The sequence below is a fragment of the Tripterygium wilfordii genome, chromosome 10 (genome assembly GCF_013401445.1).
Source record: "Tripterygium wilfordii isolate XIE 37 chromosome 10, ASM1340144v1, whole genome shotgun sequence".
In the NCBI taxonomy this organism is placed as follows: domain Eukaryota; kingdom Viridiplantae; phylum Streptophyta; class Magnoliopsida; order Celastrales; family Celastraceae; genus Tripterygium; species Tripterygium wilfordii.
This window is the reverse complement of record NC_052241.1, coordinates 8228109-8370254: the sequence shown is the minus strand read 5'-3', so window position 1 is coordinate 8370254 and position 142146 is coordinate 8228109. Positions and strand designations below refer to the sequence as shown.

The following is a 142146-nucleotide window of genomic DNA, read 5'->3' as shown; positions in this document are numbered from 1 at the left end:
TTACTCTTTAGTTGAGAACTGTATTACTTTTTCGTTGATAAATACATATATATTTAGTTGATAACTGTTTTGGTTTTGTGTTTATGTTTGATAAACTTATTTTACACCTTTCATATACATGCAGATTTGACATAAAATGGCGTACAAGATTCCCATCAACGAGAGATTTGGTGCCAAGGTTCTTTCTTTTTCAAAGTTACATGAAACAATAAGCGATATCAGGAGTAAGCTGAGCGAAGATCAGCTGAATTTGTTTAGGGGAACCTGTTTTGGTACTTTCTTACAACTGAAAAACATTAAATGGGCTCCACAGATTGTACACCAACTCCTCATTCGGCAAGTACAATCAAAAGAGGATGAAAAGAAAGGGAAGTTGGTGTTTTTGATTGGTGGAAGACAATCTAGTTTTTCAATAAGAGAATTTAACCTCATAACTGGATTGAGGCGTCACTCCCTACCAGACATCTCATTATATTTGAAAGAGATGGAGAAGTCTGGTGAACCTAGGGTGGGCTTGCAGAATAAGTATTTCAATGGAAGCTATCATATTTCATGCCAAGAGTTACGAAGGACTTTTATGCAGTGCCAAGATCCAGAAGATGTATATAAGTTGGCACTTGTATATTTTGTTGAGTATGTACTCTTAGGTAGAGATGTGAAGCTGTTGATTGATGTTGATTTCTTGAAGCTGGTTGATTATGTTGATGAGTTCAACAAGTACCCATGGGGGACTTTGTCCTACAAGAAGACAATACAGTCCCTAACTAATTGTCTTGTTGGAAGGTCCGACAAATTTAAGGCCAAGCAGAATGATTTTGAATGGTACAATCTACTGGGCTTTCCTTGGGCTTTCCAACTATGGGTATACGAGGTTATTCCAAGTATTGCAGCAAGTTTTGCAGACTGTGTTGATCTAAATTTGTTGCCTAGAATGTTGAAATGGTCATCAACTAAGGCACCAAAGTCGAAGACTGTCAACGATATATTGGAGGCGGATGAGGTAATTATATTTTTCTGGTTTATAATGAAAATGTTTAGTTTGATGATTTACAATTTAGATGTTTTATTTGTTATTGAGAATTTTACGTTGGTATTGTATATATTTTACGTTGGTATTGTATATATTTACGTTGGCATTGTATATATTTACGTTGGTATGGTATATATTTACGTTGGTATTGTATAATTTTACGTTGGTATTGTATATATTTACGTTGGTATTTTATTTTTTTACGTTGATATTGTATATATTTACGTTGGTATTGTATAATTTTACGTTGGTATTATATATATTTACGTTGATAATATATTTAGATGTTTTATATTATATTATTGTTTCATCTTCAGGTTACAGTCTTTGAAATGGTCAACACACACTCAGAAAGTGAGCAAGACTATACATTTAATTGTGAAGGGAATGTAGGTGTCTTGTTAAAGAAGGCAAAGAAAGCCAAGCAACCCATTAAGAACCCTGGAGCTGACTCTGATGTCAGCTCAGTTAAAAAGTCAGATGCTACATTTGAGATGGGATTGCTTGTGAGTTCGTTGATCAGGGGATTGGTCAAGGATACTCTTGCTGCATTAGAAAATAAACTGGATGGGAAGATAAATGATATCTCGGTGAGACTCAGTTCTATTGAGCACGAGATTGTGAGCCTAAAATCTGCTCAGAAGTTGAGCAAAAAAGAAGAAGAAGAAAAGAAAATTGCACATGATAAAGTTGAGGAAGAGGAAGAAAACGTGGGGTTTAAGAGGAAGATTGTGAAGATGAGGGCGATAAAAAAGGGGAAGCATGTAAAGAAAAATACTCTGAGAAGAAGCTCACGTTTAATGCCGAAGGCAGCCAAAGAAATATCAGAGTTACAAGAGTTGGAGAAGAAGAAAAAAGTGGGTTTGGAAGAGCTGATTTCCAGGAGAAAGAAGGCTTCAATGAAGAAGAAGCCTTCTTTAAATGATGATAAAGATGAAGTTGAAGCTGAGCAGGTGGAAATTGGGCACCTGGAGAAGGGTAATATAACATCCATCGAGGGGGACGAGAACTTGGCAACTGAATCCAAAGAAGTTTTTGATAAAGTTATTAGCGATATTATTGAAAAGGTGGATCAGTTGTCAACTGAAACAACCGATGATGATGATGATGCAGATAGATTTTATGTTGCCCCCCATGTCGATGAGATTGTTGATGATGATGATCGTCATCTTGATAATCCTTCTGTAGCAATTGAGAAGGGTCACAGTGTTGATATCAAGGTTGATGATAAAGTTGATAATTACCAGTTTGAAGTTGATAACAGTGAACTTAAGGTTGATAACCTTACGTTTATGGTTGACAACACGGTTGCAATGACTTCAGATAAGGTTGATACCAATGAATTTATGGTTGGTATCTCTGAAGTTAAGGTTGATCAACCTGATGAACTGGTTGATGCCTCAGTCGAAGAAATGGTTGATGGGAGTAGTTCAATTGCTAATGAGGAGGATGATACTGATGCTAATAAATTACGTTTGTTGGCAAAGCTTGCAACAGAAGGTCAACAGTATCAGAGCAAAAGATTGAAGAAGAGGGGTCCGTACCAAGTGTCACCATATACTGACCCTTCCAAGAAGAAGAGAAAGATCCTCCCAGAGTTCAATCCTATTTCAGAGTTTCCTAACGAATGGGAAGTTGAAATGGATGAATTCTTTAAGAATCCCATCAATCATGATAAGACAATTGATCTAAAAATAATTGATGCAAAAAAGGATTGGTTTGATACAATCATCGACCAAAGCAAGTGGCTACTAGACACGGTACGCACTTATAACTCTTAATTTGTATATTACGTTTTCTGTTAATGATATAGAAATTTATAAATTAGTTATTATGTTAATGAAAGTTTTTAAATTATTTTTATAACTGAATTACTTTTACGTTGACTACTGCTTCTATTTAGGTTGATATATGCATATAGATTTGGTTGATATATGCATATAGATTTGGTTGATAACTGTATTTGTTTTGGTGTTTATGGTTGATAAACTTACTTTATTTCTTATAATGATATAAATATGTTCTGCAGCATCTTGACGTTGCATTCGAGTTCATTCGTAAAAGAATGTCTGATAATACTGATATTTTCAGACAAAAATGTGCTATTATGAATACACCTTTTCATGTAAGTATTTTAATTCTCGTTGATTTTATCTATGTTTAGGTTGACATTTATATTACACTTTTCGTTTATAATATACACTTTTTCGTTGATAACATAAATATTTTTTCGTTGATATTTCAACATAATTTTTTTTCCTGACATATCTCAACATCCGTTACAAATTGCACGAAGAGAACAATGAGCCTTCACATTGGGACCGTGATGATCTTCTACTGCATTTTGTTGACGGATCTAAGGAAAATATGGTCTCTTGGTCCAATTTGGATAGGGTTTATTTCCCAATTAATATAACTGCTGATCATTGGGCTGCTGGTGTGATAGACCTTCAAGAAAAGAGGATCATTTGTTATGATTCACTTATCAAGCACACCAGACAGGAGACATTTAGTAATGAAATGAAATCCATTGCAACATTGATCCCCAAGATGCTGAAGCGGGCCAACGTCATCGACGATGAATCTCCATGGACCATAGAGCGTCAACCTGAAGTTCCTCAACAACAAAATGGGTAAGGTTTGATATTCCTTTAATAAATATTCTTCTAATAAATAATTGACCTAATTTCGCTTGCTTTTTCGTTCAGTTCGGACTGCGGCATGTTCTGTATAAAATTCATAGAGATTCTCTCAGCCGATAAGGACGTGACCATTTTGAAACCTGAGGACATGGGATTTATTAGGAAAAAATTTGCAGTCGAGACATGGAAAATGGGCACGATGAGAACGTAATTTTTATTTGATTAACATATTATGTTTATTTAATATAAACAACTGTAATTATTTCATTTATATATATGATATTCTATATTTACCAACGAAGACAGTTTGAGTAATCAACGTTACAAGTAATAGTTATCAACGAAAAACTATGCACCATAACATAACTACCAACGGAAACAGTAAGACTTATCAACGTTACGAATAATAGTTATCAACGAAAAACTATGCACCATAACATAACTACCAACGGAAACAGTAAGACTTATCAACGTTACAAGTAATAGTTATCAACGAAAAACTATGCACCATAACATAACTACCAACGGAAACAGTAAGACTTATCAACGTTACAAGTAATAGTTATCAACGAAACATGAGATAGCCTAACAAATAAATACCAACGACCAAGTTCAATCATAACTCTCATTGTGCTGACGTGCTAGGGTGTAAACAAATGGGCTCGCTACAAGTTTGACGGTTGTGACCATCTTGTTTGCAACGACTGCATTTTCTTTTTTGTATTTGCTCACCGGATGATGGAATTCGACGTTTCTTTGGTCGTCCACTTTTTCTCCTGGTTTCTGGAGGCAAGACAACCCTCAATTCCTCAGTTAGAACATTAGCGTCTGTGTTCAAGACAGGGTTGATTGGTTCTGCGTATGCCAGCAGCAGCATATCAGTACGATAATATTGCGAACACAATGAAATTATTGGTAATTTTCTAACTCTACATGCTGCAAAGGCGTGGACGCAAGGTATATGGTCAATATCAAAAACTCTGTAGGAGCAAGTCTTGCTGGCCAAATCCACTTGTCCTCCATCATCACCATCTTTAACAAGAAAAGTATTTATACTAATAGGCTCCACAGTCATGACCCTAGCCCTGAAAAGTTTCAAAATTTTAATTATCAACGATAAAATTGTAATAGTCAACGAGAAAATAAAAGTTATCAACGAAACTTTAGTCAACGAAAAACACAAAATTCTCAACGAAATATATAAATCATCAACCAAAATCATCAAAGTTATCAACGATACATTTTATCAACTACAACAACAAAATTCTAAACGAAATATTTAAATCATCAATGAAAATTCTCGAAGTTTTATCAACCAAAATAACTAAATTCTAAACGAAATAAACAAATCATCAACGAAATTTCTCAAGGTTATCAACGAGAATTAAATTACTTTAAATACCTATTCCTTCTTTCTTCTGCAACTTTATCGTAATAGTCAGTCAGTTCACCTTTCATTTCAAGAGCTATTGATCGTCTCTCATGAAACCATCGTTGTAATAAAGATTGTAGATGATCCATGAACTTCGCAATAGGTAAGGTTCGAGCATCCCTCAATATTCCATTTAAGCATTCAGCTATATTTGTTGTCATGATGTTATATCGTTGTCCAGGAAAATACGCCCTAGACCATTTCTCAAAACCAGCTTCACTTAAATACTTGAAAACATTACCTGCATCGAATCTGAGTATTTGATTCATGATATGGTGAAACTCCACCTTATTGTATGACTTTGCTGCCTTGTAGAATAGAGGGATGACGGAATCACTAAACTTTTTGGACTTCAAATTCTGACCAAGGTGATACATACAAACACCATGTATGGCCTCTGGAAAAACTCTCCGGATAGTTTTTTCAATACTTGCATTCCTGTCCGATATAAAAACAAGTGAATCCATGCTTCCAATAGCTCCATTCAATTTTTCAAAGAACCATGTCCACGCATCATCATTTTCTGAATCCCCTACTCCAAAAGCCAAAGGATAAACCTGGTTGTTTCCATCCAAACATGTGGCAACAAATAATGTTCCAAGATACTTACCTTTCAAATGAGTTCCATCAACACAAATTACAGGTCTTATACAAGTACGAAAACCTCTTAATGATGGTCCAATGGCCATGAAACAGTATTTGAATCGATTGATAGAATCCAACTCAATATGTGTAACCGTTCCTGGATTGTTTGATTCCAATTGTGCAAAAAAAGAGGGAAGTTCAGCAAAAGATTGTTCTGGCGTACCATGTAATGAATGTAGGGCACTTTCTCTAGCCCTCCAAGCTTTCCCATAAGTGATTGAAACTCCATGCACTCTCTGAAAATCCTTGACAATGTCATTTGGTCTATAAATGCAATTAACCCCCTCATATTTAGACTTAATGCATTCCCCCACAACCCAACCTGTTGCTTGACGAGCTTCATGAAATTCAAAACAAGAAGAAGACAAATGTTCGTCACGATATACCTTTATGACGAAAAAACAAGTGTCATCAACTCTCGTTGCTCGAAGCCACCACTTGCATTCACTTACTTTGCATCGAACAACAAAAAGAGTTTTTGTCGATTTTGCCACTTTGAATTCGAAGTGCAAATGAAGCACATGCATGCATAACTTTTTAAACAAGCTCTTCTTGTCTGGAAATATTTCTCCGACTTTCAAAACAGCATATGAATCATCATGTACAACAGGTGAGATCATATTACCACAGCTTTGTGACGCACCAATTGAATTAGAACCGGCAAATCCAGCATTACCTTCAGAAGAAAAATTTTCCTGGGCAGTTGTATGATCATTGGCGTTAACTTCTGATATATTTATTTGAGGTTCGTTACGATCATCAATGTTCCGGTTGAATCCAACTATGTCAGGTTCTTCAAACAATTCTGTATCTGCAATATCATATCGATCATTATTTAACTCAAAATTTACCTCAGTATCATCATCATATACCTCTCTATCAGTGTTTGAAATGCATAGAGATGTCTCAGGTATGTTCTTGTCGCTGTTGCATCGTACAAAAAAATGAACATCCCTGTCACCTTTAATCTCAACAGGTTCAGTTGGACCATGGACATTGAAAATATACTTCAATTGGATGTTATGTGTCCGACGATCGATATTCGTCAATTCGTACACCATATCCAATAATTGGTTGTAGGAAATGTCATTTGGAATGATCATGCCCTTACTCTTCCCACCCTTATATGCATAACTGAGACCAACCTTTTCCCAAGACCCACAATAACGAACCAATATGCTAACCTCTTCCATTTCTGAATCACAAAATAAGTGAGTATTCAACCAAAAAACTCAACGAAAAGTAACAGGGTTATCAACGAAACAGGCACAAATTATACACGTTTAGCAACGAAAATTTAAACAGTTATCAACGAAATAACTGCAATTGGTATGATATAAGAAAAGTAAAACAGTTATCAACTAAAAAAGCTGTCGATATCAACGACAATACAGTCATTTAGCAACGAGATTACACACGTTTAGCAACCAAAATATACACCTTTAGCAACGAAAATACACAAGTTTAGCAACGAAAAATATTTACTGGAGTTTTTATTACACTAACAGAATGGTGAAGTGTAAGTGTAAACTTTCTGCCATTTACGATTGGTCGAACATCTTCTGCGCTATACATCTAGCCATGGTTAAAGTTGTTGGGTGAGAAACCCACTTCATTGAAATCGTTATATTATCAACCATATAAATGTTTTATCAACGAAAAATTGTCTGAGTTAAACGAAAACTAACGAAGTAACCAACGAAAAGTTTGTCTCACATCAACGAAAAATCATTTATCAACGAAATATTTGTACTGGTATATTAACTCATAAAATGCACTACACTAACCTTAGTTTGGTGCTATCTTCCTTCTCGACTTAAATGACAAGATGTTTTAGCACAAGATGTTGTATGGTAAAATGCAGACTGGCTGAAGTAGGAGACGAAGGGTTGGACAAGTAGCGACCACGGTAAGCACTTATATGTTCTAGGGGAACGAATTCGGAGATTGCGTTGCCGACTTTAGGCTCGTTTGCGTCTTCGACGACGTCGCTATGGCAGCTTACCGAGCTTATACGTCCCGATACTTCAACCTTGAAGATTTGACTCAACCTTGAAGATTTGAGCTTTTGGCTTATCGATTTCACTATATCTGTGACAAATTTCGAATGAAAGAGGTATACATGGGCGGTTTTACTGGGTTTGAAGGAGAGAGAGAGTGGTTTCGCAGAGGGAGAGGAGTGTTTTTGGGAGGGAAAATCATTTTTAGGGTTTAAGAGAGAGAGGTGGTGCATCAAAAGACGTGAAAGGATATGAATATCATTTCCTTTGTCAAAAGAGTTATATTTAAGTGTTTTAAAAAGATGGGTTAGATTTAAAAAATGTTTATAAACGAGGGTTATTTTTCAAAAAAACCCAATAGCAATATGAGGGCCTAGATAATACCGGGTCGGGTGACAACAACACTAACAGGGTCGGATTCTTTTGACAAAAAGCCAAAAAAACCCAGCCTCGCCGCGTTAAATTAACGTCTCTGCCCCCAACGAATCCTATTCCTAATTACAAAGAAAGTCGGTTCCTTTGAACTTGGTAATTAGGATTCCTTCCTTAGAAATCCTATAAACCTACCTAATACGTATATATAATCACTCACTCTCTTCAGTTCCAGTTACTACTATTACTGTCTTGAAGAACAAGATTGCTTTCTGTTTGGCAGTCTCTCTCACTCTGTTTCATCAAAAGAACAGCGCTAACTGAGATGGAAATCGAGTTTCTGGGTCTGATTGACGTCACAAGGAAGGCTGCCGTTGCTGCTTCTGCACTCAACAGGGTCTCCCCGTGTGGTCCAGAGGTTTTCCGTTGCCTCGACGCCCTGAAACGGCTCGAAGACTTCCTGGCGACGCCCAATCTTGTTGAAACAACTCTGCTTCCGAAGATGCTCTTCCCTCTCACGAAGCATCCCATCCTCAAAATTCGCAATGCTGCCGTTGCCCTGATTCAGAAATCAAAGAACAGGCGCTGCTCTGATTATCAGGATTCCAAACAGAGCAAGAAAATCGTTAGAGGAAACGATGATACCAGAGAGACCAAGACCGTTGTCCGAGGAAGCCTCGTTATCCGTCTCAAGCTTCCACGAAAACCGACAGAGCCGAAGTCCGATGCTGCAACGATCTCTCCGACTAAAAAAAAAGGTTTCCCTTACCAGCCCCTGCAATATCGATATCTCAGGAGACAAAGTGAGAGAAGTTGTTCTGGATTCTCTCTCTAAAGCTGTTGCTGAGGCCGGTGGAGAGAGTGAAATCGACCCAACTGTTTTGGCAACAAAGATCGAGTCCATGATGTTTAAGGCGATGGGTTCATTCAATGGCCCAAACAAACTCATGTACAGATCCATATTGTTCAATTTAAAGGATCCCAAAAATCCTGACTTGAGGAGGAAGGTACTTCGTGGAAAGGTCACACCAGAGGAAGTTGTAAGCATGACTGCGGAGGAGATGGTAAGCCATCAAAGGAGGAGAGAAAACAAGCAGATCAGGAAGAATGCTCTTTCAAAGAAACACATTGAAGTTGAAGATCCAGAACCACAAGAGATGGACTTCTGAAAGCAGATTATTACAAGTTCTGTTGTTGTGCTCTGCTTTGAAGTTTTATGATCAAACTGGACTAATTGACTAGTTATGTATTACTATTAGAATATAAATTGTTTATGTGAATTAATGAAATATTCAGAAATTTTTGCATATAAATATGTGTTTGATTGTTTGTATCAATGCATAATATTTCCTCTTATTTCAATTGAACAGGAGCTTTCTACTGGACTGTTTTGTTTATTTTTTTAATAAATCAAATCAACTGCAACAGCAAACTTGATTCATTACAGGTATTTTACTTAGAAACTGAAGAGAAACTAGGGATGGTAACGGGTCAGGGACTCTTCCATTTAGGAAATACCAAAGCCGTTTCCATTTAATATACTCTATATCAAAACCGTTCCAAAATCATTTAAAAAACCATTTAAATTTCTAAACCCGGAACCGTTCCATAACCGTTTATCATCGGATACCCGTTTACCATTTAACTTTTAATATTTTTATTTTTTCTTTAATGATTATATTAATATAAATGAATATTGAGTATGATTTATATTAATTATGATTTTATAATTCAAATTAGTCTAATTTATAGTTTTATTAGTATGCTTCTATAAATATATATGTTTTAATATGCTATATCATGTTATAATTTAATATCCTAGTAGTATACCTTTATAGATGATTTATAAAATTATTACTATAATGGATATTTTTATTAAACAGTTCGGGTACCTTAAACCCAGCATCAAAAACCAAACCCGACCCTAAACTATGACGGGTTTGAAAACCAAAACCGTTTTCAAAACCTATAGGATCGGTTTTCGAGTTTAAACGGATCGGATACCCTGCGAATAGTGCTCAGATCGGTTTTTTTTGCCATCTCTAAAAGACACTATGCAGAATTTTCCAGCCAAGAAAACAAAAAAATTGACTAATAAAAAGTCCATCATAGCCCAACAGGCACTGTAATCTGTTTTACACCACCAGGGGCTGCTTCTTGCCCATGTTTCCGCACTGATCATGCAGCAACTAGAGTTAAAAAATGGGTCCCCATGATACTGTTTCATAGCAGCATATTGGGATTAACTAGTCTGTAAATTGTGAAGAAAATGAAAATCTCTGCATCATCGAGCATCAACTGGTTCAATATCTTCCAAGAAAAATAAATGTAGGCAACCTGATAATGCAATAGAAAAAAAGTACACATTTCACAACTTCTGAGAACCCAAAAATCGAACCACAACACCCAGAAAAGAGCCTCGAGTTCTTATTAGCCAATAGGTTCTTGCAGACACAAACATCACAAGCAAAAGCATATTCATACCCAGACAAAAAAAAAGAGCATATTCATTCATAGTTACTGTTGCATTAAGAGAAGACATTCAATTCCCAAATCAGTGGCTAGTTCTATGCACTTGAAGCTAAAGTGAACCATAACCAAGACATTCAATTTCAAAAAATATAAGAATCACTCATCCATATCAGCATCTAAAAATAAAAACAAACAACACAACGTGTACATAGATATACAGAGAGATGAATAGAGAGTTACACAGTTGCCCACCTTTAGTCCGAAAAGGAAGAAAAATATTCAAAGCTATGTACCACAAAAGGATGTAATAAAAACAGATGATACATCTACAGATCAGAGAGGAGAGAAACAACTCAAGATCACTAATTTAAGACACTTAAATAAACACATACACCCCCATAGACTTTATTTGATCAAATTTAACTGAGCAGCATCAAAAAAAGAAACAGAGATAAGAGAATAAAAGTGTATTATTCGTGGTTATTTACAAATTAACTAAAACAATACTAAAATAACTGTTTTTCTGATACATTATTTTAAACTGCCAAAAGCACTCATTAATTAGCAACAATCATGCTTTCTTCAGCAAAATTAGTTTCTAGACGATTCTTGGTATACTGTGCAGTGCATTTTAATTAACCTGTAGATCCTTAACTTGAAGTTCCGTGCTATTACAAAGTGACATGATTATTAAGCTGTCACTATGTGTCAAACTATCAACCAAAACTATATGATAATGATTTTTTGTGTACCGTTCCTGTTCGACTATGAGAGGTCTTCAAAGCTTCAGCAAACTTTAACAAATCAGATTTCTCAGTGCAATCTGACCTCCGGTCAAGTTGATTTTCCTCTATAGAATCACAAGAACCTCTACCCCACCTTACACTGCTGGATCCACAAGACCCAACATCACTGTTTCTTTGAATACTCATATGCTTAATATTATCTGCATTCATGACAGTCAACCTGTGAAAATCCATGGATTTTCTCGATGAACTCTGAGATGGAGTTCTTGATTTGGTAAATTGCATTTCTGCCGCAGCATCGGTTCCTGCTGAAGTAACAGAACTGGAAAGACGAGAAACATTGTCTTCATGGTATACAACTTTGTCAGCAGACAAAGTACGGCGATGATGGTGATGTTCGTCTTTACCCAGCAAAAGTCTTCGAAGCTTACTAATGTACTTATGCTTGATTGAAGATGTAGTTTTGATATCGGAAGAATGATCAACAGAAGAATCATCATGCTCTCCAGAGTCTGTTAGATAGGAAGCTTGGGATGATGACCACTGGTCGGAATCAAAATCCAGTAAGTCAATTCCCTTTTCCCTTGCCCCTTCAGTTTTTGCATATTCAAGTATTAGTTGCTTGGCCTTCTCCTCAGACTTGGGGCTCAATGTTTTGCTTAGGTCTCTTGCTGCGGTTTTTCCAGAAGGGGGTTGATAATTCCGCAACTCATATCGCAAGCAAGCATTAATCCACTTGAGATAGACTAGTTCTTCAACATCTGAGCATCGATCTGCTTGTAGTTGCTCAATTTCCCTGGTGCGCTCTTCATTTTCTTGTCCAAAATGAATGATAGCTTTCCTCAACTCTTCTGTCTGAACAAATGGATCCAGAAATATAAATTCTATAGTAATGAATTACACATAAAGGAAAATTTCAACCAAGATTGAACTAATCACCTCTGGATCTTCCAAAACAGAGTTTGCAAGGATTTGCGTGGACTCTAACCGATGTGCCAAATCAGAATTTTCCTGCTGCAGTTTTAAATTTGATTTCCTCAACTGTTCTGCATCAGTTTCCAAACCCTTTAGCCTTTGCAACTTCAATTGTATATCCTGATCACTAGCAGCAGCCTTAAGATCTTGGTCCGGCAACCTATCAACCCTCTTCTTAAGGGCCAATATCTGTTCCTTATTCTGTTCAGCTTCAGACCTTAGTTTCTTTTTAAGCATCTTAATTTTCACTCTTGCAGCATCAAGTTCAGACACAACTTTCGCATGATCAGCCACTTGTGCCTGTAGTCTTCGATTATCTGCCTGTAAGGACTCAACCTTTAACGTGAAAAGCTTGGACTCCATATTGCTTATGTGCACTCGGTTTTTGAGCTCCATCATGGCTGTTTCTTGCTCTCTAAGACCATAATACTCAAGCAACTGCACCTCCAGACTCCTCTCCCTTTCTTGAAGCATTCTAACCATGCTCTGTAGTTGTCTGATCTCCTGCTCATAATCATCCTTTTCTGCGGTTCTAAATGCTCTGGGAGTTTGTACATATGACCTAGGTGTGTCTACATCTTTTCTTGGTGAAAATGAAGCTGTTGTGGCAGAAAAGTCGTATTCCTTGACAAGATCATCAAACTCAGGCAAGAGGAACCCGTCTTTATCTACACTGTGTCCACTATTTGGAGAAATACCAACTGTAGAACTTTCAACAGCAATCCTCGGCATGTATGTCTCTTCCTGCAAGACAGAACACAAGAAATGTTAGCTTCACCAAGTTAAATGCAGGCAAAGCATGCTCGGACACTGGTTTAACTCTCAGAGCTCAACGAGGCTGGGACAATATTTGCTTTATCCTTCCCAAATTCAGATAACCATAACTTACAGGAAGACAAAGGTTTGAATTAGCATGGAAATTTTCTAATGTCTACCATTTACCACAAGATTCCTACAGACAATCTCACATTAGGAAGATTGAAAATAGTTATGTTTCCGTTAACATTGGATGGTCAAGGAAAACAAGAAGATAATCACTCGGAGATGGAAACGCTGGAGGAACTTATTTAACATTCAGTTACCTTTCCTCGTTTCCTCACCTTCATACGCCAATAACTAAACAAAGCAATGTCACAACACCAATACCAGATCAAAATGAAAATAAGAATTTATAATTGATTCAAAATGTGCTAATATAGCCATTCTTCATCTATTTACGGATATCAGTTGATAGATTGAAATATGCTTTATACCCATCCCAAATATATTTACACTTTACACTTTAACAATTAGATAAATAAATTACTTTGAAGGATAAACATCAATTTGTGATTTTGATTAAGATTTGGAATCCACCATAACTCACATGTATTTCAGCTGAAACTGGAACATCACTGAAGGAGTTGGGCATTTTATTCAAGTTATGATGATCATCTCTACAGTGAGCTCTTCCGACCGAATTGACTTCCCTGCGAGGATCTACAAACATATGAAACGATTAAAGATATGAACTGAAAAAAACAAATCCCTAAAAAACTAAAACCTTAAAGACTAATTGAGGCAAAAATGGCAGACCTGATGTGCGCGGCGAGGGAGGAGGCAAGGAGGGTTTGACTTTCTTGGTTATAAAGCGACTATAGAGAAATCCAGCAAAAGAAAGAGCAAAAGCTATTCCAAATTTCACTAAAAGAGGGTTTATGTCTTTTTTCTCTCTTGTTGCCATAACTACGAAGCCAGACACAGAGACAGATCATAGGTCTTCTTCAACATCACCCTCCATCTAGGCTATCAAAAATCACAAACATGAACAAGAACACAATCAATTAAACAACACAAGAACTCCAAATCAAAACAATAAACATATTGAGGATTGAAGCTAGCTCTGGAAGGATGATCATAAAAATAAATTTTTTAAAAGAAAAACAAGTCCTCCTGATCCATAACAAACAAAACGAATGAAAAAAAAAAGGAACAGAAAAAGAAAGAAAAAGGAGAAAAATTCACACAGCACATCATAATTAAATAACACAGACCCAAAAATCAGCAAAACAAGCATATCAAAACACAGATGCTTATGCCTCAAAATAAGAAACCCATCCGCCCTTCTAATTGATCCCAAAACAAATAATAAACACCGAAAAGGAGCACAACCCATTTCAATTTAGGCCTTCCGCAACATAGGAGAGAAACTACATACCCATAAAGAGAATTGCAGAAAAAAAAAATACCCATCAAAGTTAAGGCAAAAGGAGCAACATGAACAAAAAAAATCATAACCCACAACTATTTTGTGTTGAATTTAAGAGAAAAACAGAGAACTTACTTTTAGAGAGAGAAGATTCCCAAACGCATGGAATAAACGCGGAGCCAGAAGAAAAAGTAACGTCTTACGTGTGGTCTTTCAAATCTCTTATTGATTTATGGTTTTGTCTCTCTCTCTCGCTAGAACATGACAATTAGTTGCATTAAAGATCCAATCTTTAATAAGAAAATAAAAACCCAGGTTGTTGGGTGTTGTCTTAACTCTAATAGTCTCATGCCATCTTGAATATCATTTTCAAAAAGTTGGTCCTGACTAGCAGTTGATAAACAACAAGGAAAACAAAATATATTAAAAAACAAAACGATAAAACAATGAAAATCCAAACATAAACACTACATATCCATAATTTATGCATCCATAAACTGCCTATAATTAGGTGACATAAGGAAAATGTGGGGATCATAATAACTAGGTGGCATGAAAAAAAAGCGTGAAGACCATTTAGAATTAGCATGTCACATAGATTATGGATAATTATGGATACATATCATTTTGGAAATCCAAATAAGATTTACAAGTTTTTAAAATTTAATTTTAGGGGAACATGATTGGCCTCCCTAATTATCCGGCCTTTTCAATCTGGTTTCCCTCCATTATTCTAGTTGGATTTATATGAAGGGGTTTGTCAATTTATAATATTTTTTTATATATTATTTTATCTTGTCTTGTCTGGAAATATTTTGTCTTGGCTATTGTAGTAAAAGTGGTCCAATACTTTATTGTTTATAATTAGATAATATGTAAAATTTACTTTCCTTTTTTAAAGGTGGAAAAACTTTAATAAAATGATTCTAATTGCAACCATGAAGTTATCAGTTCAAGACTTCAAGTGATTATAATTCAACATTAAAAGTTATTGTATTTTTATGTTTTAATAAATATGGGGTGCGTTTGATTGACAATTTTGATAAGAGCAATTTTATCTGCACACTATAAAAATATTATATTTATATCACTTTTTATTTATTTTTAGTTTACATAAATATCCTTATATACAATGACATATTAACCTTTAAACTAAAAATTTAAAATAAATAACTTTTACATATTTAATCAGATACTACTGAGTTTACACGGCCGCCTCCTCCTCTCGATCCATTCCATCAATCCAATAAACTCAATTAACTAAACTAATTCCATCAATCCAATAAACTCAATTAACTAAACTAATTTAAATAAATAGAAAAATAAATTGGAAACAATTTATAATATTAACAAGAATCAATAGTGTAGTATGGTGCATCAATCTACAGGGAGGTCCCACCACATTTGTAGTGTAGTGATGTATATTGTTTTCTTTTTATGTGAAAGTGAGCAATACAGCATAAACTAGGTCCGTACCCATGCTACACGGGTCATGTATGAATATTGATTAATAAAATTTCAAGTTACGATTCATGAAACATTTAGGAGACAATATATAGAGTTATAGTAACATACTATAATCTTAATCATGTAATGGAAATTATTCATTATCATGGTTTACTATCAACTCATAGTTAAGTTAGACAAAGCAAATGACATAATGGTACTCGCCATTACCAATTTGATTGTCCTTTACATTCATCGCTTGGAACCTATGAATACCTATTCGGTGACAACACCATTAGGTTGTTCTTTGTCATTAAATCATATTACTCTTCGATACTGGTACATGTATCTAAAAATGCTTTGATTGTGTACTCTTTTCCACTGCAAATCAAGGTACACAGAAATTGATTAACTTCATATGGTTTTTTAAAATTTCTTCTACTGTCAAAAAGAGTTAGCAAATAGATTGATACCATCATTGTTAATTCAATGACTTTATTTGTATCGAGTAACAGTAAACAATAACTTTATTGTATTAAAAACATTGGTTATTAAACAACTGCTTAGTATCGTATAAATAGTTGGCATGGGCGCTGCCAGTCACCGCGATAGACTGCGAGTTATACACGGTCCCCTTTTTTTTCCTCATCATTTTCTTGTGATGTAGGTCCACATTCAAGTGCATTGTTCCCTTGGAAATCTCTCACAATGCTATATCTTGTCTTTTCCCCCCTCCTTCTATAACCACACAACAATCATCATGCAATGGAATATCATGCTCGAATATCTTGCTCACTTCGGTAGTAGGCTGCAAGTGTGCTATTCTATTTAATTTCCTATATATGAACACATGCATAAGACCAAATGCATGCTTATAGAGTAATTATACCACAAGTCCTCCTTGTTATCGGGTATGTGGGTTGGGGGAGTCACTTTTGCTCTTTGCAAAGCGCAAAAATCGAATTACCTCATGCTCTCATTCCTTATTCATTGATCTTCCTTTTATTCCCAAGTTCCTGACATTTGAACATTCACACCAATGTTAGTTTTTTAGTTTGTAAAGTAAATTCATACCATCATATATATAAGGTTCTAGTGCACTTACATTGGCATCCAGGAGGACGATTACGACACTTAAAAGTTTGTTGTTGTTGCGCACATTCATCGAGTTCCATTTTCACATAATCCAAACATTGACCACCCAGTTTAGAGTACTTGGCCGAAGTTTTTCTAAGGAAGACCCATGTTCTGGTTTTGCAAGTTCATACTGTGATTAGGAAACTACTATTTATAGGTGTGCAACTAGGTGTGTAATAATGGGAAGTTCATGTATATAGATGATTAAGTGTAACTTGTAGAGTAAGTTTTTTCAAGTTAATTAAGAGATTTAACGTATATGGCCGCATTCGCTTTAATGTAAGCACCTGTTGAGAAGTTTACAACTCTGCTGTTGAAAGATAATGTCCTCTTGACTGCAAACATTTAATTATTTGAGACAAGTGATAGGAGGAGAAAACATACACAATATTAATGGCTGCAAGCATTTAATTCTTTGAGACAAACGATAGGAGGAGAAAACATGGTTTATGTATCATATACAATATTATTAGGCCAAAGTTTTTTTTTATTGGGCAGGAACACAGCTTTTAATTAAATTCATTAAATGCGCACGCTAATTTTCAACCATGTATGATAGCCTAAGTGAAAAATCGACGAATGACTTTGAGACAACACATTAAATATAGTTTTTTTTAAGATTTCTTTTAAGAGAAATATTTTCCACTTGGCAGATAAACACTAAACATACTGCCTACGTGGATGGTCTGAATAGTGGACATATTTTCTCTCAGTTTCAGGTCTATAGTATTGTATAAATTAGTACTCTATGGTATCGATACACAATATTAACTTTGTATTTGTATATCACGAATTGTATAGTTGAGCTGTTAAACTGAACTCATTATGGACCCCGCTATTAAATTGAAATTATTGTACAAACCAATCTATTTCACACTTCCACCATACTAGACTCTACCCTTTTTTTTCTGACAATTTCTTTACTAAATAATGGATGGCCACATGGATTCAAGTGATTCAAATGAAAAAGATCTCGTTGAGTTACTTTTTCTACTTGATATTGCTGATCAAAAAGAGCATCGTCTTAGTAGAATTCTTATGCGCACTTTATCATTATTTTGGTCATGAGTATGTGTTCGAATTGCTAAATGGATTATCAATTGTTTGACCCATATTCTCTACTCTTTCTCATTCTTCCTTTGTCGATAAATAATGATAAAGGGCAGTCCAGTAACAACATTAAATAAAATACCAAAATAAAGTAAATAACACTAAGTACTATACAAAGACAAAGAAAGATGCGATGTAGTAAGCAATAATATGACCAATGGAACCCCAAGCAAGCACATCAATGATGTTGAATCCAACTGGGTCATTTGATTTGAGCATTCTCACATTGTACATAATGTTCTAATCAAACATTGTATAAGTATATATTTCCTCCAAATCCAATAACAATGGAGTTAAAGTACCAAACGATTGATAAAACAAATGAAGTATTGAACTTACTCATACCATATTCCAAGAGAATAAACTTCTAGCAAGAGCAAAATTCAACAAAAAAATAAAGGAAAATAATTTTCAATCAAACAAAAAAAATGAAAAGTAAAACTAATTCCCTTTTTTTGTTAACATAGAAAAGCAAAAAAAAAAAAAAAAGAAGAGTATCATCACTTGTTGATCTCATATATATGGTTCATAATAAGGTTATACTAGGAAGTTTGCAATGTTTTTATCACCGAAGTATGGCTACAACCTAATCTCTGATGGTACCATAATTGCAGAGCATCAACACCTTTCAAATCGCATTAATGTAGCATCCATAAAACTCACCTATTGAAATCACAAGCCTCTAAGAATGATGAAATCACAACTCCCAAGCACAAGCAAAAGCAAGTTAGCAACCACACTAGGCGACGACAAGGCCACGCACCAATCAGTCACCACTCTATGTGATTTAGTGTTCCTTCTTTCGATTCTCGACTCTCAATCTCTCTCTGTTAGAATTTCTTCGCATAAGCATATATAAATTAGGATCAATTAACAAGGCTAGGGCCCATGGTAATTGGTAAGCGATTAGGGATTTAGGAACTTCTTAAATGGATAGTCCATTAGGCTTTTGAATTAAATTGGTAATATATAAATCCGAGTTTCTTAATTCAATTAAGAAGGCTGATGTATGAATATATTTATAATTTTACATATTATCATATAAGCTCTAGGGCCCACGAGCCGGACTTGTCTAAGCCCGGATCCTAAACGAGCTTAACATTAAGCCTGAGCTCGGCTCCTTGTCTTACGAGCCGAGCCTAAATAGGGCGGCCCGACCCATTTTCATCCCAACATGCAAATAAAATTTCTCAAACTAAATACGTTATTAGTTGGTTATTAATTAGAAATGACATTATTTATGTTTTTTTGAATGAATTTAACTTAATTTAATTGTTGAATGAAAATAGAACTTAGAAAAAAAAGGGGGAAAAAAGAGGTTTGGCAGTTTGGCGGGCTGCCTTAGATTTGCGCATAGAGTAAAATCCAAAATCCCCAAACAAAACCCGTTCAAATTTCAAAACCCTCACCTCACTCTCCCACACGCATGCAAGTCCCAGAAATGAAAGCCATGAGAGCACTCTACACCAGAACTCCCAAACCCTTCTCCTTCATTGCCTTCCCAAACCCTCGATTTCCTCGCCGCGTCCCCCGATGTTCCCACCAATTCCACTCCTCAAATCCCCGTTTTATCGATTCCCCAGAAATCAAAGCCGACTCCGGCGAGTCCGGACCTAGTAGCAAAAACGGCCGGGCTGTTTGGACCGTTTATGATCCAGCAGTTGGCGGGCTAACCACACGAAGGGTTACGAAGAAGGACCGTGAAGGACAAGAATTGGAGTCAAATTTGTCGAGTTCAGATGACGGGGTTGCGGATTTGGAGAGGGGGAGGACCTATGGTAGTGCGAGGAAGGGATATTTTAGCGGTGGAGATGATGTTGTCGATGGTTCTTTGAAGGAAAGGAAGAATGTTAACATAAAAAAAGCGAGTTCAGATGATGGGGTTGAGGATTTAGAGAGGGAGAGGACTTATGGTAGTGCAGGGAAGGGATATTTTAGCGGTGGAGACGATGTTGCCGATGGTTCTTTGAAGGAAAGGAGGAATGTTAACCTAAAAAAAGCGAGTTCAGTGAGTGGCTTGGGAGTCGGGGACGTAGTGGGCATTAAGAGAAAGGGGAAGGGTACTAAAGTCAGTTGGGTTTGTGCTGATTGCGGGTATTCGAATGGGCAGTGGTGGGGCACGTGCTTAAGTTGTGGTGGTGTTGGGACAATGAAGCAGTTTTCAGAGGCGGCTCATGGTGGTGGTGGTGGTAGTGGGAGTGGGATACAGGTTTCAGAGCATGTGATGCGGAAGTGGCTACCCCAGGCACCAGGGGATGTGCAGCCATTGCGGTTGACAGATGTGAATAGAGGGATCAATCAGCTAGATTGGCGGATTCCATTGTGAGTTGTCCTTTTAGTTTGGCTTCGGGGGAATGGTTCTGTCAGTCCTCATTGGATTTACTTATTTATTTTATGTGCATGAAATGCTGTTGGACTCTCTATATTTGGGGCCCGTTTGGGCAACAATTTTAAGCAGCATTTATACTACTTTGTAGTATAAATGTTGGTTGTTTGCCAAACAACAATTCGTGGGCACATAATCCGAGAGTTTTTTCTGCAGCATTTTATACTACTTTGCAAATGCTACTTCTAACAAGCATTTGTGTAGCATTTGACTTTCATTCTCTTTTTTATCCTCATTAATGACCGTTATTCCAATTCTACCCCTCATATTATAGAATAGTTTTATTAAAATATTTTTCATTTAATAAATAAATAAATTAATTGTTATTAAAAATTTAATTAATTAATTTATTATTTATTAGTGTCTTTAATTTATGTCAAATATACCCTTATTTGACCTAAGTTATGAACTCGATTCTCACCTCCAATTACCGTCTTGCTCGTACTGAATAAATAAATTAAATTGCTACAGTTATCGTCTTGCTCGTCCTTTTCATTTAATAAATAAATTAAATTAAATTAAATTAAATTGGTAATTGATTAATTATATTATTTAATTATTTGTATGTTTGGATACAACGTATACAACTAAAATGTATAATACCCTTGCACGTAATTTATCCCAATATGCTACACAACACAAATGCTAACAGTAAAAGTTCAACCAAACACATACCCAACATTCAAGCAGCATATCTGCTACTAAAATTGTCTAGCATTTCTGCTACCACCATTTCTGCTAGCATATCTACTACTTTACAAATGCTCTACCAAACTAGCCCTTGGAGACAGTTGTGAATCTCTTCTTCATTGTTGAAATGGCATTTTTAAAATTAGATGAGTGTACCAGGGATGCTTGAGTGAAGGGTGATTCTTTATATTCTTCAGTAGTTGATAACAAATGGATTCATCTTTTCTTCAATGGTAGAACATATTATTGTTTTTCTTTTTGTTTGTGATATTGTGGCTTGTATCCCTTTCATTTCTCTGAATTGTTCTTTGATTTTCAACTCAAGGAACTCAATTTGTAGGTTGAAGATATATGGTTATGTCATGAACATGGCCTATCTTAGGATGATTCTGTTGAGTGATTTCACATTTGATTTAAAAAAATTCCGATTTTGATTATTTATTTTTTTTATTTCCTAACTTACCAACTGGCTTGCTTTAAATTAGGTTTTAACATTAATAACTAAGTTCCTCAATAATTATTTGGCTATTCTGTTTTCAACACCTGTCAGTAACTCATCAAAATTCTTAATTTTTCTTTTACTTCTTAACATTTTGGGCACAGTTAAGTTCCGAGTTTGGCTATTGCTCAAATATGATATGACTTGATGTCTTCAATGAAATTTTGCCAACATAGTACTTTAATATTGGCATACTTTTGCATTGTAAAATGGATAATAGAGAGACTTGATGCTTTGTACATTAGTAACTCAGTTTCTCAATAATTATTTGGCTATTCTGTTTCAACACCTGTCAGTAACTCATCAAAATTTTTAATTTTTCTTTTACTTCTTAATATTTTGGGCACAATTTGTTTCAAGTTTAGCTATTGTTCAAATCTTATTTCTTTTTAAACTTTGTTTCTATGTTCCTTGTGGTTGATATCTAGGCCTGGACCATTTGGAAGTGAAGTTGCCAGGGTGCTTGGTGGTGGTCTTGCACCAGGTCTGGCTGCTTATTTTTTTTTATTTCTATGCTTAATTATTGGTTTTGTTCGGATTGTTCGCTGGCTTCAGCGTGACTGCTAATTAGTTTCAGGCTTTCAGCCAAAGCTGTTGAAACTGAAAATCTGTCGATGAACTGTATATATTTACATCTTGCTCACACATTTATGATGTCATCTTTTAATTTTGATTTATGACCATAACTTTTCAAATTATAAGTGAGTTTTTTTTTTAGAAATAAGATGATGTTTGATAGAATTGATTATGCAGTGACCAAAGTTTAAACTGCAAGTTTTGATGAGCTGAATTTGCTATTTTTGATTTTTCCCCCCCATCTGCATGCTTTATCATCGCTCTGATCTTTAATGAAACAGGGCAAAAGCACAGATGACTGATCAAGTACTATAAATAATGAGCACTTAACATGACTCCTACTTGCCAATTGCTCTTTCGGCTGCTTAGAACCAATGACTTTGAATGTGCAGTTATTATGTTGGTTGGACCTCTTGACCCTCTGCTCTGCCATGCTTGGTTTCTACTCGCTTTCTGGAACCCATAAGGCTGGTAGTTTTTCTTGCAATTTACTGACCCATATCCAGTCCTTGGGAAGCTTTTCGCAATTAACTCTGGTCTTAAATCTCTCCTCTCTCTCGTAAGCTGCACGGAAGTGCTAGATGGCTTTTATAAATTGTTTAGGTCGAGAGACATTCTTAATCCAGTTTTGAAAGAAATGGTGAAAAGTAGAAAATTATTATTTTTCATTAACCACTTTGAGCACACTCGCCCACATTCACACATATATTTTGTAATTTTTTTTTTTACTGAATGCACTTGAACACATACACACATCATGTAATTATGCATTATTGAGCTTTTTCATAGATTTGTCTCTTTTTTTGTCATGAGTAAACATGTAGCTCAAAAAGTTCTAATGATATTTTGTAGAATTAAAAATTGGAAAAAAGTGTTTCATACTACATTTTCCATTAAACTAAACAAATTTCATCAGTTCAGTTAATCTTTTAAAAAAACTGAAATTTCTAATTTTTTCAAGCTCTTATCCCTAAAAGCGGATAGTAAGTTAATTTTAGCTGTATGGTATTTCTTGACTTGAAGGTTCTCTGGTTTTGATTGGCGGTGATCCTGGTGTTGGCAAGAGTACCCTGGTTTTGCAGGTATGGATTCTTTTGTTCTTCTTTCTTCTCCCTGTTTGTTTGGCTAATCTCTTGCTGGTACAAGTTCATTGTACTATGTTAAGTCTTTTATCTTCGTGGTGTATGCGCATATTCTTGGATTAGTTTCCTTTATTTCTTGGGGTATTCAGTTTTGTATGCCCTCATTTGAACCATGACTCTTTTTCTTCTGTCTAGTATTGTCTTTCTGATGTCAATCTTATATTTAAATTGGAAGGTTGCTGCTTTAATTGCTGAAGGACGTAGAGTTGGTGAATCAGCTCCTGTTGTTTATGTGTCAGGTGAAGAGGCAAGTGTTATATAACTCTCATACTGCTTCATTGTGGATTTTATTCTTGCTTGTCTTGTTGTGGATCCAAGTTTTTGCTTATTGTGTTCTTTGGCATATGTTTTCCCTTAATAAGAGTAAATCTTGGCCCAGTGGTGGGGTTGCTCCATTGCAATTTTGGGGTTACTGGTTCAGACCACAAAACAACCTCTGCACAATGCAGGGGTAAAGTTGTGTACATCTTTCATTTCTAGACCCTGCCACCACTGTAGCTGGTGAGCGATAATGAAACAAAATTTCCACTTTTAAATTACTTTGTTCTTGATTGGCACCATATTTGTGCCCCTTGGTAAACAGTTTCTTTTGCACTAGGAAAAAAATATCATTTTGAGGGAGAATGTAGTATTAACTGCTTTTGAAATGGTACTGTAGTTATTTTTTGTGTAGTTTCCAAAAGCCTAGACATGTATACGTCTTTTACTTCAGCATTGTTGAGAAGTAGCTTCTCTAGGTTCGTTATGGATATCCAAATGTCAGTTTGTTTTTTGTATCTTCCTTTTCGCAGAGTCTTGAGCAAATTGTAAATAGAGCTGACCGTATGATGATTGGAACTGGTGATCTTTTCTTGTATTCAAGTACTGATATTGAGGTGAATGATTCTGGACTTTGCTCACAGCTCTTATGAAATGTCAGCTCAAAATCCATTTTTCATAATTCTATTCAGTTCATGTTTATGATTCCAGATACTATTAGTTCACTTTGAATCCTTTATATTACTGTCTTCTTTAAATTTACATGTAGCCATGCATGCTCGTACAGGCGCAATGAGTTTTTCTTTGGCTTCTTTATGTTATTTCTTGGCATGCTGGCATTTATCTTAATTGCGGGACACATGAATCTGAGGTCTGACTATATTTTAAATCGGTGGATCTTTTGGTAACCAGTTGGAGGTTGTAGGTAGAAGAAAGGTTAACACTTTTTGTTTATATATTATGGACAGGATAAGTTTGGTCAGTATTATATATTTTGGTTGGATCATTGCAAGTGAAAGGCGTAATATAGCAGAACAAGGGGAGCACAGATATGGTGGGAGAAAGAAAAACTTACAATCTCGTATATGAAGACTCCATGTTTTTCTGTAAGAGGCTATTATTGATGCCATCTAGTTAATTTGGGTTTTCACACATTAAATGCGTTAGTAGACATAATCAAGGAGGGAAATAGATTGATTTTGAGAAGTGTCCACATGACCAGGAGATGGAACCCTCTCTTAATATGTGGTTTATAATTCAGCTTTGTGATGTGTGGTGATGTTTGTTTTCTGATATTTATCACTTATTAATATTTGCCTAAGAATTTCAGCTCCATCCAATTACATAGGTGGGGCATTATGGTGACCATATATTATAGAGGTTACCTTAGGATCTTTGTGTTTATTTATTCATTGTCTGGCTTTCTTTCAGGACATATTAGCAAAAATTCAGAATCTCTCCCCCCATGCTCTTATTGTTGATTCCATTCAAACAGTTTATCTGAAAGGGGTGACTGGAAGTCCTGGAGGACTCACACAGGTTAGTATTCATATTCTTTACTGCCATCCAATTATTATAGAAAAAGGTTTTAGCATGAGGTGGGTTACTTTATAGCTGCTTTGGTTCTTATCTTTTTGCTGTTACATATGAGATACATTTATTCTTCTTTTTTTCCCCGAGGACATTTATTTTTAATGGAAGGTGAACTTATTCTAATCCATTTTAATTTCTAGTGGACTACCCACCCAAAATTTCATAAAGTGTCACTATCTATCTTGATTATGGAGTCAAAATTATTTGAAATTGCATTGAACCCATATGAAATGAGCTTCATTGTTCTATAGCACCTTCAATTCATTCAACTAGATATTCTTTCTTGAAATGTTTCTCAGTTCTCACTCATGTATTGATTTTACAATGCTCTTCTCTGTTTGCTATTTAACAAAATTGGCTATACGATTGTCTACTATTTTTTTTTAGAAAAAAAAATCTGTATAATTTTCTGGTATGAAGTATGTTTGGATTCTTTAGTGTTCCTATTCAATATTACATTTACTTGGTCCTTCGTGCAACTAGTTCTATCGTATTTCTCAAAAACATTTTATATATGCATATTCATTTTATGGTAACAAATTTTGAAACAGTTCTGTGAAATTTCCTGCATGGAGTATTTGTTCACTCTTTTTATATTTAATTAAAAATCGTATAGCCTGTTCAACTAGGAATTGGCAAGCTCTTGGTTTGTTGGCTATTCTGGAATTTATGACTCTGATTTTCATTGGGTTTGTCCAAAGATGAAGTGATGAACCCATTCAATGTACCCAGCCTTGCAGTTAACACTTTTGCCTGGTCAGCTGGATAGTAGAGAGGCTAGGTTTTGATTTGGTAAGAAAGAAGATAGGATAAGATAAGCCGTCTTGTTCCGTGTTTGGTGATAAGATTTTGGTGTTTGACTAAATTTCTGAGAAAGAGTGACTTTATTAAAGACAACGGAGAGAATAAAATCGTGATTTCTATTCAATATTTTGCCCCTCTCAGGAAGAATTTTAGTTAGCTTTCTGTTCAAGGGCTTAAAATTTGAGCCATTTTTTGTCCTATTGCTACTGAAGTTGTCCTATCGTCTTTTTAATCCAGAATGAAGCCTTAGATACTCTTTGACTCTACCCAGGAAGCACAGACACGCACACAGACATGGGACTCGACATGGACACTGTGAGAATTTCAAAGTTGTAGGACACGGACACTGGAAGGACACACATACATAAATATAATATATATATATATATATATATGTATGTATATGTCATATAAGAAATTAATGTAAACAAATACTTGTCTATTGTCTCAATATTACAATAAAATCAAAACACAAAGTCAAAACTGGAAATACAAATCACAACACAAACTTTAATCATTTTATATTCATAGAATAAGAAACTAGAATAACTGATCCTTTGTTTGGATTGGTATTTCTTAGATACCCAATTGTTTGATTGTTCAAAAGAATATAAATATCTATTCAGCATCAAAACCTTACCCTAAAAACACTGCTCTTTCTTGTACAGACTCTAAAAAGAGACCTTGCTGGCCCTCTCGCCAGTCGCCATTGAACACCCACAAACATCAAATTGTAAAGCCACTATCCCTTTGTCTTTGTTCAACTCTATAAAATATACATTAAACCTATATATTATCTAACTCACAAAATTATCAATGAGAAAATAACTCACAAGTCACAACAATACGAAAATAAGTCGAGAAAAAAACAGATAAAATGTTTGTAGCAAGTACGACATTTTGCACTTTGGACCTCTTTTGGATTTTGATTGGCCCAACTTACAAAAACAGATAAAATGTGTCCAATCTGTGTCATAAAGTGTCTATTTTCAAAAAAAATAAAAATATAAAAGGACACGGCCCGAACATGTGTTCGGGAGGTGTTGATGTTCGAAAGGTGTACGTAGTCATTTTAGAAGTGTCAGTGCTTCCTAGGACTCTACCCATGGGATTATCCAGTAATAGACCTTCACAAGGATATCCACCCAACACATTAACGGTATTTAATTATGAAGATTTGTTGGGTAGCTGACCCTCTGAGTCCGTTCTTGCAAGAGTCTGGGCATAATTTTTCTTTGTTTTAAATAAGAAAGAATTTCCCTGATACTTCTCTTTGAAGTTGCTGCAATGCTAAAGGATTTCTTTGCAAGAGCTTCATGTACCATATGTATATATTTGTTTTTGAACATAAATGGTGCAATCTATGCTATGTTGATCTCTTCAAATAGTATGTGTACATTTTCACTGGAGTAAAGATACTATGTGCTCACGCACTAATGGTTGTTTATAGAACTCAGAGTGCCGATTACTGACGCTGTATAAATATGCGACAGGTTAAGGAATGCACATCAGCCTTGCTCCGATTCGCAAAGAGGACTAATGTTCCTGTTTTTTTGGTGAGCATTCATTGTCTAAACTCTAAAGTCTGATCAATGATGTAGTTTGCTTGTTGATGTAATACTATTAACTTGAGTGAACCTCTGGCTCAGTGAATCTTTTAATTCATTTAAACCAGAGTATGACTCAATAAGGTTGTTTATTTAGAACTTTGTTTTTGTTTTTTCATACTACATTAATGCTTCTCCGCCTCTCCTATCCTGATTTTCCTCCCCTCCATTTCAGATTGGACATGTGAACAAATCTGGAGATATTGCTGGACCACGAGTCCTGGAGCACATTGTTGATGTCGTTTTGTACATGGAAGTTGGTACCTTATTACATTATCATTTCATTTTGTGTTTGCTAAATAATGTTTATACGAGTAAAGACACCTTGGGAAATCCTTAGTAAATATACAGAAACAAACAATTTTGAAACTTGTTAAGTGTCAAGTCATAACCACATTTTCAAGATAACCATGAGGTTATCTTGGGTGTTTGGATTCTTATGTTGGAGCCACCAATATTTGATTTTAATGTGCTATATTTTTTGGAAGTTCTCACTGATTGCAGACTTGCAGTGCTTCCTCTTCTTTCTCTTCCTGCTTAATCTTGGGAATAAGAAATCATTTCTTCTTTTTGTTTCATGCAACAATTTTATGATATATGTTTATGACATGCTATTTTAATTTAGAACTACACTTTTTGTATATACGAAACTTAATGCTGGGTGTATTGGCACACTAAGGCTGTGTTTCTTAATCCAGAGAGCTGATATGTTTTTTTATTCATCAGGGGGAGAAATACTCATCCCATCGTTTGCTTCGACCTGTAAAAAATCGCTTTGGGTCCACTGATGAGGTATGCAACAATAATAAAAATTCTATCAAGTGAATGTAGTTTCACTTTTTTCCTGCGGGGCAGAGAGAGAGAGAGAGAGAGAGAGAGGAGAGCATGAGAACAGGGAAGAAGTTCTGTTTTAGATGCATACCTGAGGGTTCATGCATCATGGTTCCTTATATTTGCTGCACATAATGTCTACTTTACAGTGCACCATGGATATTACTTGATTGCACCTTTGTTCCTATAGGGAAATGAATTGTTTGCAATGCAAAAGTTTTTTTTGAACGGGGGCTTAGGAAAGAGTTGTTGTTGGTCCTTATTTTACTAATGATCTAATTGCTCGCGCCAAGTTCGAGAAGCTTTTTAATGTTTTCTTATTCTTGTGAAGGGTGCTAGTGAAATAATGTGTATTATATTGGTTATTAGAATGTATAGTTACATTTACTATCGGATGGATCGAATAAATTAGATGGCAATTTCCTTGTTCTTTGTTGACCAAAGAGTTATTTCTTGCTGCAGCTAGGAGTGTTTGAAATGTCAGAATCAGGTTTACAAGTTGTTTCAAACCCTAGTGAGATATTTTTAAGTGAGCAGCACTCTGATTCAGCAGTTTTCGCTGGGCTAGCTGTTGCCGTTGTGATGGATGGATCTCGAAGTTTCCTTATTGAAATTCAGGTAATTTTGCCACTAATAATCTCGTACAAATTGCATCCTTCTTTTCCCAACATGTTGAAGTGATTTCATAAGACTACTATTTAAGCTCTTCTCTATCTTGCTTTTGGGATTATGTGTGATGGTTGTATATTAAACCTTTTTTCCTTGCCCTCGGGAGATTGAAAGGATGGTATAGTGGTTTCCAGTAGGGACTAAGAGATCAAACTGTGTTTTTTTCTTGGTCTTGTTGCCGGTGGGGGGAGGTTACATGGATGTGGTGTTATTGAGTTGAGTAATTATCTAAGCTCGTTTTCTCTTGCTTCTTTGGGCACCTAATGGAAGAGTTAGATCTTGGACATTTTCTTCTTGCCATTGGAGTGGTCCTTCATCTTCAACATGGATTGTGACGGGCATGGGTGTTCTGACTTAGGAATCTTTTTAATAACGGGTCAGAGTCCTAGATCATAGTTACTGGGAATGGTCAATCCCCCCTTCTACCCCGAATTGGGATGAACATCTCGGAACGGGGTACACTAGCGACCTGGGACGCTCGGGAACGCGACCAGGGACGCCCAAAGTAGTGTCCCAAAATTTTGCCATGAAAAAACCCAAAAATCGATTGAGATGTGAGAATAGAGAAGAGTAGAAGACAACATATAGACTGGCAGAGTTGGAGAGAAGAGGAAGGCGTGGGAGAGGAATACTCAAACCAGAGAGAATGCATGAGAGAGAAACAGTTACTTCACGACAAAATCAGAGAAGGCGCGGCAGAGAAGTGTACCCAAACCAAGGAGAAGTCTTCACGGTGTTGGGACTGGGAAAGAAGGGTATCTAAACCCTAAATTTGTGGTTATTAAAGCCCAGAAAATTTACCTAAAAATAACAAAGCCCATTAAAATGTATTACCCTTTATCCAAAAATAATATAGAAGCATTGAAATTGTTTCTTTTCTTGTACTTTAGATTGTAAAATATGTTATATTTCATTCAATATTTAGAAGTGACCCCAATAACTCTTCAAATCGTACCATGTTCCCAACTAGCGTACCAACTAAGTCTACCCCCAAACGTACCACAAATTAATCAAGTGGCGTACCCCGTTCTTGTACCCTACCCATACCGAGTTCCTGGTAACTATGTTCTGGATAGTATCTGAATTTTGCTAGTCTTTGTATGGGACATAAAGATGGGAGAAAGCCTTTCTGCTTCAAATTTTCATTGCAGATCTATGTTATCCACTCTAATATGCTGTTTCTACATTAGATGATAAACAAGGTAAGAAACTACAGTTACAAGGCTCCCGTGGCAGGTCGGGGGAGGATGAAATGTATGTTGCCTTACCGCCGCATGGAGGAGAGGCTGTTTTTAATAATTGAACCTATGACCTCTAGCTTGTGTCAAGCGAACTTGCCAGTAGGCCAAGGGTTAACCTTCTGTTTCCAAGGAAAATTTAATTTCGCACCTATATTTCCCCATTTATGTGCTATTTATTGTGGCAGGTCAACAGCTTGCAATAGAAAATTCTCTAGTTTGAACCAAATACCCTGTCAATGCTTTCCTTGAATCCAGGAAAGCCTTTGTTACTCCTACTATGGGCATTACTTTGGGATTTTTTATTTGAATGTGCTACTGGGTTTTATTTTATGATGTTTTAATTCTTTTTAAATAACGAGTTGAGAATTTTTTTCATGCATTCTATCTGTTTTCCATTGACTAACATTTTTCCCTTCAATTCCTCACATGAAATGTTTGTGTTATCTTTCTATAATTGCCATGTAGGCATTATGTGTATCTGGTACAACTGTCTTAAGGCATATTAATGGGATCCAAGCAAGCAGAGCTGACATGATTATCTCTGTGAGTAATTGTTAAAGGTTCTTTCTTGGACGCAATAATTCCTATGGCACTCTTTCGTTTTGGTTAAAATTTCTGCAAATTTCGTAACTGTATGTTGTATGTAGTGTCTCCTTTATATCCTTAGTATAGTCTCTCTGTTGTAAACTTTATTTACAAACTGCTTTTGTTTGTTTATTCTTTCTTTGCAAACAAAAATGTGAGGTTCACTCAACTACTCAAGTCTTATTTCCTTTTCTACTCTTTTATATGATATTATTAGCCCTATAGATGGAGTTCAAGAGGAGTCATTCAAGTAATGCTTTACCTGGCTTTAACTATGAATTTAACTGAAGTGCATTGGAAATATCAATTGTGTTGATCAATGCATCTCTCTTTTATTGTAGGTTCTTATGAAACAAGCTGGTCTAAAGCTTCAAGAAAATGTGAGTTGGTAATTAATTATTTATCCGGGTGAATTATTATTCTTCTCATGAGTGGGATGAATGATTTATGTATGACTATAATAAGCAACAAAAGTCCGTTCGTAATAAAGCATTTTTTTTCCAGTTAGCTATTAATCCTTGGTTTTAGTATTTAGCTTGTGGATATGAAATATATAAATAATGAAGAAAATCTGTGAAATTGAATTTGGATTATCTATAATGACTGTTACAAGCATCTTAATTCACTAAATCTTCGATTTGGGAACCCCAGGTTCCCCTGGTCTCGTGTTAGGAAGCCAAAAGCTCCTCCAATGGTGTACTCTCTGCAAGAAAAATTCTGAATCTGTTGATCATCTATTGTTGAATAACCCCGATAGGATGATCTTTTGTGATTTGATTGCTGTGGTTTAGGATGATCTACACGGATTCTTTTTTCTTTTTTTTCTGTTATTCTGTTCACGGGTCACACCATATAATGAAATTGTAGTATAATCCAATCCATGTAGACTACAGTTTGTCCATTTTTAATAATGCTTTCCTTCACTCCTATGTTCTTTTCTTTGTGAAACAGGCCATATTTTTAAATGTTGTTAGCGGTGTGATGCTGAAAGAGACCTCTGGGGATCTTGCCATTGCAGTCGCTATTTGCAGCAGGCATGTGCTTCTTATCTGCTTTGCCTTTTATATAGCTTTGCTAATTCACTAAGCCTTGCCAGTTAAAGATATCCCACATCTAGAAGAGGATGTTCCATTTCTGTGTCGGGCTCTTGTACTTTCTTCATTTTTTTCTCTGCCCCTCAGATTTGTATCTAGTGTACATGATGAACTTATGCATGTCTTCAGTTTCTTGGAGTTTCCTATTCCCAACAGCATAGCATTCATTGGAGAAATTGGTCTTGGTGGCGAGCTTCGCTCGGTATGTAATGATGTTGATTAATTTCGCTTAATACTTTTCGTTTTTTCAAGCAAAGTGAATTTCTATAATAATGGATCAGCTGTCTAGAATAAAGAGTGGACTTCATTTTTAGTTGTGTTGCCTTTTTCTGGTCCTCGTATTCCTTTCATTTTCAGATTGACATGAAATATGATTTTTCTGGACTTCTTTTGTTACTGAGGTGTGCAAAAACTATCATTCTTAAAAACAATGGCAGATTCACGTAATGGACTACAACCCCAAGGTCTCCAACTAACTTCTCTAATGAACTTATATGGCCAACCCCTATTTATTTGGATAAATCTGTGATGATAATGAGTCCTGTGAGCTGACTTGGTGCCATTTGGTATATCAGTATACTTTAACTATTAGCAAATGAAAGATGAAGAATGGATAGCCTTGTAGTTTTTAAAATATTATGATGATATTTTGGATGATTCTCAGTGGTCAACCTTCCTCGCTCCCTATAATATAGGTTTGATAACTTTCAGGATAAGACTCAGACTCTTTTACTTCATTCTTAAATTGCCTTTAATAGTTTACCTAGGAACTGTTTGTAGTGTTTAAACAAATCATGGAGCAATTCTAGGCCAATTTATTGCAATACCAAACAAATCGTAATCAAAGCTTCGTACCCTGCATTGAAGAAAGTATGATATGGAGTCTTTAGTTAATGGGTCTGTGTAGGTGCTCTCTTTGTGCTGTGGGTTTGTTCTACCAGCATATTAGGGCTGACTTACTTGCTTGGCCTTTATAGAACAGCGACTTAAATTAAAATACCTGAATAGAGGCAAGATTTCTCAGCATATTTGGTCTCGATGCATGCAAACTTTTGTCATGAAAATCTTGTGCTAATTCTTCTTGCAAGTGCTTTAATCTTTTAATTTTTATTGACATTGCCACTTTACAGCTGATCAATTATTGGCAGAAGTCCCTTCTCCATCGCATCTAATTTGGAATTCATTATATTTATTGTAGGGATCTTTGGCTCAAAAAATTATGATGTAGAAACCTTGCTGTGTCGTGCCTTTTATGTTTCTTTCTAACACAATTTTCTGGTGGGCTACCAGCTCAATATTGTTTTTCAAATTTTTTTTACTCTTTTGTATTGCAACTTTGTAGGTGCCCAGGATGGAGAAAAGGGTAAATACAGTGGCCAAATTGGGATATAAAATGTGTATTGTTCCTAAGTCGGCTTTGAAATCTTTGGCAATTTTGGGTTACGAAGATATTAAAATTATTGGGTGCAAGAATCTCAAAGAAGTTATAAATGCCGTCTTCAGCATGTGATGGAATGTCTAAAAACCTTCTGTTTTAGTTTTCCTTTTTTACTTTTGTATATTTATCTTAGGAAATAGCTGTCTTAGGTATATTATTGCAAATGTTACTTTTTTTTCAGCTGAAGAATGTAATTTAATTAGCACCCTCCATGCCCTGACTGTAATTGAAATAGGTCATGGGACATTAGTTCCATCTTGTGCAGATCATAGACCATGTCCCCTTGACTGTAATCATTATTTTTTTTCCACTTCAGGGAATTCGTATTTTAGTGGGGTTCAGTTTTGATGGTAAGAGGACTTGTGTAGGCTTTTGTAGTGGGTTTATTTTGAGAAATTGTTCCAATAAATATGGTATGAGGATTGCACTTTGCTGTAAGAGTGCAATTGGGGAATTGTGTGCGTTGTAGGGAGCAACGGTTGGCCATTGACTCCCATTTAGTCTTTTTTCTGATGGCTGGTCTTGCATATTGATGGTAGCTCCACTAGAAAGTAGGGGTGGAAAAAAAGTTCAGTTTCGAGTTGGTTTTGGGTTGAATAATATTACATATTTACAAAATATTTATATGTTTGGATCATAATTCGGATTGGATTTAGGACGTACTTAATCAATCATATCCATATTAGTTTAAATTCGGACAAGTGAATTGGATAATAATATAATCTGAGTTAGGATCTTAATAGGTAAATTAGATAAAATTTTTGTGTTGCAATATGAATATAGTTTTAAATTAGTCAAAAATTGTGTTTGGATTCAGATTTCGAATATATAATTTATGTTCAAATTTGGTATAATTTTGGTTGGATAAATTTAATCAACCAGACCACTGAGACCAGGTAGAGAATTACCACCTCTATAGGAAAGTTAGAAATTTAGTGGAGAATTTCCAAATACCAGAGAGCGTGTGTAAAAGCAAATGATTACCAGGCAGGCCAGATGAGTTGTGACATTTATATACAAGGAGGAACATATAAAAAGAAGAATGTCTACACTTCATTTCAGACAATAATATCATATACTTCTATATTGCAGATGATCCAAAATGTCCCTGGAGATTCATTTACAAGCTCATTATCATAGTTCATGAAAAATACATCATATATCACAGAGGAATTCCATTAGAAACCAGTGGAATCAGTGACCATTGCAACAATGGGGAGGGAACATATAGCAGGAGCAGGCATGAGCCCCACGAAGCCGATTTAACAAACACTAACCTTGAGACGTATCTAGTCAGCTGTACTGTCAACTGAGGCTGTAGTAACAGTATCAGTGAAGCAATTTACTTTCCATCCCTATGGCCTATATGGTTTGTCCTCATCCAGTAGTTGGGTTTTTGGTTCTTCCTTTCTCCTCTCTCCGATAACATCTTTAGGATTCAAAAAGCTTGGCTGATTGGTCGAAGAAAGAAGCCTTGCCCACATCCTGTCCGTTACCACTACTTTGTTCTGTCTCTCAATCACACGCTGCACATCACAAAGCAAGAGTCATTCAACTAGACCAGTCAATATGGTCTGTCTTAAAAGCCTAAAAGGTGTCAACTTAGAGCAATTACTAAAAACTAAACAATAAATTTAGTTCAGCTCTTTTTTCCGATATATTCCTGCATCAGTTTAAAGGACTACTAGCTCTCTAAACGCTATTGTCAGGCCAAAACTAAGCAGAATTAGGAATCCATGAACATTCCAATGCAAGGCTAGTGTAATTTTGAAAACATCACAATGAGGTTTCTTAGGGCGCACATTATGTAGGGATAAGGTCTGTATACATCTCGTTTGTCTCCGTCTCCGACCCCACCTACTGCGAGAGTCTTGTGCACGAGTGTTCTTTACCTTTTTCTTTTACAATCAGGTTTCTTTAGAGGCAACAAAGATTTTTCCAACATATGTCCCTTTCTCCCTTTCCCTTATAAGATGCGTAAAGAAGTGGAAAGAGATTAATTGGTTATGAAAGAACTCACGTAGAATGGTATATATGCGTGTCGTCCATTAACAGGGCCAACTGTGAACCCTGTGTATCCTGCCATTGCACCATGAATGGCACTGTGTGCTAGAAGAGTGGAGTAAACATTATCAGATGCATTGCTTGGAACAGCACGAATCATGTATGTAGGATCTGTCAAAGGACCAACCAACTTGAACACTTCTTTGTTTCAAAGTGGGAACAAAAGTTCAACAAAAAGCGTGAAGGAAAAGAATTGACTTACCAATATATTTGAGATTTATAGTCATCTTTTTCTGCTTAGAGAAGTGTCCCTAAAACCAAAAATTGAATGTGTAAATGAAAATGCTTATTTATATTAAGCAATTGACAAATCCTCAATGATATTAACATCATTTTAAAACTTGTTCACATTAGCAATGAGGAATCACTTTTAGAATATCCCACAGTTTCCATGGTGCTACCCAATGGAAGCAATCCCCAAGTAGTTTCTCCCAATCTTATACATGAATATTTTGGCACTTGTAGTTATCTCCATATTTATCTGGAGTAGCATGAAAGCAATATGCTAAAGCTACAATGATCTTATAAATTTGTTCACCAGTCAAATATTCCCTAGTTCTTTGAAGCTTGATGCATACTCAATATTGCATATGCATGAAGCAAGTATAGAGAAAAATTGTAAATCCACACCTTAATCTTCTCAGAAATCAATAAACCAACATCTGGGAGCAACTTGTTTCCTGAAGCATCCTTTTGTTCCATTGTCCGCATGCTTTCTGAAAGCAGCTCTTGTCCTGCTCCTTCAGCTATAACAATAACCATGTGTCCATTTTCTTTTAATCTTTTTTCAATATATTCAAATAATCCACCAGGTCCTTCAAGATAAAAGGGTGACTCTGGGATCAAGCAGCAGTCCACGTCTCGGCTGGCAAGAGTTGCATACATTGCTATAAATCCTGCATTGGAACAATATGACAGATTCAAACAAAATTAAAATATCTAGATGAACTAGCAAAGTAACAAGTGCAACAATGATTGCCATTTCAATGACTTGGGCCTCCTCCTATTACATGAAGAGGCACATCCTGAAAACCGACAATGTTTCTTAAGAGATACATTGTGCTCATTTCTATTATCGTATAACCATGTACAACGGATGGTTTCATAATATGACTAATGCTCTGTTGCTCAAATGCCAAAACCTTATATTATCAAAATAATCAAACAAATGAAGTTTCACCAGCACTTGGATTTTGCTTTCAATGTCTTTAACTAGGTAAACTAGCAGGCTTGCTAAAGGAGGAGTAATATTAACATTGCCTGCCACTAAAAGTGTTTGAGATTGATATGGCCATAACAGATAAATCCACAACATTAAGGTTGATCACTTTGTATGGCAAACAAGGTGTTATGCAAGAGCTCATTAAAGTGGGATCTTTGATTTATATTTGTGAAAGTATGTGATATTTTTATTTGGCATTGATATTTAGGGAAAAAAAAATGCAGAAGTAGCATAATACAGACTTTTAACATGATAGATGGCTGTTGGATCACTTAATTGACTGACACATGTCAAATAGAGGGGATATCTGAGACATTTTAGAAGTACCACGAAAAGACCAAGTATAACCTCAAGAAAAGGATAGCAGGATTGAAGTCTCCTCATAAGAGAGAAGTATACCAAAATGGTCAGGACTCAGGATTAGCAAATGACTTTTTCATAATTTATATTACATGAAGACTTCCACATCTATGAAATAAAAATAATGATGATCAAAACTTCTTATTGTACTGAATCCAAAAATGGTAAACTTCATCCTTGTTATCAATTATAATCCCAAGCCGTGCATTATACAGAGATTTATACAAGTATCCAAAACTTGTAAAGCAAAGCTACAAGCATAATGCAAAAACTTAAAAAGGTATGAAGGAAAGAAACTACTCACAGTACGGATATGTCATCATAGGTAGAAGGCAAAGTCAATGAGAAAGCCTTAGCATAATATTAATAGTTTTTTTTTTCTTCCCTCTTTGTTTTGGCCATTAACTTAGACAATCTCAAAGTAGAAGGCTTTTTTAACAGAAAACAAATTTAAACAAGCAAAATGCAAGATATAAATTTAATGACATAGTGTGAACTGTGAAGCATACCGCTGTAGCGACCCATTAACTTGACTACACCAATTCCATTTTCAAAGCTTTCTGCTTCGACATGGGCTGCATTAATAGCACGTTGAGCCTCTTCCACAGCAGTGTCAAAACCAAATGACTTGTCGATAACCTAAATCAAGAAGGGATTTCATCATCAGACAATTTTACTCTACATAATAGTCATATCAGAAGATGAATGCATACTATCATGGTCCAGAAGCAGATGGTAAGGTCTATACCGGAATGTCATTGTCAATAGTTTTTGGAATTCCAACCACAGCAACTTTGAGGCCACGTCTTCTTACTTCCTGTATCAAATAAAATGTTCTAAAATCTCCATAGTATTAACCTTCTCTTGATAGTGCAGAAATTTTCAGATTAAATCATCCTAAAATTGCTACACCGCAGACAAAAACTGTATCCTGATGTTAGGACTTTTCTTTTAATGTTTGAATTGCAAATTAATGGGAATAATTGGAGGATTGTGAAACAAAAGTTTAGGAAGAACCAGTGCTTTCATTTACCTCAAAAATCACAGAAGCACCTCTTTGAGTTCCATCTCCTCCAATTATATAAACCTGAGAAGCATGAAAGTCAATATTATGGATCCACTTATGTGGCAGAGGCAAGAATGAACAATAGAGCAAATCTCATCAAACAAATTACAACTAGAAAACATACATGATTTATGCCACGGTCTTGAATGCTTTCAACAATCTTCGAGGTATCATGGCCACCTCTTGAAGTTCCAAGGATGGTGCCACCTCGTTTATGTATATCATTTACAACCTTTGGGGTTAAAGGAATTGTATTCCGAGCATAAAAGCCTCTATATCCTCCCTGAATGCAGAAAATAGCTTCGTTGATTGCTGGGATCATTAGATCACTGAAATGTGAACCCATTTAAATATAAACACTATTTTTCATAGGGTAAAATGGCACTAAGCAGAAGCAACCAAACAACTTGGTAAATTTTGATGATCATGATAAATTCTTGCACCTACCTCTATTCCAAGGACTCTTGTGACACCATACATATAATAGAGACCACATACTATTTCCCTGATCACGGTGTTTAGGCCTGGGCATAGACCACCACATGTAACAATACATGCATGTACTTCATCAGATTCGAAATACACCTGCAAAAAATGTTACATTTTGAGTCGTGGATTTTTACAGCAAAGAAACAATAACATGACATTATGAAAATAAAAGAATAGTGAAACCTGCTGACGAGGTCCTGCACGTCTAAAATGTGTTCCTCTTGGACTATCTTTTTGAACAACAATCTGCAAGGAGGAAAAAATAGCTAACATCAGAATCATCATGGATGGTTGACAATCCTCCCATAAGGACCCACTTGTAATCAGGTCCAGTAATATCATATCTAGTATCTATCAATCAACACACTACTATGCTATGATTTAGACAATAAATCTAAAATACATCATCTCTGTTCATATGGGCAAAAGTTATGTTTGCTTAGTGAAATTGAAGATAAGTGAACACCAAAAAAAGTGACTACCTTTTGTGCAACAGTATCATCTTCATTGACAAAATACTGTCTGCCAGATTTGAAGCTCAACAGTAAAATGTTAATTATCATAGATGATTAAATACTTGCACTGATTATCAAACAACATGCCAAGAATCAAAATTAAAGTACACTACTTACTTTACAACGGAATATGAAGGATTGTCTTGTAATGGATTCAGATACGTCTGCATGATACCATAAAAGATCAATCATAAGTAGATAACAAAAGAAACAAAATGGAAGATATAACTCCATAAAACATAGCAGTTACAGTAATGTTAGTATAAATACTTGGCCCTCAAGTTATGTCCCCGAAATATATTTTATTGACTGAGCATCTGATTCAGAACATAGATAATTCACAGATACTGCTCAATTTTTAGAAACTAGCAAACACAAATCAAGTTCATGAATTTACTTGTTATTGTCAAAAACCAAGAGAAAAATCATAATCATTTCAGAATTAGGTGGTTAACTAAAGTTGTAGCAAGATACAGGACTTTGTATTGGTTGAGCCAAACATGCTCTTAAGCCTGGGCTCCACCGCCTCCACTGCAAGTTGACTTAACATGGAGACAAAAACACTTAATAATATCGAAGTCCAATGGAAAGGAAATCCATTGAATTAATTAACTAAATATACAGTAAATCACTTTCCAAGTAAAAATTCAAAAATATAAAATAAATAAATTGAAGGAAAGCAAAACAAAAGCCACATAATTGTAGATTCTAGGGAGAATAAAATTTAAATTTAAATAAAATTAAACGAATTAGAGACACTTCAATTACTGGTCCAACTTAATTTATCAATATTTTAATATACAGGGTCAGAAAGCAGTACAGGGAGGTTTGGGATGTAATCGGAGAGATGAGGAACATCTTCGAGGACGTAACCGGCTTCTCCGGTGACGATTTTGGGCTCGTAGTTGGTCGGAGTTCCCGGAATGGAGTTCTCGGAAGACGACGGTCTCATACTGACGTAGGATGGCCGTGATGAGTGTGAATGGCGTTCTGAGAAAAATTGATCAGGATCGAAGCACCGGAACTTAGGAGTGGAGAGCCTAGCAGAGCTTGAAATGGAGGAGGAGGAGGAGTAACCCATTATTGCGCGAACTGCTATGTGAAGAGGTACGAAAATGGAGGAGGTGGTACTTGTAGCCGTTCAATGAGGACTGATCGGACGGTCGAGGTTTTTATTTGACTATAAAAGTTCGAGTTATGTCACCGAAAGGCGGTTTTCTAATATTTTTATTTTCAATTAATTATATTATATGACGAAAATAAGAGAAAACAAATATTTCGCGAATTACTGGGAGATAGTGAAACTCTAGAAGCAGCATCAGGATTCAGGAGTGAAAGGGACCATCACGCCACGTAGGTGAGTTTGGACACGGACAAGGACTTGTTTCGAATTGCAAAACCAAGTCAACTTCTCCTAATGTTTTCTTTTTTAAAAATTAATTTTAGTTTATCAAATTGAAATTTTTTTCGATTCAATGGTTGGACCGGGTTTAACATAATAAATTCTTATATATTTATTAATATAAATAATAATTAAATTTTTTTATTTTATAACATTCACAATAATATGTCTCCATTAAAAAACTCATAACTATTCATAAGTTCTTAAATCTTCACATAACAAAAAATATAATATGTCAAATAATAAAACAAATAAAAAATAATTATTTGTGTAATCAACTAATAATATGATTATTACAACAAACTTTGATAAAATAAATATTTTAAAGTTGAAACACATTTTTTTTTTGATAAAACGGGCGGTACCTCAATATGTGTGTGTATATATATATATATAAGTAAATTAACTTTTATGAAATAACATATATTCAATTAACGTGTCGCTTTAATCAAACAAAATCTCATAGCTTTAGTTGGTTAGATCATTTTTCTCAGGTATGAGAAGTCATGCCTACCAAGAGCAAATTTTATAAGTATTTTCATAATTTAGCCAATTGAACCGAATCGAATCAAACCGGCCGCCCAACCACTGAACCAGCCTGTTCATTTGAAAAAACCTGGACTGGTTGCAAGTCTAGTGATCATCAAATATGTGAGTCGTATTTGACAACTCAAGCAAGACATGGAATCGAGTTTTGATACGAAAATTAAGCGAATCAATTTGGGGTTGGATACTGAGAATATTCCCACTCCCAAAGTATACGTGATGAATCATGCATTGCCCTCTAAATGTGTCAAAATTGCTTAGACCGACCTTTCTCCCCCGTTGACCGTTGAAGCATGCGTGTAGTGGCTTCATGCCTTGGTGTGGTAGATGACGTCTTTAATCATGTTCAAAGCTCTATTTAATACATTTATGTTATTGAATTTTCTAATGTAACACTAGTCTATGGTCAATAGATTCATTTTGGCATGCAATTAGCATGCTTTATTGTCCATATAACCTTTTTTCTCAAAATTTTGACGAAATTAATATACGTGCTTGCAAGGGCATAGTCAGGAATTGATGTTGGGTGGCTTGATACGTTTTGATTTTCTCGAAAAAATTTAGCAGAATACCCCCTCAAAAAAATGATATTATCAATGAACATTCATCTTAATGTTTGGTCTCATAAAGTAACCCAACAAATAAACATAAATACATATTAAAATGGATGAAAACTAAATAAAGACTAATGTAAGATAAAATAATACTATATAAATATATAATTAGAACACATAAGTATCGTTATGTATTATTGTAATAGAATGGGGCTACAACCTAGTATAACCCCCTCCCTTCGCCCCTACGTGTTTGGTTGCCTAGAAAGTGTGAAGGAAAATGTGATAATATTAGAGAAATATTGATAATTAGAGTCTATTCAAATTCACACTCAAGTCACTAATTGGAGTGATAAAGATGATGTGTATTTGTTTGATACTCAGGGTTCGAATCCCCTTCTCCCGGTTTTTTTTAAGAAAAAGACCATCCAAATTCTCTTTACAAGTATAATATAATGGTAGGGGAAAAAGAGGTTTATTGACAACTAGATATAACTAACTAGGCACGTGAATAATTTGAAATAAACAAGAAAAGGAAACCTACTTCTACCTAGTTAGGTAAATTCACATGCTCATTCTTCATCAGTTCACCATCCCATATTACACTTATCTCTATTAAACAATAAATTAGTATTTATAATTATCTCTGCCAAGCAAACGCTCAAGCCCAATAACTCGGACATGACAGAGGCCCATTTACTTTGTATGGAAAGATATTTGTATGGGAACACATTATTTTGGAAGGCCCATAAAACCAATTAAGCCCAATAGAGTTCCTCCAATCTCCCTTGACACTTCCAGAATCATATTATTCCATGCATGTTACATATATGGACCGGAGAGCCCACGTTACATTGGCATAATATTTTCGTTTGGGTAATTTTATTTGCACACACTAAAACTATTAAGTTTACATCATCAATTTTAATTGTATAAGTTTGTGTCAATATTTTCTAAGTTTATAAAAATATTTTAATAAATAACCCAAAATACCATTTACTAGTAAAATATGAACTAACAGCTAACAATCGTAAAAAATCCTAGTAGAAACCAACCAATAGTTTTTATGACCATGCAGAATTTCAGACCTTCACTTTTGAATGAAAACTTATTTAAGTTGTTCAAAGTAAATCAGGTTCTAAAATAACGCATAAACAACGATGTGATACTTTATAAAAGTGATAGGGATCTCAGCAAAAAACATCTCAGTTATCCTAATAGTGGATGTGTCACTCTCTGCTTCAATCATCAGGTTTTGTGGACTCCTACACTTACATTAATTAAGGGACAAGATTCACTATTGGGATGACTGAGATGTTTTTTACTGTAATTCCTAACATTTTTGTTTAAGATGTTCAAAGTTTAGTCAAACCCATCTCGCTCCAAAAGGAGGAATGTATCATAAGGAGGAATGTATCATCAATTGAAACAGACCTTCACTCCATCACCCTTTATCGCCTAGCCTCCCTTTGATGTTCATATCAAGTCAAGTAAGAGGAAGTTAATGAATGATCGTTCAATATTCAAATATCTAGCGATAAAGACGGTAATTGGCGAACCATGTCTATTTTTTGGTTTTAAAAAAGGTTATACTCTTTGTTATTTTTTGTTACAAAAATCAGGATAATGCTGTTGATTATTGATAATAAAATCGGGATGGTCTCGTTGATTACTGAGGACAAAATCGGGATGGTCGTGTTGATTTATTTTATTTAAGGACATATTAGACATTTCATAAAGGGATCTAGATATAAATAAAAGGTTATGCAAGTGGTGTAAACTCACTTTTGTTGTGTATAAATAAAATTTCTCTTCTGATATGTTTGGCGTTGGATGGGAGCCCACTATCTCAAGAGCTAATGATGCATGAGAGTAAAGTCCGTCCAATACCTTATCAACCACGCATGACTCTCATTATTTTTCCATGTGGGACTTTGGCTCGAGTGTGTACTCCAACAACGCGAATGGTCTGGTTTCATGCTTGCCAACATAATATATGTAATTAGGTTAAGTCACCATAGGTGTCATAACCCAAAACAAAATAGAAACATTTAATTTCACATCAGGAAGAAATACAAGAGCCAACTGATCAAAGGATCTGCTGAAAAAAAAAAACACACCGATGAGAGGATATATACTATATACATACATACATATATATATAGGCTATCCAAGCGCATATATACCTTGAAAAATATATAGATTGTGTAGAGATCGGAGGAACTGGTATGTCCAACCACAACTTGACCTATTACTTGACTGAGGTGAGAGAGAGATCATTTTCATCTTCAAACACAACCCATACCTTGCTTATTTTGGTCTCCATTGTCCATGAGAAAAGTGTTACATCACTTGCATTCATTCCAAGTACTTGTTGAGACTTGCTTGAACTAGTAAGCCGGTTCGATAACATCGGAGGGGTTGGTGATGAACGTGGACTAGTTGGAGTAGAAACTGAGCAATTCTCCAATGCCACCACATGATCCATAGTTATAATTTCTACCAAAGGGTACTCCAGGTTCTTGTTTCCAATCATCTGTTTGCACTTCTCATACAAGTTGTCAAGTTTTTGGCTTTGATGGGATGCCCTCTTCAGTATCTTACATGCTAAAGCTCTAGCCGGCATTGTCAAATCGAAGAACATATTAACAAGAGCTGCTACTCCTTCACAGTACGTCATGTAAACTTGGAAACTCTCTTTCAAGGTGTTGTTCATGGCAGCCTGAGCCAGATTATCACAAGACAATATGTCAACTGGTGAAAAATCTAAGACTCTGTGAATAAACGCTTGACATTTCGGTAGTTTATGAAAAACCAAGTCCATAGACTTGTCGTGATAGCATCTGAATTCCAGGCTTCCGGACACAGCAGGCTCAAGCTTCCCAGCTTGATTGATCACCCAACCAACCCTTTCCTCCAAATATGATGCGTACTTGTGTAGAAAAGATACCGGAGGATCTGAAATAATCCTCGCGATCATTTGGAGATGGCCAGAAGCATGTGCACTACGTAGCTGTTGCTCAAAGCAGCGATTGCCTCCGCGTAGGAGACGATGAACTAGCAAAAGAGTCTTGAGAGCTACGAGGTGGTCTTTGGTCTTGCCAAGACGACAAGAAATCCGTTCTGCAAGAAAGGGAATGGATCCTGGAGAATTTGAGACCAGGAAGAGGATCTCATGCATTTGTTTGTCATCGATGGGGCTGTTATCGTGACCGGTTGCACGCACCACTGCAATCTCTATATCAGAGAATGCTTTTCCTTCATGGCTGTGCAACATGGCCTTGCCAACTGAGGCATGGTCCTTGACAGAGCCCAGGGCTTGTCGGAGCTTGCGTTGTATATAAACCCCCATAATTATTGTGCAGTCCTCCTCTCTATGCAATAGTTGATATATATATATATATATCAGGGGAGATATGTCTGTACAAGAACAGAAGGCATATATAAAAAGGAAGCGATTGAGGGAAAAGCTAGGAGGAGTTGAATAAGAAACAATGAAGAATATAATCTTTGTTATAAAACATGCCAAAATGTGCTGAACCCTTTTTAAAGATGAACAATACAAAGCCAATATTCCCGTGACACTGCCAAGTAGCCCATATTCGCCGTTACTACAGTAGTGCTAGAATGCATGAAGTGCTAATATACTCACAAAGCAGCCAAAAGCAACCAACATATATATATATTTCAGAATATCAAAGTAACAACAGACTGACCGCAGTGCAGAATTCAGATCAAAATAGATGATTGTAAAGGAAGCTGAACAGGAAAATAGGATATCACAAGGATTCTTTCTAATCCATGGATCAACGGTGTGGATTCAAAATTTTCTAATACATGCATCAACGGTGTGGATGCAAACGATGATCCAGACGTCAGCAGCTAAAACGACCGACTGAGCGGCAAGCCTCCAAGGATCTTACAAGAACAACAAGAGATAAGACAGCCCTTCGTGGCCTGTGGACACTCTGACACTCAAGGCATTATTACTTTACTCCTTAGAGAGAATCAAAGTGAGAGTGAAGCTTGGCTCAATCTCAACCTCCTTTATATATATAGTAGTTTAGTAGTTGATAGGGTGAGGGGAGAAAAAGGCATTTGATATTATCGTGTCCTGGGTGTCATGGTAGGGTCAAATCTCCTGATCCTGATCTCCTGAGTTTGAAAGTCTTTGGACGTTAGCTTGAGATATTCCCTATGAGGAACTAAGAGTTATCGTCTCCCAGCTTTGGACGTTAGCTTGAGTGGTTGGGATATTTCCTGGGAACTCAGAGTTATCGTCTCCCAGCTTTTATTCTTAGCATGATTCTAGGAAGCTGCTGTAGCACGTAGCTTTCTCTTTTCAGTGTCGCCTGTCATACTGTTGACGTGGCATGACTTATTTTATTTATCCACAAACAAATCGTGTTCACCAACGTCCCATCTTTCAATAGTGAAAAGATTGATTTGAATTTGAAAACCAAATAAATCAAAGACTATCTTTTGAAGGCTCTCTGACTTTTGGCTTGGGGTGTGGATGGATATATGAGAATTTGAAGACCAAATATATAAACCAAGAGTGCTTTACGCTATAACTTTTGGGTTGTGGATATAAATGAATAAAATACCACAAGTCAACGATGCAAGAAGGGATTAGTGTTTGTGGTGGGGGGGGGGGAGAGGAACCTTATTCTTCTTCTTTTTTGCCTTGGGGGTATAGGATTCTCCTGCATCAAACTTGTCCCCTATTGGTGATGTTTCATTATATGAACATCATTGACATTTCTATATGCATGAAACTTTCTCTTTTTGCCCTTCCTGGAGTTGAAGAAGTTCTAGCTACCCCACTTGATAGAAAGTAACCAGTAAAAAGATTGTCATTCCCAGACTTACAATAAAATTTATTGTTCTAATGAAAATAAAAAGTTAATGATTATCGCAAAATAAATCTACGTATGACAACACGAGCAAGGGACCAGGAAATTGATGCCTAGTTTCTATGCGAGCTGCAACTTGGTCGTAGTTGCCCTCGTACAGAAGCTGACCCTGATGGAGCGGTTGACTATAGCATCGATCTGCAGAGCACCTTCTTCAGAAATCTATATTCCCACCAAATAAATAGTGATAATCCATGTCTTCTTTAAGTCTTCTAAAGCACAAGTTGAAATGAAAAGCTATGAATTTTAGGACGGAAATATTCTTATAATAAGAAGCTATTCTGCTATTCAGATTTGACAATCTCTTGGGACAAATCATGACTGGATGTGCTTTTCAGTCAAACACTTGCACTGAATATGGTTTTGTGAAAACATTTAATTACTTGCTTTAATCAACTGAATGAAAACTGCTTCGGTAAGTTCTATAGATAAAAAGAGTTGTTTGGTGATCCCCTCATACTATTGTCATTTTCTGTCGTCAAGGTTTCAGAAGAATTCTTTTAAAAAAAATTAATAAATTAGGGACATACAGTAATTTGAAGGAAGTGTCATTGATGCTTACTTTATCTCTAGATGAGTGTCGCAAGTGAAAATGTTAGATAAAATCATTAAAAATCATATTTTCAAAGCATTTCTTTATACTTCACACTCTCAAAAAAAAAAGAGGAGAGATGTAGATAGGTGATAAGTGGATCCGTTTGGTAGAGCGGTTGAATTGATTTTCAATGCTAGCTGAAAAACTGTAAGAAAAAGGACTGAGTGCTGTGAAATATGGTATGAGGTGTTTGGTGAACTAAAAACTGACACTATCGGAAATGCTATTGAATAAAAATATTATTTAAATTTTATAATACTATATTTTATGATTTTATAATATATTTTGTTATTAAATTTAATTAATATATTATTATTGTAATTTTTTTGATAATATATATTCAATAATATTTTTATTTTATAAAAAACAAAAGTGAAACATATATATTATTTTATATAATATATATTCAATTTTTTATGAAAATATTTATAATAAAATAAGTAAAATATTTATAATAAAACCACATTTCTTGTGGGCCCATATTAGTTTTTTTTTAAATAAAAATTAAGAAGTCAAAACAATCATTATGTGGGCCCCAAGAAAATGTAAAAAAAAAACGTAGGCAAATTCGCTTCATAAGCTCCGATTCGGAGCTAATGAAGCGCCAGCGAAACCGCTGCCATTGGACTAGCGGTTCCATTGTGCTGCTTGGCACAGCGGTTCTGCAAAGTGGGATCGGTAGCGGACCCATTTTGCTATCCACTGTGCCAAACAGGCACAAGGACCCTCCCAAGCCAGTGTTTCATGGACGCTGAAAAACATAGTCTCATACCCCTAACAATCCAACGGGCCCAACCGCATCTATGGACGCACGCACCCATGGACCGATTGTAGTCCAATGAGCCTCCACAATCAAGTCTCAATCCCTATCATGTGAAAATCCATTTGACATATTAAGGAATGACATTTGCCTTTCTTATAAATTGTAATTCCCCCATCTCTCCGATGTGAGAGTTCCTATCAATAAGTTAAGTGAATCCACAATTGAATGTATGAAACTATTAAAAATCTAGATTTACAACTCTTTTTTTTTTTTCCCCTTTTATTGACAAAGGAAAAGCTTTGCATGTAAGAACCAATCAAAAACTTCTATTAAATAGTGTCACATAAAATAGAAATGTCAGGGATATTGAACCCATCATACAACATGTTCATGTGTCATGCCAGTGAATCTTCTATTTGAGATCAGTCTTAAACAAGTGCTAGGATACGGCAATCCGTCAATTTACAAAAAAACTAGAAGAAATATAGAGGTTATAACTGCACTACATGATGGCATTTTACAAAAGGGTGCGATGTAGCAATCCATTATAGTGTTCCTAGTGCATAAATTATAGTAACTATCATTGTGCATTTGTGCCATGGATAGAAATATTGGATTTTTCAGCCCAATACATATCAATAATATTTGTTCGCTTTGGGTTATTTGGTTTTATGTGGATACATTGTGTCTAGACGGCTTTGCCTTCCTAGGAGGTCACTCATCCCAATAGTTTTTTGATGTAATAATTCTTGCAAGTGCACAAGAGTACGAATAGCATAGTGTATGCAAGTACGAGGTCAATCCCACGGAGACAAATTAATTTAATTATTAATGTACTTAACTTAATGAATGAATTGAATGAAAATAAGATAATGGGAGAATGATTGATGTAAGTAACCTAAACTAAAGAAGCAAAATTCAGAATTTTGTTATCTTGATGAGAGAAGCCTAGGGTAATGATTTCACCTAACAATCATATCATAAGCAATAAACTAATTAACACATAATTATGGCTCCAATTTAAGGGTTGATTCTTTTTTCTTAAATATGTTAGTTGATTCATTCGTTCGCGGTGCCAACAAATATTATTAACAATAGATTAATCTTGTTCGGTTCGCAGTTGTTAACCCATTGCTAATAACTCATTACGATCTAAAGAACTATAATAACCAATCAATCCCCTAAACCTTGTTCATGGCAGTCGACAATTGATTTCCTTAATTCCGGTTCCACTAAAACACGTGAATTCGGTTCGTTCCGGTAATTAAAGACAAGAATCATTGAACCAAAATCATGCATTCATCAAATCAAATAGCTTGTAATATTCATGCTATCCTAACAATAAGAAAAACTAGAGAGAAGAACACAAACAAAAATAAAAGTAAGAGAGAATATGACGAGTTAATATAACTTTTGACCACTGAAATATGACTCATGTTCCAACTCAATCCCCCAATTTTAGATTGTTTCAACTCAGTCATCCAAAGTTTGGATTTGTTTCAACTTCATCACTCGGGCAGATTTCACCAAATCTGGTCAGTCAAACATCCTACATGGCATATTGACCGTTAAGTATCCGTTAAATGTGACGATGTGGCACCACGGTTTGCTAACCAAGCTAACGATGACACCAGGAAATTTGTGGTAAACCAAAAAAATCGCACAAAATCACTTACCCCTCTCACAAACCAAAAAACCTAGACGTAGCTTTTTCAAAATTCACCCAAATCACTGACCTACGCCCTAAGTGCAGCATAAGAACCAGGAAATCTCCTCATTGATTGTGCACACCTTGAGCGCAGCACGAGAACCACAAACCTACTTCACTGATCACTCACAACCTTGCGCATAGGTGGGTTCATTTTCTATTGATCTGAATCGGGCCCCATAAGTGAAAATATGATTTTGGGTGTTTAAGGGGCTGTGTTTTGTTGTAAATACAATTTTGATGGGAAAGAAGGGAGGTAGCTCCTGGCTGACTGCTATGAAATGGGCTTTTAGATCTTCCACTAAAGATAACAATCATCAAAAAAAGAGAAGCACTAGGAAACGTGTAGAACTTGACCGAGAAGAAGATGAAGAGAAGGATTTGCATTTCTTCAAAATTTGATACTTCTTGATTTGTTTTTGGTGGATTAACTGTAGGGTAATTGTTTTACTAACCTTTCAATTGTCTTATGTGCAGAAAATTATCCTTTTTTTAGATATTTTTTCCACAGGTTGCAAAATTTCAAGTCCACATCAGCTTTGGACATATCTGGTCAACTAGCCATGTAGGTAGTTTGACTGCCCATATTTGATGTAATCTGTTCTGGTGATGAAGTTGAAACAAATCCAAACTTCCAGTGACTGAGTTGAAACAATCTAAAATTGAGGGACTGAGTTGGAACATGGATCATCGCCAAAAGTTCTATTAACTCAGAATACGACTCTCCCCCCTCCTTATTGCACTGCCGTGACCTCCTATTTATATTGAACACAGTTCACTAAATACCTTCCTTCAAACTGCATTCCTAATTCTAGTTGTACTCGTACATCGCTGATTTCCTTCAATTGCTCTTCCTCTGCTTTCACAGCTCTGTTTCCTAGTCAATTCACGTGCAACTTTTTGATTTTCATTCTCCTTTAGTTTCGCCGGGCCCCACGCACAGCTCTGCTTTTGCATGCAATTGGTCTTTGGCTTCTTTTTTGTTCTCCTATTTGCTTGATAGTCTTGATTTCCTTCTTTTTTTTATTTATTTCTTTCCTTGCTTGGTCTTTACGTGCCTTGCTTTCTCCTAGTTGTAGAACTAACCGCCAACCTTCTTTTTCTTCTAAATTTTTGGTTTCCTTCATGGGTCTACGAGAGGCTTTCAATCATGGGCTATGTAAGCTTTGACTTATGGGCTCTAATGATTAAATTAGGCCCTTTACACCGTATTTTGCACTAAAAACCTAAAAATCAAATCAAGACAAATTATACAATACGTAAAATACAGTACAATCATATTCTCACAGATGCACGCTTAATTGTATAGTTATTACGAGATATTTTCTTTTAAAAAACACGCTATTGATGGTTAAGAACTGAAATTATCTATGTGACTATGTATGTAACGAGAAAGCTGTGTTAAAACAAAAGGTCATTGACCATATGGTGTTGACAAGTTTTCCATTTCACTCCTTCCTCCACTCTTATATAATTCAAAAGGTAGACAAGACGATTGTTTTTTTATAACTTGTCCAAGTTTCCATCTTTTCTCTAGTGTTTCCTCACTACAAAATATTGGCCTAAAAGACAACATCCATGTCCCATTATCATCATAACGGGAAAAAATTTTTTTACTGTGCAACAATACGAGAAGACAATAAATTTAATATACCAATACCAATATTTTCAAGAAACAAATTAACCAAAAATAATAATAAAAAAAAAGCATACGAATATATACTACTTAGAACAATACCAATCTATACTAATATATACAATTTCTAATAACCCCACACGTATACTTAAAGGGTTAATTATACTTTTCATCACCGAAAGATAGAGATTGTTCATTTTTAACATCGGAAGATTTTTTGTTACAAAATCGTCACCCATTGTTCTAAAATGAGACAAACAACTCATCTGGGCAGATTTCACACTACCCGGTCAAACTTTTTGCTTATGTGGCATTTAGTCAACAAATTTTGCTTATTTGACGTTTTGATATATGATGTGAAAATTTCATCTAAGTTTTCTATAAAAACAAATTAATGACATGTAACTAAAAATTTTTTTCTAAAAAAACCCTGATATTCTATCTTCCTCTCTGCCATCAACTCTCTCTCCCTAAAAGGCTAAAACTTCATTCTCTTTCTTACCTCTCCTCTCTCTAACCGTCGACATGGCCATCACTCAGACCAACCTCCAGCAATTACGCCCCGCCTTCCTCCCCGCACCAAAATTCATGCATCCAACGACTACTTCGTCACCGTCAGATTCGAGGGGGAAGATTGGGTTCATTGTCTGCATCTTATCCTCCATTGCCAAAGCTTCAAAGCTTGAAGACTAAAAGTCATAAAATTGAACTGCTTTATCAATGATTTCTATACAAAATCACACCGATAATAAAAAAAGAAATGGAGAAGGAAGCTAATTCTGGATCCGGAGAATAGGACGAATGAAGCTAATTTTCGACCTTGAAAATCCTTTGCTAATTCGTAGATTTGTATGTGAAGCTTTGCGCCGAGCTTTTCTGGTCTTCATTATTAGAGAGAGAAAGGAGAGATAGAGAGTTGCAGAGAAGTAGAGAGTTGCTGATAAGAGAGAGAGAAAGAAGAGAGAAGGGAGGTGGAGAGTTGCAGAGAAGAGTTTTTTTTATTTTTTTTAATAGGAAGTAAAGACACGTAAGCATACACATCAGCACTTTAATGTTGCAATAGTTGATCATATGCCAAATCAGCTTTGACCCTGTCCGTTACTGTAGCAATTCTGACCGAATCCCTTAATTGTCTCATTTTGAATTAATGAGTGACGACTTTGTAACAAAAAATCTTTCAGTGTTTAAAGTGAACGACGCTTATCTTTCGGTGACGAAAAGTATAATTAACCCTATACTTAAAACATCCCGCCGCCGCAACTCGTGGGCAGGACGTAGTATGTATATTTATTGAAATGTATAAATTTATTCAAATAAATATTTATATACATGTATTTCAAATATTGAATTTGTTTGGTGTAATAATCAAAGGCGCTACACTTCATACCCTATAAGATTTTATTCTAACGATCAATAGCAAAACATGGATTATTATACTTGTTTTCTATATTATTAATTTTAAATTATTATGTCTATTAAATAAATATATTTAATACTTTTATTATGTTAAAATTGGTTTCAACCTGATCCAACTTCGGTTGAATCGTGAACCAAAAAATAATTTTCTAGCTCTATGATCGATATGATTTTTTAAACCTTTGGTTATAGGCCGCACACTCACGACGTATCCAACGAGTTTGCGAGTTTGTTTCATTTCTCGATTTGCTATAGGTTAGTGAATCTAGGTGAGTGCATCGTTTCTTCAACTTTCCTTCTCTATTTTAAAATTTTTTTAATACAAGGGAAGAGGAGGGGAGGGGAGTCTACAACTCTGAGACCTTTATGAGATATCAAATACATGAGTGACACATGAGTATCATCACACTTCTCTATTTTTATTACCCTCTCACCTCTCAGCAGCTATTCCTTTCAAGGTAAGTCTGCTCTGCTTTCTCCTTTCGCGTTATCTCTCAAAACACAAATAACCCAAACTTGTAGCCACAAAAATTTATATACGGACGATACAAAAAGTGTATCGAGCAATATTTATGAGTAGTATACGTATGCGTATCGTACAATACTAACAACTATGCAAGAAACTATCTAAATCCTCTCTCTCAGTTGGGTGTCTTGGTGGGGCGAGCCCACTTTCCCAACCCACCCCACCAAACGGGGGTTATACGCTAGGTGGTAACACCTCAAAGAAGTTTCATTTTGGAGCTTGGTGTGTAGCGTTTTGGTAACGCATCAGATGCAGCACATCTTTTAAAAATTTATTTTGGTGTGGGTCCCCACACAATTTACATTTAATATTTTTATTTTGGGTGTGGGACCCATCCAAAAATTAAAGTAGTTAGAAAATATTATTTTGTTAAAAGTGTGTTTAAAGTTAACAACTTTTTGATATATTAACACGGAAGTACTACACATCCATAATATAAATATCCATAAATTTACATAACTGTGTGTCATGCCACATAAGCATACCAACAAGGCAATTTCAAATTCCTTTTTTTAAAAAACAATACAAAAATCAACCACCACTTATCCCACTTATCCCTAAAAGTAAAACCACTCCTCTCTCTCTGTCTCCCTCTCCTCTCTCTCTCACAACCAATGATATTCTCTCTTCCTCTCTCACAACCAACGTCGGATCTCCACCTCCGACCACCAATCTGACCGTCACTGACTCCAATGGAAGCGAGGTAAGCTGAGTTGGGATGAACCTAGTGATTTGGTTAGACAATAGAAGCAAAGATTCCAACGAAGAAATGTTAGACAAAGTTGTTGAAATGGGACTCGTGAGACCGTTCAAGGAAAGATCAAGGTGGAGCGGTTCTTCAAATCACCGATTTTAGTCGCAAGTGACTCACTACTCCCATTGTTCCATCCACCGAGTTCCTCCCACAAGTGACTCCTCTCCATTTACAACAATCTAGGTTCTTTTTAGACCAATCATCCAAAACTCCTCCTAGGTCTTCTGTAAATGACTTCTTCACCTCCAAAGAGGGACTAAATAGTTTTAATTCATGTTGGTGTTTATAGTTGCAAGAATCGACGAGCTCTATTCATGGGTCTTTCATATCTTCGTTTGGTTTTCATGGGTCTTTCAGATCTTCGTCTGGGTTTTCATGTGTATTGTAATAATGTCATTGTGAACCCACTGATATCGATTGAAATTAATTTTAGATGAAATTTTTATAGGATTTTATGCTCTGACTTCTTATTACACATCGAATTTAATTAATTACACTGTCAATATAATTAGTTACATTGTCCACTAGGACGACGTAATAAGGAACTATATATATCTATTTGAGTTAGTTGCAAACAACGGGAATAGTCAACATTTTTCAAAAGAGATCTCGAATCAAGACACTTTCTTCATTTTGTACAACGTAATCAAACCTTGTAGTGGCTAATTACATTGTCTTGTAATTAATTACACTATCATAGTCATTGTAATTAGCCACAGATGAGTAAACTTGACAGTGTTGGCTTATTCAGTTTGGCAGAGGCTTATTACACTTTATATGTAAATGTTACCCTATCAATGAAATAAGACACTTGTGATTAAACTTGTCATTAGTGGCGTAGTAAGCTTGTCAGAGTCTTATTACACTTTAAATATAATTAATTACACTATCAATGTAATAAGAAAAAAAAAAACAAAGGAAATGCCGAACTTTACAACCAGTAGCCAACCATAGAAATTTCCTAAAGCAAGTCTAAAAAAATTTGATTATCGCCTTGGTGAACTCAGAAACATCGAGCTTCTCGAGTTCACCCAAAAGATTTAGATATGGTAAGCCTCAACGCTAGTCGTATAAGATAGCATTTGCTCATGATCCCCATCGACTCCACCTTAAAGATCTAGATCTGATAAGTCCTTATGCTAGTCGTGTAGATCTGTTCATGATTCCCATGACTTTGCTCTTACTCGATTTCTTCTTCTTCTCACCATCAACCTCCTTCAAGAGTTTTTTCTATGCTCTGGGTTCTTTTCGATTCGGTTGTTGCAATGACGAGAATTAAAGATCTCATAAAATACATGTTTGCGAGGTTTCAAAAAGGAGGAAGAAGAGAGAATGATGGAGAGAGATTAAATTTTAGAGGAGAGAAAAGCGGGAAGAAGGAGAGTGATGGAAAGAGAAAAAATATGGATGAAAAATATAAGAGAGAAGAAACATGCTTTTGGTTATTTAATAAAGTAAGTTTGGTTTTTTTTTATTAATCTACGTGACTTATCACATATATTATGTAAGTTTACGAATAAAATGGACACATATCATTTTAGATATTAATATTATACTTAATAACTTTTTAATAAAAATTGTGTTTAAACTTAATACGTGTATAAAAATTATACTTACAAAATTAATAATAATTATAAATTAATTATGTTTATTCATTTATAATTATAATAATTAAAATAAAATAATTAAAATTGAAAAATACAAATAAAATATATTTTGTACAACTTAATCTTATTTAAACTAACTTGTTTTGTTTGTCAAGAGCTTCAAAATCAACGCAACATCTGGCGCTTGAAAATAACACAACCCTCTACCAAAAAGCCAAAAACACGTTCTTGCCGCGCCGCCAAAGATGGAGAGCATCAATTGGCACTAATTGCCGTCAAGCACCTTGGTAGAAGAAGAAAAGCAGGGACAAAGCAGTGCCATTAAAAAAGACAGTGGCGGGATGGGGTTGGCTTTGTCGTCGCTTCGCTTTTAGTTTTAGGGGAGAGGAAAAAAGAACCAGAACCTGGCACTTAAGCGCATCCAATTCTATATTGCTGCGGCAACATTGAATACAGCGGAGAAGGGGGCGGCTGCGCCTATTGTGGTCACAGGTAGTGACAACTGGACTGGCCTTGCCAATTGTGTATAGTGGACACGAGCAAAGTTGTGAGCAGCATCTTCCTAGCCTGTTCAGGCCGAAAAGGAAGGTTGATCGAAGGATCTCCATGAAGCTTAAAATACAGCTAGCTTAGGCGCAAGACAATCCTCAGACGATATGAATTGGATTTGATCTCTCTCTTGTATACGCCACTGCGGGGAAGATTCCCTGTAAGGCCTTATAGTATTTTGCAATCGGACATCACTCCTCCTCTTTCTCAATCAGAAACCTAATTTTAAGAAACAAAAGTGGGGCATAGAAAGACGCTTTAAAAATGGTAATTCTCGATCACGAGCTTGTTCTATTACCTTTACCTCAACAATTGTATGGCTCATTGTTTGATGAAACGCTCGTTCCTCTTTTCTTGTTATTTTTTGTTTCTTGTGGTGAATATCTGCTTTTGATGTTCTGAACTTTGTTGAAAACTCACTACATTATGGTTATTTTTCTCTTTTTTTCCACGAAAAAAATTAATGCCCTTTTGGTTTCTGGATGCGAATTTACTGTTATTGTGGTTTGTAATGTTGTTGAAAGTAGTTGTTTGGCTTAGGTTCGTTACTTATGAAAATTTGGTAAGGTTGGAATTCTGTTAAGCTCAATGTTATTTGTTAGTGTTGTCTGCCTGATATTTTCGCTTTATTGCGCACTTTGGTTTCATTAGCTCGAAAATATTTCTTATTGTAGATTGTAAGCTCCATTATGACTCCCGTTCATAGAATTTTTCTAAAAAAGCATCTTGCTGGATTTTACATGTGAATTAGATGATTTCTTAAACTGTAAAACCCAGCATGTATTCGAAATTTGACCGAGCAAGTTGAATGCAGTTCATGCTCAAACAGGGTAAAACAGATTCTAATCTAATTGAAACTAGTTATCAACGTGGATATGTAAATATTTCGGTGGAAACAAGCATTGAATCATGATTGTCACTTTTCAGGACCAGACAACAGGTGTGGTTGACAAATACAATGTTGAAGCAGCTGAAAGTATAGCCAATAGTGCGCAGGTGCGGATATGATACCATAAATTTTAGGAATTTTTTTTTTCTATATGATTTTCTATTTTTGTTAGAGACTACCGTTAATCATGAAGTTCCTCATTTCTTCTTATGCATACACAACAGCTACTGCATATCGCACAGGCAGCTCCAATATACGAGCAACTTTTATCTGTATTCCCAACAGCAGTGAGTTTTATTGTTAACCTCCGGTTTCTATTTTGTCTTGTCTTTTGCTTTATCTTAAAAGATTGATTTGGATTTAAACTACTGCGTCCCAGTTATATATGTTGTATGACTATATGGTGAACTATCGAGGACTTGGTAGTTGGTTATGTACTTATGTTTACGTGGGCCATTATTCAAAATGTAGAGTTGTTTAAAATTTGAGTTCAATAGCAGAAGAGATTGTTCTTTCGTTTAATGGACTTGCTGGATAATGAGTTATTTTGCATACTAAAGAATTTTTTAATTTCAGTGATGGAAACCATCGTTTTCCTGACATCAGCACATTCATATATTTTATGAATGAAACAATCTTTCGATTCTAAAGTGGCGAATTGTTGCTACCAATGTAAGGAGATGGAAGAAACCTTTAGTTTTCTCCTTTGTTTCATATGGTTTAGAAAGATTGGGGGTTTACTTTTAATCTTCTTGATTATATTGGGTGATGGCCGAATCCTTCAATAAGGAACTCAAGGCATGAATGTCCTTTATTGGCTCCAAGGAATGGAGAAACAAGATTGCTAGTATTGCTCTAGCTATTTTTGGAGGTTTTGAGGGCGTTAAACCAATCTGGGACTTGTTCTTTACTTCTTCAGTTCTTCCAGATGCATTTAAATTCTTAGTTTGTAGTTTTATGGTGAATGTAATTATTGGTTTCTTTACGATTTAAATCCCATGCATCTTTCTACTTCATTGTATGTGGAAGAACCATCTTGCCGCATCTTACGTCTAAGATAATTTCTTCTACTACAAGATCAACTCGGCATGTCCTAGAACATTTACCTGAATGTCATCTTATTTTCTTTTGTGTTTCTTGTAGTATAGTTTTACAACTGAGTATGATTGTGGTTATTTTAACAAGTGATGACTAAACCATTCCCTCTCCTTTCCAGGCTAGATATTGGAAGCAATATGTGGAGGCACACATGGCTGTTAACAACGATGAAGCTACCAAGCAGATTTTTAGCCGTTGTTTATTGAACTGTCTTCAAGTTCCTCTTTGGTATTTGGTTTTTCTCTTTCAATTATGTATTGTGAACCTGGAAATTTGAGTTCTGTTATCTTCTAAATGTTATGGGAAACCATCCATAGTGCTACTGCTCAATCAACTCTAAAGTGACTTTGAAGTGGAGTTAGCTTATTTGGAGTCTTTTTAACGTCCAGGAACTGATATTAGACTAGCTCATAACTCTTCAGGATTTTTATTTGGACAGTCAGCTTGAATTTCTTTTGCACAATAAGCCCTAAGTCATTTTATTTCATTGCACATTGAGAAGAAATGATGAAAAAGCTCTCATTGATAGAGCCCCTTTCTCGTCGATTCTTGTATACAAGTCTGGTAGTCAATTGTTCTAGCAAGGATGGGCTAGTTGCCTACTCTCGCCTAACCCGCCCCTTTGACTGATGATCGATATGACAAAAGTAATCTCTCTTGATCCTTATATGACGCAATTCATAGAGGCATGTATATTTGTGTATGTATATTATGAAGTTTCTCTCAAACACTCTCCATCTTTTGGATGCCTTTACTGCTTGGCAAGAATTATCTGGAATATCATAAATCTAGCTATTCTAAACAGGAAGGTTCTTTTGAACTAAAAAAAGATCTGGTAGTTTTTTGTTGTCCTTTTAATGAGGGATATAACTTTATTTTTTTTGCCCAAGCTGCATGAAGAAACTCATTCTTTAAGTTACTTAAGATATGTTTGGTTTTCAGTTAGAGTGAGTCAGATGCCCTGTGCTTTGGTCTCCTTAGTTCAGATATGTGGGTTCTTTTGGTTTCACTTGTGGTCTCTCTCTTGGTGGTACTAGTTTAGACTTCATTGTGTTATTAATGTTATCTTTGTAGGCGATGCTACATTCGGTTTATCAGGAAGGTAAATGAGAAGAAGGGTGCGGAGGGCCAGGAAGAAACTAGAAAAGCTTATGATTTCATGCTCAATTATGTTGGTATGTTCCCCTTGAGAGTCTGAGACCCTTTGGATTTTATATTTTTTATTATCCCAAAATGTCATTTCTTTACACTTTGAAATGCAATTTTAACAAATTTAGCTTCTGTTTTTTTGTTTGTTTGTTCTAAAACTTGTCTGTGGATTATTTTCTGAAACTGAAACAAATGCAACATAATTATTTTAACTGAAGGCAAGTACACCCATTGGAATCTAAATATTGGCTGTGTGAATTGAAATTCGGAACAAAGTTTCGAATTATTAGGAAAAGAGCTTGGTTATGGTGTTGTCAACTAAGAATTGACAAAAAGTAAGCATACTGTTTACTGTAGTGCCTGGCTCTCTATAGGTATGAGACCTTATTTTCCTTGTAACTGTTGTTGGCATAAGGGATTTGCAATCTAAACAGACCTGGTTCTGCTTGCATAATCTAATTACTTGTGAGCTAAATTGCATAGTGAGGTCAAATGATTGCATAGCGAGGTCAAATACCAGGCATGAATTTTGTTTTCAGATGATTTAGTTGCAATTATTTCTTATTAATGTGCTCCAGGGGCTGACGTAGCATCAGGGCCTGTGTGGACAGAGTATATTACCTTTCTGAAGTCACTGCCGGTTTGTTAATTTGCTTACCTGTACTTTCAATATTTTTTTCAAGTGCTAAAAGACGGTTGCATTAACAGTAGACGCTGGTCACTGTTTGTCATTTTCTGCTCACGGTATGAGTTATATGCTATTTTTCATTCTTCATATGCGTTGAACTTGCAGGCACTAAACACTCAGGAAGAGTCACAGCGGATGACGGCTGTACGAAAAGCATACCAAAAAGCTATAATCACTCCCACTCACCATGTTGAACAACTTTGGAAGGACTATGAAAATTTTGAAAATTCTGTCAGCCGTCAACTGGTAAAAGTTTGTTTTTAATTTCATACTTGGCACAAATTAAATTGTATCAAAAGAAATTTATTTATGTTTATATCATTATATTTTAGATTATACTTCTCGTGGACCTAGTAATCAGATGATAATTTACTATACAGGCCAAAGGACTGTTATCTGAATATCAACCAAAATACAACAGTGCCAGGGCTGTCTATAGGGAGCGAAAGAAATACATTGATGAAATTGATTGGAATATGCTTGCAGTACCACCAACAGGCTCTCACAAGGCAAATTTTATCCTTCTCAAATTTGTTCCCAATTTTTGCCCCAACATACATTAAAATCGGGTTGTTTCTTTTGCATAAACATAGAGTTGGGGTTGCATGTAAGGGGCAGCCTGTGTCTAACAATTTACTGGCCACTCTTGAAGAAGTGTAATTCTTTCTTCTTTTCTTTTCATTTGTCTCACACCCTGTAGGTGACAGATTTTATTTTCAGTATAATCACCTTGTCCGATGCTGTGGGTTGTGTAAGAAAAAGGGTTTCAATAGTCTTCAAATTCTTAGGAATTAGATACATCATACATGTGGCATCTAGTTGCAGAGTGTTAGTCTTTTGTAGGAAGTATCTACAGGTTTTGGAGTCCCAACATTGGTGTATCACTTGCATGCACTATTTTTCTGAATAAGGAAGGTGGCTGTCCATAAATGAAATTCCTTATTAGAGTTAATGGCATTCTTATTTTCATGTAATTTTATGCCTTAAATTTCATTTGTTATGGGCACCCTTTAATCTGCAGTTGTAATCTAACAGGAAGAACAGCAATGGATGGCATGGAAGAGGCTTTTATCCTTTGAAAAGTAAGAAGCTGGGCTATATTTTTTTTTGTTTTCTTATTTTGGAGTTCGTAAATATATTGAGAATGTTAGCAACTTTCACTTCTCTATATTTTACTTGAAAAATCTTGGATATGGCATATTAAACTCTATCATTATAAATTTTATCCATTTTGATTGTGATGCATGGACTCTCTGTGGGAAATTTACCGTGAAAATTCTTCACTGGTTAAACTCACAAAAAAATTTCTCAATTTTTTTTTCCCGAGAATTCTTTTGCCAAAAAAAAAGAATGTATAAGATGCATTGTCGTTGACTTATAATCTGCTTTATTTGCCTTGAGCCTCGATTCCAAAATCAAATGATCTCTAGAAAATAGGATTCATATCTCATGCTGGTGAAGATGGGTAAATCTTTGTTTATCATTGCAATTTAGTTAGCATCATTTATGATGGTCGGCGCTTGTAGGAGGTCCTCTAAGGTTGTCCCAGAGACCTTGAATCTATGTATTTGATCTCCTTTCTTCAGTCTCAGCTATATTTGTTGAAAGAAGCAATTTTATTATTGACATCTAGTGAAGGTAAATACGAAATTTGGGATTCATATTTGCATTAAGATGGCAAGCTGACTTTTTTTTGGTTGTATTTATTAATCATCATTTGTTACATTAGTTGGATGTTGGTCTGTAGCCATGAAGCTCTTATGATTAACTAGATATAGTTGCATTAAGATGGCAAGCTGACATTTGTTTTGGTTGTATTTACTATTTATTAATCATCATTTGTTACTTTAGTTGGATGTTGGTCTATAGCCGTGAAGCTCTTTGGTTAACTAGATATAGTTGTATTTCAGAGGAAACCCGCAAAGGATAGACACCTCATCCTCCAACAAGAGAATTATTTTCACCTATGAACAGGTAACAAGATTATTGTTCTTTATGTTTCTTGACCTTAAATTTGTAAAAGTAAAGAATTCTTTCTAGTGCGCATTGCTGAGCGTATAACGAAGACTGATAAAAATGGTTATTCATCACAACATTTGTCAATCCCCTGCCAGTTTCATATTCTTTTAAGCGGATATAAAGGGCAATAAATACCAAGGCCTGCCATTTTATGCTATATACACTTTTTGACTGTTCTTTCGTGTAGTCCTTGTGTACATATTACTTTTCAGAAAAAAAAGAAGAAAAAGAATGAGAACAAGGCATGACCCAATAATCAACGCATATTTCTAGTTCAAAAAATTTGCCACATTCATCATCATTATCCGAGCCTTTATTCCATAAGTTTGGAATCGACTACAAGAGTCTATGAAAAATTTGCCACATTGGGATTAAAAATATACAACAAAGCAGTTCAATATTTGGTCTTCAATAGCCTTTCATTGAGCACTGAACTTTTCCCATAGTCTGATTTAGCGAGATTTTGTTAGTTTCTGGATTAAATTCAAGTTTGACTTCACTTTTAGCATGTACAATACTCCAAGCAGACTTGCAGTATATCAACATCTTAAATGAAATTATGTACATTTAGAAATTAGAATATTCAGAGAAAAGTATTTTTTTTCATTATACCCTAGGCACGGGCAATTTTGCTATTAAATAACTTTATTCAGTCTATTCCAACATCCATACCAACATGCAAAATTTTCTTTTCTCCCATTCTCATTCTTATTCCATCTTCATACCATATGTGACTGTTCCAATTCTGGTCCCCTGTGTGAGCCAGAGTTTTGTAAAAAGGTCACCAAAAAATATTGAGATTGCAACTTATTTGTTCTACAAAAGGTTGATTTTCGTTTTTCAGATCAATGCTATTTTTCATTTCTTCATATTTTGTGTTTGCGCACGCAATTTCTTAATTAAGTACTCTCACATGTGTTCTCTCATCCAGTGTCTGATGTATTTATACCATTATCCTGATATATGGTATGATTATGCTACATGGCATGCAAAAGGTGGTGCTCTGGATGCTGCAATTAAAGTATTTCAGCGAGCCGTGAAGGCCCTCCCAGGTGGTGTGATTTGTATTTATTCTTTAGATTTTCCTTGTGGTAACAGTTGGCTGTGAACAGTGAACACTCTAGCCTTGGATGTTCTCCAGCAGATTTTATCCTTCTGATTTAAATTGATACAGGTGTTGCATAAGACATTCCCGAATCTTATAAAAGCACCAAATTGCCAATCCTAAGCAGAACTGTAGAAATATGAGCCTAGAGAAGTTGACCAAGGCATTGGAAGAATTGCACATATAACACAGTAGATTAGTCTAACAAATTCTAAGAAAATAGAATCCTGTGGAAAAATGATAGAAGAAATGTGATTACGTGAACCAAGCCACGATAAGTAACTTGTAGAATGGAGGTTTTTAATCCTCAGATTGCAGTGAGTCTTTAAAATGACCCAGGATGCTTGAATAAAAGCTGATTCTTCTTTGCACATTTGAAACATATCAGGGGAGCATGACATGAAACAGTTGGCTGGTGATTTTTCCATTGCACCTGTATGGGAGCATGCAGATACATGAAATTTCAGATCAATATAGTAATTGCACCTCCTTGATTACACTTAAAAATAAATTCAAAAGCAAGTATGTCAACCCTAATGCATGCATGAATTATCTTTACAATCTTTTACTACCCCCTAAATTAATTTTCTTTGATCAGTCAATGTTTTCCAATGAGTTTGGTATCATGTGTTGTTCTCGCTGTTGGTAGGACGGTAAGAGTTGCAAACTGCTCCTATTTCTCCTTAGATAGCCCTTGGATTTTCTTTTCTCAGATATTTGTGTCAATGACCAGTGTCTGATTTCAGATGAAAAGGATAGGTTATTGGTGTTGCACTACTGCATGTGCACTGCACTAAGATGACGCCACAAATTTGTTAAAGTTTTTCCAGGAATTACTTTTAGGGATACTAATAATACTATATATTACTACAAAATTCAATATAGACATGAGCATGCTTTGATGAAGCACCATATGCTACCATTACTATGCGATTTTCGGCCTTCACTTCATCCATGTTGTTCTCTAAAGTAGCTGTGATCTTGCTTTCTCTACCTGCTTTCTTACACATAATTTCTTTAACTCCCGTTATCAGACTCAGAAACGCTGAAGTATGCATATGCAGAGTTGGAGGAATCTCGTGGCTCAATCCAGGTCTGAAAGTCTGCTTTTTTATTTCGCCTTTCTGGTAATTGGATGATTGAGTGTCTTGGTTTTTAAATTTTTTTACTTCACATGGTTTTATGCAGCCTGCAAAGAAAGTATATGAAAGCCTTTTGGGGGATGGTGTTAATGGAACAACCTTAGCACATATACAAGTAAGATTTTCAAAACCGTATCGTTGACTATTTTTGTGAAAAAATGTAATAGGTTGGCATAGTACTTTTGGAGTGTACAATTTACTTGCTCTATGTAAAAAGGCAATTGAAATGTATTATTAAATATGATGTTTTCTTGCAGTGAGCACTGATATTAGAGGATGACCTTATGAATCATAATGCCCTTTGATTTGATGTCCTAGGGCTCGAAGCAATAAGCCCTACCATTCTTATTGGACCCTGTTTCTTTACTTCTTGTTGTATGAAGTCATAGTTGCTGATGTATCTAAAGAAAGAATAGATTCTCACAACCATAGGATCTGTTAGTCATAAGAAAAAAAGAAGTAAAAGGAAAACAAGATCTGTTTGTGTTAAGTTTCTTTCGTTCTTTTTTGCTTATCCAAAAGAAGTTTCTTTCTTTTACATTAAACTCTTTCTTTCACTTTCTCATCTAAGAGAAACTCGGGGACATGTATAGTTTGCTGTTGTCAGATATCTTGGAAGTAGAATAGTGTATCTTGCTTCACAGTTCTTAATTCATGCTTTCCTCCTCTGCAGTTTATTCGCTTTCTAAGAAGGACTGAAGGGGTTGAGGCAGCTCGCAAGTACTTTCTAGATGCTCGTAAATCCCCAAACTGCACATATCATGTGTATGTAGCTTATGCTTTGATGGCATTTTGTCTTGACAAGGATCCAAAGGTAATCTGATTTCCTAAAAGGAAGAAACTTGAATATCATAAACATCTTCATGTTTCTTGCACAGTGGAATTTTATGGACTCATTGATTTATATTGGTTAAGCAAAAGGGATGAAATTTGCTTAAACTTTGTTGCCCATTCATGCAGGTTGCGCACAATATTTTTGAAGCAGGACTGAAGCGTTTTATGCATGAGCCAGTGTACATTCTTGAGTGAGTTCACTAATCAATACTACTCTTGATCTAGAATATAATACACTACAGAATGCTTTGGTAATGTCCTTCTGGGATCTTGTGGTACTTGGACCCTATAATGACTGAAAATAATCCTATAACCCATAGAAATGATTGGGATTAGTAAGAGACTTGGGAAAGCTATGAAGTATACAATAGCATTAAAAATAATCTCCCTTTCTGATGTTCAAGATTTAGAGCTAGTATTTGGCACAGTTCGGTCACAGGGCCCATTTTACAAATCTAGGTTTTTCTCAAGTGATCGAAATGTACTGAAACCAAACAATGCCCTTTTATGAATATCCCAGAAAACAAAAAAAAAGTTAGTCCGTCATAGGTATGCAAGGATAGAGGATTTGAACCTCCAACTTCTTTGATGATAACCACTTTTACCACAAGGCCACTGTGGATATAGTTAGATTATATATGTATTAGAATCTAATACTCTTAACATAAATGTATTAGAAGCCAAAAATAACAGAAAAGAAAACTCCACCACTTAACCGAAGTCAAGTGAAAATGGGAACTTTATTCTCAGAATGCAATTTACAAGGTGGTGCTAGTCTCTAATCATCCAATGTAAAACTCCAAGTCATCGTTAGCAACTACTTCAGCACCTTTGCTGTTTTGATAGATGAGGGTTTACTGATTCAAATATATAGATACATATATATATATAGACACACACACACACACACGTACACATAACAAAGCTGGCTCATTTCAGAGTCATTCTTCCCTTACTCACATCTAGTTTATCTGCTGGCCAAGTAAGGTCACATGTTGAGCCCTTAAACTACGCATGACAAGCCCATTAAAATGATAGCCTTCCTTAATAGCCATCATTTGGCTCAAACTAATTCCCGCATTTGATCTCTATTAAGAACAAGCTCCGATGTCCATCGGTTCAGCATACATTGAGCTGTGTCCCATCCCTTTCTCCACTAATGTGCCTATTGGGTGTTTTACTGCCTTTACACCAATATTGAGTATTCGTGTATTGTATAGCGCTGGTCACTATGATCAGTATGTATGACCAATGAAATTGTTGCAGTTTGGTACGTAGGTTAGGATCCATAACCAACTCGCACTGTCTAGGTCATGGACTTGTCAAAATGTATTGCAGACATGCAGTGTGCTAAAAATTTGGGTATGTTGACATACTTTGGGTATGTCAACTTCCTTATACAATTAATGCTACAAAGGGTGGATGAGTGCAAGGTTGTTTAGTGGAAAATAAACATGGTTGCCTGTATGGCGACCTTGGAAACCCAAGATGTATGTACATGCCTACACATTTTTATCGGATGCACAAATCCATGTTTTATCATGAACCTAAAAGGTTGAGACTGCTGGGTTACATAGGTGTTTTATTCATATCTTTATGGATAGTGTGGCTTCTGAAAGTTTTCAAAATTATGTTGCAGATATGCAGATTTTTTGTATCGTTTGAATGATGACAGAAACATAAGGGCTTTATTTGAGCGGGCATTAAGCTCACTACCACCTGAGGAATCTGTTGAGGTATAATGCTGTACTTTTCATCTACTCTTGAAATTTTAATAACATATTTATTGTGGGGGTTTTGATTGGTGCGAAGACTTAGGCTTTTTTTGTTCTGGAGCATTTCATTGGAAATCTTAAAGATCTGAATTTGCAGAACTTATTTTAGTGTTGCCACTCTTTCTTATGTATTCATAATTTCTCTGGTTCATGTGTAGTGTTCGCTGATGTTTTAGTTGTACTAATATTCTTGAACACGACTGTGTTTCATTTTTACGTTAGTAATGTATCACTTGCCACAAAGAAAAATTGTTGGCCAATTAATTGTCGCATGAAATGGAGTGTTGAGTTTGATGGCACAATAATCCTGCTCCTATGAGCCCTCTTTCTACTTTGTTAATCCTTTATTTTGTTTTATGTATTCACGTGGAGTGCACTTGGGCTTCAACTTCTTTCTTCCTCTCATTCTCTCACTTTTTTTGTTCTCAATCCAAAATTTTATAAATGAAGCTTAATTCTATTGTGATGGATTTAATTTATTGTATATATCTAAATCTGTCTACAACATTTTCTAAATGCTTGTTTTTTTTCTCTTCATTTTAGGTTTGGAAAAGATTTACTCAATTTGAGCAAACATATGGAGATCTTGCTAGCATGCTGAAGGTAGTATTTCATCAATATTTTCATCTTGATAGCGTTTAAAATTTTTGTTTGGCATCCTCTTCCCTCTTGTTTCGAGTCTCCCAAATAAACTGTGTACGCTGCTAATGATGAAGTTGCTCACTTGGGCTTCCAGGCTTCCAGCATCTCGATGCTTGTTTTACGAGCTTTGTTGCGCCCTGCATAATTATTGTAGCCAGCAGAAAATCTCCGTTTAATGTGAATTATAACGAGGATGATAAATTTCCTAATGGAAAAAATACTTGTTTTACACAAGATTAGATTGAATACATTGTGGGAAGGACTGGTAAAGTGCATGTAGCATCTTAATGAATACCTTTATCTGGCCACTCTTTGGAGTTTTTTTGGCCATTCAGTGTCATTAAAGTATGGACCTTGATTCCTGTAGGAATATATATAAAATTTGTGTAACACCCCAAACCAACAAGTTAACTTATTGAGTTGAATGGCAAAGTAACTAATCTTAACATGGTATCGGTGCAGGACGTCTTGGGTTCAAACCTTAGCTTCCGCAATTTAAACTCCCATTTGTTGTTGTCTCAAGCGTGGGCCTTGTTTGTTGTGCATGTGTTGGGCCGTCGAAGTTGTCCAGCCAACATGTGAGGGGGAATGTTAGAATATATATAAAATGTGTGAAACGCTCCAAACCAACAAGTTAACTTATTTGGTTGAATGACAAAGTAACTAATCTTAACAATTCCTAAATAAGAAATGGGTAAGGGAATAATATTTGATTCAAGAATTTGGTAAAAATCCAGTCATGTTTGTGTAAAACTCCCTTCTATCATGGAAAACCTCTTTTGGGTTAGTCTTGTAGGATGTCCTGGACTATTGAGTTATCCTCTTTCATATAATCAAATGTTACTGGCTTACTGGAAGTAAATCTCAGAACTTTCATAAGTGGTGTCTTTCTATACTGACATGTCGATCATGCCATCTGCTAAGATGCAGTCAGTCTTTGACTTCCTCGTCATGTCATTTCAATATGTGTGATAACAAATGGCTATCTATAATATGCTTCAATTTATTGTTTTGTAGTGGAATGTCTTCTATTAACTGTTTTTTTGGAATTGCTTCTTCCTGTTTCTGTTTGTTTGTGTCCCACGTTGTTTATATAACTATGAATGGTCTATTGGCCCCAAGGAAAGTACCTAAATTATGTGTTGCTTCTCATGCAATATCAAGCTCTTCTGAAATCATCCAGACGTGAAAACATTATAGCTTTAAAACAGCCTTGTTCTATGGATACATTGTGTGGTCCATGTTTTCAAGGCAACCTTATTCAAATAATCCCCATAGCTTCCCACCACATTTTCCTACAGCTCTCCTCTTTTCTTTTTTTTTTTTTAATTTTTTTAAAATTTAAATTTTTATTTTATCCGTCTTATTTACATTCAAGCTTTAAGTATTGTGATAATTAGGTTGAACAAAGACGGAAAGAGGCTCTTTCTAGGACAGGTGAAGATGGAGCACTAGCATTGGAGGCTTCACTGCAAGATGTTGTATCACGGTATAGTTTTATGGATCTCTGGCCATGCTCTTCAAGGGATCTAGATCATTTAGCCAGGCTAGAGGTATGTTTTATACCAATTTCCTTGTTATGTAAAAGTCAACAATGGAAAGTGTTTCTTTATGAGTCAAATCTTATCTTTTGTGAGTCATCCGAGCAGTGGCGGATTTAGGAAATTTGGTCCTAGGGCGCACACATATAACACAATATAATATTAGTACGATGTTATAAAATTTTGTTTGAATCAATTAGGCGAATAGTACGTACTTACTCAATATCTTTTTATTCTCATCGCATTTGAGATTTAATGACGATTGATACAGACTAAACATATTTTATGGTAAAATATCAGTTCATTTCAACTCTTGAAATATATTCTTCGTTTTGACCTTGTAGAATAAATGTTTGACACTAGAAATCCAGGACAGACCATAAGGATTAGTTAAGTGTATCCTTATAATTGTAATTGAATTATAATGCTTAAATAAATTTTGATGTGTATTAATCTATTTTAATTGGCTTTATTTACTGTCAATAATTTCAAGTAATAAACTATTTAAAGAGACTAATTGATATCAAGGCTTGAATCAACGGATAATATCAATTTTCTTCAATCCGTTTAGAGCAGTTCTCAAGGGTTACCATGTCTTCTTACTACGAGTCATCTACCATTTTCTAGAGTGCAGATTTCCAGAAGATGCTGCTGAGAATATATGATTAGTTGGATGATGGAAGGTCCTAAGCATCTTGTTATTGATAAACATTGAAACCTGAACCCTTTTCTCTTTTTGAAAACGAACACCGTCCCTACTTAACTTTAAAAAGAAAGTGTTGAATTGATCCATTACCGAAATGATAGTTATGCATACAAGGACAAACTGAGATGGATGTCTCCATGTGTGTGCATGAGTGCGTGTGTGGGTAGAGAGAGGTGTACCTATGTTTGTTGTAGGTCAAGTTTTCTAGTTTCCTTAGCAATAGGAGATTTAGTTTAATTATTTCATTTTCTTAACAGAAGTGTATTTCTTATAGAATTTTTGGAGTTTAGTTTTAGTAGTGGTTCTATATTTAATTATTTCATTTTCTTATTAGAAGTGTATTTCTTATAGAATTATTAGGAGTTTAGTGTGACTAGTAGTTCTATATTATTTCAAAGTGTTTTCCTACTTCTAGTATAATTAGATTACCTTCTCTAATTCTAGTAGGATTAGTTTGACGTGCCTATATCAAGGCATGAATAGTCTTGTTAGAAACAACTTTGCCATGGAATAATAAATTTTAAGTTTACTGTTTAGAGAGTTTTCTCTGTGCGTTCTGAACCTCTGGTGGATTCCGGGTTTTCAAGAGCTAACGTAGTTTAGTTGTGGTTCTTCACGCTTCCTTCCCACGTCAATGTTAATTTTAATTGGGACTTTACTGTACAGTGAACTCCTTGACTAGCTGAATTGTAATGTTACTTTTTTAGAAAGGCATGACTGGAGGAATGCACTCATTTTTGTGTCAATGAGAGAAGGAGGCAGGAGAGGGGAAGAAAAAGATCTTGATTTTCATTTAAGCTTCTCTTTGATTGGTCTTCTTTTTCCCTTTTCAGTGGCTCAGCAAAAATCTTAACAAGAAAGTGGACAAATCCACTTTGCCTAATGGACCTGGTATCATAAAATACCATTTTCAACTCTTGTAGCAGATTTTTAGATGTAGTCGTTGTTATTCGTAACTGGTTTGCCTTATCATTTGGTGCAGATAAGGGTTCATCAAGCCTTACAAGCAATTCAAATGTGTCAAGTAAAGTTGTTTTTCCAGACACGTCTCGGATGGTAGTTTATGACCCACGGCAAAAACTCGGTAAGTGCTCTTATGGTTGCTCATTACATGATACTTCTCTCTACAAGGTTACCTCATATGCTCTTCTTTTTTGGTACAATTGTTATTGGCTTTTACGCATTAGCGATTCAACGTTCTAGGAATCGATCAAATGCTGCAAAACTGCATGTTTAAAGATTTTTTGTGCTGACAACATTGTTCTGATGGTATAATGAGTATGTCATAGCTGCGATTAGAAACAAGGGGAATGTTATGAAAAAATGCAGAAGGCAATATTATATAACGGTGCAAAAGAAAATCCACTTGATGGCTCCAAATAGCTCCTAGCCTCCTAGAGAAGGATTCATGTGATCTACTATAAATATTGGCTTTATGGTTTTTGCTGTTGATCTTTTCTCGTTGGTTTTATGCTCAATGATTGGAAATATTACATTCAAGGACAATCACTGCTCTTCTGGGAATCTTCATTTACAGCAACTGTTCAGTTCAGAATATCTGTTTCTTGCTTAAGAAAGATTTTCTTGTAGTTTTATTCTCTGCTTTCTTTTTGCAACAAAATTTCCGTATTGCTGAGGTACAGTTCAAAACTTCTTGATGTCACCTCATACCAAGTAATATGGTCTTCAATTCAATGGCATATAATGTCCATTGATTCAGAGAGAGATTGGGGGGTTGAATCATACTTTTCATTTGATTACCTGGAAATGATACACATTTCAATTCTATAACCTTATTGTACTTAGAATACCAAGTGCAACATGCTTATGTAGTTCATTTTGATACTGACATATTTATGTTACTTGCACTAAATGGTTATCTGATGAAACTGTAGGGACGGGAGTTCCTCCGAGCACCGCAGCAAGTGGCCCCCTGTCTAATACAGTTGTTGCCTTGATGGGTGACGGAACAACTAATGCATTTGATGATATTTTAAAGACAACACCACCTGCTCTCGTAGCCTTTTTGGCAAACTTGCCAACTGTTGATGGTATACTTTTCAAACTTCAGTTCAAGTGTTTAATTTTATAGTTCCAACTAGAGTTGATCATGGGTGGATTGAGTTATGTAGAGACCAAAAAGGGTAAATTTGAGTGGTGGTTAGTCATAGCTCTGGCTGCAGAACGCGCCTTCTTTTCCATGGAAAATTTAAAAGGAAACTAGGACCATGATAAATTTCAATCCCTATTTGCTATCATATCACATTAGTTATAAGTTTGTCATATGTGACCTTTGAACAATGTTTCCTCATTTGTTTGTTTAGACTTTTGATACTCTTAGCATGTGAATTGGAGAGTAGGAAAGTTGCAAAGCTGCTTTGGGAAAACTCAAATGGCTAGGAAGATGGGTTGTAGGGGTGCTTTTGGGATGAAATTCAAATGACTAATGGGGGAGCTAAATCTTTGATAATCTCTAGGGACTACCAGTAATAATTCTCCAACTTGGTCCCATTCTTCTGTTTAGCCTATAGATGGTGTGCGTTGATATGTAATCGGAGAAGCAAATAAACACTTAAAACACACAAACAATGCAAACCAAATTTAGCGTGGAAAATACCCAACAGCTAAAAGCCATGAAACTGGAGAATCCACTAGACAAGCACTGCCAACTTGCATTTCCAAACTCTTCCGGAATGGTGATCTAAGTTAGGCCTAGCACCTTGTACTCAAACTCAGTGAATGGCATCCTAACCTCTGAGTTGACGGCTAGTTCAAGTGAGCTTCCCACTAAGCCCTCAACCAAGAGAGATGATGGATATAGCTATTTGAATCATAATCTCCAAGCATAGAAGCATCAATGATGTTTCTCCACCTTTTTGCAAGTCTTTAGGCACACTCTTGAGTGAAAATGGCTATCCGAAAGTCATGCTCCCATTAAATGGCCAAAAGCCGTGGAAACGTGAAACAGGCTGGATTTTATAAGAGGCAAGGACATATGTGAAGGTTTAATTGGATGATAAATTTTACCCTTTGAAAGCCGAGAAGGCATTCCAGTGATTAGATGACAATACAATTAAGATAACATTCCTAGCAACCTTTTTACCCCGTGAAGAATAGGGGATTCTGTTTCATCATCTTTTTTAGCGCAATCTACTCTTCATTGGATTGTATTTAGTGCGCAATAAGCATATCAAGTTTTGACTTTTCAAGTCACATGGTTTTTCTTGTGTCATTTAATTTTCCATATTTGATTTATTTAAATAAAAAATCTTCCAGTATGCATATAATATACTGGATGTGAAGGTTCCATCCTTTAGTGAGGTCATTCCCACCCATGAATGAAATCTCTATCTTCACACCAATGAAAAGTGGAATTGGGTAAAGAGATGAAATATTTGTCCTCCCTTTGATTACTTTCATTGTTTCACCCGTAAATCTTATCCTTGCAAGTCTAAATCCAAATGCGGTTAATCGTTTAATTCAATGTTTGTGCACCCACAAAATCTTGTTTGTAAATAGGTGTAGGTTTACATAGTTTATCGTATGCACTTTGTGGTTGTGCATTTGATGATATTATGTGGTAATTTGGTGCATCAAATAATTCAAGTTCCAAATCACTGTTACTGGATGGAATTCACTCTTTGCATTACTAACTGTTTGTCTATGAAAATTTTAGGCCCAATACCCAATGTCGATGTTATATTGTCAATTTGTTTGCAAAGCAACATACCAGCGAGGACATCAGGAAAATCTAGGACTACCTCACAATTGCAAGCAGGTCCGGCTCCTAGTACAAGCGACTTCTCTGGGTCCAACAAGTCCCATACTGGCATGAGTGCTGCATCTTTTAAACCAGCAAGGGACAGACCGTTTGGGAAAAGAAAGGAGCTAGAAAGTATGTTTCCTTTTTTCATCCAAGCACTGATATATTACTGTATGATATGCTTCATGAACAAATTCAATGTGCATGATACATGTGCCTTCAAGAAATATCTTCCACTATTGGATGATCAACTTTCGGTTGCTAAGAGTATTTATATGTTACATCATCCAACGTAGCGGAAATCAATTTGATTTGAATACTTTGTTTTGCACTTTTTGCCTCATGGGTGCACCAAGTTTAATGTAATTTAGCCTACTAAGCACGTCTTAAAGCTGTTCCTGCATTTAGTTGACACGCTAGTCACTCATCGAATGCAGCCTTAGCCCTGCCACTATGGAGAAGCTTTTTCCATTGTTGTGACTTGTGACTCCTAAATTATTGCGAAGCAACTTCACTAGTATGCTAGATTCACCCTTTTTGTGAACACCTCGTGATGTGATAGAAATTTTGGTTAATATATTACAAAAAAAAAAAAAAAAGTTGTATCCCTGACATCAACATATTAAGGTTATTACGCAGGAGAGATTAGTTTGTATCGCTCGCAGCAAAAGCTTCTTACACTTTGCAGTAAATGAAGAATTTTATTTCTTTTTTTTTTCTTCCATGTTTTATTGACTTTGGAAAGAGATGTATGCTATAAAAAGCTACTACTATTATTATTGATAGGGCAAGAGGAGGATGAAAGCACCACTGTGCAAAGCCAGCCTCAACCTAGAGATGCATTCAGGATGCGACAGATTCGGAAATCTCGAGTAGGTACAACAACTTCACAGACAGGATCAGCCTCATATGGAAGTGCCCTCTCTGGAGATCAATCTGGTAGCGTTGGATAAATCGACCTTTTTCTGTTTCTTTTTTCTCTTGGGTCTTGCAATTTTCCTTTGTAAATGGCATGTGTCATGTGTCCCCTATTATGAAGGGATGTTTTGATATTTATTTCACATTAAAATGTACTAATTTATACATACTTTAAGAATCTGGGTGAATCTCTCGTGTGAGATTTGCTCATTGCTTCATTTATCTGGATTCCATGTCTGGGTTGTTTCCGCAAGTGTGTGCAAATATGCAGTCCAATTATAAAGAATTACTTCCTAGTTCGGAAATAAAACTACAGAATCAGTTTATAAAGCAAATTGATCATTGACGGGGAAGCATCACGACATAGACACAAACAATAAAAATAATCATTAAGTGTGGAAAATAAGATGAACAAAATAAACATCTGTTAAATATGAAAATTTGGGAAGTAGTTGATGTCTCCAAATATGAATCGATGTCTAATGTCTCCAATCCCTAATGGAAAATTAAGGCCTAAACCTAACCTAATGGGAAGTTGGGGCCTAGACCTTTCGTATTTGAGCCTAAACCTTAAGTTTTTGGGCCTTAAATTATTTTAATAACTAAAACTATAAAACATAAAATCTTATTTAATTTTTTTCGATTAAATCTGAAATAGAAAAAACTGAATCCGATAAAGTATCCAAAAAATCTAAATTAATAACTGAAATTGAAAAAATTGAATAACCATGATTCAGATCGATTCCTCTATTGCAGATAAGATCTGGACACCCTCATCTGGACCGTTGATGGTTTACACTTTAAATAATATACACTGTATTATTGTCTCATTGAGAGAAAAAACATTGTGTAGTGCTGGGTAGAGTTTAAATTCATCTTCTTGAGGACATTTGTAAGCAATTTTCAGTTTCAAAAAAATATATTGTCCGAGTTTAAGGCATCTTGTCGTAGTTTTCATCAATAATTTTCGAAGGATGACAAGACATGCACATTATCAATAAAAACACATTTTCATGGCGAAGATCATTATATTGATGGTCTAAAGTATACTATAAAAGCATACATTGATTCCCACAAAGTTGAATGTAATTGTTGAGAATGAGAGACCACAATCCAGAGAGAGGGAGATCAATTTCGTGTATCTTGCTTGTTGCTACAACAATGGTGTCTTTGGGGATTGTAACTTGTATTGGGGAGTTACAACTCCCCTATGGCTCATATCCCAACTACCATGGTAGTTGGGAATTCCCTTTGAAGTGGTTTGACCCATCTTGGGTGCCTACTCCAAATGCACCACGGCTAGCTCATATGCTAGCCATGCCAACAATTTCTAAAGCTTTGGCATTTTTGTTTGTCTATAAATTTATTGCAATATGATCTATCGCAACCGAAATCGCGACGCGAGCCCTACATTCGCCTATGGCTTGACCTTAAATTAAGTAAAAAATGATATTTTTTTATTGAAAAATGAAACAAATATTTTCTTGCAACTATATATAATTAATTATATCTAAAAAACGAAGAATAATTATCCTATATTTCAATCTCTAATCGAATTTTGTTTATCAACAAATATTTTCTTCTCCTCCCACCTTTTTCATGGGTTTGATATGACGTTTCTCAATATAGATTCATTTAATTTTTTAAATATTTTTGTGTTGAATAAACCGAATCCAGAACCGAATATTTCGGTCCGATTTAAAATGGTTTATGTTACATAAATGGTTTGGTCCGATTTGGTTAAAATAAAAACCGAAAAAATCGATTTTACCAATTCCGATTTGAAACCGAACTGAAAACTGATATTTACACCCCTAATATTACACAAAGAAAATTGGGAGAGGTATGGTATGAATTATAAAACGATATACACATAAAGGATAAATGAAAATATTTTGTACAATATAAATAAATAATAAAATACATGGGTAAATATGTCAAATCACACCAACAGTCGACAGACCCCCCCAACTCCGTTATCTGTCCGTTCCTCATCTCTTCTTCTTTCAGACCGTCAATGTACGACGTTAATAAAATCCACGTTCACACTTCACACAGACAAAAGAAATATATAATTATTAATTAATACGTAGCGTATATACTAATAAAAAAATACGTAGATTTTTTTTTTTCCCTATTTTGGGTTTTGACGAAAAGAAATCCCCTGGATTGAATCGTCGAATCGAAACAGGCAGCCCCCAAAAAACAGAAAGAAAAAAAAGTAAATTCAAAGCTCCGACAATCCTTCTCTTCGCTCGAACTACTATTAATTTCATGATTATTATTTACTTTTTTTGTTTAATTTTTTTTCCTCTAAATTGTTATTCCTAATTTGTTAAATCCCCTTCCGATTCAGCAATCTCTTACCCTCGTTTTGCTGTAATCGCGTGTCATTACGCACGTGCTCGATTTGGACTTCTTCGTCGATCAATCATCACCGGCCGGCCTTGTGTTGTCGTCGTCGTCGATCGCGGGTGCTCAATCTGTTCGCCTTCTCCCTCTCACAGTTTCGCTAGGGTTTGTTTTCAGGTTTGATTTCGATTAGATTGTGGAGCGTGAGTTAGGGTTGCTTGCAATTGTTTGATTGATCAATTTTGCGGCTATTGTATGATTCCCCTCAAGAATTAGTTTACTTTTTTTTAGTTATTTTGGATTGAGGGTGCTTCATTCTGGTTAATTGACGCCGGTTTTGTTCAATTTGGTTATGGATGATGGTTAATTTTTGTCGCAAGTTGACTTAGTTGATTTGATGTTTGTTTGAATTTGAATGTGTGCAGGGGACCTAGAAGTGAAATGGTGGGGATTCCTTGTTGAGGTTGGTAGGAGAAGCATGAGTGGGGTAGTAGTTTAGAGTAAGGTAACATGAATGTGCAGGCCTATATGTCGGGGCAGATCTCCGGCCAGGTTACCAATCAGCCTGGCCTGCCCCAGCAGAATGTCAATGCTCAGATGCCGAATTTCGCTGCTGCTGGTGGTGGTAGGGGTGTTCCTGTTGGAGGTACACAAAATAATTTGTTCAATATGGGCCCAGAGATCATCCAAGCTCGTGAAGGCATGAGAGAGAGGATGTAAGGAATTTTCTTTTCCCGTCTTGCTTGTTGATGTTGGTTTTTGTTGATTGCACTGAAAGGGATTCCTGTTTGCTGCATGATTGTATTTATAAGTTCTTGGAGGTTTGAACTTTTACTTTAAAAAGAAAAAGTCGTAGAAAGTTTGAACTTGAACTATGTACACTATGATGATATAGTCTAAAGGGTAACGTCTTACCAATTTGTTGTTCTTCTTATTGTCTTTGCAATGGATTTTGACCTTGTTGTTTGTGTACGCAATATTTGTGGGCTTGTTTCTATTGCTTGCTGTAGCAACTTGCAAGTCATGCACACCAGACACTTGTAGCCATTCACTTTTTATGAAGGGATAGTAATTAACAGCCAGAATGCACATTATTCTAACAATGTATCAAGAAAATATTCTCTCCTTCTCCCAAAAGATTTATTGCACCTAGTTTGCTGAATTTTGTTGGTTAAGTTACTTACTTGTTAATTTCAAATGTATATGTATGTTTGTCAATGCTGTTAATGGATTCCAAGTTACTGTATTTAAACTGAGTAATACATGAAACTTTTACTGATGATGTCATATTTCTGTGGAGAAGCTAGATGTCAATTGAGTCATTTCTTTGATGGGAGTATGCTATAAGTTTAGTGGTGAAGTTGTTCGTTCATATGTGGATGGCCCCTGCAAATGGACGATACTATTTGTTTTAAGGTTAATTGGATTAATTGGTGATATGAATGAATTTTTCTCTGTTTAGATGTTTTTCCTAGTAGAACTCTGCATATGGTTGTCTTTGTTAATGCCATTATGATGCTTCTCCTTCTCCTTTTTTCTTTTTAATTATTTTTAAAAATATTTCCCCAATAAAATTTTTTGCTTTCCTACTTCCCATAGTAAAATTTGTATCTTACTGTTGTTTGTCTTTGATATTCAATGAAGATCAATTCTTATGTCGGAAATGTGTTTGCTATTTCCAATAAAAAAGGGTTGCTATCATGTATAAGTCTGCTGTTTATAGTTTGTGCAACTTCTTCTTTCAATAACTGGAGCTCTATCTTTTACTTGCTTGCAGCTTTGAGATGTTTGAACATCGTCAGCCACAGCCTTTTAGTGAAGCACAAAAGCAAAGGTTTATAGATGTTGCAAAACGCATAGAGGAGGGCTTATTTAAAACCGCTCTTACAAAGGTTCACTTTTTGTTTACCCGCTTCTTCATGGTTGTTATTTTCTTCTTTCGGTTTAATCCTTTGATTTTCTTAGCAATTTTTGTTTGGAACTAACTGGAAAGTTAATTGACTTATAATTCTTCCCTTTGCATCAATTCTTGAAGTTGTTTTTGATATCCCTTTGTAATCCTAGAACACTCTCCTTTATTCATGCCCTGTTCGTTAATGATAATATTCAACAATAAAATTTTTCCTTTTAGGAAGAGTATTTGAATCTTCAAACGTTGGAGAGTCGTATTGCTACTATGATCAAGCGGCCACATGCAAGTAGCCATAACCAGCGATATCCACAGCTTGTTAATTCCTCATCCTCCTCCATTGGCACTATGATACCAACCCCTGGAATGTCGCACGTGGGAAACTCGAATTTGATGGTTAGCTCTGCTGTAGATACTTCAATGATTTCTGCCAGTGTTAGCGATAGCATGCCACCTATGGCTGTCAATGCTGGAAGCATGTTGCCAACTGGTGGAATGCATGGTGGCTCGTTTAATAGATCTGATGGTAAATACTTGAGCAATAAATCTTTGATTTTTTGCTGTTCTTTGAATGTGACCCTGTTATTGTGACACATGCTAGACAATCTTCTTCTTTTTTCAGGATTTTTAGCAAATGGATATCAGCAATTGCCTGCCAATTTCTCCATCGGCTCTGGAGAAAACATGCCATCAGTGGGTATGCAAAGAATGGCAAGCCAAATGATTCCCACGCCTGGATTTAGTAGCAACAATAATCAGTCTTACGTGAATATGGAGTCTTCTAACAATGGTGGTGGCTTTTCGACTGTTGATTCTACAATGGTCACACATCCACAGCAGCAAAAGCAGTATGTTGGTAGTCAAAATAGCCGTATATTGCAGAACCTTGGTAGCCAAATGGGTAGTGGTATTAGGTCAGGCTTGCATCAAAAACCTTATGGGTTGTCGAATGGTGCTTTAAATGGTGGGCTGGGAATGATTGGGGGTAATACGCAACTTGTAAATGAATCTGGAACGTCTGAGGGATATCCGGCAGCTACGCCATATGCTACTTCACCTAAAACCTTGCAACACCAATTTGATCACCATCAGCGAGCAGTAATGCAGGGTACTTACTCCTCTCCAACCATTGCTTATTTATTTATTTCTTTATTTTTTTTGAATTTGAAGCTTTACATGGGCCTCTTCTCACAACAATCTTTTAATTTTTCAGGTGATGGATATGGATATGGAATGAGCAATGTTGATTCTTTTGGGTCTGGAAACTTCTATGGCGCTGTAACATCTGTTGGATCCATGATGAATAGTCAGAACTTGGGTTCAATGTCTATGTCCAAAACCAACTCGTCCATGATGAGTAATCAGTCAAATTTACATAGTGCACAACAGGCTCTACCTGTGAAACGTGAACCCATTGATCAATCTGAAAAGATGAGCTTTCAGTCTTCCAGTCTCTTACAATCTAATCAACATCACCAGTTTCAGCAGCAGGCTCATCACTTTCAACAACAACAGCAATTTGTCCAACAACAACAAAAGCAGCAAAATCAGCAGCTACAGCATTTGTTAAATAATGATACCTATGGTCAGTCAAAGCTGCCGTCGAATCTTGGCAGTCAGGTGAAGCATGAGCCTGGAGCAGAGCACCAGAATGGAGCTCTACAATCTCAATCCTCTGAGCATCTCCAACTCTCTGCCTTACAGAACCAATTCCAGCAAAATTCTGCTGAAGATCGCTTAAGGGGTCCTCAACAATTCTCTGTTGCATCTGGCCAGCATGATATCCACTCATCACTATTGCAAAACTCCCATCAAATGCAACAAACGTTGCACCCACATCAGTTGGTTTCAGATTCTCAAACTGAATTTAGCTCTCTTCCTGTTGTGTCACAATCAGACCCCCTACTGCAGGGTCAATGGCATACTCCATCACTTGACAGGAGTCATATACCAGGAAATATGTCACATGATCAGCATGTTCAAGAGGATTTCCATCAGAGGATATCTGGGAAAGACGAAGCTCAGTGTAATAACTTATCTTCGGAAGGTTCTGCTATTGGTCAAACTGGTTCTTCTGGGATCCCAGCAATGCCCCCAAATTCCAATGGAGCCACATTTAGACTTTCCAATGGAAACGATCATAGGAATCAGCAGAAGTGGCTTCTGTTCTTGCGCCATGCTCGTCGATGTGCAGCGCCTGAAGGAAAATGTATGGAAATTCATTGCAGTATTGTACAAAAATTGTCGAGACACATGGAAAGATGCAATTCACCTCAATGCCACTATCCTCGTTGCCAACATACCAAGACATTGGTTCATCATCATAAGCATTGCAGGGACCCTGTTTGCCCGGTTTGTGGTCCTGTCAAGAATTATATCCAGGCACAATTCAAGGCACGTGCTCTTTCGGGCACTGATTCTAACATCCCCAGTTCTAATGGATTTGCTAGATCATATGATCCTGGAGAAAATTCAGCTAGGCCAATTTCGCAAGCACCATCAGCTATTGAAAAGTCAGAAGATCATCAGACATCCTTAAAACGCATGAAGATAGAGCAGTCCTCCCAATCTCTCATATCGGAGAGTGAAAAACCTGTGGTATTACCTTCACCAATCAGTGAACCCCATCTATCACAGGATCATCAGTGCCAAGATTACCAGAATGGTGATGTACCTGTTAAACTTGAGTTAATGGAAGCGAAGATGGAAGTACCTGTGGGTTCTAGTCAAGGGAGTCCTCATATCAGTGAGATCAAGAAGGAAAATGCACATGATATTGGAAATACGAGGCTCGACTCTCAATCTAATGTTTGCGATGAGCCTGCTGGTGCAGCTAGTAAACGAGAGAGCATGAAAGTGGATAAAGAGATTGAACAACCTATGGTAGAAAATGCCACTCAGCCGGCTGAAAATGCTGCTGGAACGAAATCTGGGAAGTCCAAAGTAAAAGGTGTTTCATTGACTGAACTGTTCACTCCAGAGCAAGTTAGGGAGCATATTACAGGCCTTCGGCAGTGGGTTGGCCAGGTGAGTTTAATGTACATCTGTTTTTTTCCAGTGGTTATTAGATTTTGTAATTTGATGTAGATGGTTCAAGACTAATGCATGCAGTTAATGTTCTGTGAAACTACTTTGTTTTCATTTTTTGTGTTCCCATCATATGCCATATATGTCAGGGTGTGCATTTACCTTAACACAAATACACAATTCAAGGTTCTCTCTCTTTTAGTAGGATTCGTCATGGCTATTGCTTCAATTTGTTTCGTATTTTTGTTATGACTTCCACGATTCTTTGTCACTATTGCTTCGATGAGCATCTTTGCCTACTTATTCAGTTCTTATGCGAGTCTATAGAGTCCCTCTTTAGGTGTTTCCCCCTTATTTGTACGGAAAAAGATTGGCTGGAATTATTCCACCAATTTCACCAAATCTGCACCATTGAATGGTGGGGTGTGGTGTTGTCAAATCCAATGCAATCATGCATTGAATGGTGGAGATTTGGTGGAATTGGCTGGACTAATTCCAGTCCCCCCTATCCCTATTTGTACACTGTACTTTTAACCTTAACTGCTCTTTATTTTATGATTCATTCAATTCTGGAATTGCTTCTAGCTTTCATTGTTGCCGAGGGGGTGGCTTACTCATATGCTTCATTTTGCTTCTGTGTATATGTTAGCATCTTCTAATTAGTTCCCGGATTCTTTTATCCTGGCGAGTAAACCTTGGATACTAGTAATCATCTGAAAACCACTGTTGTCATGTTAAATATTTTTTTGTTCTTTTCTTTTTGGACAGAGTAAATCAAAGGCAGAAAAAAATCAAGCCATGGAGCATTCTATGAGCGAGAACTCTTGTCAATTGTGTGCTGTTGAGAAACTTACGTTTGAACCACCTCCTATCTATTGCACACCATGTGGTGCACGGATTAAACGAAACGCAATGTACTACACAATGGGAGTTGGTGATACACGGCATTATTTCTGTATCCCATGCTATAATGAGGCTCGTGGGGATGCTATTGTTGTTGATGGTACTGCCATTCCAAAGGCACGGCTTGAGAAGAAGAAAAATGATGAGGAGACAGAAGAATGGGTGGGTTTTTTTCATAGTCCTTTTCTATTTGACATTTCTTTTTCTTTTTTGAATGATTATTCTATAAACAATTGCTAATATATATATCTATATTTGTTTACTTTCAATGCTCCTGCAGTGGGTTCAATGTGATAAGTGTGAAGCTTGGCAGCACCAAATATGTACTTTGTTTAATGGCCGAAGGAATGATGGTGGCCAAGCTGAATATACTTGTCCTAATTGCTATATAGAAGAGGTTGAAAGAGGAGAGCGTAAGCCCTTACCACAGAGCGCTGTTCTTGGAGCAAAAGATTTACCAAGAACAATCCTTAGTGACCAAATAGAACAGAGGTTATTCAGAAGGCTGAAGCAAGAACGACAAGAGAGGGCGAAGCGTGAAGGAAAAAGTTTTGATGAGGTGGTTTGCCATCGCGTATTATATTCTGCGATTTTGGGTGATAATTGAATATGTGCTATTTATGATTATGATTATACTAATAGAAATTTATTATAGTAGGGAATCAGGGATGCTCTAATAGGTACCAGTAGAAGTCAGCATATCTCAAGGACATTTCTAGAGAGACTGAAGCGGACCATTGTCATTTAATAACTGAAATAAATTCAATTTCTGAAATCCCTGCTTTGATCTTGTGTTAGGTGTAGCCTAATTGTTCTTAATGTTTTGCCTAAAGTAAACTTACAGTTTAACTCAAGCTTTGGTATTATGGAATTTTAGTCCCTGCTATCTATATATTAATTACTTTAGCCATTCAATTGCTTTATTATATTACTTGAACTTTCTGTTCTTATAAACTACTTTCTTTGGATGGTGCATTTAACTATGGCAGCACGGCCAGTTTCTCTTATCTATAATTCTATATTAAATGCCAATAAAGCATGCTTGGGCATAATGGTGGAATTCTAATGTTGTGCGTTCTTGTAAAATTTAATGAGTGGTGCAAGTAATTTTGCCATTATCACACTGATTCTTACCTTACTTCCACTTTAATTGTTGCTTCCAGGTTATTGGAGCAGAAGCACTTGTGGTTCGGGTTGTTTCATCGGTTGACAAAAAACTTGAAGTAAAGCAGCGATTCCTTGAAATTTTTCGAGAAGAGAATTACCCAACAGAGTTCCCATATAAATCCAAGGTGTGCTGAAACTTCTTTGAAGCTTTTTGTTACATAAGTCATCTAGGAAGCATCGACTCGGATGCCGGTGCGGGGACTCGGGGATTCGCAAAATCTCAAAGAATCCGGGAATTGAGTGCGGGGGGACTCGGGAAATAAAAAATATATTTATATATTTTATATACATATTCTAGTTGTGTATATGTAATGTTGAACTTCTTGGATTCTACAGCATAAGTCAGCTAAGCCTTTACCCAACTGATCATTCTGGAATGATAACTGATGGCTTTTCTTTCAGGTAGTTTTGTTGTTTCAGAAAATTGAAGGTGTGGAAGTATGCCTGTTTGGCATGTATGTTCAAGAATTCGGATCCGAATGTGCTTTTCCAAATCAACGTCGTGTTTATCTTTCATACCTGGATTCTGTCAAGTACTTTAGACCTGAGATCAAAGCAGTCACTGGGGAGGCTCTCCGTACTTTTGTATATCATGAAATTCTGGTATGTTCTGATTCTAAGATATTATTTGCTTCGCGTGCACTTTTGCTTATACATGCAGTTTGAAGTACGAGAATGAGCTGTTGACCTCTAAGTCTATTTCTCTTTCCAGATTGGATACCTGGAGTACTGCAAGAAACGGGGATTTACTAGTTGCTATATATGGGCTTGCCCTCCTTTAAAGGGTGAAGATTATATATTATATTGCCATCCTGAAATTCAAAAGACACCAAAATCTGATAAACTTCGAGAATGGTAAACCGAAGAGCAGTGAATTGATCAATTTTAATTACTTTGTTCTTACAAATTAATTTCTGAATCTTCTCTTTGGGATGCACCACCATTTTATATTTCAGGTACCTGGCAATGTTAAGAAAAGCTGGAAAGGAAAATATTGTCGTTGATCTCACTAATTTGTATGACCATTTCTTCATATCTACTGGTGAATGTAAGGCGAAGGTAACAGCAGCTAGGTTACCATACTTTGATGGTGACTATTGGCCTGGTGCTGCAGAGGATTTAATTTATCAAATGCATCAAGAAGAAGATGGCCGAAAACAGAATAAGAAAGGGACCACCAAGAAAACTATAACAAAAAGGGCTCTAAAAGCATCAGGTCAGTCTGATCTTTCTGGAAATGCGTCAAAGGATCTGTTACTGATGCATAAGGTAAATTTTTGTCCATACGTCATGAATTACAGGTTTCCCCTTTGTATCTATTAATTTTAGTCACATTATTGTTTTATGAAGTAGAATCCTTCTTTGCAGATCTTTAAATCCTGTTATGTAATGATTTGCTGATTTGAGTTTATTATTGTTATTAGCTTTCTTTGCATTTGTATGACTTGAAGAATTTAATTTTCTTTCTTTTGAATTTCGCCTCTTACAAATGGTCTTCTTTTTCCCCTTTTGCTTAGCTTGGCGAGACTATTTCTCCCATGAAGGAAGATTTTATCATGGTTCATTTGCAACATTGCTGTAACCATTGTTGTCTTCTTATGGTATCTGGAACTCGTTGGGTTTGCAACCAGTGCAAAAACTTTCAGATGTGTGAGAAGTAAGAACTCTTCATTCTTTACCTGCATCTTTATAATTGCGCATACTGCAGATGTTTATTTGCGCTAGTGCTTGCTATTAGAACTCGATAGGCATAATTCTAAGCATACCTGGGTTATATCCAACCATTGACTGGAAGCTAAATATATATTTTTGGAATGAGACCGAATGCTAAATTTAGGATACCTAAATAGGCGAATATACCCTTTAAGTTTGTGTGAAATTGTTGGTGCGAGACACTTGCAAAAATCAGTAGTTTTCTTTGGTTTCTTGGTGTCGCTATCTCATTAGGAGTTTATGTTATCCTTGTCCTCTTTCCACTAAACTAGTTATTTTCTACTCGAATGACCTCTGATTGCATATGATTTGCTTGTGGCTCAGGTGTTATGACGCAGAACAAAGGCGTGAAGAAAGAGAGAGACATCCTGTTAATCAGAGGGAGAAACATGCATTCTATCCAGTAAGTTGGTAGTGCCTTTATTTAGTTTGGCTGCTACCCAGTCTATATGATCATTGCTGCATTAAAACCTTGTTTTTTTTTTTAATGTTTCTCACTGGACAATGTTCCATCTTTGAATGATGCAGGCGGAGATAACTGATGTACCTGCTGATACTAAGGATAAAGATGAGATTCTTGAAAGTGAATTCTTTGACACCAGGCAGGCATTTCTAAGTCTCTGTCAAGGAAACCACTATCAGTATGATACTTTACGGCGAGCTAAACATTCATCAATGATGGTCCTTTACCATCTTCACAATCCAACTGCTCCAGCTTTTGTGACGACATGCCATGTATGCCATCTTGACATTGAGACTGGCCAAGGTTGGCGCTGTGAAGTTTGCCCCGATTATGATGTATGCAATGCTTGTTACCAAAAGGATGGAGGAATCGATCATCCTCATAAGTTGACAAATCATCCATCCGTGGCTGAGCGTGATGCTCAAAATAAAGAAGCTAGGCAGATGCGTGTCGTACAGGTACTATATATCATGTGTATTTATGTTATTAGTCTATTCTAGCTTGTTTGTTGTCCAAGTTGCTGCATGTCATTAGCAGTTCTTTTAACATTTCAATTACCTGGATTTTATTTATTTATTTTTTTTACTGAAGTTGGGGGTTATACTCCTTTTTCTTTTATCGGGGACATACGAGTAAACATGATTGGATAGATGATTATTTCTCTTGTGACAACTGCCTTCTTTTATGAGGCCAAGTGCAATCCTTATGTCTGTGCCATATTGCTGTCTTGGTATTGTTCGTAGTGTTACAGGAATGGATAAAACAAATTAAAAATATCATACACATTTAGTTGTGATTGCTGTGTTTTTTGTACCTTCTATTTTTCATGTTTTCCCATGTGTGCTTGAATTTATAATTGTGTTCATCTCTTGCTGATTGGTGAATTCTGCTGTTTCAATTGAAGGTCATTATTATTATTTTTCTAAGTACTCGATGGTTCTCCTATTTCTCATGTGTTAATCAACGAAAAGTTGTCATTGAATATAAAAAGTTGTTACAACTTAATAAGGATATGAAGAGTTTTACTATATGGGTTATGCACAGAAGTGGTATTGGAGGAAAGATTTTTTGGACATTTGTGTTTTAAACTCCTCTGCATCATTTGTACTGACATTTATGGTTATGTGAAAATTGCAGCTTAGGAAAATGCTTGATCTTCTGGTGCACGCATCTCAGTGTCGTTCTCCACATTGCCAATATCCAAATTGTCGTAAGGTGAAGGGGCTCTTCCGGCATGGGATGCAATGCAGGATACGTGCATCTGGAGGATGTGTTCTTTGTAAGAAGATGTGGTATCTATTGCAACTTCATGCAAGGGCATGCAAAGAATCTGAATGCCATGTGCCACGTTGCAGGTAATATACACCGCCTTCAAACTCATCTTTGAGGGGGTTCACTTGTTTCTCTATCTATCTTTTTTGTTGTCAATGTGTTATGATGAGTAATTATAAGTTGTTTTCTTAAATGTTTGTGAATTTATACAGAGATCTAAAAGAACATTTAAGGAGGCTGCAGCAGCAGTCTGATTCTCGGCGAAGGGCTGCTGTGATGGAGATGATGAGACAAAGAGCTGCCGAGGTTGCCAACGCTGGTTAAGACTGATTGTAAATATAAGGAGATTAGAGATTAGTTTTGTGCTGCTCCACTGGGACACTGCCAGGAAAGAGGCAGTGATAGGAGTTGTGGACCAGAAAGGGTGGCAGATGATAGTACAGCAGATTGGTTTCAAAACACTCTAGTCGCGGAACGATTCTTTCATTCATCTCTATCCCTATACTGAAAGTTCAAACGAGTTTATTGACCGGACTGCTCTCACTTCATCAACAGCAGCTACTTGGGTGGGGAATTTTGAGTACTGGTTTGTTAGTCTATCGCCTGATTTGGCGATTCTTCGATTTCATATCGTCGTGTATTCTGTTAAACGCCACCTGTTGTGGCTAGTGTACTATATTCGGGTCTAATTTGTCGAAAAATATCTCCACATTAGGATTGTGGGAAGGAGGTTAGCTTCAATTCCCCCTTTTTCCTCCCCCCACTTGCTTGAAATGTTGACCCCCTACCTTTTTGTAGATTGTATTGGCATGAAAATATGAAATAATTTGTATTTTAAAAACTGCTGTACTTTCTATCTGTTTCTTTTTCCTTCTGCACATATGAGCAGAGCAGCAAAAAGACAGAAAAAGAAAAAGTTGGGACTTACTGATATTGTCTGGAAAATTTTATGATTTTCCTGTCAAATGTCAAAAGATAAATATCTTGACGAGAGTTTTTATGAACGCCAGTGTTGTGCCCTCTCATTTTGTTTTGGCTGTTGCATTAATTCATTGTTGCGCACATGAAATCCTTTGCCATGTATTCTGCATATATCATTCATGTTGGTCTACAATGGAAAATTTCATGTTTCAATTTTTTGTTGAGCAACTTGTCAGAACTAATATTTCAGATTGGATTTGATATAATTCAATCGAGTAATATATAAATAAAACCCTTGCATTTCTCACAGTACACAAGTTTTTTGGCCTAAGAACAAACGATGATGATGGTTCATAAGAACAAATCTGTCTGCGTCTGCGGTCTAAAGCAGACAAAATCCTCAATGTGTGTCGGCTTGGATTTCGTACACAACTGGGAGTTGACATCTTCCCTGCCTGTATTAACTATTACGAAGAAAAGGTTGCTGCACCTAGTTTACAACCGGAAGCTATGTTTTCATTCTTCAATATAATTTTCAATTCTATCGTTAGAAGACCAAAACTCCAATCTCCACAACAGATTTTGTTCCTTGGGCATAAGTATCATAAAGTGTGACACCTCGAGGAAGAACAAAGTCGTACGAACCCCTGACGTATCCTCAAGAATCCAATAACCCAAAACTAAGAATAACTTACAAACCCATTTGATTGAGGTAAGATGAACAATAATTTACAAACCCATTTGATTGAAGCATCCCATTTACTTTACATGGGGACCTAGAGCAGAGGGTAACAGAACCATGCCAGAAAAAAAAAACAGAGAGTAAAATCATCACTTAACCGGTGAAAGGATGGTGTAGACCAAAAGAAATGTGACCAGGACAATTGCTCCTGCAAGTGTAAATCTTGGACTTGTCCATAACATTAGATTTGACCTCTCTGTTTTCTTGATGGGATCAATCTCCTCTGAGAGAGGGTAGTTTGATCGCTTAGGGTTCCAGCTCACATACTTGTTTGGAGAAAACTGTGAGAAGAGGTTGTTTTTCCCTCGCTTCTTGAAGCTTGTCCAGGCCTTGTCCCAGTCCGTTGAGAACTTACCACCTGATTCCCACAACAACCACCAATCATAATTCATACACAATAATCAAATTTTCTCTACGTTCTTATGCAGGAAATGATAAGAAAAAACAAGATCTTTGCGTTTGAGCCCTGATCCGATTTTAAATGGACAAGATTTTTATGTTTGGATCCGATTAAGAAAAAACACACTAGTAAATAACTTGGATCGATGGCCTACCCTCCTCCCTGTTGCCGTTTCGTTTGGGGTCCTGAGGCTGAGAGTTGCTGTTTCTGGAACAGAAAGCTCGGCTGCGAGATGATATGCCACCCACTCGAATCTGAATATCCATTTTCAGATGCCAACAAGATTCCTACATCAACAAGAGAGAGAGGAGAGATAGAGAGAGAGAGGATGAAATGAGAGAATCATGTGGTTGGTTAATCGTCTTGCTGCATTTCATAGGGTTATCTTCGCTTATGGGCTAGGGATAGTAATACGTGTCCCTTGTTCTTCCACGTCCGACTTCTTATCATTTGTTTTATACTTTTATATAAAGACTATTCTCATTACTTGATTAGGGGTGTTCGAGATCGGTTTGGGTCGATTTTTTTGACATGAATATAACTGATCAAACGGTCAATTTCGTTGGTTTTCGCTTTTTTATAGGTTCAATTCAGTTTTTAGTGAAGAAATGTGTAATTTTCTATTATAAAAAACCAACCAATCGATTCGGTTTCGGTTTGAGCGATTTTTTTGAACAGCCCTAGTTCTCATTGTTACATTGAAAATAAATTATCAAGAAAGTGGCTAGGAATTAGGGGTGACAAAACTCTATTGATTCGGATGATCGAATTTTTTTTGTGATTCTGATTAAATTAGATTTGGACATTAGTGATATGTTTGAAATTTGGATTCAAACACAAAAATCTTATTTAGTTTGAAACCGGGTCAAGGACTTAAGGTCCAATCATAAAAATCTTGTCCAGTTTAAAATCAAGATAGGGTCCAAATGCAAAAATCTTGTCCGATTTAAACTCGAACTTGAATTTCGGACATATAACTTATGTATCTTATTATTCAAACCATATAGAGATTGATTGATTAATATTATGATTATACGAGGCAAGCTATTTTGGAACTCCAGATTATTTGATGTTATTGACTTAATTTAATTTTTTTCTTCCTCACTAAAATGTTGGGTCATATGTTTTGTTTTGTTTCCAAATCCCTACTAAGAATTTTGGCGGCAACATTCGTCTTATGGTAGCTTTGATCAAGGTTGTGAAGAAAATGTCCCAAGATTTCATTGTATGTTTTACCTATCTTGTTACGAGAGCTTTCATGATAATTGACCACAATGTAAAGTTTGATGCTTTAAGGCCTCTGCCTAATTCTAAGAAAGATGGTGCGTTTGGTAGACAATTTTGATAGTAGCATATATTCTAGATAATAAATGATGGTAATAAATGGTAGCAAATATGATTCATAAAATGTTGATAGATGTTTGGTTGTATTTTTGCTTGTAGCATATTGATGTTAAAATTGTTGTGGCAAATTAGTGTAAGGGTATTATGCATTAAAGTTGTAACAAATCCAAATAAATAATATAATAAATAACAAATAATTTATAATATTAATAAAAACATTGAAATTAATTTTAAGAATTTATTTTTTTTGAAAATTTCGTTCACTTTATTATTCAATTCAAAATAAAAGATTTCATAATTCATTGTTATTGAATTTTCATAATTCATTATTAGTTTTTATTTTAAATAAAAATAAAAATCTCATTATCTTTTCCTCTGTTGCTTAGCATCCAATTTCTCCTCTATTGTACACGTCCTCTTTGACTATTTCCTCTGCATCGGAATTGTGCGCTCCGATGGATGATGATGAATTCCTCAACTCACTCAACTCCTAGTTCAACTTTGGCGACCAAACCAACACCAACCCTCTCCTTTTTCGTCTCTGGATTGTTCTATATTGAGACCCATGGCTAGAGTGTTCACTTCTCGAGGTCGTTGGTGTAGCTTTGTGTCGTCGCCGGAGAATGGTAAGAAGAAGTTGAGGGTATTTAGGGCAGAACACTGAAAAGCTGAGGGAATTTAGGATAGAACATATCAAATGTTAGAAAATTGTCCTGAAATTGTCGATTTAGCAACAATTTGAAAATGACAATTGTATTGTTGTCAAATTATCTTGAAATTGGAGCCAAAATATTGTTGTTTGGTTGACCAGTACAATATATTGTCTCAATAGCATATATTGTCCACAAATATTATTGTTCACCAAACGGGTTGAGAGTCATATTTGTTTGATCGGTAAGTTATTGCCTATTGTATTAAGTCTTTCATTTGTTCTTGATATAAGAGTTCTTTTTTTCTAATATTTTTATTGGCGGATCATTCTATCTAATATTGTGTAATTTATGCTGCTTTGTTTTAATACGAATTTTTCTTATTATCAAAAGAATTAATGGGAATAAAATTTTAAAATAAATAAATCGATAGTACTACATGTCCATAAAATATATATTGATAAACTTACATAACTATGTGTCATGTCACGGGTGGCAGGGGTCTGCTGTAGTAAAAACTACAGCAGATCCCGCTATAGGTAATTTGGGTCTCAAAAATTTTTTATTTTATTTTAAAAAAATTATAAATGTGTATTTTATGATCTAACGAATCCAACGATATATTTTTTGTTCGAAACAAAAAGCAAATTCATCTTGATCCAGACACCGAATGTTTTGAGTTTATATCCGACGGTCTAAAATTGTTAAGCATTTTGCATATAGCATATGATTTTTGTTTTGAACAAAAAATATATCGTTGGATTCGTTAGATCATAAACTACACATCTATAATTTTTTCAAAATAAAATAAAAAATTTTTTCGTCTCAAATTGTTATTACAGCGGGGCCTGCTGTAATTTTTTTTTTTACAACAGAGCCCCGGCACCCGTCATGTCACATACACAAGCAAACAAGACAATTTCAAATTTGTTTTTGTTTTTTACAAAAATATAAAAACCAACCACCTATTCTCTCTAAAAGTAAAACCTCTCTCCTCTCTCTCCTCTCTCTCCCTCCCTCTATTATCTCTCACACAAAAATCTCTCTCTATCTGTCTATCATATCATGACCAACGACGAATCTCCACTGTACGACCATCAATCCAACCACCATTGCCACCAAAAAAAAGTGTTCAATCCCTAGGAACAAAGCCAATAACCACTTACCGTTAACGGACGTTGATTTTGCCAAAAAATTCACAACGAAGTAGCTAGTAACCACTGAATAAAAAGTATAAACCCAACTATTTTCGGTGTCGGTTTGTCCCCCCGATGTCACCAATGGACTCCCCTAGTTAAGGAGGAGTTATGGGAGATTTCAGTTTGAGAGCACCTAGGGAAGATTTAATCTAGATGACATGTTGAGTTGATATGCTACCTAAATTATGACTTATTATGGACATCAATATTACGAACATGAGCCATCTTCGTAAATAAATATTGTTTTCAAAGTGTAATCACAACGTATGAAAAATAGACAAACAAATAAATAAATATGAAAGCTCAGAAGCTTTGAATTTCAGCAAAGCAGCAACGGTTGGCTGAGAATGAGAGACCTTCTCATCCTCCGCTACTCTTTCTCCGTCGTTGTCAGCCACAACCAACCACATCTCTCTAAACCCAAACTAAAATCCTCTCTTACTAATCTATCTATCTCGTCTGCTCCGCCATCACCACTTCCCACCGTCGATTCTCGCTCTCCTCTTCACTCCACTGTCAGTCGGGACTGCAAACTCCGCCTGCCGTACTATGCCGACCTTGCTTCCAACCTTGCCAGGGACGGACGTCTCCACGATTTTGCAGTGATCGTAGAAAGTGTCATTGTCTCTTGCGGCACCGCTTCTGATTTACTCTCTGCATTGAATTTTGAGCTTGTGGCAAAGGGCGTTTCGCAGAACCTTCGAGATGGTAAATTTGATAGTGTTATTGATGTTTTAAGGAGAGTTGGGAAGCTCGGAGTTGCTCCTTCGAAGCTGTTAGACAGAGTGGGTTTAAAGTTGGTGAGAGAAGAGTGCCAACGGAGTGTGAATTTCGGTGAGGCGGACAAAGTTGTCGATTTCATGGAGATTATTGCAGGTAATCTTGCTGAAGATACTAATTTCCGTCTCAAATTCTTCATTTCCTTAGAATGAAGTTTTGAAGTAGCTACACTGAAACTGCCCATACTGTTTGCTGCGTCCACAGATGATATCTCAGTCAATGAATTGGTAGACCCATCTGCGGTTTTAAAAATTTGTGTTGCTAGACGTAATTCGAATTTGGCAGTAAGGTATGCTCTTTCATTTATCTTTTTTTTTTTCCCTCCATTACGGAAATTAGAGTGCTATGGTAACGGTTTATATAATAGTTATATCAGTGTCTACATAATACTCCCGTGCACTGAATATCAGATTATAAACATTAGAAAAGAAAGCAGTGCAAGAAAAGTTTTGAGAGCAGCCAGAAGCTCACAACTTAGTAACTGCTTTTGTTAGGAAATTGACTTCCTTACATACATGATGAATCTTTATTGAAAGAGTAGTCTTGAGCCCCATATTTCTTCCTATAAATTGATGTGCTGAAAAAGAAGGAGAAGATTAATGAACTAGTTGACTCCCAATACTGAACTGGTTTCACCACCAAATCAGTTCAGCTTAATTGAGAGCAAAGAAGCAAGCAATGGTTTAAAGTATTGATTTCGGAAAGAAAGAAAAAAATTGTTGCCCTGTCATGGTTAATGTACCCTTTATGACTCCTCCAAATAAGTCACTTTCCATTTTCAACTTTCAAAGCTGCAGAAGAATCCATTTGATAGTTCTTGTTCTTGTCAAGTGTGTTTTTCTCTCCTATTCTTTTATCCTAATCCTAAATGGAAATGTGTTTATTTATTGTCATGCCGAAGGTTTCAACTTTCAAGAGGAAAAAGATATAGTATCTAATGCTTTAACTGCTACAGGTATGCATGTACTCTTCCACATAAGCATATTATATTCTGTAGCATCATATCTGAATTTGGAAAGAAAGGAGACTTGGTTTCTGCTTTGACGGCATTTGAAGCATCTAAGGAAAACTTGGGTACTCCTAATATGTATGTATTCCGCTCGATAATTGATACTTGTGGTCTTTGTGGCGACTTTATGAGAGCTAGGTGCATTTATCAGGTAATATGCTGACAGCATTCTAGAGTTTCAAAATAACTTGTTTGTTATGGTTCATTTATTAGTTCCAGGATTTTATAGTATGGAGTCTTTGTTGTGGCATTTGGTTTATGTACTCCCAAATAGGTTATTCCATGGGTTGCTACTTTTGCAGCAAAATAGAGCTCTTTAGTTGGTGTATGCATGCCTTTCAAACTAACAAATCTGAATTTCGGCATACTAATGTAATTTACATCGTTTGATAGTGAGGATATCAAGGGCATGGCTGTTCAGCTTTCTTTATTTATTTGCAAACATCAGTTGTTATTTAATACTTACAGATTTTTAATTGAATGATGAACATCATATACATAATATTGATGTGTAGTGTTGACTCTTTTATAAAGTTTACCAGAAGCCAAAGTTTTGTCCTGCTTGTTGCATAAACAGTAATATCTCTCCCTTCTTTTTATTACCGGTGTCTTAAATTTTCTGCAGGACTTGATCAAACAGAAGATCACCCCAAATATTTATGTCTTCAACAGTCTGATGAATGTGAATGCCCATGACTGGAGCTACACATTTCATTTATACAAGAACATGCAAGTAATTCTGCCCCACCCCCCCTCTCTCTCTCTCACACACACACACAGACACAGAGGCACACATCACGTACCCATGCTCATAATGCTCTACTGTACTCTTAGTGAAGGTGTAGTTTTTTTGTAATGTTACACATGTAGCTCTCAACTTCTTTCTTTTTCCTCCTATCTATGGAGAAATACGTAATTTCTACTTGATCTTGTATTTTATCCTATGCTGATATCATTACAACGTTGGCCTTCCTTTCCTTTGTAAATGTTTACTCCAATGAGATAGAGCCTCCTTCTTTGCATCTAAGGGAACTTTTTTATACTAATTGTAAGGTTGGTTGTTGAAATGTGTAATAACATTTTAGAATCTGTTCGTATCATCTGCAGTGTACTCAAATTTGTTTCTCCTAATTTGTTCAGAATCTTGGTGTCACAGCAGATATGGCAACTTATAATATCCTTTTAAAGGCATGTTGTCTTGCTGGAAGAGTTGATTTGGCTCAGGACATTTATAGGGACGTAAAAAGAATGGAATCATCAGGTTCATTGAAATTGGATATCTTCACTTACAGCACAGTCATAAAGGTACATCCCACCAATGGGTCCAACTATTTTTGTACCTCTGCTTATAATATATTATTGGTAGAAACAGAGAGAGCAGTGGGAATATGGGATGTATGGGGTTAATGATGCACCTAATCTCATTACTTTGCATAGTTCTTTCGTCGTCTCTTTTTAGCTGGTGGAAGTGGATCTCCATGTGGTGTCTTCGTGATATACCTTGATATCTTCCTTAACATTGCATCATTTTGCAGGTATTTGCGGATGCAAAATTATGGCAAATGGCACTACAGGTTAAGGAAGATATGCTAACAGCTGGCGCTGCCCCTAATTTGTATACATGGTCAGCATTGATCAGTGCCTGTGCTAATGCAGGCCGTGTAGATCGGGCGATTCAATTATTTGAAGAGATGCTTCTGGCTGGATGTGAACCTAATTCTCAATGTTGCAATATTCTTTTACATGCTTGTGTAGAGGCTTGTCAGTATGATAGGGCTTTTCGTCTTTTCAAGGCTTGGAAGGGAAGTGAATTTCAACATATCACTGCTGAAGATTACAAAGATAGTACAGAAAGCAGTTCAAGTAGGGCGCACTTGCCTAAACATTGCAGAACTAATGTGCCCAATTCAAATCATTTGAGCTTTATTAGGAGATTCCCTTTCAAACCTACATCGACAACTTATAATATATTGATGAAGGCCTGTGGTACAGATTATTGTCGTGCAACAGCTTTGATGGATGAAATGAAGACAGCAGGTCTTTCACCTAGTCATAGAACCTGGACGATTTTGATTGGTTCACATGGATCCTTGGGTGATGTTGAAGGTGCATTACAGGTAATAGAAATCTTACCTTTGGAGTTCATCAAATCTGTCTATTTTGTACTTTTTCTTGGAATTATTATTTCAACTAATGATGAATCAGGTTCTATTTACATTATGAAAGAATAACTTTCTGTTTCAAGGATATAATATTATTGATTGGAGTGAGTCCAACCTCTCCATCATCATATGTTTTGTCACACAACTCATTGGTCACTATATTTTACCACTGACCGCCTTTTAATTATTGAGACTAGCGCTTGCGCACACACACATATATTATAATCCTCATGCATTTCAAACATCAGAAAATGTATCAAAAATCAGCAAGTTCCTTGATATTTTCCTCTGAATTTTATTTTTAGAACATTTTATCCATTCAAAAAGAGTTTGTATTGTATCTGGTTCTTTATACTTCTGCTTGATGCAATTCTTTGAGGACTGGCATCTTTTGCTAATGTAGGAGTCAGATATGGCTGTGAGCTTGTATATTTCAGGGTACATTGCACCAGTTCCATAGTCACTCAGGCTTTAAGTTACGCTTTGAACATTTTCATACTCAGATATGGCCGGGGACTGCTTCAGAATCCTAGTTACTTAGGCAGTCTTATTTCAATATTCTGTGGACAGTTAGAACTGCAATTTCAGCACTCTTATCTTTATTTGTTGATATCCTTGTCACAAAACTATTACCTTGCTGTGAAAGCTCTTTATTTTCTTGGTACTTATGCTATGATATGTTTATTAAGTTCTCTTAATAGTTTTTTTTCCTCAGTGCAGATATTGAAGAACATGCGCACAGCTGGAATTGAACCTGACGTTGTCGCATACACGACAACCATCAAGGTTTCCAGCTGTTCTGTCATATTTGCTTTGGTTCCTCTTTGATAACTATCCTCCTTGTATGATTGATTTGATGGTATATGTATCATGTATTGTTAAAGGGTTGATACTATATGGTGATTCATGACGCTATTTCATTGATAGGTCTGTGTGGAAAACAAAAATTTGAACCAAGCATTTTCGTTATTTGAAGAAATGAAAGGATATCGAATACAACCAAATCTGGTAAGTTTTAAGTGTTGATATGTTAGATAGGAAAATTTTGGAATTTGTTGTAAGTGCACATATTATGATTTAGTGGCATTCATCACTGTTGTTCAGATCTCTATTAAGTATGGAGATGGGACCACAGCTTTGAATCAATTCCAAAAGTTTGTTTTCTTTTTAGATGGTCCTTCAGAGGATCAATACCAGATTGCTGTGTTTTAAAATGGAGTACACAAGTTTGATGTGGTAAAGTTTTTAGGGAGGAAACCCCTGTGACCACTCATTGCGCAAGGGCAGTGAGGGGTGGAACTAGTTTGTTGAATGTTGACCAGATCCTTATCCAGGGGTTTATATTATTTTTCAGGGCCAACAACATGATTCTTCTCTAGAGATATGGGAATGCCATGGATGTTCACATTGACTTTAATTTGCTTGCCTGATGGCAGGGATTGACTTGGGGAGTTAAGTACTGATGTTTACTTTCATGGTCTGAGGAGAATGCTATGAGTTTGACTAAATGGACACAAAGTTATGAGCAGGTCCCCAAGAGAATGGAGGGCGGCTGTATTTTGTTTACAATAGATGAAAGTAGTTGGTATCACAAAGGATTTTGTGAGGAGTGTTTGGAATTGTTTTCTTCGTTGATTCTACATAGGATCTAGAAGGACAGCCAGCCAGTTGCATAATTTTGATGTTGGATGAAGGTTGGTGGCAAAGCAAGCTACTGATAATGGAGAGTTTTCTGTTTCCTGTGTTCTTTTGTAATGTAGAGGATTGGTTTTGATAGCTAGTGAGCATTTATGGGCTAAGTAAACTGTGCATGGACAAGGCTCTTATTGAAGTTAAAGAGGTCAAAAAATCAACGAATGCTTAAACAGTGTGGGGAATTGTAGTATTGTCCTCTGTGGGCCAGTGCTGGAGTTATTTCATACATGATTTGGAATCATTTGATTTACCACCAGTGGACGATTCCTTTGTTCAAGCAGTAGGAGAGATCCTTCTTAATATCAAGGACTGATAACTTCCTAATTCCTTATGATTTTGGAAAAATAAGTCTCTCATAAGGAAAGGAACGGGATCCCTTCTTTTTTTTTCCCTCATAATGTTTACAGTGGGGACTGGCGCTAATGTATTGTTCTGCAAAGATATGTCAAACGTGCCATCGTGGTTTATGTTAAACAGTAAAATTCCTACTTTATTTCCTCACATTGATTCAAGCGCATCTGCTACCAGTGTCTCGGGAATAAGTAAATAGTCATTGGTTTCCAGCTTTTATCTGACTTTCAGGATTAGGAGTTCCCTGTGTTTGATGAGTTTTTACATTGTCTTTATGGAGTTAGTTTTCTGGATGGTGCTCATATGGTGCGATGGAACTGGACTAGAATGGGAGACTTAATGTCAAGTTTTAGGCTTTATGCCTTCAGAAATGCTTCTTTCTTTGGATGGCTATTGGTTTATCACATGTTCTAACCTAGCTTGGAGGTGTGACATGTGTAAGACCGATCATGAGACTTTGAGCTATTTAAGTCTGCATTGGTGGTTTACTGTTTTGAAATGTGTATCCCGCTGCCACTAAATCATCATCATCATAACCCCACTACAAATTCTAGCATCATCCAATGAACCCGACCTTGCTTACTTTAATGTGTGTTGTTTTCCATCATTCCTGACAATGAAAATTGTGCTCTTCATTTTTTGTTTTGTATACTTGATAGTTATTTTTTGCTTATCATGTCATAAGAATACAATTACTTTCTTTTAATTTAGAAAATTTTGCATATAATTTCATCGCAAAATGCATTGCTCTATTTGATGAAGGAGATGAACTTCGATGTCATTCACCATTTTTCAATTTTTTAATTGTTTTGCAGGTTACGTACAATACCCTTTTAAGAGCTCGCAGCAGATATGGCTCCTTGAAAGAAGTACAACAATGCCTGGCTATATATCAGGATATGCGGAAAGCAGGGTATGTTAAAAGATCATAGACAGTCATATCTAACTCTTCAACTGTTTTTCCTTGTGATTATGGAGTGTTCCAAATGTATTCCATTACTACCCTTTTTACTGTATTAATTTATACATTAATGGTGTTTCAATGCAACTTAGGGGTCACATGTTGAAATCCCTGAAACAGTCCCTTCGCAGTGTGGGGATAAGGCAATGGACATCTTGAAGTATCCCTCCATTGCCAGAATGAAGTTGTTTATTTAAACTTTGTTGCATAATCAGTTCTACTTGAAGTATCCCTAAGATAAACTTCCCTTTTATTTGCAACTTTGTGCCATTAAGTGTAGACTGCACTTACCTGATTTAACTTATACTCCTATGGTTATCTTCTTCAGTATAATCTTCCATATACTCTTAAATTAATGATTTGCCCCTTCCCATGAAGACCTCTTTATCCTTCATGGTCAATTACCTCAGGATAAATAATCTGCCTACTAGCATGCATGTACTGAGTAAGGTTATAGAATATAACTCGAGGAGTTATAAAATAAAATAATTTGAGTATTTGGAAATATTAAGTAACTAAGGCAGCATTTTAGAAGGTTACTGGGAGGAATTAAATAGGTAGTGTGCGGGAATTTGGGCATGCAGTGTTATTAAGGAAAGATCTTGTGCTAAAACAGAAGCATGAAAGACTTGAGTACTTGGGGTGAACTTCAGGGGCCGTGAATGATTTTTGTACAAAGTTTCTTTGGTTGTTTTTGGGGTTGAGTAAAATTTATGGTAGTTGAATGAAAGATGGTTAGAGCTAGCTAATAGGCACACCCTTAGGTAATGTAATTGCTGGAAGTAAGACTCATGGGCTCTTTGTTTTATAGAGTTGGAGAAAAGACAGATGATGTGGAAGATTTGATTTCACCCGTCGGCCTGTTGTTACAAATTCCCTACTTCACTGATATGCATTTTTATTTTGGGAAGCCAAAAGAAAGGTGAGGGAGCGAGACATATATCATCATCAATAAATATGACTATTTGGGATCCATGAACCTGCTTTGTATGCACTTAGAGATTCTAGGCTGTAGGATTTAGGCATCCCTAAATGTGTCCCACATTTGGCAACTTCTGAGAGAAGGCATCCCTAGAACTGTCCTTCGATAGGAGTGAAAGTAGACAACTTCATCTTTCATCTATAATTTAGTTCTCTCTTATTATTGAGCATTTGTACCGCAGATTCAAATCTAATGATTACTACCTCAAGGAACTGATTGAGGAGTGGTGTGAGGGAGTAATACAGGACAACAACAGGAACCAAGGAGAATTAGCTTCCTGTAAAATAACTAACTTGAGGAGGTCTCATGGTGTACTTCTGGAATCAGTCGCAGCACACTTGCAAAAGAGCAATAGCAAGAGTGTCATGGTTGACATTCAGGGCCTTACGAAGGTAATCATATCTTGTATTGGTTCCACACTGTAATTACCAGTGTTCTACTTTTTTTTAATTATTGGCTACCAAGCCCTGATACCACCCATGGATTGATTTTTCTCCTTCTCCCTCTAAGCTAAGCTAAGCTAAGCTAAGCTTAGTATCTTTAGCTGCATGCCTAACGTCATCAAACTTCCTTTATTGTTTATTGACAGGTTGAAGCTCGGATTCTTGTTCTTGCAGTTTTGCGAATGATCAAAGAGAACTATTCCCAAGGTCTGGATGGATGTACTCATTAGCAACGTTTAATTGATGAAGAACCACGCATAACCTTCCTGCATTTCTTGCTTAACCTTATGTATATCTATACATAAAGATAATGCTATGCTTACACCTCTTAACAACAATTAAATGCAGGAAAGAAATTTCATTGAGTTGATGGAAATAAGGAATTACTGAGAACCAGCGATCTAATTTTGATCAGGTTCCCCCTTCCAATATTCTGAAACTTTCCTTTTTCCTGATGCAGGAAATTTGGTCCCGGATGACATATGGATTATCATAGGAATCAATAATGTAGCTGCAGAGCCAGCTAGATATGATACTGAAGTGAAGGAAGAAATAAGTAAACTTTTGCGGAACGAATTAGGGCTTGAGGTTCTTTTGTCAGGATCTAGAATTGCAGTCGATGAACAAATGGATATGCAAAGCCCTCTTGATTCAGATCAAAAATTGGGGGAGATGTTAGGGGTCAAGACGTTTCCTGCAGAGTTGGAAAGTTCTTCCAGGCGACCCATAGATCTGCTGCGATTAAAGGTGACGAAGAAATCATTATACCGTTGGTTGCAAAAGAGGCAGAAGGGTATGTCCTTGCACTATCGATTCAAGAAAGGATTAAGTACCTTTAGAGCATAATAATTCTCTGTATAGAAACAATAATTTTGTATTTTGATCATTCCCTGTTAATTGTCGTATAATCCTGTAAGCAATTGGTGTATACTAACACCAAGTCTAGCAAATGCAATGCAGGCACTTCTAGAGGTTTTCTGTTTCTCTTTCCATATAATTTACTAATTTAGTAATAGGCTATAGGAATTCTCCTAACAAGTCTTTTGCCACCTGTGGCTACCCTTCAGAACTTCCAAGCCTTCAACTCATCCTCGACAGAGCCAGCTACAGCCCAATTCATCCCCATGTTGCCAAGGGACGATCGAGGAAGCTCATTTGCCCGCGCTGGCAATGGAGGAGCAGTTGCCACTGAGTTTTTCCATCAGGTAAGTATTTCTACAATGCCAAACGTACAAAGCCAGATTGCATTTATCTTGTTATTAGAAATTGACTTCCAAAAAAGATGGGAAAGCTCAACTCCAATTTACCCCTCCTGAAAACAGAGCATCAAAGTAAAACAGAGGATATGGCTGACACATTAATGCCCAGGTGAGTTCTGTTGTCAATAATAGATCTTCCAATATATATGGAAGAAACCAAGCAGTTTAAAACTGAATTTAAGATATAGTAAGTTGCTAATAAAGACAACTTGCATTCAAAGCCAATCCTGCTGCTGCAGCTTCAATGGCAAATAAACCTCAGACAAGTACTGAAAACCAAATGAGCTCAAAGCCTGAATCTCAGCCTTCTGCTTCGTCTTCACCATCAAGTTCAACTCCTCAACCCATCCAGGATTCTTCTTCACAAAATCCTCCTCCAACATATCCTTCCCTGTCTTAATATCCTGCTCTGTCATCTGTAACCTGCACTGCTCCGGTATCTTGTACTTGTCCAAATCGCTAGGCCTTATTCCCAACCACTTTATATCTGGAGTCGTCAAATTTGCGCTATCATAGGACATGTTCTTTGATCCACACCCATAAACAGACAAGATCTTCAACCCATAAGGATCACTATCCACCAATGCCAGTACTGGCAGCTTCAGCTCCATCTTCATCTTTCTCAAGAACAATCTCGTGGCCACATCGGGTTGCCCTTTAGCAGTCACAATAATGCAAGGAAACCGGTTATAGAACCGGTCCTCGGCAAGTCTCATATAGGCAGCATCTTTCTCCACAAGAAGGATGAACAGAGCATCACTTTTCATGTCCCCAACTCTATCAATATTGGGTGGAATGGCCTTTCCGCCCATACCCATTTTAGTGCAATCAATCATGTCTCCGTTGTCACTGAAGATTAGCCTGCCAACAACAACCCCTTTCTCGGCAGCAATGACGTTCAGGCTGGACCTGGTGCAGCCGAGGATACAGGAGACGTCATCGAGGACGGCATCGGACTGGGTCTGATCCTGAAAGAGCTTGACGTCTGTGTAGAAGAGATCTCGCTTGGTGACGTGAATATTCTTGAGACATAACTGGTGGATGAGAGACATTATCCTGACGGTGATGGTGGACTTGCGGACGGAGGACACGTGGGCGAAGGGGCGGATGGAGGACTTGTCCTTAAGTACAATTCTGTCGAGCTCAGGGACGTAGAGTTGATTACCGGCGGAGCGGGAGGGGACACTGAAGGAGAAGCCGCGGCCGGAGAGAATGGATTGAGCAAGCTCAAGGATAACGGATTCGACGGTGGATTGGACGGAGGAGAGGGGAAGCTCCGCGACCTCGCGGCAGGAAGAGGAGAGCGAGAGGTCGGAGAGGGAGAGGGGTTTGGTGGAGGATGAGGAGCTGGTAGAAGAAAGAAGCGATTCCAGAGATTGAAGGATAGCGGAATCTGGTTGGAGACTGCTCTTGAAAGGAAGCTCGCGGTCGTCGGTGATGGAGGAATCTGGATCGACAAGGCGGCGCTTCTTCTTGTTTTTTTCCGCCATGGATAGAAGAGGCGGGAAAGAGAGAGGTTCTTATTACTTGTTAGGGCAGTGACCTCACCGGGTCTACTTGTAGTGCTGAGACGGTCCGGTTAAAAATAAAACCGGTCTACCCTTTGTTTTCATTGTTTTTTATTTTTTTTCCTCAAATCTTTTTTCTCCTTTTCCTGCCCAAAGTACTTTTAGGTTTAGTAGTCTCATACTGGATTGAACTAAGTGGTCGATCTGATTCGATCGGTGAAAAATACTTACGAGTCTTGAACCTTGACCTCCACTTAGAAAACTAAAGCACCTACCAAGCCATGAACCATTTAATCATGGGTGAAACCACCCTTAAGTGAGGGGTCAGCAAACCCCCCTCAAAAAAATTTAATTAGTTCTAGGTATATACTAAATTATATAAAAGATTCTTTGGATTGTCAATTTAAACTTCCCTCTTATAAAAATTATGTTCAAATGGTTAAAATAAGAAGACATGTGATCACTATTACTTATCATATTTTATAAATTTTTTATTTTTAGTGTTATTTTTCCTACTTTCGAATGTATAATTCAAAATAACCCAAAAAAATTTTCGTGTCCCCGAACCCGCTTACTTTGTCCACCCTGACATAAAATTTTGTGTCCATCCCTAATGATTGGCGACCCCGCTCATATTATATCTTGGTTTCGCCCTCGTATTTCATGTTTAGAAAAAGATCTTAATTGAATATATTATACTTTTTCAAAAGAGTCATTACACATTAATGATATACGAAAAATGTTGTTGCACATTTATTTATTGTCTATGTTATTATATATGTAATGAGAAATTCTCGTATGCGTACTTAATTTATGCACTTCAAATACGCACCATTTTTTAAAGGTGTGGATGAGTGAAATGACAAGTGAGGCTCAATGCTTATTTGTATATATGTGTTATATTTTTTTTTCCAAATATGCTTCTTTGTATTTGTTTGTTTACAACTGATTGCTTATTTGTTTTATCATTTTATATATTACATCTTTGTTATGTCTCTTCAACACCTATGAATGATTGTTAATTTTTTAATAGAGACATATTATTAATGTATTTCTATATTATTGTGAGTACTATAAAATATAAAATATTTGTATTATGTTGAACCCGACTTGAACTCCGGTTGAACCATGAATTAATCGAATATTTCCCAATTCGATGATTGATCGGGTTTTCAAAACCTTCGTCTAAATGCAATAAAAACTGAAAAATTAGACGCAAATGACAGAAGTTGATTTAATTGAGTTAAGTGAAGTAACATGCTTCAAAAGAGGCACTGTGTCTGGTTCACTCGTCTTCACACAAACATCAAGTGATCAGCAGTAAAATACTTATTATGAATCCACCTATGAGTATTCCGCATAGATCTTGACTTTGGAACAATCATTGATCTGCTGGTCAGTCCTTTGATGTTTTGCATTATATAAATACTAATAGATTCATAGCATGCTTCTCCATGAGCCTAGAAAATATTGTACGTTTTGGGTGTTTATAGTAGTTTGCGCAGATTTGTTCTTTTGAGCCACTTGACTCATAAAACGGGTTTGCTAAATTAGGAGATATGACCTATTATATTCGTTTCTTTTCTTGGGTGATGTAGGATTTCGAGTTCTGAGCCCCTTCACCAATATTGATACCTCGCCCAACATTACGAAGTTTGACACTACACAAATTTGTGGTCTCATCCACTTGAATCGAGTGCTACAATTGATCTACAATGGTGAAACACAACTTTTAACAAATTCAAAAAGAAAACGATTTAATGAAAAATGATTTAACGAAATTGCAATTTGTTTATTTCTCCATTTTTCTTTTTGGTTTTGGATTTGATGTCACAATGGCAATAACCTCTTTACATGATTGAAAATTGGATCAATGATTTTATTTATGTCTACGTAAACGTTCTTTTTTTGATGATTGTGTGTCAAATATGTGTGACTTGAACATGTCTTAAAAGGAGAGAAAACATGCTTTGATGGTTGTTTACTTTACAAAACTATATGTTGAATGTTTGATAGAGCTTTTTTTTCAAAATAACATCACTGTATAATTTTATTAAGCATATAACACCCGGTTATATATATATTTTTAGCAAAATAACACTTTGCCATGCAAAGTCTTCCATGTAAGAAGAACCTTGTTCAAAATCCCAAATCTCAAGAGTAACCTTCCAAAGTAGCTCAAAGGAATACCCTTCTCCTTGTTATTCTCAAAGTTGGGCTAAGATGATGCACACCTCTTGTCTCCATATGGAATCTTTGGCATCTTTTTGGGTGAGGCCGCTAGTCTCATGCTCTTTCTGGTGTTAATTTTTTGAGAACAAGATGACCGACACCAAAGTGTGTGTATTTACCTCAAGTGTAGGGTATCGACAAGTAATAAACCTGTGAGTCCGGTATCGATCCACGAGGAAGCAATGAAAATTTAAAGGTGAATGATATGCAATTGATTAGCAAACACTATTAAACACAATAAATATCAAAATAAAGACAAGTAATAAAAATGGCCGAATGACTCGGTAGTATAAGCAATTTTTGTAACCAAAGCAAGTGAGAATTAGATTTAAAACAATTAATTAAAAAACCTATTCTCTAATCCGTCCCGGTGGCTACTCGATTTTCATACTCAAGGTATCATTGTAAACACACACAACCATACACAATACATTGTGTGATACTATCAATCATGCATATGCAAAGAAAATTGGGATATAAGACTTCGAGTCTCTTAGTCTACGATGAAAGTAAAGGAATAATCACCTAATATTATGGATTAATATTCCCCCTTGGGGCTCGGCTTTGCTAACACCCTAGTTTCACACTCAAAGACAAATTAACCATAACTCTTCCATATACATTCCTAAAGTAACCCAAAACTCCATCATCAATACACATAATTAATAGCTATGCGATGGAAAACTCAATTAATTAAGGAATTCATGCAATGGGTTTGACAATTCTCAATCGAACACATTAGATGCAATCCCTAAACTAGACAATCCAATAATACATTCAAATATGTCATTCTCATATATTCAATCACACAACTATGACAAAATTAAAAGAGAGAAATCGAAGCTACAATTCTTTGAGCATACCTTGAGTAATCGAAAACCTTGCACCCACCGTTCGGGACTAGAAACTAGAAAAGAAACTTAGCCACTCATCATAATGGATATAAACATCAATTTTATAAATGAAAATCAATGTTTACAAACAAAATCACAAGAACCAAGCAAAACCCTAGAGAGAGAAAAGCTATGGTGGCTAGATGTTCATCCCAGTAGTGGATGTGTCACTCTCTGGTTCAATTATAAGGTTTTGTGGGCCCCTATACTTACATCAATAAAGGGACAAGATCCATTATTGGGATAACTGAGATGTTTTTTACTGGGATCCCTAACATTTTTGCTAAATTCCATCTAAATTTCTTTTGTATCAATGCCGCTACTACCTTAGTTGTTATTTTATTAAAAATTATAAACGGGTGTTATATGCCTAATAAAAATGTAAAGGGATGTTACTTTGAAAAAAAAACCCTCTGTTTGATATCGATTGCGCATCAATTCTTATGGTGCGTTTGGTACAAGGGTAATGGGGTGTAATAGTTACAAGGGTAATTAAATTTTAAGTTTACTTGTGTTTGTTATGTCAGTATAACTTTTACTCCTGTAATAAATTTTAGTAATTGAGCTTATTTTTTACACAAAAAGTTTACTAGTGGGGGGACCTGGGTAATAAAAAGTAATAAGAAGTTTTACTCCAACCTATTACCCCTTTAAATAAAAAATTCTAAAAACCCATAAGTTATATATACACATATATATTATATATTACATATACGTACATATATATATATATATATACATATATATATATATATATATATCTACATATATATATATATGTATGTATAGACACACACACATATATATATACACACACTCACATATGCACTGTTTGTGTGTATACACACACACATATATATATATATACACACATATACATATACACACACATATGCACTGTCTGTGTATATATATACATATATATATATATATATATATATATATATATACACACACACACATATACATACACACACATATATATACATATGCACTATCTATGTATATATATACATACATACATATATATATATATATATAATACACATACATATATACATATACATAGACAATGCATGCACTGTCTGTGTATGTGTGTGTATTATATATATACATACATATTTTATATATATACAGATATAAATATATACATATTATATATATATATAAATAAATAATGTCGGGCTTGGGTCGGGCTCGGGCTGAGTCAAAATTGGCCTGAGGTGTCTGGCTTCGGGTTGGGCTGACCCAAAAAATGGAGCCCATGCCCGCCCAAGGGGTCGGGCATGGCCGAGCTCGGACCTAGGCCCACGGGCCAAATGATGACCCCTACTCTTGTGTTACGTCTTTGTCATGGATTTGAATGTTATCAGATTATTTTGTTGAAATTGTTAACAATTGTTATTATATATATATATATATATCTATGTCTGGTTGTGCGTATATATATGCATATGTATCCATATTTTTAAAATTTTTGGTACATGATAGTTGTAATAATAAAAAACATAATATCACTTTTTTCTAGTTTGGTTCATTACAATAATAACAAACAAGGGTAATGGTATTACACCGGTAATGTATAGTCGTAACAAACAAAAGTAATGAATACTTGGGTAAATTTTACCCTTCTTTACCAAACAAGGGTAACACTTATTCTCCATAATTATTATTACCCTTGTAATATTTACATGGGTAACAAATTATACCCCCAAATTCTTACCCTCATACCAAACGCACCCTTAAAAAATATACTAATCATGCTTTGAATACATATGCAATCATGAGTCTGAATTCTGGCTGATTCAATAATTCGTGTGTTCAAATTGTGCAAATTGATTGAATTTTGACATGTCATGTTCATATGCTTTCAAGCTATATGTACTACGTAGTAGAGTGACTTGCACAAATCCTCTTTTTGATGCATTATAGTTGATGGAATTGCATTCTAAAATGACCAAATATGCTCTTTATTATTCAATATATATAATTGAAATGAATCATAATACATGAAAATTGCGCTTTGAATTACAATTACATGTATGACTAACCTATATGTAAAGAATGAAACTCGAATAATGATTGAGACCCTAAAATGTAACCCCCATATTCAATTAATGTAGAGTATCGGATGTTAAGTGGTTCATACACGTGTGTTTGTAATCAATGACTATTTTAATGTCACATAGATTTGAAGTTAAAACAAGGAGGGTCTTATTTTGCGTGGATGTAGCATTACTCATGAAACTCTTTTGAACTTACAAGCCATATGATGTGTTGTTTGGACCAATTCAATTTCAACTCTTTGTCATGTAGAGCAATTCTTTGTCGTGTCGAGCAACTCTTAATAGTAGGACACGTTGATGTCGCTTCGAGCTACCACTGTCGCGTCCAACTACGTACTGATGTCACGTCGAGCTACTATATATGATGTCGATTGCCTTGGTTTGATGTCGAGATTGAGTGCCTCTGGTTGATGTCAAGAGCCTTGGGTATATGCCGAGGTCGACTGCCTTGGGTCGAGTTCGAGTACAAACAATAGGTATGTGAATTGAATTTTAAAAGAACGCACAACAATTTTGACAAAAAAAATGTTTCCAATCGAGCGGAATTACATGACAAAAAAATTTCAGATTCTCCATCATCGTTTCAAGCTTTCAGCTGGATGAAAAGGAATCGTTGAAGAGAATATTTGAATAAAAACAGAATATTTGAGCCAATAAGGTTATTACTTGAAAAGGAGGTGCAGGTGAAAAGGTTGAAGGCTTGTTTTGTGAGATACAAAGGTTAATTTGACAAGTCACGTTGAGATCTAAACATGCCCATGCCCATGCCCATGATGTGTTAATTTGACAATACACGTTGAAAGCTCACGTGCTCGTGTAATTGTCCGAAAACTATGCGTGCCTCTTAATTTAACATATGAAAACTAAGCATGCCTCTTAATTAGCCTCTTCTCGATAAGAATCGAACTCACAACTTTTAAAGAAGCTATTATTTCTTATAATCAATAAATTAGGAATTGATGTACATACGATCAATTTACATTAAAAAATTGTCCAACGTGCCTATAAATTCGCATCAACCAAAACCTCAAAACCATTCAAATCAAACCCAACTAAAACCACAAAAAAAAAAAAAAAAAAAAATGGCTGCCGGAGGAGGAGGACAAGCGTTTGCGGTGTTGGTGACGAAGAAGGAGATGGTGGCAGCGCTGTCACCATTGCAAGAGCATTGGTTGCCACTTTCAAACCTTGATCTGCTTCTCCCCCCAGTTAACGTAAGTGTTTTCTTCTGCTATAAGAAACCAATTGGTACTAATATGATGAGTTATGGTGCCATGGTTGGTGTTCTAAAGAAAGCCTTGGCTCATACTCTTGTGTCGTACTACGCGCTCGCCGGTGAGGTTGTTGCAAACTCAGCTGGAGAGCCGGAGATTCTCTGCAACAACAATGGTGTCGAATTCGTCGAAGCTTTTGCGGATGTTGAGCTTCAACATCTTAACCTTTATAACCCAGATGAAAGCATTGAAGGCAAACTAGCTCCCCAGAAGAAGCATGGAGTACTTGCCGTCCAGGTTTGTAATTGACAAATTGTCTGAGACATTCTGTGTATACAATTTTATTCCAATTCAAGAATATTCTTTCATGTGCTTTCAGGCAACGGAGTTGAAATGTGGAGCTCTAGTGGTGGGATGCACGTTTGATCACCGAATAGCCGATGCGTACTCGGCTAACATGTTCCTGGTGTCATGGACGGAGATGGCTCAGTCTAAACCACTATCTACATTACCATCTTTCAGACGGTCAAGTCTAAACCCTCGACGCCCTTTAAACATTGACTCATCGCTTGATGACATATACGTGCCAGTCTCAGCAATACCCCCTCCCCGGGATTCTACTATTGCGCCTGACGATCATCTGGCAAGCCGGATATACTATGTGAAGGCCAGCGACCTAAACCGGCTTCAGTCCCTCACCGGCTCCAATTGTTACAAGAGGACTAAGCTTGAGTCCATGAGTGCATTATTGTGGAAAATTGTTGCCAAATCTTCCACCAAAACAAATCCCCACAATGTGGTTTCAAGAATGGGGATAGTAGTGGATGGAAGGACAAGATTAAGCCAAGATAATGTCAATAAGGCTAAAACAATGTCCAACTACTTTGGGAATGTACTCTCTATTCCCTATGGAGGCATAAAAGTTGATGATTTAATTGAAAAACCATTGGATTGGGTGACGGATGAAGTCCATGATTTCTTGGAAAATGGCGTGACAAAGGAACATTTTCTAGGCCTAATTGATTGGGTAGAGGCAAAACGTCCTGGGCCTGTTCTGGCTAAAATATATGTTGGTGACAAAGATGATGGACCGGCATTTGTGGTCTCGTCGGGACAGAGGTTCCCGGTATCCGAGATCGATTTCGGGTGGGCCAAACCCTATTTCGGATCGTACCACTTCCCGTGGGGCGGTAGGGCTGGATATGTGATGCCGATGCCGAGTCCGGCCGTGAATGGAGATTGGGTGGTGTACATGCATCTTACTGTAGGGCAGCTGGAGTTGGTTGAGGCTGAGGCTTCTCATATGTTCAGGCCATTGACTTATGATTATCTTAACAACGTTGATATTGCAAATTAGGTTGTGAAGATATTACATTATTGTGTTGTTCACTATGTCTTGAATAGATATGTCCCATAATGTAGGTTGTACGTCATTTGTGTAAGTTTGTGTCTTGTATTTAAATTTAAATATGAATTTGTGGTGTTTGATTATGTTGTCGTTATACATTAATAATTTCCCGATATATAGAGGAGGAAATCGATCCCCTCTAATGCAAGTAATGAGGAGTAGGTCAGTACTCCTCGTTTGGGCTTACAAGAAAAAACTACACCGACAATCTTATAGATCTTATTATTTTTTTCCTCAGTTATTTTCAAATGTTGTGATAGACACACACGATTTCATATGAAACATGTGGGACGTGTTGATATTGGACTATTTGGATTGTTTGTTTTAATTACAATAAAATCGGTTAGTAGGCTTGAAAATTGGCAAGTTGTCAAAATTCGACGAAATTTGATTGATTAAAGCGAAACGACAAGCTGAGTAGAACTATATGCTAGCCCCCACCTTGATTTCACGAGATTCCATCGTTTAGAGCCTTAAATAAGCCGTTTTCTATTTTAGGGGCATTGTCATAATTTTTCTCTCTCTGTTTTTTTATCATTTTAAGGTTGTAGCCGGCCCTATATAATGATCATTATATCTGATTTGAAGAAACATATTGAAACCCTAGAGAGTTTTCTCTCATTTCTGGTGGATTTCAGTGTACTTGTTTTGATTGAACATTGGTTTAATCTCTTGCCCTCTCAACACATTTCAACAAGGTAGGTTAGACACATTTCAACAAGGTAGGTTAAACACATTTCAATTTTTAATCATTTGAGTAATTTTGTTCTTATCCAATAATGTAATGTCACACCATATGTATACCCTATCCAACTTAAGTGTATGAACACTAAATAAAGTATCATCTTAATCTAACCAGCTAAATGAAAAAAAAAAGAAAGTCATATTAGAAAAGAACAAATTTGTTGAGTTTCATTCGCCAAACCACAAAGTACACACCAATGAAATTTTGCCAGAATCTTGAAATTGAAATGGCTTACTATTAACTACATTGAATACTATCATGACACCATATCTTAAGCGTATGAAGTTTACAAAATTGGATTAGATTGGATGAGAAAATTTGAAGTAATTTGTGTTGGGTGCACATGAAATTAAAGTCCTGTATCGGTTAAATATGTGAAAGTTAAATAGTTAATATATAACGGGGATGCGTAAGCATGCATAAATGTCTGCATAAGCACTCCCTGTCGTATCTCCCCAACAAGTAGTATCCGAGCAAGGTTCGATTGAGCTTGATTGGAGCTGGTACATGTGATATGGGGTATGGTACACAGACACTCGCAGAGAAAAGAGCAACTTATCACTCGACACAAAAGCTCCTCAATAGACAAAATGGTTTAAGCAGATAAAACCTATTTGGTTACGTTTGAATTAGTGGAGAGTGTGAAAGATAAAACCTATTGCATTAACTATATACATATATATATATATATATATATATATATATATATATATATATATATATATATATATATATGTACGTATATAGAGTGTGTGTAGATCAGCCATATTAGATGAAGTTAAATTTATATATAAACAAAATGGTTTAAGCAGTTAAGCTATAAAACCAACCACTCCTTTTACCAAACCCATATGTTTCTTATTGCCATATTTGTTGATTATTTTGAGAGGGTGCAAAACACAAAGTCTATATAATTGTAGGATCTGTCAATTAGAGATTGGTGTGTTTTGACTGAGTTGGTTTGGTTGCATTTCAGCTAGACCTTGAAGAAAGCAGTCCTTCCAAAGTCATCATGGATGACATATACCTAAACCCTAAACCCTATATATATATATACACACATATATATAACCCTTCAATAGGATTAAAACTATGATGGAAGTGAACTCTACATATATATATTTGCTTATATGCAATATTTTGAAAGGAGTGGCCGTGGTTCAAGATTTCTTTTGCACTTAAAATGCTTATATATACAGTTGATTATATATATATATATATATATATATGGACATCAATCCAATAAAAATATTTGCTGAAAAGTGGTTGATGTTGCTCTGCTGAAAGAGGCAATCCCTCGAAAAGTTTATCCCATCCATGTATTTTGTGTAACGTATAAAAAAACAGATATCTTGACATTATGAACAGTAGTTGCCTCTCTTTACCAGCTTTCTTTCTCGTTTTCCTTTGAATGGAGACTTTTGTCCTTGAAAGCTAACTTCTGACACCCATTTTGAACTTTGTTTAAAGAAGGGGTTGGGACCTTGGAAATAGTCTGATATCGGCTCGGTTTGCAGCAAACGGTAATTTTTGTTGTAAATAATTTGCGTAAAGAATATTGTTCAAGGTCGGGAGCTCGACACTAAGCTTGCGCAATTATTTTCAAGTGATTTACGTTGAGTTTTGATCCAACTAACCTATCGTGAAGGTTTACGCGTGCTGAGCCCGACCCGAGTTTAGACTTACTGGATTGTCCAAAGGACATGCCTACTTAGTTCTTTATTAACAAAAAAAAAAGTGTTAGTACTAGATGGTGTATTGAAAGGCTTGTTAACTACCAAGTAGTTTCTTGTAACCTCCAAGTAAGCCCCATGTAAACGCCTAGGTGAAAATAATAGTAATAGTAATAAAAAAAAATAGCTCCAACTGTGTCACTCTACTGATTAACAATTCAACAGTCTTACAGATATGTAATTTTGTCTCAACTATCCCAAATTGATATTGATGAATGCAATTTCATATGAATCATGTGCGGTATGTGGGATCCACGATTTTCACATAGATTATGTACACGATCTCAGCATTTGGGATAGTGGGAACAGAAAAAAATACTAAGATATTTAACATTTTCGTTAACAATTGAGTATTTGGCTAAACAGTCAGTCCACGGGCTGGTACCCTTATTGATCCTCAACACTGACAAAATTTAAAAATCTCTTCAATAGTGTAAGATGTTCATGTACTCACAAAAGCAACAGTTAGTAGTTAGTGCTGAATCAGTTTCCACCACTACAATATTCTGATAGTGAAACCTCAAACCCTCCATGGCATATACATCTTAACATCAAAACAACATGTTGTGTGCCAATACCCTATGTGATAAAACATTGTTGACATTTTGGACCTTGGGGAATCCCACATTACATGGACCTACAATTAGGCTTATACGAGGCAAATAGATGGGTGACCTATTTTTTCTGAAAAATCATGATTTGTGAGTTGGGTCCAAGCACGCACTTGTCTTATAAACCACTCATATCTCCACATTTTTCCAATGTGGGATTTCTTGTGTGTGTGTGGGGGTTACTACAATCACCTAACATCAAATATTAACCAACTTTGATCAAGTGACCTCCATTGTAATGTCCTAGTCCCAAGAATGGGCTTAGATTCTATTGCATATTTCAACCACACATATCCTTGTCTGCCATTTTCATGTGTATAGTGCATGAATATCTTACACTAATGAAGATATTTTTTAAAATTTGTCCCTGTTGAGGAGTACTAGCTACCTACTGCGCTGATTGTTTAGCCAAATACAAGTACATTTGTTAATTGGTTGCTTATCTACTAAAAGTATGTTGAAGATTAATATATTGTTAATTTGTTATATGGTTTTGAAGAATGAATATGATGCAGAACGTCTTGAATCGATGCAAGATGAAGAAGAAAAGTGGCGATAAATAGTATTTTTTTCATTGAGTAGTATTTCAGGGGCATTTTTATATTTTCTGTTAGTAACTCTAGGTCCCTGGAACAAACTTTCTAGTTTTCCGGAGTAAACTCTAGTTTCCTAGAGTCTGAGACGTTTAAATAAGCCTCACTTTCCCTGAGGCATTTGGAGTTTTGACATTTAATCAATCAAATATTGAGAGCTCACTTTTTCTAGTGAATTTCAGATCTTATTATTTTCAAGATTTACGCTTGTAAATTAGATCAGATGATGGATCAATTTTTCGACAATTATTACTCAAAGTTTGAGGAGGGTGGTGAATTGTTGGAAACAAATCAAGAAATTTTGCAGGCTCAAGAAATTATCATTGATCCAATTTCACATGCATTTGAGAAGCATCCAATTCATGAAGAGAGTTTTAAAATTGATGAGTATGCTAATTTTGTGGGGAACAAAGTACAAGAAGTTTAGAGTTTGGAGAATAAAGGAGCAGTTATCTCTGAAAGTCAAGAAGAAATTATTGAACTTGATAATAGGGTTGTTGAGGTCATTGATGTTATTCCTCTTGAAAGCCAGATTTTTTCTGAGGAAGATTCAAATTCAACTAAATATTATGTGGTTCAAGAATCTCACAATGAGATTATTGTTCCTATAAACTGTGAGGTCAACTTATTGATTTTATTGAGAGCGAAGATTCTAATTTCAATATTAGTTCTTCAATATTGAGTATTGTGAAAGAGTTGATATTAAGAACTAGGGATTTGGACCGTCTGATTTTCATGGAATTTCTTGAGTTCATGAGTGTGTTGAACAAATTCTATTATTCGAAATATTTGTTTATTTGGAATGAACGAGTACAAATTCAACTAATGGGCGCGAAGATTTTAAAGGATCAATTTTTTTGTGGGTATCATGGTGAAGACAATTATTTTCAACCAAGACTCAAAAGGGCAAGTTATTTTTTTGAAGTGGAGGAGACTGATGCATAACGTCTTGCAGAAGGGTTCGAAGAGTAGTTGGATCGATGCAAGATGAAGAAGAAAAGTTGTGATAAATAGTATTTTTCCCATTGATTAGTATTTCAAGGGTATTTTTGTATTTTCTATTAGTAACTCTAATTTCCTAAAGTAAACTCTCATCTTCCTGGAGTCTGTATGAGACATTTAAATAAGCCTCACTTTCCTTAAGGCCTTTGGAGTTTTGACATTTAATCAATCAAATATTGAGAGTTCTCTCACTTTTCTGGTGAATTCCAGATCTTATTATTTTCAAGATTTACGCTTGTAAATCCTCCATACCTTCGCTGTGTCAGAATATGTCTTATGTCCTGAAAATCTTCTAATTACTGTGATTTAATGACAAATGACACAGAGCATGGTAGCGACCACTCATATTTTTCACAAGTCGACTAGCTCGGAAACATTGGGGAAGCAGCATGGTAGTCAACTAGCTTGCATAACATGCGTAGTTTGTGGGTTAGTAGCATGCCCAATAAGTTGATCCCACCGTACAACAAAAAAAAAAGAAAAAGAAAGGTTGCTGGTGTACACACTGAGTCAGGTGTACAACATATTTGTGCACCACATGACCATAACACAAACTATTGTAATTTTTTGTCTAAAACTTGTCAGATTACACACATAACTCATCAACCATCATTGTGTTAAACTTCTGATGAACAAAATGTACAATCCCAAAAGGGAAACAAGGCCAAAACTGCACCATCCCTTTAGATCAACAAGGCTTAGATTCAAACCCACGGAGATGTAGCGTAGTTCCCATAGCATCATTTAGCTCCTCCGACAAGTTTTGACAGAGTTTTCCGGTTAGTAAGGCTGCCGACGAATGATAGAAGGTATCATTTGAGTGTGATTTTGCCAGGCAAGAACAGGTAACGAAAGCGAGAGTCGAAGGAAAGGATGCCACAATTGCGAGAACCAAGAAGGCTTTGTCGTCTTTGCGAAATGCATTGCTCAACAAAGGCAGCTTGATGGGGTGGAAGGTAATGTGATATCCACACTGCCAAATTTGAATCATCCACATAGCTTTTAGCAAAGCAGTGCAGCATTTTCGGCACCAATAGCTTCCCTTTGGAGCTAATCCCGACTGAAGCCCGAATGAAATCATGCTGAGCTTCTTGAAGCTCTTCCTCCACTTTCTCAGCCGTATAGATCCTTACCTGCATTAGCCATTAACCATTCTTCCTTCTTTAATAGAAAGAGAAAATAATAAATTAATAACAATCGATATACAGCAGTGGAACTGTTGAAATTACCGCGGGGGATGAGTACATGCCACAGCTGAGGGCAAAAGCTACGAGTGGTTCATATGAATCAATCACGGATTTCCGTTGCTCCTCTGATACCTTCAACTTGTGAAGGGCAAGGAGCAGAGCCTGACCACATATTATATTGATCAAATGTTACTGGGAACGGAACAGAATGAAATCAGAGAGAAGAAGGGGAAACAAAGCAGGAAAATGCAAACAATTTAATTGACATTATTAAGCTGGTACGTACAATTTGTGGCCTGTGTAGGGGCGGCTTCATTTTCAGAATCACGTACTCGATAGCAGCTGCACTGAATGAATGGCCTCCGACAGTGTATGCCGCCTGAAGAATGAAACGAATGATAGCAAAACCAAATTCATCAATTGATACATCCCGAGAATGAAAAAAAGGTTTTGCCCAGGCTTATGATTCTTCATTTAACAAACCAGGAGAGTGCGAGTATATACACATGCACATGCATGATGAAACATAACAGCAGTCTACCACATCATCTGTTGGCGTTGGCGGCCCATAATCAAAGGTATATCAGGTACTATGTGTTTCGTCCTTTCAAGAAACATCTTTTCAATTTCCTAATGCAAAACTGTGGAGATAGGACATAACCAGGCTACGGCAAGCCTCAGAAACACAGGAAGGAAAATATAATTCCAGCCAGGGATCAAACCTTTTGCATCAATGAGAAAAGCTTCAAGTCACTTTTTGGAACTCCATATGCCAAATATGCCTGTCAAAAGTATACCAAGACTGATTATATATTTATACTCAAATTGTGAACAATTGCAGTAAAAATCAAAAATCAAAAATCAAAATAAAACGAGGAGGTCGCACATGCATGATCAGCGCATTGTATAAGTTGATCCAGAAAGCAAGCTTCTCATAGCAGCTCAAGCGGGTATGGTTCACTCTGGCCAGTTGCCCAACTAGTGTTCTGTTCTCCAAACAATAAAGCAAAATAAGCATAACTCAAGTATTCGGGTAACAGATGCAAACGAAAGTAGTGTGGGACAACAATCCAACATTAGGTAACAAAAACACAAGTTAAGATTCAGGATAGTCAGTGCGACCAATGTATGATCCAAATCTGAAATCCGCACTCAGATGCCTCCACCACATTGATAAAAGATAAGTTCACGTCAAGAACTGACAGATCTATAATTTTTTCAGTATTTATGTATATTTGAGTTTACTGGAAACATTTTCCATATCAGATTTTCCTCCTAAGTTAATAAAGTGTCCAAGAAACAAATAATGCAGAAACAAGAGTAAACTATAATGCTAATGAAAAGAACAGAGGAAAATAAGACATTCTATAGGTCTGGCTTGGGTTAAAGCCTGCTTGGAAAAGAGCTCACAGTCTTTCAACTTTCAAGCATATGAAGGAGCAAAGAAGAGTTGTGGTCCTTGTGGACCTCATTCACTCAGAAATATGCTGAAATGTATGAAGATAAACAAATAATAGAGCTCTCTTCAGGGAGTTCAAGAGTCACAAGTTTCTGTCTTATTTAGTCAATTTACTAAGTTTCGTATTTGAGTAAAGGGTTAAAAGTCAAAAAGAATTTCAGATGAGATTTAAGATGTAATTGAAGCATCTTCAATCATGAACTCTTCCAATTTTGCAAAGTTTGCATCTGGAAGCAACCACTTGGTGTCATCTCTGATAATGTCCATTGCCATTCAATTCGAAAGAAGCAGTACAATAATATTGAAGAAAGCCAATGAAATACGGGAAACTAATAAATAAACATGTAACCAGTACGGAAAATAGAACAGAAGACATGTTCAAAAGGTGATCAAAAAATGAGTTACTAAAATCATGATTCTATTTATTATCCTATGCAGTAATTTCATGATAAATGATTTTCACAGATGAAAAACCATAAAATTTTGCAGCAAAAGGAACCAATCTTATTTTACCTAAACCTCCTGAGTGCCCCTGAAGCGTATTCTAGTTGTTCCTTCCCAACTGACATCCAAGAAATTTCAGTTGCCAAAGCATACTTTCCAATATCTGCCCAACTTAACTTTCCGCTCACTCTATAAGGATCAAAGGTGTTCTCTGAAGCCAACACCTCAGAGTTCCTCTCTATATCTACTCGTGGGCTCTGCACCCAGGATGAAATCATTGAGCGCTCAGATGATGACCACCAAGATGAACTGGAAAGATGTCCCCGAGGTGACATAGTTGAACAGGGGGTATCTGATGCAGATGATTTGGAAGGTATAGCAGAATCAGCCAGGGACATGAATATATTTTTCATACATCTTACCATCTCTTCAGATAGTAGATTAGGGTGATCCCAAAGGCCTTTAAGTGGCATTCCTTTAAAAAGTGTCCTGAATTCTACAGGCTGAGCAGAATCAGTATCCATCTTTGTGAATATGTTCTTATCACGGAAAAGCCCAGGTGAGTCCATTGCATCCTGATACAAGGTAAAACATGTTAAAATGCTTGAGCAAAAGATATTTTTTACAACATCTTCGCCACTTATGCAACATTACCAAGACAGAATGGTGAATGACTACAGCAATCGTGAGCCACTACTTGGACCTTTAGTAAAATCTTTTTTTACAAAAAAAATCCTTCAGTAAACTTATACTGGGTATAGCTGTCTCCATGAATATAGCTTGTGTACAGTGAAATATCTTAAGGTTTAAAAAAATTTCGTTTAACTAAACCAACAAGTAAAACAAGGAACTCCATCAAGCAAGCATAATAGCACAGTAGTCGACATTTGGATAAATGGAATCATTCTGGAATATCAAATATATTTTCTTGAAAAAGAAATGAGGCTAAACTCTCTAGTCTCTACAAGTGAAGGAAACACAAAAGAGATACCTCCATCGGTAGCTTTGTACAAGATGATTCACCAGTAGATTCTGATTCAGAAGAATAACGCAATTCAGAATTTGAATTCTTCAAGCACCTCAAAGAAGATGAAGTCTGGATAAAGTATGAAAATGTTTAAGCACGAGGCATCATTATGCTATAGGAAATCATTCAAAAAATGCATGCTAGAGAAAGCACACCCTAAGAATAACATATAGCTCCATGACACAACAACATCATTCTGCTATACATTAAACAGCTCAAAAAAAGAATCCCCACTTTCAAAGTTACAAGGTAGGACTTGAGATGAAGGAATTGACCAGAGGAATGGCATTTTGCACAACGTTCGGATTATCAAGAGAAGAAGCCCATGCAAGACTGCTAGCTAGCGATGAGATTATTCAACATTTGTGTACAAGAGCAGGCTAAATTGAAGAAGCCCTTAATGAGCAGAATTTGAAACAAGCCTTGTTTGCCAAGATTAAATGATCAATATCCTTTGCTTAAACTCTGTGGCTTTTACCTAAGAATAACATACAGCTCCAAGGCAGGAATGAGGCATGATATCTGGATATCGGCAAAAAAGAAACAAATATATGTGGTTCACTTTCTTTAAAGAAAGAAAATACAACAAAATACATACGATAACAATCAAATTAGTGTTAAATAATATCTAAATCTAGCTTTATGCTATTCTTCTGAAAGATGATGAACATAAATGAAAATATGGAATCTAAGTCGAACATAGAAAGAGTACAGATCATGCTTATTCAGAAATTATATTTATAAAAATTAAAGCAGATTGGATACCTGAGTTTCTGTTATGCTAGACGAGCAAGTAGATATTGACTGCGTCGATAAATGCTTCAAGTGGTACTCAGCAAGCCTCCGTTCATTTCTCTCTTGACTAAGTTGGAAATGCAGAGAGATCATCTCCTGCTCTAATTTCAAAACTGACACCTCCAAAACTGCGATATTGGAAAGAAGCTCAAGCTCCTGAGCCTGTACCCAAAAAAAAAGATCTTATAGCAACACAAAATCACTGCCAGATTTTCGTGTTCATGGCTGAAGAATGTCCATACGATTGTAAAAAGTCCAGGGAACCACATTTTGAAAACTTTAATTAGGTAGATCAGAAATGCAAACTAGTAACCTAACAGCATGCAATTAACACTAGGCACGATTCTGTTAGTCTTATCAGAAACCAAAAAATGGAGGTTAATGAAATCATAAATTAACCTTGACATTTTCACAGTTTAAGATCGGTACCTCTCCCCACCCAGCAAACCCCACAATTAATTTGAACAGGTCACTACTCAAAATATTCAAAGATAAGTTGTGTATATTCCTGCCATCTGCAAGTTGCTCATAGTTTCTATGGCATTGGTCAACCATTACAAAACTTCTGAAAAACCAGAGTAATTTTAATAACTTATTTCAGTGAGAGAATTTGTTCCCCAGTTTTAAAAATCACATAGAAACCAGCTACCTGTTTATCGAAGATTTAGCGGAATGCTCCCTAACAATAGAAGTACAAAGGGAAACCAAGCTTTCTTTTGGTTTGGTGGTACTGCTGGGGGGATGGTGTCTTAAATAAGAAAAAAAAACAAGAGATACAAAAGAGTGATTCGGACGTTGCGATACATCATAATAAAGGAAGCTGAGAACTAAATTATTAGGACTAATATATCATTTATGCAGTCTGTACTTCAGTGGCACTCATTTATTGTTTTGGACTACCCAACCAGTGGCAGTCTGCAACTTGTTGCTTAATATCTCCCAATAAAGAAAACAGTCGTTACCTACAGTAATCAAAAGAGATTGCAATAGGCATCCGAAGTTGCTTAACCCAAAATTTGTTGAGATATAAAAGGAATCAATGTTAAGAACAATTGATTACAAAGGTCGATTTCATCTTTTGCAAGCCTACAATGACTGTAAATCAATTGAAAGGGGTGTAGCACAACTTGGTAGTGCATTTGTTTTGGGTCTACCGATTAAATCGTAAATTGTAATTATTACACATACTTGTTGAGGGAGACATGATGGACTAGACAATTTAACAGCATTCTTCTCAATAGCATTTTCCAGGATAGAATGTAGCTCAATCTCTTTTTGCAGCTGCTGTTGTAATCTTTGTACCTGTTACAAAGACATTATTTTTTTTGGTTACGTAGGTGTCACAGAGGTTGCCGTCAGTAAATGCTTATGTAAAGTGATTAGGACCATTGTAAAGAAACATCAACGAGATCCTTGTTAAATGTGCTTTCAACATTTATAGAGCTTAGTTACGTATTAACAGTCAGGTAAAAGCTTCATGTATAGCCTAATCATGTCACTACTAAATTCCTAATCTAGGATCAGTATACATGTAAGCTGCAAGGAGGTTGCACTGAACTGAAACTGAAATCATGGCCATGGTATGCTGTATTTGTACTTGTATATGTGATATGTATGTGTACACGTATGAATGAAGGTATGCGTATGAGTGTACAAAGTACTCCAATCTGTAAAGTTATCAAAACAGCAATTACTTTTGCAAGTCCTCATCATCCCTTTCATCATAAACTGGGCAAAATCGAACTGTTTAGCTTAAGGTTTTGATGTTGATCCACACGACTGAATGAAATCAGGCTTTAGACCTTATTAATGCAACAATCTTCTTTGAAAACCGAAAACGCAGAAACGTTTAAGTATGCATTTCTGAATCACAACCTGAACAACAGTGTTCCCATATGTCAAGTTGCAGGGGGTAAGATTTCACTAATACTTGCTATATTTATATAAAATTCTCCTGGGCCATAAAAACCTTGATACAAATCCATGACAATCTTGAGCAATCAGCTGTGGTCATATTATCATCATTGGCCATACATGAGATCCATCAAAGAATCCATGATATAAACAGTAGTCTCCTGAACATTCCCCCTCCAGAGTCCATGTTAATTTTCTTGAATTGTAAACACATTGCATGATGGTTTTCATGATGCAAAATTCAACACCTTAACAATGACAATTACTTGAGAGCCCAATGCTTGTTTGTGACCAAGAAATCAGACTTACACAAAAGTATATGCCTATTCAATCGACAATAACAGCCAGCTTTACAGCTCTTCAGAATAAGGAGGCCATCCTTCTTGTACCGCATTCATATGAAAACCCAAAGCAAAGTAAATAGTAAAATGCAACAGAATGCAATAATGCCTGAATGGACTTCAATGAAAAAGAGAGGCTCACATCTTGCTCAAGTCTAAATCTATAAGGATAAGAGCCGTGACTTTCACCACATAACTCAGGACTGCTAGCAGCTTCGCCATAATTCCTCACCTAAACATACCAAAATTACTATCAATGCAAAACTTTTTAGCATGAACTTCAAACAAAATTCAAGAGAAAACTGATAATAAGTGGGTAACTCTATTGCAGAGTTCAATCCATTCGAGCACAACAATAATGGCCACATTGTTAGTTTCCTCCACTATCAGCACAACAGGTTCTCCATTGAAACTGATGCAACTTGCAAGTTACCAAAGGAGCAATTGAATATGTTAAATTAGTCAGTACTGACCTCTAATAATGAGTTATCAGCTCGAAGTTCATCCACAACAGCTAATTGAGTCTCTAAATGGCGATTTCTTGCTCCGGAGTGTGAACATTTCAAGATAGAATCACTTCAGCAAGAATAGCCATTGTCAAAGAGTGAAGGGGGGGAAAAAAAACTAAAACAGGAGAAACCATGAAGAAGGGTTTGAAACAAAGGCTCATTGGTCACTACAAGAAGAAGAGAAATGACAAAGACAGAGGAACAAGAATGCATTCTTACTGTCGTAAGGCAGATCTCACAACTGGGTAGTCGCACATCCTGTGATTAAGAGATTTGGCTTTTATCACATAAACAGCATCCCGGATTTCCCCGTAAAACTCGGCTTCTGTACCCAGAAAGAAACTATGCCCAAGTACAAACAAGCATCATAAATCCTGCAAATCCATTCCATTCATCAAATATCTAGCTTTTCTTGTACACAATTAATTGGGAAATCCAAGAGAATTCTTTTGTTGTCGATATTAATTTAGGACATCTTGAGGGCATGAATGAAATTTTAGACTTGGTGAAACAACTGTGCTACCTATGAACACATGAAAAGGACAAAACACTCTCATGAATGCAAAGCTACCAGTCAATTTCATTACAACAATGCAAAGACTGTTCCAAGTTAAGACCCAGCCAACACAAAATTGATTGAGGAAGGTCACTAGAAAAGAAAGGGAAAACAATTCTCAGAACACAAAAATGGAAACGAGTAGCTTTTTGGTAATCAATAACATTGTCACTACGTGAAAATCAGAGTTGAGAAAAGGCAGTAATATTGGAAATGTATAAGAATATGATTATCTCCTAAAGAGAGAGGGAAAATGCTCATATTGGTGAAAAGAGCGATTCCCATTAACATTGGTGGGGAACCCAGTCAAGGAAAATATGTGAAATATTAATCAAATTAAAATTAAAAAGAAAAAAGAAATGTGGGCTACAGTTTGTTCCATTATGAGTAAAGGTGAACATCATTTCACAAACATACCCTCAAAAGATCTTCAAGCTTGAGTCGAGTGAGAGTAGAATCGGTTGCTTTTGCGCTCATGTTTTTTGCTTTTCACACATTTTCTCAACCTAAAAGTGATTTTGAAGTAGCTGGTGGGTTTTGCTTTGAGAAAAGATTCCAATCTATATGACAATGATAAGAGTTAATTGTCTTATATTCAGAAGCAAAAAAAGCAATCCAAAGGCAGATGACAGTGGTCCCTTTAAAAGCCACAAAAGAAAAATTCCCACTGATCAACAATAATGCCTCCCTCTTTCAGAAGTCTCTCTAACCTAAAAACAAGCACAAACATACAAAACAACTCAGACCCATATTCAGATTTCAAATACCCACACAGAGAGTATAATGCATAAATGTTGGGATTTTAGAAGTGGTGCCAAAAAACCCATTTCCTCTGAAATCAGAACATGGAAAGGGGCCTCACAGGGGAAGGACCTCAGCTTTCTTAACGAGTACATACCATGGACAAATTGAAAAGACCCAAACCGAAACAGCTCTAAAAAAAACTTCTCTTTAGCAAGAAAAGATTGCAGTACCAGTCGGATATTCTTCTTCAACTCTTTCAATCAGAGAATCCAAATGTCAACGGGCTATGAGCCTATGATGTCTCACGAACAATGCTCTCTCTCTCTCTTTTCGGGAACAGAATTCCCTCTCTACGGATTCAAAATTCTTCAATGACTTGCGGAGATTCTTTAAGAAAAACTCACAAAGAAACAAAGACACAGTTGAGCTACTCAAAAGTACGTAAGAGAGATTTCAATTAAAATTAAAATAAAAACAACAAAGAAGAGAGAATCTAGAGTCTAGAGAAAATCCAAAGTCCAAACTGGTAAAATTAAAATAATATCCGTCTTTGACTTGCCCAAAATACTGCTAAGGATACTGACTAGTGGGTTTTGTGTGTCTGTTTATGCGTGGAGCCTAGTGAAGCAGAGAGAGATGCACTTTGTCTGTAGTGAACTTCAAGTTCAAGCAAGGAACCAATTTTTACGAATTCTGTGTGATATTTGAATTACGAAATAACGAGCCGACCCTCTTACTTATTTGGTACACAGAGTCCCCTATTTTAAGTTAAAAGCAATGGTATGTTCTGTTTGTTTAGTGAAAAATACACATTTAGGATAATGTTTTTACGTTTTTCAGTGTTTGTTAAGTCAATGGAAACAAAATCATGATCGTCGTGGGTTTGTTTGGTGCAGAACTCGAAATTGAATTATGAGCGAATCTTCTGAAATGAGTGGAATCATTTCAGTGAAAAGATCGACTTCTTGAGTTGGTTCTCTTGATCTGAAGAAAGGGGGCTCCCTTGGATTTGCCCAGTTGAAGACTCGAGAAGTTGTGCCAAGAGAACCAACTTCTTGATTGATTCACACTCATACAATACAAGAGAACAAATATCAATCAATTTATATATATAAAATGAAGGATTCCAAATGCCTCTCCGCAAATTTCGATGTCACGTGGATGTCATAACAAAAAAAAACGCAATTAACTTAATCTACTCAAAATTGATTAAGAAGGTTAAATTCCATACGCTTCTCCTCAAATAACGATGCCACGTGGGTAACATAACCAAAAAAAACACAATTATTTATTTTAATCAAATTTGATTAAGTTAGGTAAAATTCACCCACTTAATATTGCCTAACATGTTCAAGAGAAAACGTGTGCGAGAACTTTCTAGGGTTATCTCATACAGCTATTCGTTTCGTATGCTCAATGTATTTCACTATGCACTATTGCGTCGTGTTCGGCGGATTTGCACACTCAAGGTGTAAAACACCTTCGTAAGAATGAATTTGTTGTACGAAGTTCCAAGAATTTGTTTAGTGGTGTGCAACTAACCTTTTTTTTTGGGTTTTTGGCATAGGGAATCAGTTTAACAATTGCCTTAATTGAAGTCTACACACATGACAATTGGATGCCTGCCACTGTATATGATGGAGGTTTGTTTGATTCTGTATCTCATGTATTTGATTTGCTCATTCGTATTTTTTTTTTGCTCGGTTCCCACTCGCTTTTTTTGTTTATTAGGACGGATATGCCCCAATTAGGGGCCTTACTCATCTTTTAATCACCATATTTCTCATACAGATGTTCTTTTGTTCAATGAATTGTAACGTAAATATTTACATTAAAACTAAAACTTAAATGTTCAATGAATTGTAACGTAAATTTTCTTTTCTTTTTTATTATTGAAGAGAATGTTGCGAAAAAGATGAAGTTCAGGGATGCTTGTAAGTATCGAAAAATCCATTCTTGATCGAAAATGTAAACGCATGACGCAAAGGACACAATTGGGAGACATAAGAGGTGTGTTATATTTCCCAAATGATTTAGAAATCTGTACTAACATTTAATAATTTGGAAATTTAGAATTTATGAGTGTAGTGTGTATTATTATCAAAAGCAAGGGCATTCACTTTCGCATATAAACACCCTGGTATGGAGATGAACTTCAAAGACGCCCGCATGTATCAGAAGTACATACTAGACTGCAAAAAAAAGCGAGCGACGAAAGGATCTTGTTTTCAAGATAGCATTGGTATACATTATAATTTCTTAGTCGTTGGTGGCATCACCTTGCATTTTTGAACATGAGATGTTCTAAAGATTCAAATTTGATAGGATTAAAAACTGTCCTCATATTTTTATTTTGTTTTCAAATGACATACTAACTTTTTTCAAAGCAACCAACATGCTTATGTTCATGATTGTGGTACGTCTTCCTATGAATGCGAGCATTGCGTTACAATGTTATGTTATGAAGAACGGACACTTAAGGCAAAGCGACCAACACGCCCAAAATTTTTTTATCTATTGTATGTCTGGCAAAGTTCAATTTCCTTTCTTGAAAGAAGCTTCAGAGCCCTTGGCATCCTTGCCAAATGATCATACTAGTATACAGTCATCTCGATCATGAAAATTATAAGAACATGTAATTCGGCGTTTGCTTTCACTTCAATGGGAGGCCATATTGACATACAAATAAATAACAGTAATGAACCTTATGTTTTCCGACTTAATGGTCAAAATCACCATCTTATTGGTTCGTTAATACCGATAGAAGGAAAGAAGCCATGTTTTGCACTGCTCTTTATCTATGACATAGAAAATGAGTTTCAGAATCGCATTAATGCAGTTTCATATAGAAGTTCTCAACAAGGTCTACAATTGGAATTGACAAAATCTCTTTTGGCAATGCTCGACGAGCATAACATTTCGATAAAAACCTTTAGGATGGCTTGAGACAAGTTTAAAAATGGTGATTTGCGTGATGTTAAACTATCTTTGTATGGTTCAAGGTCATGTGAAAGAAAGGGATATAACCTCCCATTGGGCTCAGAAGTTGCTGAACTTATTGTTGGGGATTTCAATCCCAAAAACCGTATAGATATTTTGTTGTTCACCATCAAGCAATGGGTTTGCAATGAATTACAGAGATGCACTCAAGTTTTATGGCATTGCAATACCTATTGCTATTTTCTTATGGGGAAGATGGTTACAGAGATGATATTAGGTATAAGGAAATCATAGGGTCTGAAAATCTAAAAAGAGGCTTTGTGACAATAAGGGAATATTATGCACGTCAAATACAACAATAAAACAGATTTGTGACAAACAAGTTTGTTTACGAGGAGTTAAATTATGACAGGGATTCAATGGGAAAAAAATTATAGAATTATATTCCTATTTGAATATAGAACAAGCGACATCACATAATGCTATCATAGAATCTGTTAATAATAAAACAGGTAAGACATTCTTTTTGAGTGGATACGGAGGAACAAGCAAAACTTATTTGTGGGAAACCATTGTGTCAAAGCCTAGATCCAGAGGCAGAATTGTCATTGTTGTTGCTTCGTCTGGAATTGCTGCATTGTTGTTACCAGGTGGGAGAACAACACACTTACCCTTCTATATTCCTATTGATGCTTCTAAAGAATCAACATGTGATATAAAACAAGGTACACAATTGTCAGAATTCATTTGTAAAACTAGTTTGATTATTTGGGATGAAGCACCAATGACAAACAAATATTGTTTTGAAAGCTTTGACAAAACGTTAAGAGATATACTACGTAACACCTTTGAAAATAATTCAAACAGACCATTTGGAGGTTTAACGACAGGTCTTGGAGGAGATTTCAAGCATATCCTTCTAGTTGTACCCAAAGGGAGAAGAGAGGATATAATCAATACTTCATATAGTATTTGTAACCAAACTTCAGATATGAACAATCTAGATATTTTGTACCCAACTGAATTTCTAAATAGTTTGAAAATATCCGGTATTCCCAAGCATCAACTAACTTTGAAGGTTGGCTTACCAATTATGTTACCATGTAACATGAATCAAAGTAAGGGTTTGTGCAATGGAACAAGGTTTATCATCACTCAACTCGGCAAGTGGTTTTTTCAGGTTGAAATAATTAGCAGAACAAATATAGATGAAAGATTCTTTATTCCAAGGATTATCTTATCCTCCACGGACACAAGGTTGTCTTTCACGATTAAAAGGAGACAATTCTCAATTGATGTATGTTTTGCAATGACTATCAACAAAAACCAAGGTCAAACCTTGAGTAATGTAGGGATTTTCCTTTCAAGGCAAGTACTCATGCATGGGCAATTATATGCAGTCGTTTCAAGAGTTACAAACGGGAAAAGGTTTAGGATATTGCAAGATGATAAAGATTATGCAGCCAAAAATTATGTAAAAAACGTCGTGTTCCAAGAGACTTTTAGTTATAAGGTAATATTATATTACAAGTTGTGTTTACATTTGCATATATATGTCGAGTATGGGAATAACCAGATTGTGTAGTGAAAATAGATAACTACTTAATTATTTTGTTCTTTATCTGAAATGTCAGTGTATCAATATGAGATTATGCTTCTGCAATATAGGAACTTTGCTCAAAGGTTATTGGAACAAATAGTGGCCATGAGGAAGATTTTTAATATACCTGGAATGGTAAGCGTTAAACATATTTGGTTTGTTGTTCTTTTTCCAATGATCTTTAGCCTCACTTACTTTTTGTAAGTTTGATTATAATGACATATTTAATTTTCAAAAATTGTCTATCACCAATTAAATGGTTGTTTTTTTAATTATCTCAAACATTTTATATTTTCATTTTAGATATTTATTTAATTTAATGACTATATAGATATTTGCTTATTGTGGGTCACTTTTCATTGACGTTGTCCCCGAATTCTGAACTTTAGCCCATCTCCTATAAATTTCTGGCTCTACCACTAACCAAGCCACTCCTTAATCCATTTTCTAAATTGGCCACTACTCTTGAGTCTTGACCCCTACTTAACTCCCTTGGAAGACAGAATAATGCTACATGTTGGTTTGACACTTTGAAATTGATTTTTTACAAGCCGGAGAAACTAAAATCAATGTTGTTAAAACTGACTCGGACATCGATCCCGGCAAGAGATCGGGTCACTAGTTCAACCAGTGGGTTAATGATTTAATCGCAGGTTCAATTAATAAATAAATAAATATATTATGATTAAACTTAATGCTAAAAATCAAAATCAAAATAACGAAATATGATCATTCAAGAAAAATATGTATGTAATATTGACATTTAACAATGTAATAATAATATATTATATTGACATATTTTGATAACTGATAAGTGATAATTAATATACATATATTGATATTATCATATTATATGTAAAAAAAAAAAATGAAGTACATATAATGAAATTAAAAATGGTAGTGACAGTTGACTCAACTTTTGGTGACTCAATGTAGCCCAAGTCCATGTGGCATAGTGACTCATCATGTGACATGACAAAATTTGAAATATAAATTTTTGAGACATAAATACCCCTATTTCTTTGATACCGAACGTTCAAAACTCATGTTGACATCACAAATTTTTTTTAACTTTTCTCTCTTATATGAAATTTCAAAACATTTTAACTCACAAAATAAATGTTAAATTTTAAAAAAATATTCGGAATCAATGCATAAATCTCTTTCCAACAAGATCCATCATCGATAGTTTTTACCCAGTTGTTCTTAATTCCATTGTTTCAAAAACAATGGATTTTGGATTGCAAAATAAATTATGGATTGATGCTTTTAAAAAACAATGGATTCCAGACTATGCTTTCAAAAAAAAAAAGAATTCTTGAATAAAAGGATGAAATTGAATTTCAAACTCTAAATTATTATGTTTTATAAATTGTTAAAATCATTCTAAATTCATTATTAAAACAATGAAACTAGTTATCCTTTAAATTTCATGTGAGAATTATGATTATTCTGTTGATTTAAATAAGTGAAATTAGTCATTCCATTAATTTATTCAGTGGAATAAATCATTAATTTAATCAGTAGATTCTGAATTGTGCTTTTGAAAAAAAGGATTCTAGATTAAAAGAATTTTGCTTTTGCAAAAAAGGATTCTAGATTCAAAACAATTTATTTAGCTATTCTATTGATTTAAATCAGTGATTTAGCTATCGCAATGATTTAAATCTATGGATTTATCTATTTCACTAATGTAAATAAGTGATATTAGTTATTCCACTAAATTAAATTAATGAAATTAGTTAAACTGCTTTCGAAAAACAATGAATTTCGGCTCAAACCTATGTTTATTTCATGAATTAAAACAGTGAAATAAGTGATTCCTTTCAATTTTGTCTTAGATCAATGGTTATTTCATTGCATTAAAGCAATGGAATAACTGATTCCATTTAATTTCATCCCAAACCAATGCTTATTTCATTGACTTAAAACAATGGAATAAGTAAATCATTATTTTTTACTTGAAATCCATGGAGATTTATTTGAATTACATTGTTTATTCGTTCAACCACTTCAGTGTTATTGTTATTCAACCTATCAACGACTCCATCAACGTAATGTCTTCATTATTAACCACCATATCGTAATTGAAATCCATAAAAAATTATTTATCAACACTCGATCATTGAAAAAATGATGGAATGACATCAAAATCAATGGAATAACGATTTGTCTAACATTAAAACCAATGGGATAACAATTTGTCTGTGATTAAAACCAATGAAATAACGATCTGTCTGATATTAAAACAATGAAATAACCATAAAAACAATGGAATAATCATTTGTTCATATTAAAACCAATAGAATGACCAAAATTAATATATTTTGAAATAAAATACTCTATACATTCAGAAGATGAAGACAAAATAAAAAATATACCTGGTTAATGGTCCAAAATTGGGTTACAATCGAGTCACAAATTGGTTTTCACTTTTCGACGACTATTTCGGTCTTCCAAGGGCTGAAACATGTAGAGCTCGTCAAGGCAAGTTCAACAGTGGTGATGGTTAACGGAGGGGTGGATTATGGTGGCCGAATCGGGCTCCAAAAATTTCGTTGACCGTAACTTCAAGGCGAGATTTCGGTGAAATAGACAGCTGTTAGCAGCAAACAAAGGTTGGGGATGAATCATGGTGATCCGATGCTTCAGATCGGTAGGTTGGTGGCCCCTATTGGTGGTCGAATAGTAGGCGGAAATAGGAGAGAGAGGAGAGAAAGAGAAGGCGTGAGGATGAAGGAGAGGAGAGAGAGTATTTGTGTTTAATTTTTAAAATTCAAAATTTGTCCACTTAGGATTGCTGACTAAACATGCCACCTAGGTTTGGGTTGTAATGGGCTATCAAAATCTTGGGCTCTATATCATTTTCGAAAGAATACAATGTTTTGTAATCATTTAACTCTAAAAAATAATATCTCCAGTTCATACAAAATTGACTGGGTCATCGGGTTTTCGATTCGACCGCCTGATTTTACTGGTTTTCACTGAGTTACATGCTCAAACAGTAATATTGACATAACCATATCAGCTTGGCGATCGGATCACCGGGTTTTCGATCGGACCGCTTGATTTTACTGGTTTTCACTAAGTCACATGCTCAAACAGTAATATTGACAGAACCGTATCGGCTTGACGGTCGGATCACTGGGTTTTTGGTCGGGTCGGCGATATTATCCGGTTCTCACAAAACTTACTAAAAATAGAAGATACACTCATACACCAACGATATCCCTTTTTTTCTAGTAACAAAAGCAACATATACTTTTTCACAATCAATCCCTTCGAACCACAATAAAGCCTAATATTGTGTTGAATTCTTGAATCCTTCTTCGTTTCCTTTTTAGAAGAAGATTTAAGAAGATTTTGAGGACGACAAAGACGGAGACACGATCTTGTTCGTTGCTTGCAATATCACAATTTTCCTCGGATATTTGTATGGTTTGATATTTAGTTTTCTTTGCTGTTTCTGGTCTTTCGCTTTGGCTTTGACCCATAAAGGTCAAATTGACCATGTGAATCTGATTTCCCATCAATGGTTTTGTGTTATCAATCATTGCAATCTGTTGATATCCAATTTGTGTATTTTTAATCAAAGAATTATATGTATATATATCTATGTATATATGTATATATATCTATATATACATAGATATATACACACACATATATACATAGATACACACACACACATATATATATGCAGGCTATTGAGATTTAAGATATATATAGATGCCATGCCAAGTGCTTCGTATAGATTTTGCTACGTAAAGTCCATGAAGATAAATTTTTACTTGGCTCAAGTATCATTGTTCAACAATGGACTGTCTTGGCACACGAAGACCTTTGGCAAGATGGCCTATTGGCCTTTAGGATACAACCCTGTGCACACACATTTAAATGCCTTTTATTTTAGTTTCCCTTTTATTTTGTATGTAGCAAGTGTTGTGCCTTACCGAAATTTTTATGCGAATTTCAATTTCTACTACACCAGACAATTAGCAGCTATTTTTGTTTTCGGAAAACTTTTTAAAGAAAAGTGAAGAGGAAGTCATAATTTGACATCCTTAATTTAGTTTTGAATGCAAATAAACATTCCTCTGCTAAACAAAATATTCAAGCAGCTTCCAAGTTCTTGAGTTGCTCTAGATGTTTTTTTTTTTGTAATCTGCTCTAGATGTTATTAATGTACACAACCTAATCAAACCTTGCGATGAATATGTTGTGTTAAGGTAAAGAGGTAAACAACTCTCATGCACAAGGCCCCCGCAGTGGGCGTAGAATATGTTGTGCATGATAATAAAATGGATACAATCCCCTCTTCACTTTAGGAAATTTATGGACATATATTCGATATTAAGTTATCAAAATCTATAGATTCTTACAGCACTTACATTCAAAGGAGGTGATTCAAGAATGCATGAATACAAAATTTCTATTTATCATAAATTATGTTTCTTTTGCAGCAGTGCTGCATTGTTCTTCTTATTAGATATGCATATTGTCATGTGATGATGATGTTTGACTCTGGATAGTGCTGCAACTTGAAGCTGCATAAACGATTCTGGTTAGGATAAAAAGACTAGATTTATATATGTTCAAGAAATTCCTTTGATGCCTTTCTTCCATTGAATGACTTCTTCTTTTAAGCAAATATTTTCATCAAGTTTAAATATCTTGTCATCAAGTTTAAATATAAATTGATTTGTCTTGTTTATCGGGATTTTTAGATGGCAGATGGAACACCGACATACAATGTGGATGAAGCTCTTTTGGCCTTGGGGTTTGGAAAATTCCAATATTATGTGCTTGGTTATGCAGCCATGGGTTGGGTTTCTGAAGCAATGGAAATGATGCTTCTCTCTTTCATAGGACCAGCAGTTTAGACTGCTTGGGGTCTTTCTTCTAGCCAAGAGAGCTTGATAACTAGTGTGGTTTTTGCTGGCATGTTTGTTGGATCATATTCATGGGGCTAGTTTTCAGATAAATATGGACGAAGGTGGGCCCTTTTCATTTACTTGTTGTTTGCCTAAACTCAATACCTTTGGAACTTGTCTAATGTCAATGCTGCAGATCGAAGCATTTTAACGCTGATTGGAGAAAAATTGTTTCATATTCAACATGCTATGTAATTTTCTCTACATAGAATTATAGCATATTTTATTTCCTTTAAAATACTGAGGTTCTATAGTGTTTCATATGAAAAATCAAAGCAAGCTCTTTCATGAATTGCTGCTCTTCATGGAATGTTATAATTCTCCTATACTATGTTTTCAGACTCAAGCTGGTTGGTTCACTTATGAAAAAGTCTTCTTGGATAGCCTGTTAGAGTCAAGTTTTACATATCTGATGCTGATCTAACCTAGAGATTCGGATAAAGACAAAAAAGTTTTACCACCTTGGCCTGCTGAGTAATAACTACACCTTTCTTTTGTTTTCAACGAAGTGGAGCTATATATACCACAGCAACATCTAATAATTTTCATGAGTCTTATTTCTGTCTACCTCTTCAGGAAAGGATTCTTAATCCCAGTAGTGGTTACTTTTGTAGCTGGTTTTCTGAGTGCCTTTTCCCTAAATTATCTTTCTTTGATTGCTCTACGTTGTTTGGTCGGTGTTGGTTTGGGAGGTAGTCCTGTACTTGTATCCTGGTTTCTAGAATTTATCCCTGCTCCAAGCAGAGGCACTTGGATGGTTGTATTTTCAGCATTCTGGACAGTGGGAACGGTTCTTGAGGCTTCACTTGCTTGGATATGCTTGCTATTTCGTTTGGAGCATTGCTTTTATAGTTTAATTATCTAGTAGATTTGATTGGTTTGTACTGATACATATACGCAGGACTACACATGAACAAAAACATACATATGTAGTTAATGGTTGATATCTTAAAGCACAAGCGCTCCATATCATTGCATCTTGTAAGGACTTGGGAGTTATTGATGCTTGCATTTTACCACAGAAGATCAACAAAAAAAAAGGTTGTTGAACAACATTTCAAGGTTTGGTAGATATTCATACTCTTAAATGTTATATTATGGTGATTTCTTGTAGTCTGAACTTTGAAATTGATATGCTGATATTATGATAAGCGACCGGTGCCATGGGATATTTTTCGCGGCTTGTCATGCCAAGTTTGGTTTGGAGATGATTGCTTGCATTATCCGCTATTCCGTCATCTCTTCTTCTCTTATTCTATAGAGTGACACCAGAGTCACCAAGGTTTTTATGTTCGATTGGTAGAAGAAAGGAAGCACATAATGTTTGGGAGAAAATTGCCAGACTAAATGGAACAAAATTGCCTCCTGGTATTTTAGTTTCTGAAAAGGATATTTCATCAGAGGGTTCAAACCTACTCGGTGAAGAAGGAAATTCTGAAGGTTTAGAATCTAATGTTGGGGGCATCTCATCACTGCGGATGCTTCTTTCTCCGAAGTTAGTTGGGTCAACCATGTTGTTATGGATGGTTTTTTTTGGGAATGCTTTTTCATATTTTGGCATTGTGTTACTCACAACCGAGCTGAACAGTGGTAATAATAGATGCAACCAAACTGGAATTCGGTCAGAAAAGAGCCAGGATGTTAGTTACAAAGATGTTTTAATCGCTAGTTTTGCAGGTATGGTCCCATAATGTCTGTTTCCTTATTTGTTACTCTTCCCACTTATTTAAGGCAGCGCAGCTTAGGAACAATTTTTGATTTGCTTCAAGAATTTCCTGGGCTTCTTATATCGGCTGCTACGGTAGATAGATTTGGACGCAAGCTTTCGATGTCATCCATGTCCTTCGTATGTTGTGTTTTCCTACCTACTCCCTTTGCTCTTCCATCAGCCTCAGGAACTAACAACAATTCTTCTGTTTGGAGCTCGTATATGTATCACATCAACCTTTACAGTGGTTTATATATATGCTCCAGAGGTAAACTATTGAATTTCATTTATCATTTTAAAAGGTGAATTGTCTTTCATATTTTCCTTTACCGTACATCATTACAAAGAAATAACAGGGAAAGAAACCAAATAATGTGATATCAATACATGCCGCATGATGGAGGTTCTGTGTAACATAGCTGAATTTTTAGTTGCTGGACCTGCAATTATTTTTTTAAGTAAATTTTGTTTGAAACATCTGCTGGAAGAATTGCTAGTAATTCAACATGCTTCGCTATCAATTAGTGTATTTTACCTCAAGAATTACATATGGAATTATTTCTTCATGATGGAGTAGAACACCTCTGAGTAGTTTTTTCTCGTGGATCCTGTGACTGCACTTTTTAAAGTATGACTAATGCTTTTGTAAGTTTGATTCCAAAACTTTTGTCGATTCTTGATGGGGTTTATTCATGTCTTGTTGTTTAACCAATTGACTTATGTACAGTCTTTTTTTTTTTTGAAACTTATAAGCATATCTCATCTCATTTTATTTTTGTCTCCAAGTTGGCATCCTTAATCCATGAAAGCATTTTCAGTCAATGCCAAGTTGTAATCTCTCTTCTAAATGCAGATATACCCAACCTCTGTCAGATCGTTTGGTGTTGGAGTTGCAAGCTCAATAGGAAGAATTGGTGGACTGGTTTGTCCTCTCATGGCGATAGGTTTGGTACATGGATGTCATCAAACAACATCCATTATTCTTTTTGAATTCATAATATTTCTATCTTGGATCTGTGTTTCGCTCTTCCCATTTGAAACTAAGGGCCGTGATTTGAGTGATAGTTTATTAAGTTAAAAAACCAACGGATGAAGAAATTCAACTATAGTGTACAGGGGTGGCAACATTCATTTATAAATCCGTATTCATCAACAGTAATATACAGCAAATACACTCTCCCATTGTTCTGCTCATGTTGTCGCAGATAGGCTTTCTTAATTTTTCTTGGATCCTTATAATTTCTTCTGCATTCTGTTTACATTAGTGCATGCATCGGATGGCATTAGAGATTCTCAAATTTTGAGTGCTTTTGGAGATTGGTAATTTGACAGTCAGCTATGATGGATGAACTCACAAGACATCTCCAAGGTGAGGTATCTTGGTGCATGTTGTTTGCGGATGATATAATTTTAGTGGATGAGATACTATTGGGAGCTAATTCTAAACTTGAAATATTGAGGCAGACATTAGAGTCTAAAGGATTTAAACTAAGTAGGACTAAAATAGAATCTATGAAATGTAAGTTTAGTAAGAGTAGGCAAGGGAACGAACAATCAATTGAACTAGATGGAAGAGAAGTAATAAAAAATATGGCCTTTAAATATCTTGGATCGATTTTCCAAGAAGATGGAGACATAAGTGATGATATAGTTAATATGATTAAAAACGGGTGGAATAAGTGGAAGAGTGCATCTGGGGTTTTATGCGACCGAAGAATTCCCCTTAAGGTTGAAGGGAAAATTCTATAGGAATGCGAATACTTCGTTTGATGTGTGGTCACACTAGGAAAGATGGGATAATAGGAGTGAATGAATGTACGATCGATGATAGAAATGAATGGAGAAAACAAATACATGTGATGGATTCCTAGTGATGTTCTCATAGACTCGTGTAGCCAACCCGAAACTTTTGGGATAAAGGCTTGAATGATGATGATGATCTATGAGTTCAATATGTCTCAGCTGAAGTGTCTTAGTTTCCTGCATTTCAATGGTGGATGAGTTGACAACAAGTTGAGGACCATGGCATGCTTCGAGTTCTGTATGCTTTAGTTGAAGGAGCGTCGAAAGTTGCTGCATTTTGATGGTAGATGAGTGCAGTGGCGGAACCAGGATTTTGATTTACCTCGGGCTGAATTTAAAAGTGACGGGGTTTGGGGCAGCGCCCCGAAATATTTTAAAACTTCAGTAAAGTCTCAAAATGATAAGATTTACCATGCCTTTGAAGAAGTAAAAATAAGAGCATGCTATTACAAATGTGCAGGGAGACACTATAATAATTAACTACCAGCTCAAATACTAGGAAAATAGGACTTTTCGATCCTTTGAAGAAGCAAAGGTATCTATTATCGAATTTGTATCGATAGTTTCTGCGATTTCTCTTTCGATGAAGACGACCAATGAATCGTTCAAATACTCATTTTCCATCTTGTTACGAAGATCACTTTTGATGAATTTCATAGCTGAAAATGCACGTTCTGTAGTTGCCGTGGAAACAGGAAGAGTCAAAATGAGACGAATCAACCTGTCGATTAAATTATAAGACCCTGCCTTGTTTGTTTCTACTAACCCACGACACAATTCTGAAATTGTTAACATATTCTGAAACTTCTTATGGCAAACCACATCAAGTCGATAATGATCTAACTGACATTTCGAAAGATATATGTCTTGTCCGCTAAAGTCAACTGGATAAAACTTCTCAGCAAGTAAAAGAATACGACCAGGATCAAAAGCATTGAAGTTGTCCCTAGGATCTAAAGCAGAGCTGAGCATAAGCAGTCCCATTGACTCTTCATTGAATCCAATGCGTAACTCATCCAATATATAATCAACCGTAGCTTTAAAGATGTCAATGCAATAGTGATGTTGAACTGTGATATCATCATTTTGTTGGCAATAACGTCCTGTAGCTTCTTTGTACCGAGTGCTCATATCAGGTATATCAATAGCAAACTTCAAGCAAATTGATTTCACATGCCCAAGGAGATGATCAAAACCTTTTTCTTGCAGTGTTCGAAGTAATTCTTTTGTCATTGAGACCAAATTCATTGCATTCAAAATATCCAAAGATTTTTGCTGCAAAGTTTGACAAAGCATATCTGAAATCCCCATAATCTTGTGCATAAGACGCAATATAAATGTAAAATCAAAGGACTTCATTGACATTAAACAACCACCAGCTTCCCCATAAATTTTATTTGTAGCTCCTTCTTTAACCAAAGATCGAAGCACAATAATAGTTGCACCATACATATCTTCAAACTACAAATGGAGTCAAAATGTGAGCTTCATCGAGTAGTACCAGCTCTATGCAAAGTACCAATCTGATTAGCCCCTTTACCGGTCTCACGTTCACCACTAGCTATGTCACATTCAATCTCAGAAGCTTGGGTAGATCATAGTTCAGTATGCCGCTTAGGAGAAGCACTAACAAGATTGACAATGCAAGTCAATTTTGAAAAGAGTAGCCAAACTGAAATCTCTTTCTCGGCAGTTGCAACTAAAGCAAGTTGTAGACGATGAGCAAAACAGTGAACATAGTATGCATACTCACAATCATTGCGAAATAAAGCTTGCAATCCGTTCCATGCACCACGCATATTGCTGGCACCATCATATCCTTGACCTCGTAAATCTTTGATGTGCAAATTGTGTCGAGTGAGAACTTGCGATATTTGATTCTTTAGAGTTAAAGCACAAGTATCTTCAACATGCACAATCTCAAAAAATCGTTCTTGTAAGTATCCGTGAATATCCACAAATCTCAGAGCAATCATCATTTGTTCTCTATTCGATGCATCCTTTGCTTCATCAACCAAAAATACAAAACCTTGCATTCCCACCTTACTAACGAATTTTGTTTCTCACTGTTGTGGATAGGATATGCAAAATATCCTTTTGGATCAAGTGAGACGTTTATTTTCCATTCCCTGGAGCCTTTTCTAAGACAACATCATCAATCTCAACATTCAACTTTCCCATCAAACTAATAAACTCAACTAGATTACCACGGTTCTTTGATGTTAAAGATTCATCATGACCTCTCAAAGCGTATCCTTGTAAAGTAAGCCACCGAACACTATCAATGGTAGTCTTAAGACACAACCGATTTTTCTTAACATTTTCCAAACTTTGAACATTCATGACTTTATCGATGTGCCGAGATATATTCTTCAACGCCTCAACATTTCTCACTGCATTATTGTGTGGGGAAGTAGGACCTCCCATATGTGTTAAGAATACACATTTGGCCCATTGTTCACTCTCTTCCAACTAGTGAAACCATTAACGGTAAAAGCAGGATGTAGAGGTTCGCGATCTTGAAAAACAAAGCACGGAAAGCAAAATGCTGCATCCTTTGAAATAGAGTACTCTAACCATGGAAATTTTATGAACCAACTTTGTTGAAATCGTTGGTTTTGACCTCCGCTTTTAGTCCTCGGATAGTTGGCCAAGACAGGTTGATTTGTTCCCCATTTGATATAACCACGTCTAACTTCATCTTTATTATAAACTGGATGACTCCATATTGGAATACGTAGTCCAGGATCTCGTTCAAGATCATTCTCATCAAATGCAATCCTTGGAACCTTGGCTTGAGGTTGAGATTATGTAGTAATCATAGGAATATCGACACTTGTTGATGTTTCTTCTCCACGTTTCTTGCTGAAGAAGGAGATAATAGTTTTCCCTTTTTTCCGTCCTTGATTTTCCATCCTAATAAAATAGAAAGTAACAAGAAACAAGTAAACAACCATTGTGATTTTGTGAATTAAAAGAAAGCCCAAAGACTGCCCAAGGATTGCTTGTTACAAGTAAACAACCATTGTGATTTTGTGAATTAAAAAAAAGCCCAAAGATTGCTCAAGGATTGCATTTGAAGAGAAATTGAGAATGATCTTGAAACAACTATTGTGATTATGTGAAATAAAGACTTAATTATCATATTCAACTTTCAAGCCAGGCGAAACGAGTTGCAAAGTATGCCAGTATTTCGAAATCACTCAAATCAGTGAGGGTCTGAGATGAGGGCAATACCTGCTTCTAGAGACAGAATCGAAGATCTGGACAGTTGGAGACTTGGAGCCTGGACTCTAGAGAATCACAGAAGCTCGACGACTAGAGCTTGGCCCTGGAGAATCAGTGAATCACAGACTTGGATGGCTGGTCCTAGACACAGAGTCGAAGAAACGAAGAAATTCTTCTCGTCGTGTCGAATCTTGATGAGATCAGTTGAGACAATGACGAAGGTGTGGTGTGAATGGGAATTCAGAATTGGGAACCAAATCTACCTCTTTTGGGCCAGCCCACCTTAGTGGCATAATGTCTAAATAGACTAAGTTAATGGGCTTAAGTATATTTGCTAAATTTTTTTGATTTTTTTTTCACACGGGCTCAAGCTCACCTTAGCCCACCTTAGCCCACCTGTAGATCCGCCTCTGGATGAGTGGCTACAAGTGGAGAACAATGACTTGCTTCTGTTCAGCAGTTACTGGTACCCTTCCCCTTGTTTCTTCTGAAGCTAAAGCTACTGTATTGCCATTGTTTTTCCTGGTAGTAGAAATTGCAAGGAAGGGTTCATGGTTTTTTCTATTTAAATGATTATTATGAATTGAACTGCTCAGCATTTGTACTCTGGTTTCTCTGAAAGCTGTTTCTTTGCATTAGCGGATAATTATCAACATATGATGACCTTTTATGTCATTGAAAAT

General features: G+C 36.0%; 14 protein-coding genes and 1 pseudogene across 24 annotated transcripts; 8 read left to right on the top strand and 7 right to left on the bottom strand.

The window, feature by feature from the left end:
• Positions 1-3307: 3307 nt before the first annotated feature.
• LOC120007346 (putative ubiquitin-like-specific protease 1B) lies at positions 3308-3883 on the top strand. The gene is made up of 2 exons (XM_038857542.1): positions 3308-3663; positions 3739-3883. Exons 1-2 carry the CDS (start codon positions 3398-3400, stop codon positions 3881-3883), a joined length of 411 nt encoding a protein of 136 aa, XP_038713470.1. The 5' UTR covers positions 3308-3397.
• A 7146-nt stretch (positions 3884-11029) lies between these two features.
• On the bottom strand, positions 11030-14829 carry LOC120007763 (protein CHUP1, chloroplastic). 3 transcript variants are annotated; one of them, XM_038858188.1, is made up of 5 exons: positions 14638-14829; positions 13890-14099; positions 13681-13793; positions 12279-13058; positions 11030-12194 (listed from the first exon to the last, which is right to left on the bottom strand). In XM_038858188.1, exons 2-5 carry the CDS (start codon positions 14035-14037, stop codon positions 11310-11312), a joined length of 1926 nt encoding a protein of 641 aa, XP_038714116.1. In that variant the 5' UTR covers positions 14038-14099; positions 14638-14829; the 3' UTR covers positions 11030-11309. The 3 variants fall into 3 exon arrangements, with proteins under 3 accessions (XP_038714116.1, XP_038714118.1, XP_038714117.1); XM_038858190.1 differs by having other exon boundaries at positions 13890-14094; XM_038858189.1 differs by lacking the exon at positions 14638-14829 and adding an exon at positions 14512-14607.
• Positions 14830-19518: 4689 nt separating this feature from the next.
• LOC120007805 (DNA repair protein RadA) lies at positions 19519-34039 on the top strand. Its single transcript, XM_038858259.1, has 15 exons — positions 19519-20517; positions 22199-22254; positions 23370-23428; positions 23664-23735; positions 24280-24363; positions 25178-25285; positions 27637-27699; positions 27926-28006; positions 28477-28542; positions 29044-29199; positions 30957-31034; positions 31418-31456; positions 32028-32110; positions 32300-32372; positions 33513-34039. Exons 1-15 carry the CDS (start codon positions 19622-19624, stop codon positions 33678-33680), a joined length of 2082 nt encoding a protein of 693 aa, XP_038714187.1. The 5' UTR covers positions 19519-19621; the 3' UTR covers positions 33681-34039.
• Positions 34040-34664: 625 nt separating this feature from the next.
• On the bottom strand, positions 34665-40495 carry LOC120007057 (ATP-dependent 6-phosphofructokinase 3-like). The gene is made up of 13 exons (XM_038857221.1): positions 40145-40495; positions 39442-39488; positions 39292-39331; positions 38993-39055; positions 38768-38905; positions 38445-38603; positions 38288-38341; positions 38003-38071; positions 37764-37893; positions 36303-36568; positions 35875-35923; positions 35629-35783; positions 34665-35134 (listed from the first exon to the last, which is right to left on the bottom strand). The coding sequence occupies exons 1-13, from the start codon at positions 40403-40405 to the stop codon at positions 34964-34966; spliced, it is 1602 nt and encodes a 533-aa protein (XP_038713149.1). The 5' UTR covers positions 40406-40495; the 3' UTR covers positions 34665-34963.
• A 3519-nt stretch (positions 40496-44014) lies between these two features.
• On the bottom strand, positions 44015-45804 carry LOC120007190 (putative clathrin assembly protein At1g33340). Its single transcript, XM_038857385.1, has one exon. It carries the CDS (start codon positions 45176-45178, stop codon positions 44078-44080), a length of 1101 nt encoding a protein of 366 aa, XP_038713313.1. The 5' UTR covers positions 45179-45804; the 3' UTR covers positions 44015-44077.
• A 10119-nt stretch (positions 45805-55923) lies between these two features.
• On the top strand, positions 55924-74814 carry LOC120007610 (cleavage stimulation factor subunit 77). 2 transcript variants are annotated; one of them, XM_038857948.1, is made up of 23 exons: positions 55924-56563; positions 57224-57292; positions 57410-57472; positions 58402-58511; positions 59358-59458; positions 60011-60072; positions 60226-60366; positions 60501-60629; positions 61156-61202; positions 62031-62094; positions 63071-63191; positions 64279-64337; positions 64433-64501; positions 65060-65200; positions 65347-65411; positions 66860-66956; positions 67539-67598; positions 69038-69190; positions 70718-70775; positions 70867-70968; positions 71780-71935; positions 73561-73779; positions 74434-74814. In XM_038857948.1, the coding sequence occupies exons 1-23, from the start codon at positions 56561-56563 to the stop codon at positions 74598-74600; spliced, it is 2256 nt and encodes a 751-aa protein (XP_038713876.1). In that variant the 5' UTR covers positions 55924-56560; the 3' UTR covers positions 74601-74814. The 2 variants fall into 2 exon arrangements, with proteins under 2 accessions (XP_038713876.1, XP_038713875.1); XM_038857947.1 differs by having other exon boundaries at positions 63071-63194.
• Positions 74815-76689: 1875 nt separating this feature from the next.
• On the top strand, positions 76690-88375 carry LOC120008106 (histone acetyltransferase HAC1-like). The gene is made up of 18 exons (XM_038858623.1): positions 76690-76786; positions 76922-77094; positions 77343-77633; positions 78695-78809; positions 79049-79352; positions 79449-79934; positions 80040-81853; positions 82622-82918; positions 83037-83315; positions 83920-84048; positions 84326-84526; positions 84636-84778; positions 84880-85192; positions 85441-85580; positions 85961-86039; positions 86165-86557; positions 87237-87454; positions 87584-88375. Exons 3-18 carry the CDS (start codon positions 77428-77430, stop codon positions 87693-87695), a joined length of 5229 nt encoding a protein of 1742 aa, XP_038714551.1. The 5' UTR covers positions 76690-76786; positions 76922-77094; positions 77343-77427; the 3' UTR covers positions 87696-88375.
• Positions 88376-88861: 486 nt separating this feature from the next.
• LOC120008107 lies at positions 88862-89863 on the bottom strand. The gene is made up of 2 exons (XM_038858625.1): positions 89589-89863; positions 88862-89392 (listed from the first exon to the last, which is right to left on the bottom strand). The coding sequence occupies exons 1-2, from the start codon at positions 89698-89700 to the stop codon at positions 89124-89126; spliced, it is 381 nt and encodes a 126-aa protein (XP_038714553.1). The 5' UTR covers positions 89701-89863; the 3' UTR covers positions 88862-89123.
• Positions 89864-92937: 3074 nt separating this feature from the next.
• Positions 92938-101992, top strand: LOC120007622 (pentatricopeptide repeat-containing protein At5g02830, chloroplastic). 2 transcript variants are annotated; one of them, XM_038857973.1, is made up of 13 exons: positions 92938-93503; positions 93612-93696; positions 94363-94567; positions 95042-95149; positions 95557-95721; positions 95952-96279; positions 96409-96533; positions 97299-97364; positions 97506-97586; positions 99440-99537; positions 100749-100959; positions 101157-101217; positions 101471-101992. In XM_038857973.1, exons 1-13 carry the CDS (start codon positions 92975-92977, stop codon positions 101854-101856), a joined length of 2448 nt encoding a protein of 815 aa, XP_038713901.1. In that variant the 5' UTR covers positions 92938-92974; the 3' UTR covers positions 101857-101992. The 2 variants fall into 2 exon arrangements, with proteins under 2 accessions (XP_038713901.1, XP_038713900.1); XM_038857972.1 differs by having other exon boundaries at positions 95952-96533.
• Positions 101993-102238: 246 nt separating this feature from the next.
• Positions 102239-103877, bottom strand: LOC120007623 (DNA topoisomerase 6 subunit A). Its single transcript, XM_038857974.1, has one exon. The coding sequence runs from the start codon at positions 103757-103759 to the stop codon at positions 102485-102487; it is 1275 nt and encodes a 424-aa protein (XP_038713902.1). The 5' UTR covers positions 103760-103877; the 3' UTR covers positions 102239-102484.
• A 6142-nt stretch (positions 103878-110019) lies between these two features.
• LOC120007941 (coniferyl alcohol acyltransferase-like) lies at positions 110020-111615 on the top strand. The gene is made up of 2 exons (XM_038858432.1): positions 110020-110479; positions 110562-111615. Exons 1-2 carry the CDS (start codon positions 110051-110053, stop codon positions 111537-111539), a joined length of 1407 nt encoding a protein of 468 aa, XP_038714360.1. The 5' UTR covers positions 110020-110050; the 3' UTR covers positions 111540-111615.
• Positions 111616-116797: 5182 nt separating this feature from the next.
• On the bottom strand, positions 116798-125860 carry LOC120007990. 7 transcript variants are annotated; one of them, XM_038858492.1, is made up of 14 exons: positions 125481-125860; positions 124924-125216; positions 124170-124473; positions 123915-124017; positions 123584-123673; positions 122411-122488; positions 121157-121348; positions 120356-120460; positions 119434-119939; positions 118348-118447; positions 118184-118243; positions 117748-117840; positions 117504-117623; positions 116798-117407 (listed from the first exon to the last, which is right to left on the bottom strand). In XM_038858492.1, exons 3-14 carry the CDS (start codon positions 124205-124207, stop codon positions 117087-117089), a joined length of 1806 nt encoding a protein of 601 aa, XP_038714420.1. In that variant the 5' UTR covers positions 124208-124473; positions 124924-125216; positions 125481-125860; the 3' UTR covers positions 116798-117086. The 7 variants fall into 7 exon arrangements, with proteins under 7 accessions (XP_038714420.1, XP_038714414.1, XP_038714417.1 ...); XM_038858486.1 differs by having other exon boundaries at positions 122375-122488; positions 125481-125859; XM_038858489.1 differs by having other exon boundaries at positions 122375-122488; positions 124170-124292; positions 125481-125859.
• An 8657-nt stretch (positions 125861-134517) lies between these two features.
• Positions 134518-137510, top strand: LOC120007345 (annotated as a pseudogene).
• Positions 137511-137773: 263 nt separating this feature from the next.
• LOC120007344 lies at positions 137774-138181 on the top strand. The gene has a single exon (XM_038857540.1). It carries the CDS (start codon positions 137774-137776, stop codon positions 138179-138181), a length of 408 nt encoding a protein of 135 aa, XP_038713468.1.
• A 549-nt stretch (positions 138182-138730) lies between these two features.
• LOC120007343 lies at positions 138731-139687 on the bottom strand. The gene has a single exon (XM_038857539.1). The coding sequence runs from the start codon at positions 139685-139687 to the stop codon at positions 138731-138733; it is 957 nt and encodes a 318-aa protein (XP_038713467.1).
• Between the last annotated feature and the right edge of the window lie 2459 nt (positions 139688-142146).

Excerpts from the sequence above, each read along its gene's own strand:
- LOC120007623 (XM_038857974.1), bottom strand. The coding sequence starts at position 103,759 with ATGGCGGAAAAAAACAAGAAGAAGCGCCGCCTTGTCGATCCAGATTCC.
- LOC120007805 (XM_038858259.1), top strand. The coding sequence starts at position 19,622 with ATGCAAGTCCCAGAAATGAAAGCCATGAGAGCACTCTACACCAGAACT. Across the intron at positions 22,255-23,369 it reads TGGTGGTGGTCTTGCACCAG|GTTCTCTGGTTTTGATTGGC; the intron begins GTCTGGCTGCTT and ends CTTGACTTGAAG. Across the intron at positions 27,700-27,925 it reads CTAATGTTCCTGTTTTTTTG|ATTGGACATGTGAACAAATC; the intron begins GTGAGCATTCAT and ends CCTCCATTTCAG.
- LOC120007343 (XM_038857539.1), bottom strand. The coding sequence starts at position 139,687 with ATGTATGGTGCAACTATTATTGTGCTTCGATCTTTGGTTAAAGAAGGA.
- LOC120007344 (XM_038857540.1), top strand. The coding sequence starts at position 137,774 with ATGGATGAACTCACAAGACATCTCCAAGGTGAGGTATCTTGGTGCATG.
- LOC120008107 (XM_038858625.1), bottom strand. The coding sequence starts at position 89,700 with ATGGATATTCAGATTCGAGTGGGTGGCATATCATCTCGCAGCCGAGCT. Across the intron at positions 89,393-89,588 it reads AAACGGCAACAGGGAGGAGG|GTGGTAAGTTCTCAACGGAC; the intron begins GTAGGCCATCGA and ends TGTGGGAATCAG.
- LOC120007346 (XM_038857542.1), top strand. The coding sequence starts at position 3,398 with ATGGTCTCTTGGTCCAATTTGGATAGGGTTTATTTCCCAATTAATATA. Across the intron at positions 3,664-3,738 it reads GTTCCTCAACAACAAAATGG|TTCGGACTGCGGCATGTTCT; the intron begins GTAAGGTTTGAT and ends TTTTTCGTTCAG.
- LOC120007941 (XM_038858432.1), top strand. The coding sequence starts at position 110,051 with ATGGCTGCCGGAGGAGGAGGACAAGCGTTTGCGGTGTTGGTGACGAAG. Across the intron at positions 110,480-110,561 it reads ATGGAGTACTTGCCGTCCAG|GCAACGGAGTTGAAATGTGG; the intron begins GTTTGTAATTGA and ends ATGTGCTTTCAG.
- LOC120007057 (XM_038857221.1), bottom strand. The coding sequence starts at position 40,405 with ATGGGTTACTCCTCCTCCTCCTCCATTTCAAGCTCTGCTAGGCTCTCC. Across the intron at positions 39,056-39,291 it reads ATGATACTGTTGCACAAAAG|ATTGTTGTTCAAAAAGATAG; the intron begins GTAGTCACTTTT and ends TCCTCCTTGCAG. Across the intron at positions 38,906-38,992 it reads GTGCAGGACCTCGTCAGCAG|GTGTATTTCGAATCTGATGA; the intron begins GTTTCACTATTC and ends CATTTTTTGCAG.
- LOC120007763 (XM_038858188.1), bottom strand. The coding sequence starts at position 14,037 with ATGGCAACAAGAGAGAAAAAAGACATAAACCCTCTTTTAGTGAAATTT. Across the intron at positions 13,794-13,889 it reads TCCCTCGCCGCGCACATCAG|ATCCTCGCAGGGAAGTCAAT; the intron begins GTCTGCCATTTT and ends ATATGTTTGTAG. Across the intron at positions 12,195-12,278 it reads CTGTTTTGGAAGATCCAGAG|ACAGAAGAGTTGAGGAAAGC; the intron begins GTGATTAGTTCA and ends CCATTTGTTCAG.
- LOC120008106 (XM_038858623.1), top strand. The coding sequence starts at position 77,428 with ATGAATGTGCAGGCCTATATGTCGGGGCAGATCTCCGGCCAGGTTACC. Across the intron at positions 81,854-82,621 it reads TTCGGCAGTGGGTTGGCCAG|AGTAAATCAAAGGCAGAAAA; the intron begins GTGAGTTTAATG and ends CTTTTTGGACAG. Across the intron at positions 83,316-83,919 it reads AAGGAAAAAGTTTTGATGAG|GTTATTGGAGCAGAAGCACT; the intron begins GTGGTTTGCCAT and ends TGTTGCTTCCAG.
- LOC120007990 (XM_038858491.1), bottom strand. The coding sequence starts at position 124,207 with ATGTGCGACTACCCAGTTGTGAGATCTGCCTTACGACA. Across the intron at positions 124,018-124,169 it reads GTGAGATCTGCCTTACGACA|TGATTCTATCTTGAAATGTT; the intron begins GTAAGAATGCAT and ends TTCTTGCTGAAG. Across the intron at positions 118,244-118,347 it reads ACAATGCGCTGATCATGCAT|GCATATTTGGCATATGGAGT; the intron begins GTGCGACCTCCT and ends TACTTTTGACAG.
- LOC120007622 (XM_038857972.1), top strand. The coding sequence starts at position 92,975 with ATGAGAGACCTTCTCATCCTCCGCTACTCTTTCTCCGTCGTTGTCAGC. Across the intron at positions 93,697-94,362 it reads AATTCGAATTTGGCAGTAAG|GTATGCATGTACTCTTCCAC; the intron begins GTATGCTCTTTC and ends TAACTGCTACAG. Across the intron at positions 94,568-95,041 it reads GAGCTAGGTGCATTTATCAG|GACTTGATCAAACAGAAGAT; the intron begins GTAATATGCTGA and ends AATTTTCTGCAG.
- LOC120007190 (XM_038857385.1), bottom strand. The coding sequence starts at position 45,178 with ATGGGGGTTTATATACAACGCAAGCTCCGACAAGCCCTGGGCTCTGTC.
- LOC120007610 (XM_038857947.1), top strand. Across the intron at positions 70,776-70,866 it reads CACTTTGCCTAATGGACCTG|ATAAGGGTTCATCAAGCCTT; the intron begins GTATCATAAAAT and ends CATTTGGTGCAG. Across the intron at positions 70,969-71,779 it reads TGACCCACGGCAAAAACTCG|GGACGGGAGTTCCTCCGAGC; the intron begins GTAAGTGCTCTT and ends ATGAAACTGTAG.